Genomic DNA, 144179 nt, shown 5'->3' on the forward strand with positions numbered 1-144179 from the left:
TGAAATTTTATTGTTTGTTCCTTTAATTTAATAAAACACAACCTAACGAAAAAAGTTCTGGGAATTTTTATTCTTCTGCATCGAATACCAACAAACTCACTAGATTTTCATGGCCAACCCTACTATATAAAGATCGTGATCGGATAATAGATGTATGTTGTGTTGCGCGCTGAGACTTTTTTTGTGTGAGCTCAAATATATAATAACTAATAACAGTATCTTTTGGATCCAAAAATGACTCTAGACTTCTTCCTATATTCGGGGTGAGTGCTCTTTTATGAATCATTTGTAAACACATATTATGTCATATTTTTCTCATGCACTCCCGGTATTTGCACTACATACCACTGTTAAATTCTAAGGTCACTATTCTCAGTAATTCGCAAAAATCACCGTGTTTATTTACCAAAAAACAAAGCAGATGAAATCGACGCTAACCCCATAATTTAAGATTCATTCTGCGTTTCGGCCCCATGGGTAAACTGAAACAGCGAGTGACTCGACGTTCACCTTCTCAATCGAGTTTCATTTTTTGTCGTTAATTGCCAAGATAAGCAAAGTTACGCAGATGCCTAAACAATGTGTAATTCTGCCAACAAGGTTGTTTATGCATATTTACATGTCTTATCGGGTATATTGGCAACAGTGGTAAACTGCTCTTGGTACAAGCGTAAACCCCACGTCTAATACATAGGTCCAGTGTGTGTATGGTTGATGGCTCAGTATTTCTACTTCCACAAAGAATGACTAAACATCACGAGCCGCCGCCACCATACGAGCACACCCCCAAAATGCCGTCTCATACCAGTGTTTCGTCATCCGGACAACCACGTAAGTTGTTGTTTTGTTATTCGTGTTCAAGGTTTTATTATTTATGATTTATGGGTAGCGTCTCAAGGGTTTTTAGATGTAATATTCCACCGCTATATTTCCGTCAAAAAGTTATCTAATAGAATTGTGGTTGAACATAATACAGAGTCGCTAAAAACGAGAACGGTTTGTTGAATCTTTTTGGAATTGGGACTATCCCTAGGAATATTCAAGTTCTATTGTCTGCAATTTTTTCAAATTTTCTTTAAAAATTATACTAGTGCCCAATCATTGTAAAAAAGATATACTTAACAATAATTTTACAACAAATATTCAAATTGTTCTCCATTTACTTCCTGGCAATAGTGAATACGTTGCGCAAAATTTTCAAATGAATTTGTTAGAATATTGGGAGGAATAGCCGCAATCACATTTAATATTCTTTCTTGAAGTTGTTCAATGCTTTGTGGTCTATTAAAGTAAATTCGATTTTGTACGTAACCCTACAGAAAAGGTCAAGTGGGGTTAAATCGAGTGACCCAGCTGGCCACTCAACTGCTCCCCTTCGTCCATTCCACCTTACAGGAATAACACAATTGTTATATTTGTCCAGATTGTTTCCGTGTCATGAGTCATGGACATATTGGAATCAATGCACTCATTTGGATTTAATTTTTATCATCGGCCTTGACTTTGTTTAGCACTGTACTATTAGAGTGATTTTATTCTACATATTTTCGCAAAAAACTATTAAATGCATAGCGCGATAATTTCTGTAGGTATTGTTGTGTACAGAGATTAGTGTTTTATTGGTTGCATAAATTATAATACATTAAATGGAAAATTGACATTAAACTTTTTTTCCTTTATAAAATAATTACATTTTATATAGAAATCACACGACAAGAGTTGAAAATGTTCACCGTTATATTCCAAATACATAAATATTTCTATTTATTCCCCCCAAAAAATTGATGACGTCATCTCAAAATTTTGCCGAATAAATTCTTCCCAAAATGTGATTCATATTTTTTAGATTTGTTTAAACAAGTGGCTCAAAAAATTAAAGAATGAGTCAATTCATTTTATTGATTGAAACAGCAACGGCTCACTCCATTTTCGCAGAAAATTTTAGGAATACAATACTGTAATTTTTAATACTACACTGCACCAATCCAAGTTGATATATGTGTCCTTGTTTTTTCTTGAACTGGTAATACGCTGTGACTACCTTTCGTTTGTGCGGTGACTATTATTATTCATGTTGATGACGTCGTCACAATTTTTTTATTGTTCAAAATAGAATTATAGTATTCAGAACATTTTGTTCGATTATGGTTTTACGAGTATTAATAATTTTAGTCCTGTGTTTTGAGAAGACAAACTCATTCAAATCAAACTATTATCCGTTCACGATCTTTATATAGTAGGGTTGGCCATGAAAATCTAGTGAGTTTGTTGGTATTCGATACAGAAGAATAAAAATTCCCTGAACTTTTTTCGTTAGGTTATGTTTTATTAAATTAAAGGTTAAAAAATATGCCAGAAATATAAACACTGTTGCCGATACTTCCAGTTTTCAGAAGCAATGACCAAGTTAACGGTATCCATTTCTTAGAAAGCATAAAACTTTACGCTATTTAAAACAGTTATTCGGCTTTTTGTAAGTGTTTATATCATATGTAAGGAACAAACACTAAAATTTCGCTTAAACATTGTTTTTATATGAATGAGGGTTCTACATACGACTATTGTCGCATGCCACATTTAGCATCTCATCTTTAATTCTCAATCATCAGTTCGTTCTGCTCTTCCATTCTTTTTACAAATGGAAATTTCGACCTTTGTGAACAGCCTATTTCTATATCTTCCAACTTCTTTTTTCACTTTTCTAAGATTACTAAAAAGGTTGGTAAAAGACAACAACCTTGCTCTAGTGCTTTGATGGGTTTAGCTCTTCTGAAACATTTTTCCGGCCTTAAAGTGAATGATTTATCTATATAGCTATTACTAGTGCTTACGTAAGTGCTCTTTATTTGCTTTTACTAAGTACTTCCAAACGCTTATTAATGAGAACGTTACTCTACGCCTTCTCCAGGTCCATGAAGAGTTACAAAAAAAATTAAAATGCTTAAAATTTGGAGCAAAGTAACAACGTGAATGATCTAACTAAAATTATACTTATTTTGTTGTACGTCAGGTAGTTTTTCACATACTACCTTCGTAAATTTACAACGAAAGATGCGTAAAAATATCACCCCCCGACAAGCTACAATTCCATTTCCATTATTTCGCTATGAAAGTCTGTATCATCACCGTCATTTCCAAGTTCAGATTCTGAATCAGATTCACCTAGCGAAATGAAGAAAGGAGGTATAGATTCGTACGAAAGATTTCCCATATTTTTCACAATGTTTACAAAAATTTTGCCACATACTTGGAGTACATTTAGAAAGCGCCTCAAGCCATAAATTCTCCACCATATTTTTTAATGAAGGTTGAGAATTTATATGCTTGTTGTAATAGTTCTTACAAAATACCCACGCCATTTCAATTGGATTATATTGACAGTGGTACGGAGGTAATCTAAGAACTTCATGGCCACATTCTCTTAATGTCTCGTCTACCAAATATCTTTTTTTTTCTATTGTTTCTGAAGAGTTTAATTAAATCCCACAACAGCCTGTTTCTTCGAAAATTTTTTGTCAAATTCAACACTATGTTTAAAGAGCCATTCCTGCATTTCACATTTTTTACTAGAAAAAGTGGGTGGTTTATCCAACTGAACCGAATGATACGAACTGTCTAAAACCACCACACATTTTTGGTTCAACTTTGCCAAAGCAGGAATGAGCTGATTAATCACCCAATTTTGAAAAATTGTCCCGTCCATCGTTTTAAGTATGATAGTCTCTATCGTTATTTTTTGAATTTAAAATATTGTTACAACCACCCCGTTGAACAACCCGCGTGGAGAATAGTAAACCTTGATCCGTCACTTTTAATTTTGGTGGGAACACAAGAATTTAGAAACTGTAAATATGTTCTCAAAAAAGTAATTTAGGCTGCAACGACATGTTTTTGTTCACATAGAATTTTGCGACCATTTACTTCCCTGTGTTTATAACCCATTGACTTAAGAATTTTGTATAATGTGGTTCGCCCCCCTTTAAATTCCAACTGCCATAAAATATGCCAAAAGAGTACCTATCTACAGTGAAATATTCGTTTTTTTCATTAAGTTGCCAAATTTGTCGTTGCAGGTCTTTCCGAAACATATAATTTGTAAATAAATCCGTTGGTTTTCGCTTGCCAGATAGTGATGTTTTTAAATTTTGGTCCCCTGTTGATAAAATTTTTGCCACAGTTGATGTTCCCACCTATGAAAAAAAAAATTTAAAAATATTTTACAGCGTATTTTTACATTACAGAAAATATGTTCGAGACCCTCATAGTTACTTCTTCGAAAGAAAGAAAGATCGGATCTGTCTTTTCGAAACTGCAAAAAACATCTTTTTATTGCAATTTTTTGTTGCAGTAAAACTATTTTAGGCATTTTTTTTTAAATAATGTCGCAATGATCTGTGAATCTGTCACAATGACAAATTATCTATGCTTGTTTGCTTAATTAAAAAATTTCGTCTAATAATTTTGATCTAATAAATGAAGTAGAAAAGTGGCAATCCAGCTCAAAGCAAATGTCAATCAGACTACTGACAGACAAAAAACTAAATCATCAAATCAGTTTATCCAACTTAAAGAAAAAATATCAAAGCCCACTTTTATATAAAGACCGTTAATTGATAATATTTTTTACGTGACATTCTTTTGAGGTATAAACATAAATAAACACTTGAGCGTCGGATTGCTATTACCGAGGGGTAAACCGCCGACCATCAAGTATAGAATTGATTTCCTTTTGACAATGATTTCCTGTTGATTTCCCCCGATTTCTTTTGATTTCCTCTGATTTCCTTTGATTTCCTGTGATTTCCTTTGATTTTCTTCGATTTCCTGTGATTTCCTTTGATTTCTTGTGATTTCCTTTGATTTTCTTCGATTTCCTGTGATTTCCTTTGATTTCCTGTGATTTCCTTTGATTTCCTGTGATTTCCTCTTGATTTCCTGATTTCCTGTGATTTCCTCTTGATTTCCTATGATTTTCTTTTGATTTCCTCAAAATTTGTTTACATAATGTACTACAGGGCGATTTTTAACTTTTTTTTAACTTGACTTTTTGTTTTGCCGATAATGATGTTGAATTTAAACCTTTTTTTACCAAGTGTTTACTAACGTACGGTGAATAGGTAAGCTGAAGTGCCTTCCCTTTTGACGAAAAAAATAAATAAATAAAATGTATTGTGCTGCTAAGCAACAAACTGAAATGTTTAAGAAAAAAAATCTGATTTTACTTACAAAAAGAACGCTACTCTGAAATCGAGGTTTTAGATGTCTAAATCAATAGAGTAAGTATACGTTCGAATTTTACACTTTCTTGGGTCAAATGTTTGTTCTAAAAGTGGACATATGCAAAATTTTAGATTTTTTGCACATTCAGTCAGAAAACTTTATGGTCTATTTTAATTTTGAAATTAAAAATTAGTTCTGCAAATTAGTTCGTTTAAATCACTCAAAGATTTAATAAATTATATTATAAATTATTATTAATTTTTTAATAAATTATGTTATGAAATTTTGCTTTTGACTTTACGAAATTAAAAGTACATAAGGCCAAGGATATTTTTAGTTACGTCAGCAGTTTTTACTTGTCAGGGACTCATAAGGCAACAACGACTGGCTCATACGTTCACAGAGGTAATTAATGAATACCAGATTGTCCAAAATCATTCTATTAGGTTCATCTCTGTGTTGTGCGTACAAGATCATGTTAAAGTTTGACCTACTAAATCAAACTTATAATAATAACTTAAGTCATTACTTTTTAAAATTTGGGTTTATTCATTTATTAATTATTATGGTAACATAAACAGAAAAAAAAAGTAGTTTCATTTATTTTATTAAATGTTAAAAAAAATGGTAACTCTAAACATAAAAGTAAAGCATTTCTGTTGGATCATAACAAAATATCACAAAATAAAACAACTTCTTAAAAAATACTTACCCCATAACCTGGGTCGAGATTTGTGTATATGTTACAGCTAATATCCGAAATACGTTATTATGCATAATAACTAGACACTTTAGGAATTATGCGTAATAACTAAACTTGTCAGTTATTATGCATAATAACCGGAAAGATTAGGAATTATGCGTAATAACTGAAACTTTCAGTAAATGGGTTTTAAATTGTATAAAATAACATAGTCCTACACATGTAGTTTACGACTCCGAATTGAGTTTTTACCCGAAACGTCCAGATTTTTGGAAAAAAAATCTAAATTATAAAGCAACATTTTGCAATTAAATTTTAAATCTGCAAAACCCAATGCTTTGAAATCTTGCAGGTGGTTTACAGTTATGATAAGCATGGTAAATTTTTAGTCAAAATATATTTTCTTATCCCCTCCAAAAAATTGATGACGTCAGCTCAAAAGTTTGCCAAATAAATCCTATCTAAAATGTACAAACTATGAAGAGTCTGTACTTGTGATTTATCATTCCATTCATATTTTTTTGATTTGCATATACAGGGTGACTCAAAAAATTAATGAATGCGTGAATTTATTTTATTGATTTAATCAGGAACTACAAAACAGAATACCTTAAAATCTTGAAGATATTTTAAAGTTATCATAGGCATTGTAAATTTTTAGTCAAAATGTATTTGCTCCTCCCCCTAAAAAATTTATGACGTCACCTGAAAATTTTGCTGAATAAATCCTATTTCAAATGTGCAAAATATGATGAGTCTGTATTTGTGATTTATCATTCCATTCATATTTTTTGGATTTGCATATACAAGGTGAATCTAAAAAATTAATGAGTGCGTGAATTTATTTTATTAATTAAACCGATTATTTTGAAATTTTGGAGATGTTTAAAATTTATCATAAGTATGGTAAGATTTTTAATCAAAATATATTTGCTTTCTAAAATTGATGACGTCACCTTAAAATTTTACCGAACAAATCCTATCCTAAATGTGTAAAGAATGATAACTCTATACTTGTGATTTATCACTGCATTAATATTTTTTAGATTTGCTTATACGGGGTGTCTCAGTTAATTAATTTTATGGATTAATTCTAGAATTACAAAACTGAATACTTTGAAATACTACATACTTGGCAATTTAATTCCCCCACAAAATTGATGACGTTATCTCAAAATTTTGCCGAATAAATTCTACCCAAAATTATGTCGATTGTAGCTTACTAGATAATTGTTTTCATCCTCTGTTTTGAGGAGACGAACTCATTCAAATCAAACTAATTTCTACGTGACATTTTTTCGATGCATAAACATAAACACTTTCAAGTTGTTTTTCTTATCAAGGATAACCTAAGGACGTTCAGTAATGGAGTCCATTGGGCAATTTGTTACTTTCAAATTTTCTCGACATTTCATAACCCCTAGACAAGGCCGAAGCTAGGGGGAGGTTAGGGGATGCTCCCCTAGATCTAGACAAGTTATAATTAACCAAATGTGAATTACAGCATCCAAAAACCGAATAAAATGTAGTGTTTTATTCAATAAACGGAAATCAGAGCAATAAAAAAGTCTGGTCCGTCGGCATTGTCATCCGGTTATTCCAATTCGTGGAAAACATCTTTTAGTTTAGTTTATGTTTCACCGTCACGTCTACAGGTTGATAAGTGTTATGGCTATTTGTCTTAAATTACAAGTACTATACAGGATGTTCCTTTTATATGTTCACGCCTGACAATTTTTGCATAGGCGACATATTATACACCCCAGAGACGACTTCGTTTTTAATAAGCAATCATAGGAATCACAAAAAAATGACAAAGATGTCAATGGCAAATAATGATAAAATTGAAAAAATTAATACTTACTCAATTTTTATTTTAAAATGCCCCGCTACCAAAATGTAATACGAAAAAAACATAATAGGCATGCAGTCGTCACGTTTCCGACAGCGAGGGAAGTACTGTCTAAACTTTTTAGACCAATTTTTTTTTAAATCAACTGTACATGTGATATGTAGGGGAAAGCGAGGCAGGGTGGGTAGCTTTTTTGAAAATATTATGCATAATTCCTGTTCCTCTATTAGTTATTATCAGTATTGCCTAAACGTTTCCGTTATTATGCTCACATGTTATAAAAATGTCATATATTGACTTACAAGTTCATGGAATAAAACTCACTTGTTTTACTAATCTTGTCGACTTATGTTCAAACTAAATCTAATTAAAACGTAAATGAGATTCGTGCCGCTTCGGGTATCATCGCTTAGGGGAATCCCACAAATAACCGAAATGTGACATTGAAACGGCATTACCCTTCCAACGACTCGAAATGTTAAGCCCACCAACCTATTCTTTATTATCGTTTCGGCATAACATAATGTGAACAACAGGCGTCACTCTCGATTGTTGAAACAGTAATAAATTAATACAATAGCTTTAATTGTGGGTTTTAAGACGATAAACTCTTATCGCTCTGCAAATACGAAAGAACTCTGCAAATAAAAAAACGGCACCATCATCGGCATGCCTGTATAACTTACGCATACTTATTGCACTTCCAGCAGACTGTAAATATAACGAATTGAATTACAAACCCGAAGAAGTGCAAGCGGTGCAGTCTCAGTTGGTTCCCCGAGTGTAGGTAGAGTTGACAGATATTCAAAGAGTTAATTTCTGCTTGTGAGTTACGTTGGTGATTTTGATAGTTATAATGGAAAAGCACGATAGACCTCCACCTTATAATGACCAGGTCATCAACCAGCAATATGTTCAACCCCAACAACCGGTGGTTTCGGTGATACCCGTAGGTACATCGCCACCTCCTGTACAACCTCGTAAGTTTTTTTTTTTTTTTTATTAAAGTATTATATATTTACCGAGCGAATAAACGACAATCGGTAGGTTTAGTCCAGAGATGAATACAAAATTTTTCTCCCGGTTTTTTTGACCAAAATTTTGACCCTTTAATTGAACTGAGGTCGTGGTGCAGTTAATTTTTGGCTATGATAATGTAAAATGACACATTGGTAATGTAATATTTTTACAATACAAGAAAATAAATTATTTGATAAACCTTTATTATCATAATTATAAGTAATAGCAATGTACAAAAATAAACTGCTAATTCTACGTTCCATAATAGTAATATTTATGTTCAATTGTTCATTGTGGGATTAAAACAACCTGAAAAATAAGCTTTAGTTATTTCTTCGGTTAAAAATTGATCATCCTCTGCGTCCTGAAAAAACGCAGATCATCGTTTAAGAACTTGTTTGATTTACAGACCAGAGCGCACTCAAGCCAATGTCGACTCTCAGCGATTTATCTATAAGCCGACCTTCGTTAGAGCTGATCTTTAATACATAATGTTCCCGAATGACAAAATTTACATTTTAAATTGTACTATCAAATGCTCACCAAAATTTGTCACCAACAATGGAATGACGTAATCTCCAAATTTTACAATAATAGATGTAATTTGTACATATTATATCCTCGGTTTACGGTTTATGAATCCGTGTTGAATTTTTACCTTGAATGTCAAAATTTTTGTAAAAAAAAATCAACATTTTCCAATTTATACTTTGTTATTAGAAGCAATCGTTAGTCAAAATTTATCCATTCATGGCTCCCAGGAATTGATGATGTCATCTTACAACTTTGTCGAATAAATGTTATTTAAACGTTAAAAACTAGCATAGGTAGTCCTGAACTTGTGGTTTATAAATACGCTTTTCAGATTTTTCGGCTTTTTGATTTCTCGATTTTTCAACTGTAGATGTCTCAATTTTTCAATCTTTCAATTTTGGGCTTTATCAATTTATTCTTAAAATTTTCGATTTCTCGATTTTTTGATCTTGATCTTGATCTCAATTTTTGTCTTCTTCAATTTTACGATTTTTTTAATGTTTCGATTTTTCAAAATTTGACGTTTTTAAATTTTCAGTCTTCCGATTTCTGAAGTAATCTTTCGTTCATTTTCCCATTTCTCGACTTCCCAAAGTTTCGATTTTTCACTTCTTTAATTCTTCAATTTCTCGATTTTTCAGGTTTTTGATTTTTCAATTTTTCGATTTCTCAATTTTGCAATTTTTTAATTTCTTAATTTTTTTAATGTCTTTCAATATTGGGATTTTTTAATATTTCGATTTTTCGACTCTTCGATTTTTGGACTTCTGGATTTTTTGATTTCTCAATTTTTTTACTTTTTGGTTTTTCAATTTTTCTTTAAACTTTAGCTTTTTCAATTTTTCGACTGTTTTATTACTTCGATTTCTCAATTTTTCAACTTTTCGATATTTTAATTTTTCAAATTTTAAAATTTTAGGTTTTTTGATTTCTTGAGTTTTCAGTTATTCTAGGTTTCATTTTTTCAATTTTCCGAGTTTTTAATTTTTCGATTTTTCAATTTTTCTTTCTTAAAATTTTTCAATTTCTCGACCCTCGGGATTTTCGATTTCTCGATGTCTGAGTTTTTGAATTTTTCGATTTTTAGATTCCTCGCTTTTTCGATTTTTTACTTTTGGGCATTTTAATTTTTCGATTTTCCAAGTTTTCGTCGTTTCGATTTTGCAGTTAATTGATTTTTCAATTTTTTAAATTCTGGGGTTTCGATTTTTCAGTTTTTCGATTTTTAAATTTTTGATTTTCAAATTTTTAATTTTTGACTTTTTGATGTCTGGATTTCTCGATTTTTCAATTTTTCGATAATTTAATTGTTCAATGTTTTAACTTTTAGGTTTTTTTTTTTTCAATTTTTCAAATTTTGACGTTGCTAAAGTTTCCGTTTTCCAATTTGTTTATTTTTAATTTTCCCATTTCTCAACTTCAAAGTTTCGATTTTTCAGTTGTTCAGTTTTTTGTTTTTCGATTTCTCAATTTTCCAACTTTTTAATTTCTCAATTTGTGGATATTTCTTTCAGTTTTGGGATTTTTCAATATTTCGATTCGTCGACTTCTCGATTTTTCGACTTCTGGATTTTTCGATTTTTTATTTTTTGGGTTTTCAGTTTTTCGTTTTTTAAGCTTTGGATTTTTCAATTTTTCGAATGTTTTATATTTCGATTTCTCGAGTTTTCACTTGGACATTTTAATTTTTCAATTTCCCGAATTTTTACATTTTTAATTTTTCAAATTTTTGAAATTCGATGTTTGAGTTTTCAATTCTCAGATAGTTCCATTTTTAGCTGTTCGATTTTTCGATTTTGGCCTATTTATATTTCGAAACATCGGAAAATCAAAAAATGAAAAAATAAATTGAAAAGTCAAAATATCGAAAAGTTGAAAAATTGGGAAATCGAAGTACAAAACGATCGAAAAATTGAAAAATCAAAAGTTTTAAAAACGAAAAATCGAAAATCCAAAAAAGTAAAAACTCGAGAAATCGAAAAATTCTGAACTCAAAAAATTGAAAAATCGAAAAACTGAAAAATCACAAAATTGAAAGAAATATCCAAAAATTGGGAAATTAAAATATTGAGGACTCGAGAAACCAAAAAAGTAAAGGCGAAGAATCGCAAACTTAAAAAATCGAAAAATTGAAAAATCAAAAGCCTGAAAAATCTAAAAATTGAACAATTAAAGAACTGAAAATCGAAACGTTGGGAGTCGAGAAATGGGAAAGTAAAAAATAGATATATTGAGAAATCGCAAAACTGAAAATGCAGAAACGTCAAAATTTGAAAAATTAAAAAATATTGAAATATTTAAGCAATTTTTTGGAGGGGATAAGCAAATATATTTTAATTAAAAATTTATCATGTTTATCACAACTTCCAACAGCTGCAAGATTTACAAGCATACTGTTTTGCAAATTCAAACTTGATTTGCAAAATATTGTTTTAGAGTTTTGATTTTTTTTTCCAAAAATCTGGACGTTTTGGGTAAAAACTCAACATGGAGTCATACACTACTATGTTATTTTATACAATTTAAAACCCATTTACTATGTACAATTTGAAAGTGACGTCATCTCGTTATTGGTGAGGATGATTAGACAAATTTTGGTTAGCGTTTACCATCTATAAATCCACATGATACCTAATGTAAATACAAAATTTGACAACAATCGGCCCAGTACTTTCGGAGATTATCTGTCTAATAAAAATTCGGAATGGCAGACAGACGGACAGACATACTGACATACTGGCAGACGTACGTAAAAGTAGAGTCACACGAAACACTGAAAAATAGAAACATCGAAAAACTGATGAACTGAAAAATTGAAAAGTTGCAAAATCGAATCATTAAAAAATCTACAAGTTGAAAAATTTTAAAATCGAACAACTGAAAAATCGGAAAGTCGAAAAATAATCGAAAATCCATAATTTAAAATATTGCAAAAAAAAATCTGAAATTTAAAAATTCGAAAAATCTACAATTATTAAAATTGAAGAATGAAAATATCGAAAAATTGAAAAGTCAAGAAATCGAAACATCAAAAAATCTAAAACTTTAAAACCCTAAAATTGAAGATTCCTAAAAATGAAATATTGAAAAATTGAAGGAAGGAAGAAAAATTGTAGAATCGACAAACTATAAAGTCTCAAAACTTAAACATCGAGGAACTGAAAAATCGAAAAATTGAAAAATGGAGAAATCAAAAAGTCGAAAAATCGAAAAACACAAAAGCTGAAACAACGACAAATCAAAACATAAAAATATTAAGAAATCGAGGAATCGAAAAGCCGGGAAATCGAAAAATTCAGAAATTCAAAAATCAAGAATTTTAAATATCGAAAAATCGTAACATTTAAAAAGACAACTTCCTGTGAATATGAAATTTCTGATTTCCAAGGACTCCCGATAATTTCCAGCAATCTAGAGGATCCATGGGCAACCTACGGCCCGCCCACCGGAAACTTCCGGCCCGCCAAAGATTTTTTGATTGGTGTAACTTTGAACCCGCAATGTGTACAATCGTATTCCTCAATTAATTGCGCATCTGAATTGCGTAATAGAAATGTAAATATAGACACTTTTTTGCATTTCATTGTATCAAGAAAATCTATGCGCAAAATCAATCAAATTTCGTAATGTAATTGAAGTTGTGGTGACTTGTGTAAATTTTTTGAAAATCGAGGAGCTTAAATCATAGACAATTTAAGGAATTTTTGGAAGATCTTGAGTCAGAATATGGTGACGTTCTTTATTATACCGAAGTACGCTGGCTAAGTAGAGGGAAGATGTTACAGCGCTTCTATAATTTGAAAAGTGAAATCCAAATTTTCATGGAAATGAAAGGGAAGTCAATTCGCCAGTTAACGGACGAGGTATGGCTCTCCGAACTTGCTTTTTGAGTTGACGTTACCGGGTACTTAAATGACCTTAATGTAAGTTTACAAAAAAGGGGACAATTTATACATGAAATGTTCGCACACATCAAGTCGTTCCGAACTAAACTTCAACTATGGGAAACTCAATTACGTGCAGAAAATACTTACCATTTTCCTACACTTGCTAATTACAAAAATTTTGATTCTGCGGCTTGGCAAATGAACTAAACGTATTAAAAGAAGAATTTTCAAGGCGCTTCCAGGATTTTAGTAAACATGAAAAATATTTTCACATATTTTTTAATCCTTTTGGCGTGGACGTAGAAATCATGCCAGAGAGTTTACAGATGATGCCCTGAAAGCCATGTTTAATAGAGGTGGGACTTTGCTTGAATTTTACCAAAAATACTTTCCCAAAGACAAATACCCAAATTTTAAAATTTTTGTGTGTAAAATAATGTGTCTCTTTGGTAGTACATATTGCTGTGAGCAATTTTTTACGCAAATGAACTATACAAAATCGAAAAATCAATCGAGAATCACGGACCAAAATTTAGAACACACCTTACGAATTGCGTCGATTTCTCTTAGTGCTGATATTGACGGCATGATAAAAAACATTCAATGGCAGAAATCCCACTAGTATACTTGCTAATGCCATTGAATAACTATTTTTAATAATTTCACATCACAATGTGATCACATATATTGTGTTGAAGTGTCTTTTTGAATAATAAATTTGTTTTAATTTTATAGTGTATTTGTATTTATTGTTGTACGTTTCTCCTGTATTAAATGTACCATTATTTTTATCATAATATAATATAATAATTATTATGCATTATTAATTATTTGGTGGCCCGCGTTTGCCCGATATTTTTTCCGTTAGGCCCGTCTTACAGAAAAGGTTGCCCATGGATGATCTAGAGTATACCCGTGGCAAAAAATGCTAGATAAAGAAACAGTTTGATTACTTCTGCTGTATTGTAATACACGCCAAACATTTTTCCTGTTATTTAAATAATCTTATCGGACATTTTTCTTGATATTATTCGCACAACTGGTAATCACCATCTGAGTCCACGCCTTTGTTGAAACAGAAACGTAATAGCGGTGTGAAAGTCGTTTGAAAACCTACATAAAACAGCAGATATTTCAAAAAGAGAAATAAAACCCACATTGACATTATCATAGTTTTATTTCTTTTTGCAGAGTTCTATTTTTGTCCTAACACTTCAATTTTTTGTTTTTCAGATGTAACACAAGTCACCGTGAACACAGCAGCAGCAACTGGTGGAACTTGCCCAGTGTGCCACGCGGGAAAATTTGAATCTGCGTTTACGGTGTGTGGCTGGCTTTGCTGCATTTTTTGTTTCCCGTGTGGAATTATCTGCTGTCTCTGCATGCGCAAGAAAAAGTGTAGCCACTGTGGTTTCTCAGTTTCGTAGCAAACGGAAACTCCAACAAAAATCTACCCGTACATATTTTATCCAGTTTCTACTAGTTTAAGCATTCTGATTAATTTTAGTTTGTTGCAGTATTTTTCGATATAAGTTGCATCTTGTCTGAGAAAAGTATGCGTTTAAAAGAGTAAGAACATGTTTTGTGTTATAATTTCTATCATGTACTCATAGAATTAAATGTTTACAATTATCTTGGTTCATTTATTCGTCATCATTTTAACACTCAACAAAAACATTGATCAAATTTTATTTTGACAGAAGTAGGTATGTATATTATGAAACACACAACCAGCTTTTCCGAAAAATGACAAAATTTGATTTTGCGAATTTTATTTTTTTATGTGAACCCCTATAAGTTAAAATAAAGACATAGTCAAGTCAGGGAGCTTAAAAATCGTCAAAACCTCATAATTGTTAGAAACAGATGCGATTTTGATGATTAAATGTTTATTTTAATATATGTTATTGAAAGGTACGTACAACAAAATTGACAGTTTTTCGCGAAGTCTAAGAAGTATGAAAAACTTATTTTGTGTTATCAAATTATAAGGGGAAAATGAACCCTTATCCAACCTTTTTAGACGCTACTGAAAGATAAATTAATTTATTTGAGTAAATTTTGTCAAGACTAAATGTTGCTATAGAAACGAGAGTTCATCTTTTAACAAACTTTGTTGTGTCAACTGCGTAAACCTGAAGTCAAAAACCAATCAAGAAGACATAAATACTGAACATGCAGCATGGGACAACAACTGTCACGTATATCAATACACTGTTGATAAACTGAAACATGATGTGTTTGGCATTGGCATATAGGAATCAATTCCTGTTCAACATGATCTTTCTCCTCACATTTTTTTTTCCGAAATAACGTTTAGTATTTACTGTCAAAATGTACGCGGTTTGAGGACTAAAGTTCACAGCTTTTATCGTGCTGATACTGTTTTGTGAGTTTGATTGCATCGGTTTGTCCGAAACTTGGCTGTCTAACGAGGTTTCTAATTGTGAATATTTCGATAATAATTATGCCGTTTTTAGTTGTGATAGGCAATGTTTACTAATCCACAAATAACGTGGAGGGGGTATACTTCTTGCTTTAAAAAGTAGACTGAATCCAGAAATGCTTAATTTAAATGAAATCATTAATGCCATACTTTCTATTGATATTATTGGCTGTAAAGTCAGACTAGGTCCTCAATTGGTTCTTTATATTATAATCGTTTATATACCGCCAAATCTTTTTTTATCTGATATCGAATATTTCTTTGAACTTCTGGATCTTTATATTATCGACAAAAAAAAAATCTTAATAATGGGTGACTTCAATGTTTCACATTGGAATAATTTAAGTATAAACGACTCAAAATCTGAATTAATCAATAATAATTTCTTATCCTACAATATCCTCAACCAGTGTAATCTTATATCTAATTCAAATAATCACATATTAGATTTATTTATATCAAGTTTAGTGTCTCCTGTAAAGTTGTCCATGATGATCATCTATTAGTCCCTGAAGATTTCCGTCATCCGACTCTAAATATTGATATTAATTTTGAAGTCCCTAAGTCTCGTAATTTTCCAGTAAATGTGGAGTATAAGGTATATAATTTTAAGAAGGCAAACTTTACGGCGTTGTATAACGTCCTTTTAGAAGAAGATTGGTCAAGCTTACAGAATTTCACAAATGTCAATGACGCTTGTTCTCATTTTTATTTAATCTTGTACTCGTTGTTCCTATTTTTAAGACCCAAAAGTCTCTCGAAAATATCCAAGCTGGTACAGCATTGAAATAATTAAGAATATTAAGCTAAAGCATAAATACTTACAGCAATTCAAAAAAACAGGTAATGTAGAGTAGCTGAATAAATTTAAACGTTTGCGGTTTTTAATTAAGTCTCAAGTATTTCTTGGATACAAGTTATATCTTGACACAGTCCAGGTTAAGTTAAAAATTGATCCAAAATAGTTTTGGAAATATGTCAACGACAAAAAAAATATAACAAGAATTACAGCTGTTATGTACTATGACAATAATATCTACTCTACCCCAAAATCAATAGTTAACTGATTTACTACATATTTTAGTAGTGTTTTTACTACTAGCAATAATTCGACGGATCATATTGACACAACTTCCTTTCTTAATGTTACTATAATGAATATTTCTGAAAACGGTATTAAACTTGGTATAAAAAAATTGAAAAACAAATTAACTGATGGTGACGATCAGATACCTAGTTTTTTTGTTAAAGATTGTTCTTCTTTGCTTGTTCAACCACTGAAGATAATATTTAAATTATCTCTTTCGACTTCTACCTTTCCAGAGGTATGGAAAATTGCACGTGTATGTCCAGTTTCTCTTCTGCCTGAAACACGTGTAGCAGTGACTACGAATATATTATTTAAACTCTGAAAGATTTTTCATTATTAAGAATTTTTTTAAGTCTTACTTAAACAGTAGAGCTCAATATGTGACCTATAATGGATTCAAATCGCGGTCCTACATATCGACATCGGGTGTTCCTCAGGGCTCCAACGTAGGACCGTTATTATTCTTACTTTTTATCAATGATATTGTTAATGTAGTTGATTGTGGAAAGCTCTTATTTGCTCACGACTTAAAAATATTCACTAGGATCTATACACAGGAGGACTGTCGTCATCTGCAGAACAGTGTCAATACATGCTTGGTGTGAAGTAAATAAACTCCCTTTGAACTATTCTAAATGCAAAATAATGTCATATTCAAAGAAAAAATATCCCATATTATTTGCGTACAGCTGTAACTTTCTTCCACTTAATCGAACTTCAACAATACAAGATTTTGGTATAACTTTTGATAACCAACTTAATTTTAACGATCATGTAAGCAGTATCATAAATGTGTCAATAAAGTGTTTGGGATTTATAGTTAGGAACACCAGTACCTTTAAAAATCCATTAGTATTAAAAACTCTGTATTACTCTTTAGGTCTAGATTGGAATATTGCAGTGTAGTATGGTTTCCCTATTATTTTTGTTACAAGATTAGGTTGGAAAACATTCAGAGAAGATTTTTTAAGTTTTTATATTTCAGAATATTTGATCTTTTTCCCGGCAGGGATTTTAGTCATAGTGTATTATTAGAGACTGAATGTCGACTCTTTAGAATTTAGGCGGATACACTATACTATAGTCTAAAATTCTTGTACTCTATTTCGGAACAAAATTGATTGCAGTCACTTATTATCCCTCTTCAATATCTTGATTCCTCGATTAAATTCCAGATAAACCTTAACGTTTTATTTACGCAAACCCAATACAAATATACTTTTTAAATCTCCCGTGTTTAATATGGCTTCTCATTTCAGTTCTACAGTGCATCTTTTTTAAAAGTGGCCATATGGATTCCCATGTTAAATTTTAGACACTATGTTAACTTTTGTTAGTGTGAAAACACAGAGTTGATTTTTGCGGAGAAAACAGCCTTAGGGTTCTACTTTAATTTTCGCTACCACTTTTTGCAGTAATTTATTAATTTGTGCTTTAAAAAATAAAAATTCTTTTGATAAAAAAAGTTTGGTACATCCTAGACGGTTTTGACTTATCATTTTAACTTGTCATTTTTGACAGCATAATTTTGATTCAATTATTAAATACCTTTGTTGCAGTTTTTAGAAAAGAAACGGAATTATAGAATTCAAACATAAATGTAGATAATAAAAGTTAATTTCACTGTAATTGCGTTTTCAATGTCCACGATCGAAAAAACCTGTGTTTATAAATCTGCCATAAAAATTTCAAAAGGTGCGCTCTTGCCGGGTATAGAACGATGTGGGAATGTTACAGCAAAATTTTCCGGCTCTGTTGTCGATAAGGCTTTAATGTATCCATCAGTGACCATTTACTACTTTTTCTTTAATTGTATACTGCGGCATGTTGACGAATTTCGGTCACTAAAAACCAATAATAGAACGAGTAATCAAAGTTTAGAAACGTCAGGTAAATGTCTGTTTTAACATGGCTGACTACAATATTAGTGACAAAAATAATGAAATATTTAATCTTTTTTTAAGAAATATCCTTTAATTGAAAACATGACTTTTAATAAAATCGACAAAAGATAACCCAAATTAGATCCAGCAAAAATTTCAGCTCTGAATGTTTACTCAAACAAGTTAACATGGGGTATAAAATTTAACATGGGAATCTCTATGGCCACTTTTAAAAAAGATGCAGTGTATATCTCACCTGTATGATATAAACACATCGTCACTCCGTGAAATGATTTGCGCACCTAGATCGATCTATGTTATATAGTATATTATAAGGTATGCAGTGTCATAATATATTTCGCATTATTAGTTAGTCTATTATATTATATCCTGTTTATTTATTTAATTGTAAATTGTCCTGTAATTGGATTGGATCTGTAGGGCAATAAAGATTTGTTTATCATTTTTATCTCTAAAAGGAGAGCACTTTTACCTGAACTTTTTTTAACTTTTAGCAACCATATTTCGAGACCAAATGCCGATTTTATTTTGTACGTACTTTTCAATAACACGCTGTATTTTTGAAATCAGAAACATAACTAGAGATGCGCGTGGTCAGATATTCTTTGGATACAATTTTCAACAAGAAATGTGTTAAACCTAAAATCTCAGTGCAAGAGAAACAGATTATGTAAAAGTATATTTAAGGCGAAAATCAATGCATGTCTAAATTTTTTCTGTCCCCAATCAACTTATAATTGGATTTTAATCCACACTTATGAACCATTTTAACTAACATTTTATCCCCTAGTAGGATAAAGTTAGTTTATTCCACTCTTACAAAAATAGAGGAATAATTAACACAAATCATCAATGTTTGTTATTCGTTCACGATCTTTATATAGTAGGCTTGCCCCAAAGTCATTTAATAGATAAGGTTGCCACATTGGGATACCATATTGATACGTCACAAGGGGCTCTCAAATCTCCTCCTCCCTTGTAAGCGATTTTGCCCACATACTCGTTTATGTGGTAACCTGTTCTCTATTAACTAACCTTGGGCTTGCCCATGAAAATCTAGTGAGTTTATTAGTATTCCATGCAGAAGAATAAAAATTCCCTGAACTTTTTTCGTTAGGTTATGTTTTATTAAATTAAAGGTTAAAAAATATGCCAGAAATATAAACATTGTTGCCGATACTTTCAGTTTTCAGTAGCAATGACCAAGTTAACGGTATCCATTTCTTAGAAAGCATAAAACTTTACGCTATTTAAAACAGTTATTCGGCTTTTTGTAAGTGTTTATTTCATATGTAGGGAACAAACACTAAAATTTCACTTAAACATTGTTTTTATATGAATGGGGGTTCTGCATACGACTATTGTCGCATGCCACATTTAGCATCTAAACTTTAATTCTCAATCATTAGTTCGTTCTGCTCGGCCACTCTTCTTAGAAATGGAAATTTCGACCTTTGTAAACAGCCTATTTCCACATCTTCCAACTTCTTTTTTCACTTTTCTAAGATTACTAAAAGGATTGGTAAAAGACAACAACCTTGCTCTAGTACTTTGATGGGTTTAGCTCTTCTGAATCATTTTTCCGGCCTTAAATTGAATGATTTATCTATATAGCTATTACTAATGCTTACGTAAATGCTCTTTATTTGTTTTTTCTAAGTAACGCTTATTAATAAGAACGTTACTGTACGCCTTCTCCAGGTCCATGAAGAGTTACAAAAAAATGAAAATGCTTAAAATTTGGTGCAAAGTAACAACGTGGATTATCTAACTAAAATTATACTTATTTTGTTCTATGTCAAGTAGTTTTTCACACACTACCTCGAAAGATGCGTAAAAATATTACCTCCCGACAAGCTACAGTTCACTCCATTTCCATTACTTCGCTAAGAAAATCTGTATGATCACCGTCATTTTCAAATTCAGATTCTGAATCAGATTCACCTAGCGAAATAATGAAAGGAGGTATAGATTCGTACGAAAGATTTCCCATATTTTTTCCCAAACTGCCAAAATAAGTTTTTCACAATGTTTACAAAAATTTTGCCACATACTTGGAGTACATTTAGAAAGCGCCTCAAGCCATAAATTCTCCACCCTATTTTGTTAATGAATGTTGGGAATTTATACTCGTATGCTTGTTGTAAAAGTTCTTACAAAATCCCCACGCCATTTCAATTGGATTGTACTGACAATGGTACGGAGGTAATCTAAGAACTTCATGGCCACTTTCTCTGTCTCGTCTACCAAATATCTTTTTTTTCTATTGTTTCTGAAGGGTTTAATTAAATCCCACAACTGTTTCTCCGAAAATTTTTTGTCAAATTCAACACCATGTTTAAAGAGCCATTCCTGCATTTCACATTCTTTACTAATAAAAGTGGGTGGTTTATCCAACTGAACCGTATGATGCGGTGCATTGTCTAAAACCACCACACATTTTTGGTTCAACTTTGCCAAAACAGGAATGAGCTGATTAACCACCCAATTTTGAAAAATTGTCCCGTCCTTCGTTTTATGAGTCTCTATCGTTATTTTTTGAATTTAAAAAATTGTTACAACCATCCAAGAACCCCGTTGAACAACCCGCGTGGAGAATAGTAAACCTGACACACTTTTAACACTCTAGAATATCCCAAAATTATTATTATTTATCAATACAGTGAAATATTCGTTTTTTTCATTAAGTTGCCAAATTTGTCGTTGCAGGTCTTTCCAAAACATACAATTTGTAAATAAATCCGTTGGTTTTCGCTTGCCAGACAGTGATGTTTTTAAATTTTGGTCGCCTGTTGATAAAATTTTCGCCACAGTCGATGTTCCCACCTATGAGAAAGAAAATTAAAACATATTTTACAGCGTATTTTTACATTACAGAAAATATGTTCGAGACCCTCATGGTTACTTCTTCGAAAGAAAGATCGGGCCTGTCTTTTCGAAACTGCCAAAAACATCTTTTTATTGCAATTTTTTGTTGCTGTAATAGTTATTTATGTTACAAGTGTTGAAAACGGTCCACTGCATTACGAACGGGAATACGGCGCGAGACGCAGTCGAGCGCTGTATGTAAGTGAGTAATGCAATGGAGTTTTCACACGAGTATCATACAATATTTTTTGCGCTGCCTTTTTGAAAAAATAACATGTTTCAATCGCTAAAAGAATAAATATTACTGAACCGAAATTATGTTGGTATTGAATTTATTACCAAATACGTCAAATACCAATCTGTCAATTTGTCCGGGCTAGATTTTGAATTTCAAAGTTGAAATGGAAATTCGTGCACGCGAATTTTCTGAAACGACGCTCTTGGTTTATTTCCAAATTAAGTCGGAAATTATGAAAGCATCCACACTGTGGACAATATATTCAGTTCTGAAAAGTACTCTTGGCATCAAACATAACATAAATCATTCGAAATTTTATAAATTAACAGCGATTTTAAAGCGGCAGAATGACACAAGCCCAAGAAGTCTGAAATACTTACCAGTGGAAACATTTTTATATACGGCTCCAGATCAGAGAGAATCTTGTGATTATGATTCAGCGTGAGGTTGGGAATAACGTCAAGTTTAAACGGTTTTTTTAATTAACAAGAACTACTAAGAAACAGTAATAACATAATAGTTGTCAACAACATAAACCAAACCACCGATTAGTGTCAACTGTCAAATTACTGTAAATCTAAATTTTGATCAACAAATTCCCCTATTTAAGATTACAACTTAAATTGCACTTTTTTTAAATTTCGAGCCACTTTTTGTTATAATAACTTTAGATACATGATTATCAATTAGTAGTAATTACTTTGTGATAATCAATTTATTTTTTCAAAGCTTAAATTCCTCGTTTGTATTTTGCAACACTAGATCCTTTTTCATTGCCATTGCGACACGCCACGTGTCAACGTAAAATATCAATTATAGCTATGGCAGCGCAAAAAACTATTTTAGGCATTTTCTTTTTAAATAATGTCGCAGTGATCTGTGAATCTGTCACAGTGACAAATTATTATCTGTGCTAACAAAATTAAAAAATTTAGTTTTCTACATGGCACCACATCTGCAACATCGTTAGTGAAGAGAAGGAATAATAGTGGACCTTATTTGAATCCTGAGGTACACCTGATGACGGAGGATGAACTCTCTCTGACCTAAATAAAAATGAAATAGTTTAATTAACGAATTAGAAAATCCTAATAAGAAATTTAGTTTTTCAATTAAAATGAAATAAGGTCTTTGTGAAGGCCGTGAAGATAACATCACATTGTCCTTTGTTATCAATTATCTCTGAAACAGCTTGAGGAAAATTTGCCAAATTTACGATTGTAAATATCAATAGACAAAATTGGCTCGAAGGTTTTAGCAAAATTACACAATAACGAAATATCTCTGTAATTGATAACCTCATTCGATCTTCATTTTTTGACAATAAGATTGATATAAGCTCTTGTCCATACGGAGGGAAATACTGATTGTTTTTGAATCAGATTAACGAAAATACATAGGGGTCAAGCGTAAAAACGAAGGAATATCGTCGCACCCCGTTGTAAAGGCATCTTTTGACCGTTTCAGGGATGATGAGACATCTTTAATTGCGATATGTGACTCCTCAATTGTATACTATCCCAGTAAACACAATTGTGATGTTGACGTGACAGGTACGTACTCACAAAAGAACAATAAGTACATCGCATGATTATGTCTTAACAATATACCTGGAACGTAAGCTATATAACATCACAATGGAGTACTCATGCTATGTAACCAACACGTAATGTTAACTACATTTACTAGATATCTCATTATTATGTCGCAGCGATATAGCTTGCATATAAGCATTTAAACATCACACTGTGGTACTCCTGTTATGTAACTAACACCTAATGTTAACTGCATTTACTAAATATCTCATTATTGTGTCGCAGCGATATAGTTGGCAGGTAAGCCTTGTAACATCACAAAGGAGTACTACGGTTATGTAACCAAAAGTAATGTTAACTGTAGTTACTAGATATCTGATTAATATATATATATATATATATACATGCTTCGGAATGTTTTATTTTTATTAGTTAATGATGTAAAGTGTTTTTCAGTTCATTTTACAAAATGGCATGTTAAATCGAAAATTAACGTTTCTGACAGGGCAACAGCAAAAAACATTTAAAAACATACATATCGAGTATTATATAGCTCTATTTTATATTTATTATTTATGTCTGTGTTGCAAATAAATAGTATATTCATAAACAAAAGATGCTGAGTCTTAAAAAAAGAAATTTCTTCCCTGTCTTAAATCTTGCACAAGCGAGATGACGCCAATAGTGAGTTGCTCTTAATTTTTTTTTTTCATATTATATTTTCTGTAATTATATTTATTTATAATTTTATTTTTATACGTCCATAACGACCTGCGCTTTATAAAACAGAACAAGACACTTAATGCACATAGTTTATGATCAGAATTAAAAGATGTCCCATCTAACAGGTAATACGAATTAAGACTAGTAATGAGACATTATTTTTTAACCTCTGCCTATGCGTCACTGCTAAAAAGGAACAATTATACATATACAGAATTTTGAAATGAGCTTGAAAAATAAAATGATATATTTCATTATTTTATTAATTCTAATGCAAAATATGTTGATCGGCAACAAAAGCAACACAAAGAAAAAAATCGAAATTAAAAAACTAATCTATTTCAAGGTCAGCGATATCGTTCTTAAATAAAAATGAATTAAATAATTTCTGCACTTTGATCGTAAGGAAAATAAATAATAATTTGAATACGAAACAATAATTGATCATCGAGTTTTGTGTATTGACTTTCGCACTCAGTATATCTGTTTAACATTAAATTTTCAAAAGTTTAGATTTTTCCAATGTAATCTTGGGCTCTAAAATAAACTGGTAATGTATAATGTATAATTATATTTGAGTATTTTCGTGGTTGATCTTTAAATTATTCACAAAATTCACTTCATTTCATATCCAATATGTAGCTAACTGAAAACTGATAATAAAGCAGCAGATATGACGAAATAGTGTAGACTTTTTTTAATGTTCGGCAATAGAGTGTATGCATAATAACTAGAGAGCGGAAAATATGCAGCAAAATTTTGGGAAATATGATCATATGACATGCATCAAATTTATGCAAATATGCAATAACTTTCTTAATATATGCAGAGATATGCAGTTGCATATGCTCCGAAAATAAAAAAAAAGCGTAATAACCGAACTAAATTTATTTACAAATTGCAAAAACACCTTACCTTTTATTACAAAAAATACATAAATCACATTGCAAAGTGTTTAATTAGATCTCACTGACAAATAAATGACATTTTTTAAGATAATATTCTTATACTAAAAAATAAATATAGGTAAACAGAACGAATTAAAAAATAGTAGTAATCGACTATTTAATTACTATTTTGGTAACAATTTATTTTTAAATATTTTTCGAAATATTCTAACAAAAATTTTTCCGGTGATTCTAAAGTATGTATTTGTAAATATAAAAACTGCGTACTGCGTCCACAGATGTAAAAATACTTATCGGATTAGAGCAGGCACAACAAAACACAGTTCCTTCTTGAAGAATAAGTTCACGAAAAGGTTTAATTCATAAATTAATTTGAGTTATCTACATATTGACACACACCCCTATCGCTTTAAATACTTACTCGTAAATGCAAACTCACAATGAAAAATAATAGGATAACGTCCCGTCGACCACCATAAAACATACCATTAATACAACGAACAAAAATATTGAAGTGAACGGTATATCCAAAAGTAATTAGGACCCGAATTTACCTGGAAGGATGGCTTAACACCCAGTGGTTCCTTCAAACTACCATAAAACCCAAACCTTTCCCAGTTATTTGAAGCTCAGGACAATATTTGCAATATGATTCATGAAATTTCGTCTTTCTAGAAAAATGCCGATCGAATGCCATTTTTTTTTTCAAAGTAGCACAGAAATTGATAAAAATGCAAAATATGCACCCGTTACGTGAAATATGCAGCAGAAGGCAAATAGGTATATGCAAATACGCAATTTTTTTATAGCTGTATTCATTTTTAATTAGCATGATTCGTTCACATATTAAATATCAAGACTTATATGCAAAAAATAACGGATATGCAAATTTCATAAAATCCGCTCTCTAATAATAACCAATACATCGGGTATGTTTCTGTTTTTGTCTTCGTTCGACACCACTGTATTTACAGTATTTAAGCAAGTATACGTTTCCGCCCCTAAAATCCCACGTACGGCATCCTTTGCCCACGTAAATACAGTATCTGGAATGAAGACAGAAACAGAAATAGTTTTACAACACCTTATCAAAATTTAAAAAAACCGCTATGGTATTATTTGAAATTTATTGTTAAAGATTATATGGTCAATTAGATGTGGGTCGTCGTATTCTTTAAAAAGTGACCTTCGTCAGTGAGTTCGTAATGCTTAATTAATAATTATATTCAGAGCGAAAAATACAACGCCTTTATTAGAAATACACCAAAGACAAGTTTTTTTCATTGTAATAATTTCTAAGAATTGTTTCTGTAAACTTGTTCACTTGAAATGTTATTTTGTAAGTACCTGCTTGGCAAATTATAAATAGAACATCTGTAAGGTGACCAGATTTCAAAAGTCCGAAATCGGAACATTAGTTTCCATTTCCATCGTAATCTGATATATAACTGCTTTGAAATTTTTTTGTTGTAATATACTAACAGTACTGACATCTGCTGACAACCGTATTGATACAAGTTTTGTTCCCAATTTTTCACAAAATAAAATTACTATTCATGAAAATTTGTGATTTATCTGAGGATTTATCTTTATTCTTATCAGATTTATAGAAATCGGAACATTCACGGAACGAATGTTTTAATCGAAACATTTATTGGACGAAATTTGAAATCGGAATTAGAGTATTGAAGTCGGTACAGTTCCGATCAAATCGGAACGTCTGGTCACCTTAAACATCTGGGGTAATATAGGGAAGACCCAACGACACAAACAAAGCCATAAAAATTCTTTGCCCATTGTCCCTGAAACGGGACAAGGTTTTGAAGAGTTCATTCGTCGAATTTAGATTTTATAAAGACGTTTATAAAGCGATGATGGGTAGCAAAAAAATTAGAGAGTGGTTAATTTTGCTTTTATTAAATTTATTTCATCTAATGAAAAAATAACGCTCAACTTCTGCATTTACTATCCACCAGATCTTTGGGGGGTGCCGTCGGACCTTTGTTGGTTTGGTTTGTCTAAGAGTCGGACGATCCCTTTTTTCCGTATTTATGGTTATTGCACTTCACACTCACAGTGAAGCTGTCGAATTCCATTTGGCCATTTGGTTCACAACCACCGAACCTTTCTCGTGAATCCGTAACTCACTTCATTTTTAATGCAGTTTTGTGAAAATTGTGCCATTCAGTGTGGGTTTTATTTACACTAGGTAAGTTAATATAATTCTAATGAAGTAATCATTTTAATTTTTACATGCTTCTGTTGTTTTTGATAACTGTACGTAAATAACAACAACAGTTTTTTCAGATAAGCTGGAAATACCACCATTAATCACTGAAGATACTCCCGCTGATTTTGAAGAACTTACGGTGATTGTTTTTGAAAGTGAGGCGCTTTGCCATAACATGTTGCAAAGGTGTGTTACTGCAATTTTTTATGAACTAGGTGCTAATGAACATAATTTTACTCTAGACTTGAAACAAATACAAAAAATATGTGCGAAACAAAAGAAATTCTAAAGGAAACGAGTGAACAAATCTCCAATATGAAAACGTCATCAAATGTGACAAATCAGAAAGAAAACAGTAATAGAAGATATGCCGCCAAGACCACAGGTAAACAAATTTTGAGGAATTAGAAGATTATCTCTGCCTACTACAACAAGCAGGTTTCTTTGTAAGTTAAAAAAATACAATAAATTTATATGTACTTACATATAACATAATTTTGGATGTTATATACAGGTAGATGCCTGTAACACTATAACACTTTTTAGGAACCTACTAAACATGACACATTTCGCTTAACACGTTACATACATAGTGGGTTGCAGAAAAGTCTTATAGTGAAGCACCCTGTATGTTATACATACGCAGTCCCTTCCAAATAGATTCGGAAAAAAAATCCTTTAATTGTCACACGGATTCAAAGTAATTAAATTGCTGCTCCAGTTTCAAGAAACAAATACGGAACATCTTGTTAAATGTAAATGATGCGGCAATGATTTATTCAGTTTCCATTGTCACTAAATTTTTTCTTTGTTTTTGCTGTGTGTTGCTTAGATGAAAACAAATGGCACTGAATGAGGTGTAGATCTTGATATTTTTTCCCCTGAATTAGGACTAGATAAAAGAAATTACTTAAAATTTTCTCTACTTCGTGATGTTGTGGTTTTATTTTCCGAACTTATTTCAGAATCACTCGATATATACACATAAAAATATTTTCTTCTTTTCTTATTTCAGGAACTGCTATTGTCCCAGATAGGTGGTAATGGGAAAAATAACAATGTGGGGCGTGTATTAAAAAAAAAATTTCAGCGAATTTGCTGTAGCTTGTTTGTTCGGTAGGAAAATTCCAAAATGGCTGGGACAAAAACAATGAATATCATGAAAGGTATTTTTTTTTGCAATAAATATAATTATTACAATTTTTATTTTTGAAGAAATTACAATGAAGACCCATTCCGCAATAGAAAAACAAGTACAACAACGCTGCTCAGAGTGGCTACGACATTCTAGTCAACGCCTGAAGAAAGAAAAAACAACGACAGTTTATAGTTTCTGTGTCTTTTTTTAAGTGTAAATTATATTGTATTATTTTCGAATTTGGAAATCATATATACAGGGTTAGTCACGAGAGAATTACTTCTGAAAATTATTTTTACGCAACCCAAAATACTAATACCCTATACCACTTGATATTATCTAAATTTAAAATGAAATGCCTAATCCATGATTGCTTTGACTTTGGCAGTGTCACTTTGACGTTAATTACTTTTTAACATTTTTTTTCATCGTTGACTCGCCTCTAGAGCCCCATTGGATTGACGACATACAGTCAGATCAATCTGGGCTACACTGAAGCCGTAAGTGCTCTACCAATGTTGTTCGCCACTAATGTGCATGTGTTAATTCGCCAGCTCTGCGTCACCTAGAGCCTCTTCGAAGTGCAAATCTGCAACCTCTGGACTTCTTCGGCCATCTATTTACAAAAAAGCCGTAGCATCCCCCCAAAATGCCCAACATTTTCAACAGATTAGTAGTTGAATTATTTACTTACTTGTTTGAGTTTGTGTTGTAATCTTTGAATAAAATGCCGTAAAAGGAATTTTTAGAAATAATTTTCTCGTGATTAATCGGTTGCAAAAGATCAAGAGGCACACTGACAAATTTATTAGCGGCGCCAGAGGAGATTTCCGACTGGCTGCGGTACCACCATGGACACTCGCGTAACCTCCTTGGCCACAATTGTCAAAATGAGATTGCCAAACTCAAAGCAATCATGGATTAAGGATTTCATTTTAAATTCAGTTAGTATCAAATGGTACATGGTATTCGTATTTTGGGTTGCGTAAAAATAATTTTCAGAAGTAATTCTCTCGTGACTAACCCTGTATATATTTATTTATATTAATTTTTGTATTTTATTACATATTATATTTTTTCAAACATTGAATAAAAAAAATAATTTACTGTAAGCTCTAAATTTTACTCTCCATATCCATATCCCTAAATGGTAACTAGACTTTTTGAAATGCCTATTCATATCGCATAGATCATGTTAATAAAATATACTGAGAGTCATATGTTTACGATGTTGCGATATATACGTAACGTCTATGTCCATTTAATACGTTATATTGGCGTTTAAAATAAAATGTAACAGATACATCAAAATATAGAGAATCTAGCGACATACTAACACAACGTTATGATGATGTACCAGCGAGCACGTCTCTAGTCTGAAACAATGTGGATGTCACCAGTATGTTACAAGCATGGGTCACTGTTTATTACATTACATAGCACAGGGAAAGCAAATGTACTTAGTTTGGGATATAACAGCTAACAAGATCGTAGACAGTAACGACGTAACTGTGTTGGACACTACTTTAAGTCAGTTAAAAATGATCTTAGAAATATTATACGGGACCCTGACCAAATTTCAATGCAACACAAAATAAATATCTCACATGTAACACTTTTTATATTTTATTTTTCTAAAATGTACAAACATAGTTACCTAGTAGTTAATTTTGAGTTTCGCATGTCAATTTTGAGTTTTGATAAGTTTTTAGTCTTCTACTTTAGTAGTTCTTACTAAGTTTATTACCACACGTCTCGGAGGTTGAAACATCACTCCTTACAACCTTTCAAATTTTCCATTTTATTGTCGATGAACCGACAAGTGCTTATAATTTTTGCTTACTTATTTATTTCGTAACTATATCCACTATTTTTATCGGTTCATCGTCCGGGCTCACTGGCTTATATTATCACATTGTAAGTTCCCGCAATGATCACAGCACCAACCTAGACTTTTTTTGCTTTAAAGACTACCGATAGTTCCAATTATTTTGTAGACGTCCGTTATTTCGATTATTAATATTATTATTTATCAATAATGTTTTTGATAATTTATTGGAGTTATTGACTTATTCAGGCACTCATTGAAAAAACCGTGTGTGCACCACGATCGGATTTTTTTTTTGCCATACATGGCGCGTTTTTGATTTTAAATAATAATCACTTCTCCTGTATTATTAATCTTATTACACAAATACCTATTTTACGTTTTTTTTTATAACCTGCGCACATTGCATTTTTAAACCGAATGACAATAATCAGCTCATAGCTACGCTTTAGCGGGAGCACGTAATGCAGAGCTTGCAGTAGCGTCTAATTTCAACAAGTGAGTGGTTGACAGGAAATAGAGCAGCGGCATTCGTTCCTACTTTACGTAAAGGATCAATCTTAACAATGGAAAAACACGAAGTACCACCACCTTATAATCACCCAACTAATTACGACCCATATAATCAGCCACAAGCACACTTTCAAAATCAGCAGCAGTTTCACCCTCAACAACAGTATCACCCTCAGCAAAATTTTCAACAGCAGCCACCATCAGTCATATCGACACCTCCAGTTGTGCAACCTCGTAAGTGCTTTCCTTGGTTACTTCATGTTTTTGCTACAAACAAGTGCTTCGCTGAGCTTTTTTGAAGTTTCACAGCTTGTAAAGTACGAAAATGCGCTTCTGTATGTGTGTGTTAAAACTCTTCGAGATTATGGTGTAGATGGTAAAACGATAACCAAAAGTGGTTTGATGACCTCATCCCAAAATTTTCCTAAATAACTCTTTTAATCCAATGATCATTTATATATTTATCACCTCTATATATCTGATAATGTCATCTGAAAAAATTATTGGATTATGTTTTTAATTGTGCTAATTTAACATAACTAAAACGTAGATGAAAAAAATGACGTCAGCGGCCAAAAACGAGTGCGAACTTTACCGACCTACTGTATAAAAATTTTATGGCATTATATAGTTTTGCGTTTGGTGATCACTGCGTGTCGCTGAAAATATGCCTTACGTAATATTTGAAACTAGATAACATATCTACCGCATTGTTAATAAAAGTATAGACACCGACATTGATATGTTACACAATTTTAGTTGTTAATGCAACTTTTCGTCATATTAAATTCTTATTTGTTAAAAACAATGTTATCAATTGGCCAATTTTTGTTAATCCATTTAGATAATACACTCAATTTATTTCCTTTTTTAAATGACATTTATTTATCGATTCTTTAAAATTATTACAAAAATTTCTGTTACAGACGCCGATGAACATGCATTTGTTCGCTAAAAAGCTTTATTGGATTTATTTTTTATGTTTGCTATCTAATCTCCAGATAGCTGAAATGTTATTTTATCAATACGTTTTATAAGTGAATGATTCAATTTCCGTACATCTTTCAGCAGGGGAATTACCGTTCTATGTACCTCTCTACTATGTGTCCAATCCCTATATGTTTTGATATCGTTTCGTCTAGTTAATGGCAACTATGAATAAAATTTCACCTTGTTATCTGCTTCAACTTTTCATGTTTGTATATATGTTGCACACCTGGTTACAAGTTCGTTCATTACTTATTTATTGATTTCACATTTATTTTTTGTTGCTTCGGTACGGTCGACGAAGTTGTTGGAATTTCGATTTTTGGTTAGCGTTTTACTTTTTTCGTACACTAGAAGCCACGAAACGTCGAGAAAACACAAAGTTGCAAGTCGTCAGAACAAGAATAGAGTAAGTTCACAACCGACGTTTCCGTAAATGTGTGTAAAAGTACATATTTATTTTCCATGTGTGTTCACGGAGATAGCGATTTTCAATTATTTATAGTTCTAAATAGCGGCACTATTTTTTTATAGATTTTATTTAAACCGGCTATAATTATCTGATAAGCACCCTGGAGACAGTTATCGGGGTCATAAATAAGAGAAATGCAATCAGCAAATTAGCAACAATGGACATTTTTGTGTCTCAAATTATTAGAAGAAAATAAGTAAAATGTCGTGACGTCATTTTCTAGTTAAATGATACAAAATGAAGATTTTATACCAAAGTATTGTGTATATGATATAAAATGCAGTTATGGTGAATGAAAATATCTTTTTGCACTACAATTTCGCTTCATTTATGATGACCTTGCATACATTCGACGTCAACGGAATTTCGTTTAAAAAAATCGCTAAATCTATTTACACACAACTTCCGCTATCTCTGACACAACCAGTTTTCACAATATTGTACTTAGATTTATTTTATTCAATGCAAGCGTTGTTTTTCACAACCTGTTTTAGTAAAATATGTCTATGAAAAATCTGTCAGAATTAAAAATTCTCAGACAACAATTTTCCAAATTTCCCAAACCCTACAAAAATACATTATGTAAATAGATCACCTTTTATCAATTATACAAACACTTAGACAACAGTGTAAACACTGATACACAGTGTATATATTATAGGAGGGCGTTGGCACTTTGTTTTCCTCCCACACACAAGATACAATATTGAAAAAGAATCCTGTCAGAATTAAAATTAAAATACCTAATTTAGTAACTCATTTGACAAATCCATTAAAATGTATACGTTGCAATTCAAAAAATATAGATATGCGATAATTAATTAATTAAAACAAAAAGAACACATCTCTGGATAATAGTACCTACATATCATGGAGGTAGAATGACAGGAGGGTTACAGTCTTTTTAGGGTTACAGTCTTGTCCTAATATTTGTTTTTTTTTGCAGATCTAACGCAAGTCACCGTCAATACAGCGGCAGCCTCAGGTGGTGGATCTTGTCCAGTGTGCCACGTGGGACATTTTGAATCTTCGTTCACGCTGTGCGGTTGGCTTTGCTGCATTTTTTGCTTCCCAGTTGGAATTATCTGCTGCCTCTGCATGCGCAAGAAAGAGTGCAGCCACTGCGGATTCTCAGTATCGTAACAACCTGAAAACTGACCCAAATTTCTTCCTTTGCATATTTTATACATATAAAATTGATTTGTACTATAGTTAAGCATTATGATCAATTTTAATTTATTCAGTATTTTTTATATAGGTAAGTTGCAAGCTATCTAAGCAAAATATGCGTGTGATTAAAATAGTAAGAACATAATTTTATTGTTAGGTTTATAAAATAATTTCATTAAATAGCCGTGATAATATGTGTTGCCATTTACCCTCAAAGCCCGAAAGTACAACTTCAAAATGTCATTTTCGTTTATACTTTTTCAAAACGAGGGGTCCAAACCCAATAATCTTAATGGCGTAATGCTTGACTCTTTTTAATGTTTCGTCATTCCAAGTCTTCACTTTGTTTTATAGAATTGTAATTAACTGCTTAGAAACTGGGTGTACACAATATTAGACGTCTGGGTTATCTTGTACAGGTTTCGGTAGTTCGAATCGAGACATAAAAAAATAACAGTGCTCTTAAATTACTTACAGCACGAATTTGGTAAGCAATCAATAGTAATTTCTACTAAGGAATTTATTTATAAAAATTAAACGTACAATTTGTACAATTAATAAATTTAACAATATTTCCCTCATTATGGTGCTTTTAAGCACAGAACACTCTACTCAAAGGTTTCCAGGAGACTTCGGCTTTAAGCTTCTCTGAACAAAATAAGCCCCCAAAGTTTTTTCAGTTATTACCACTTTCTTCTCACACAACCATTTTTTAAGGCTTACTTTCGCTTTCTTGGAATTAATTACTGACAACCAGTTTCACATACTTCCCTTATTTCTAGATATACAGTGCTACACCATCGTTACCCCCATGTGTAGGTAAAGTTTATTATGATTTTTAATTGATAATTCGTCAATCTCACGTAATCCGACGACGTCTGGCCATTATGCAATTCGACACATTGCATCATTAATGTTTAGACTAGCGTTGACTGGCCAGCTGGTGGTTTTCCCGGGGCGCGCTGAACTTGTTAAAAGCGATAAAATTGTTATTTAAGTTCACGAAGTCTCGAGAAATTATACATTTTATTTTCTGGTGTGACGACAAAAAAAAAACAATATTAGACCAGAAATGTTTTGATGTAATATTTTATGATAATTTAAATTGTCAAATGTCTCAGGGGATGGATGGTTCTTCTTAAATTGTGATGGTTTGAATTAAATAGATTACCATTTGGAATTCTAACATAGTAATTGGCAGTATTCAAAATTTAAATTTTTACAGATTGAGTCGCTTTGGAAATAATCAGCGAAATAAATGTCGTCTTGGATTCGAAAGGGCAAAAGGGATTTTGGAATATTTATTCTCAAGCGTACCTCTCAAAGCGATGTACAAACCGAACGATATTTTGTGTTTTTAACCATATTGAACATGTTTTTTATGTATTTATGTGCTAGGGAATTCGATTCGCGATGTTTTTGGGGACATCACGGCTTGATTGTACGTAGCTGTGGTTCGATGGTAGTTAAATCGTTTTAAATAATCAACATCCACCACAATAATGATTTCGGCATTGCTTTCCATTTCCCTTAGATATGAATTTACCAACTAGCGCATTGTATACATTTAAGAACAAGCTGTGTTTATATGTGATCGAAATTTGTAATTTTGCACTTCAAAAGAACGAGACTTCTGTAACTAGAAATATTGACAAAAAAAACAAGAAAGAACTTAATTAAATTATTCCCGCCAAATTTTTGTGTTGTTAATTTCAAGGTCACTCTTCCACCTTTGCGGTTCACCACTTGCAACAGAACGCATTTCGCCATTCAAAACACAACGTAGGGTTCCTCCACTTCTTGACGATTACAGTTCATTGTGACTTTTAAAATTTTTCGCGAGTTTTCAAATTTTGTGCGGATGTCTCAATTTTGGCGGAATGTTTTTGGGTTATTACAATACTCTTGACTTTCTTGACATCGTTGCTTGGAAAAATCACATATTATTAGACAACATTGACAACTGAAAAAAGACACAACTCGACTGTGACATTTTTAGCAACATGCCCGATCAGTCTGGTGAGTGTGACAATGAACTTTACTCAATCTACAATAATCCGAAAACGTGTCTATTGTACAAATTGTACGCTATGTTCGCATATTAATTGTGCTAGTCGTGGCAAGTGCTGGGGTTTTAAACCACAATCACATAATTTTGGATAGAAGATACAGTATTGACAACTGATGGAGTCTCGATCTCAAAAATGAAATTGTAAGTAGTTATTTTCCGTTAATTCGGGAGGATGCTCACTGTTCTTGCTTAGAAATCAATTAATTTTTAAAGACCACTCAGGCATTCCATTTTCAAGTACATCGAAGATATAATTTTCGTGAAGCGAATTTAGTACCACCCCGATTAACAACCCAGCTTTTTTAAATAACATCTTGGGTTATCTTTTAAAGGGATTCTATAGCCTCAAGCCATTTGTCTTTTTCTGGTCCACTGGTAGTTTCTTCGTAAATCAATAATAATGCTTCTTCTTCAACACGGTGTTCGGTGTATAATATAATCTTTCAGTTTTACAGGTCTTTTTGATTCTTGTTTTGGCAAGTCCTTCTCCTTCTCCCAAATTTATCTTTTGCACTTTCGTTTGATCTGCTTTTTGTCTATATTGTCTTGTTCATTCTTCGGTTTCTGAATTTTCATCTATATTGAAAACTGCCAAGCAACTATAATCAAATATGTGACTTAGGTACAATCGGAAATTCTCCTCCTTTATCGTATGTTAACGAAAGCGAGTGGAATCTGAAAACAAGCACAACACAAAAGATCAAGTAAGAGTGAACACCCCAGTTGACCTAAGCGGAAAAGAAAGGCATATTTAGTGAGCTACTAGACCAATAATATTAGGATTTTAATGTGATCCAGCCCGCTAAAGATTTAATAGACAACGCCCAGTACCCGCTAAATTTTGAAGAGCTAACCCGATTTGTGGAGAAAGCTGTTGGTGAATTGGATATCTTAGAGTTAATACGAAAATACACGACTGACGTAGAAGGAGTCTCGGCTATGCTAATCGATATTTTTCCGCTGCTTACTCATAATAGCGTCCGCAATTGTATTAAAAAAATTAGACTTAAAATAAAAAAGGCGCTTGCTAGGCTTGTAGATAAAACATGTAATAAAGCTACGGATACTGTGGCTGGCCCCTCAGGCGGTTCCTAATAGGGATTCGATTTCGTTTCTTTTCTTTTCAAATTCAGTTTTCAAAATAATTCATCTGTCAAATATTTTGTTGGCAGTTTAGTATACACTAATATAGCTTTCCTGATGGCAAAATATGACGACCTCTCTGTGCTGGTGCAATCTTTGAAACCAACTTTGATAATGTTGTCAGAGTCGTGGCTAAGCCCTGCGATTCCTGATACATTAGTTATAAACGGTTACACTCTTTTGAGGGACGACCGGGACGGCAGAAGGGGTAGCGGTGTGTGCATCTTTGTAGCGGACTTGATTTGTTCCAGTTTCACAATTAATATCTTAAGTTCGGAAATCGGCAAAAATGAAGCACTATTTCTCAAATTATCGAACAGTAGTATCTCATTTGTGTTAGGATGTATATACAGACCCCCAGACTCTGCAATTGGTGATGATAGAAAACTCTTTACGTTCGTGTCAAAAATTGCCGATAGCTGCGACAAACTGATTATCGCGGGAGACTTTAATTTACCTGACATAACCTGGCCTCTTGATCATAACGCTAATTTTGACATTCCTTCCCAATTGTTGTGTGATGTACTGACAAACAGTCATCTAGAGCAAATTATTACTGAACCGACCCGTTATAGGACGAACCAAACACCGTCAACCCTCGATCTAATTATCACCTCGGACCATAAGTTACTAGCAAACTTAGATTATCTGGATCCTGTTGGTAAATCTGATCACGTGGTGTTAAAGGTAGACGTGCAAATCTGTTTTGAAAGGCGAAGGAGGATTACCTCTACTTGTAGGGTTATTACGAATTATGAGCTGGTCAACAGAGATCTGTTCAACACTGACTGGTCCACCATTCTTGTGGAACCATCTGTAGAAGACAATTGGACTATTTTTAAGAAACAGCTTAATTCTGTGGTGACCAAACACACAGTTTCCGTAGTAAGAAAACAGTCTTCAAATAAACCTTGGATCACCAAACAGATTCTCAAACTTATTAGAAAAAAAAGGGCGCTGTGGCGTTGTTACAAGCGCACTGGTAGTGAGAGTGATTACAAGGGACACAGAGTGTTTTCAAACAAAGTTTCTGCTACTATAAGAGATGCCAGATGCAACTATCAGAAGCGCATTGCTGCTTTCAAAGATGTGAAATGTTTTTACAAATAGTCAAATAGTAGATAGTCAATTGGTCGCTAATTTGTTTGCGGACACGTTTGCTAAAGTTTTTACGGTTGACACAAATTCTAATCTCCGTACTGTACAGACACCCCCAAATTCCACAACTATTACTTTCGTTGAATTCTCTGAAGTAGCAATAGCTAAAAAGATATCTAAACTGCGCATAACCAAATCTCCTGGACCAGATAGCATTACCGTGAGTCTTCTCAAAAAGTGCCAATGTTTGTGCCAACCTTTAAAGATTCTGATGGAACAGTCATTTGAGTCGGGGACTCTTGTTCTTGAATGGAGGTCCGCGATGGTGAAACCCATATGCAAAAAGGGTGATAAGTTTGTTGCTGACAATTATAGACCTGTCAGTTTAACGTCTCACGTACTCAAAATCGCTGAATCCATTGTTTATGATGCGTTGATAGAGTTCATAATTAACTGTAATATAATCCCTACAGAGCAACACGGATTTGTGCCTGGTAGATCTGTTACTACAAATTTACTCTGCAGTGTTGAGGACTGGACCAAGACGCTTGATTCCGGCGAATTAACTGATGTTCTGTATTTGGACTTCTCGAAGGCCTTCGATCGAGTGCCTTTGCGACATCTTCTACTTAAACTCAACCATTTTGGCGTACGTGGAAACCTTCTTCGCTGGATAGAGGCTTTTCTTTCTAATCGGTTGTTCAGTGTTAAAGTGGGTGACGTATTTAATATGCAGAGAAGAGTGCTGAGTGGAGTTCCTCAGGAATCGGTGCTTGGGCCCCTTCTTTTTGTGATCTATACCTCCGACATTAAATATTCTTTGAACTCGCCTTTTGTAATGTATGCGGATGACCTGAAGATCTATAATAAAATGACTTAGATGTGGTTGCCAATTGGTCGTGTACATGGTTGCTACCTATTAACTTCGCAAAATGCGTCGTGCTATATACTAATAGTAGCCGAAATCCAAAGCATGATTATCATGTGAATGGCACGCAACTGTCCAAGGTTGACTCTTATCGCGATTTGGGTGTAATGGTCTCATCCTGCCTCTTGTGGTCCGAGTACATAGCTGAAGTAGTTAAGAAGGCGAATAGAATTATATTTCTTATTAGTCGGACGTTTAGGGCTATTACAATTTATATAAAACGTTAGTTCGACCAGTTCTAGAATTTGCCAATACTGTATGGGCACCGTCTCTGAAGGGCGATATTGCATTATTGGAGGGTGTACAGCGTCGTGCCACTCGTTTGCCGTTTGGTAGAGTTCGCCCTTCATATGAAGGGAGACTGCCCCTAATGCACTTACCTTCCTTGGCTGATAGAAGGGTAAGGGGGGACATGATTACAACATTTCAAGCGCTTAATAACAACAACTCAGTGATACGATCCTTTTTTAAGCTAGACATGCGTGGTCAGACAAGGGGTCGTTCCTTTAAATTAGTTAAAGGTAACTTTAAAACAACATATCGACAGATATACGTTGTTAACAGGGTGTTTGGTAAGTGTTATTCTTTACAAACGGAGGTTGTGTTGTGTGACTCGGTTTTAAGTTTCAAACGTAGCTATGATCAGTATAACAAAGTGTAGGTATTAAAGATGCGCGGGCATAACAGGCTTAGGCCTCTGCCCGATCGCAGTTTCATAATAATATTATTATTAATAATAATCTAATCAATGCATATCATTACTTGGTCTTAGTACCCGTAATGATAGAAATCTTGCCTGAATGCCGGTCATTTCCGGGTCAGTGGTGGGTCTTAATAATAATAATAAAAAATCTATCAACACTGTTTTAACTCTAACATCATTAATGAAGAACAGAAAGGATGTATTAAAGGATCCTTTGGTTGCAAAGAGCAATTAATCATAGATTCCATCATCTGTGAACAAGCTAGAAAAGAAAACCGAAACATATATACTGCTTTTATTGATTATAAGAAAGCTTACGATTCTGTCCCTCATTCCTGGCTATGCAAAATTCTGGAATTATACAAAATTGATACTAAAATCTGCACTTTTCTCAAATGTTCCATGGAATTTTGGAAGACCACCCTCCAAATAACCTTAAATGAACAAACAATTCAGTCAGATCCAATAATGATCCGAAGAGGAATTTTTCAAGGCGATTCTCTTAGTCCGTTATGGTTCTGCTTAGCAATAAATCCCCTCTCCGATATCCTGAACAGCTGCAATTATGGGTTCAATATAAGAATTAACAAACAAAGAGAAAACAGAATAAGTCACTTGCTGTATATGGATGACATAAAAACATATGCAAGTACACAAAATCAGTTAACAAACTTATTAAATCTCACTGAACAATTTTCCGGTGATATTGGTATGTCTTTTGGTATTGAGAAATGTAAGACCCAAGCAATAAAAAAAGGCGTCCAACACCAAGTACCACATATAACCCAGAATAACGAAATAATCGAAGCCCAAGAACGAGACGATACATACAAATATCTGGGTTTCTGTCAATCATCCCACATCAATCATACCAAAACGAAAACACAGTTGAAAGATCAATACCTAGCGAGATTAAAATTAATATTGAAGACACAGTTAAATGGAAAAAATTTAATGAAAGCAGTAAATACATTCTGCGTTCCACTGCTAACATATTCTTTTGGAGTCATTAAATGGTCCAAAACTGATCTTGAAAATTTAAACATCGCAACAAGGAAAATCTTCACACAGTATAGAAGGCATCATCCAAAATCGTCGATTGAAAGATTCTCATTACCAAGACAGAATGGAGGAAGAAGTTTCCAGAAACTAGAAAACTTATGTCAGAGACAAATCTCAGATTTGAAGAAGTATTTTTTGAAACGAGCAGAAAGAAATGAAATGTTTCGTACCATCACAAGAGCAGATTTGAACCACACACCCTTAAATCTGTCGAACACCGAAGAAATCCACACCCCCCACACAATAGATAAAATAATAAGTGGACTAAAACAAAAACAACTACATGGAAAATTCTACAAAGACTTAGAAGAAACTCATGTCAATAAGAAGATGTCATTGATTTGGTTAAAAAAATCAGGTTTGTATGCCGAAACAGAAGGATTTGTGTTTGCTATTCAAGACCAAGTAATCAATACCAAGAATTACAAAAAATACATCATCAAAGATCCGAACATAAAAAACGACTGCTGTCGTCTCTGCAAAGCAAAACCTGAAACGATCCAGCACATAATCTCTTCTTGCAGCATCCTAGCACAAATTGACTACAAAGCTAGACACGACAACGTCGCCAAAATCATCCACAAAGAATTAGCAACACTTATGAACTTAATCGAAGATACGACACCGTATTACACTTACATTCCATCTCCGTTCCTTGAAAATAACAAATACAAATTATACTGGGATCGCACAATACTTACAGACTTAAACATTACAGCTAACAGACCAGACATCATACTTATCAAAAAATACACGAACGAAGCCATTCTCATTGACATTGCTGTTCCTAACACAAACAACATTATTCAAACATACCACACCAAGATTTCAAAATATCTACAATTATCGATAGAAATGAAATCCATGTTGAATCTTAAAAAAATTTCAATTCTACCCCTAGTTATCTCTAATGTAGGTGTAGTTCCAAATAGCTTAGTTGAGAATTTAAAGTCTTTGCATTTGAATGATTCAATAATTATCAAAATTCAAAAAGCTGTTTTGTTAGGAACATGTCATATTGTTCGTAAGTTTCTTGAACAGTCTGATCATGTCAGTCAGATTAGATTAGCACCAGTAGGCCAGAGTAGTGTAGGTCACTTTCCAAGTGATGCGCGGATAAATGGTCGGTAGTTACGCTAGACTTTTGGGGATGGGGTGAGATTAGAAAATAATAGCAGACTAATTTGTATGCTGTAATTCTAGAATCTCGAAAGTTGTTCTGTTAATTTAATCAATGCACATCATTACTTGGTCTTAGTACCCGTAATGATAGAAGTCTTGCCTGAATGCCCGTCATTTCAGGGTCAGTGGTGGGTCTTAAAAACTTACAAGCTGTTGAAAATACGCCAGAACCTTTTCATTAACTATTTCTGCACAATTATTAATTTGGTGCAAATGTTGGAAGTCACTATAACATTTTTCGTACATTACTTTCGACTTGGTTGGAATAAGAGCTTGAAGAACTTCTTCAACACTTTTCACCAAATTTTCAGGTAAAATAGCCCCAATTTTAGAAAGTATTAAAATTTATGAAACCGATAAACTATTGAACAGATGACGGATGTTGTAGCCCATAACAGCCTCAGATGCTTTAAAATCCTCTGTAATAAAAACCATAACATTCCTAGGTATGTTAATAGCTATTTCAATTGAAGAACACAGATTTATTTACGTATTTATTTTTTTGTAGAGTTGTACCCAGTTTTGTCCTAACAGTTTCCCTTTTTGTTTTGCAGATGCAGATGCTCCAACTTGTCCAGTATGCCACACGGGAAAAATTGTAAAGGAGTTTACGCTGACGGGCTGGCTTTTCTGCATTTTTTGTTTCCCATACGGATTTATTTGTTGCTACCTCATGCGCAAGAAAAAGTGCGACAACTGTGGACATTTACCACGAAACTGAAAAGTGCAACAAATTTCTTCCTTTACATATTATTTTATACATATTAAACTTTTTCTACTAACTAGTTAAACGTTTTGATTAAGTTTAGATTTTAACACGTTATCATATTGGCACAGGTTCGTAGTCTTGATGAAAGAATTTCTAAGATTGTCGCATTTTTGTGTAAAAAATACTATATTTAAAAATACACAGACCACCATTTTTAAAGATGGAACCTTACCTTAATGTAAATATATAAATTGAACAAGATTTAAACTTATTCCCTACAGAAAGACAATGTTTCTGATTTCGCCCAATTTATAACATTTTCTATACAAACGCAGCGAGAGTACCAAGGCAATGACAGAATACTGGAAAAGTGTCATCTAAATAAATTCCATCAAAGGAAAAACATTACTTATTTAAAAATGTTAATATATTCGTTTCTGTTCTCTCATGACCTTACAGTTCCACACTTTGGGAACTGCTTGACTAGACTTTATCTTGTTGAACTAGATTTTATTTGTTGTTGAAGTGTGATTCACATCCAAACACCATTTAATTTTATATCTTTGCTGTAAAACTTGCCCCCATTTTGAACTCGCTTTTTTCTTTGTAGAATTTTTCAAATTCTCCATTTTTCTTTCAAATTCAAACATTATTTTATGTAGCTATGTTTCTGATTTACAGAACATAAATATAATTATATTACATTACATTCCATGCAGCGGATGCCTAAATATTGTGTAATTTTGTTAATAACATTTATACACATACGTCTTATCAGGTGTGAGTAACAGTAGCAAACTGCGTTTGGTACATAATACACCCCTCGTCTGCTAAAATGTAGTAGTTGAAGGCATGTGCCGTTGCCCCACCACCACTACAACGACAAGAACATTGACTTAACGGAGGAACATTTTCAACTACACCAATATTTTCAAAACAAGTTACCCATGGCTTCGCAACTAAGAACTACACCGTGTAAGTACTTTTTGAAAAACTTCTTGCGTCATGTTTTAGTCTAAGATTATTTAGACAGAACTTCCTTCACCTCTGAATTGTTTACCTATAACTTCCGTCTATTTTTTTAATGAAACCTTAAGATTATTATTAGAAGACGAAAGAATAACAGAACTTGCTTGCCTGTTGATGATGACGTGATAGTAACTTTGTTGCGCTAATCCTTTATACTGGATATAGTAAATATTCAACTCCGTAGACCTCCGTAGACCGGTGACATCATCACTAATAATAAACTGAAAGGTAAAAATTTCCTCTTTCGTAAGAAATTAACAAACATCTGCTATCTGAGGGGGTCGTGATATTTTTAATAAATAAATAGATGGTACGAGGTTTCTTACTCGACGGCCGCCATTTTTTTTTTACATTACCTACAACATTGCCAGTCAATAAATTTCGGACACTAGTATCATTTCACTGTCAGTTGTCTAAAATCTCATTTTTTATAGATCTCATTAAAAACTATAGATGGTTAGTTGAATCTTCTTGAAATTTGGTCTATACCTACTTAAAAATACTAAGGAAAGAACGATTTTTTTTTTAATTCAGAACTGTAACATATGCATACACTTTTTTAACTAAAACGGTAAATAAAATAATAAATTATTTATTATGAATAAATTCTAAAATAGAAAATTATAATTAGCTTTGAAAATATTGAGAACCGGAAGACGAAAAAATGTTACAAATGAGGAACTCTTTAATATCATGTTAGATGTAAAGGTCGATTTATAAACTTGCCGCTGACGCTGCTGTTCGCCTTTGACGTTGCCATTGTAAATACGCAGCGAAGGTATGCGTCGTTTACATCATCCGTTGACGTGGCCATTGAAAGTTCGCACGCTATTGGGGTGACGTTTGAGATGACCAACTTTTAACTTTCGCCGTTACGTTGCCGTTGACAAGAAACTTAAAACATGGTTAAAATGGTACATTTTCACACGGAAATATGGATTTTGCAATTATGGGACGGAGCCTAATTGCAAAATCGATATTTACATTGTTCCATTTTAAACATGGTTGAAGTTTCATGTTGTGAAAAAAGTCTACAAATATTAAAACAAAAGGGCAAAATGTAAGCTCTCCCACCCGCCCAATCTCAATTATGATGATTTTTTTTATTCGCCGTGAACCAAGAGGGCGGAGCTTAACTGCAAAATACTTATTTCTTTACAAGAAATTAAAAACATCTTTTGGAGTATTGTGTTGTTCAAAGAATGATATGTATATTATGAAAAAAGGCAAAATACAAATCCCTGCCCACTCACCCCATTTCTTATTATTCATGTGATAATGGGTGTAGGTGTTTCGATTTTATGATTTTTTTTTCAATTTTTCCTTTCCTATTTTTTTCGATTTAAAATTTCACGAGTTTTCAATTTTTTTCAGGTCAGGTCAGGTCAGTGCTTGCTAGGACAAGACTGATGTGGCAAATTACATACCCTCTAAGAAAATAGAGGGTGGGTGGGCGGGGCTAGTATTTTTTAACGTAAGACTAATTTTGGTAAACGACAATTTTAGAAGTAATCACTCGAATGAAGGGGGGGTAGGTGGGCAAGGCTATTGCTTGCTTATAAAACACCCTATAGGAAAAAGTTAAACTTAGCTCCACCCATCCTCCCGTTCTCTCATTTTTTCATCTGAAATAAGAAATAAGTCTTACAGCAGATTATATAACAAAAAAAATACGATTAGCGCTTTTTTCATTTTTTAACAGCCTACGTCCTATTAGTTCCTATTCCCAATCTAAAAAAAAACATAATTAACCCCGCCCACTCTGTCCGGAGGCGGAGTTAATACCTGCTAAGATAGAACTGATTTTGGTAAATGACATACCCTCTAAGCAAATAAAGGGTGGTTGGGCGGGGCTAAAACTTGATAAGATAAGACTCAATAATATTAAGAAGTGTCATTGGAATAAAGAGGGGGTGGGTGGGCTGGGCTACTACTTTCTATGTTTCGATTTGCAATTTCAGGAGTTTTCTTTTTTGATTTTTCAATTTTTCGATTCTTTAATTTTCCATTTCTTCAAATTTTCGTTTTGAAATATATCGTGTCGGTTTTTTATTTTCTTCATTTTTCAGTTTTTCGGTTTTTCGATGTTCTGATTTTATATTTCTTTTTTCAATGTGAAATTTTTCAATTTTTAGATTTTTTAATTTTTCGTTTTTTCAATTTAAAATTTTTAGTTTCGTGTTACTCAAATTTTTCTTTCCTTCAATTTTTCGGTTTGCAATTTTTCAGTTTTTCATTTTATTTTGTTTCTTCACTTTTACGATATGCGACTCTTCGAGTTTTAATTTTAAAACTTTTCAATTTTTCGATTTTCCAACTTTTCGATGTTTAAGGTTTCAGATTTTGCAAATTTTCCATTTACAGTTTCACGAGTTTTTAATTTTTCAATTTCGATTTTTGTTTCTTAAATTTTTCAAATTGCAATTTTCAATTTTTCAGTTTTTTTGTTTCTTCCATTTTTACGATATATAACCCTTAGAATTTTCATCTTTATTTTATTTATTTATTTATTTATTTTTTTGATGAAAGAAACTAAATACAAAATTAGTCGGGGCTTATTTCCATAGAACTTTCCTCGCCCCTGATGAGTAGCCCAACAAATCCTGCTTCTTTCAAAAATTTTTCGGTATTTTATTTTCTTTATTTTTTCAATTATTCGATTTTTCAATCATGTGGCGAAGTTAGTAAATTTATTGATTGTTTAAAATTTCACGAGTTTTCAATTTTTTTCAGGTCAGGTCAGGTCAGTGCTTGCTAGGATAAGACCGATTATGGCAAATTACATACCCTCTAAGAAAGTAGAGGGTGGGTGGGCGGGACTAGCATTTGTTAACATAAGACTGATTTTTGTAAACGACAATTTTAAAAGTAATCACATGAAGAGAGGGTAGGTGGGCGGGCCTATTGCTTGCTTATAAAGACTGAAATAAAAAGTTAGCCCCGCCCACCCACCCGTTCTCTCACTTTTTTCTTCTTATATAAAAAATAAATCTTATAGTAAATAGTATAACAAAAAATTACGATTAATACTTTTTTTTCTTTCTTTTTATCAGTCGACGTTCTATTACCACCCCGCCTCCATTTCAGTGATTCATTTGATCCGGTCAGAATGAAAGGTGGATCGTAGATTCATCAAAAATAAAATCGTTAAAATGAGAACAACGCCAGTGGGCGGGACTAAAACTTGCTAAGATAAGACTCAACAATATTAAGAGTTGTCCCTGGAATTAGGATGGGGTGGGTGGGCGGGGCTACTACTTTCTATATTTCGATTTGCAACTTCATTAGTTTTCAATTTTTGATTTTTCAATTTTTCGATTCTTTACTTTTCCATTTGTTAAAATTTTCGATTTGCAATTTTTCGTTTCGGTTTACTTTATTTTTTCAATTTTTCGTTTCTTGAATTTTTTGGCTTGCAATTTTTCAGTTTTTCATTTCAGTAAATGACAACATATCCTCTAGGAAGATAAAGGGTGAACGGGGCTAAAACTTGCCAAAATAAAGGGACAAGGGTCAACAATATTAAGAATAATCAGTCACTGGAATGAACAGGGGGTGGGTGGGCAGAAATGTTTTTCTAATAACTTGTCAGCTTGTCACTTTTTCATTTGGCATTTAATGTCAACAACAATCAGCATTAAGCCCTCAATGCAAACGGCTCTAAAATCCTTGCTAAGTACAGCAGCAGTGTTGAAACATGAGAGTGAAAGCAATATAAATTCTGTGTTTTCTGTAATATAACATATTATTTAGTTACATTTTCTTTTGTTTACAATATTATAGACGAGTACAATACAGATGTACAACAAAACGTGTTGTTTACTGTAACGTCCGCGACCCTACAGTTTTGCGAGGGTTGTGATCTCCGCTAACTGCACTGGTAAGTTGTCGACCTTGAAATTTGCTTAAATTTTGAAAAAAAAAGATCAAACTGCTACGCTGGGACCTTTATTTCAGTCTTGAACAGTAGGATAATTTTTGTATGTTCTATGCCAAGATTATTACGGGTGATGGTGATAGTATTGTCAAGGCTAGCTACGATTGTCTGATTTTCAGTATTTTTATTTTGACAATTTATTTTACCATGTTGGAAAAAATAAAATAATGCATGCGTTTCATTTCCAAATTCAGAAAAAAATCCACTATTTAAAAACTGATGCTGTTTAAAACAAATCAAGTTATCCCTGTATTTCAAAAACAAGTATAAATTTGAAAAAATTGCCGAAAACAGAACTTGAGTATTCCTATTGACAGCCCAAATTTCAAAAAGATTAAGGCGGCTTGTCATAAAAAACAATGGAATGAGTCTTAGCTTAGGTACATCCCATTCGTACGATCTATTTATTAATCTTAATTAAGTTAGATGGTGAAAGCCTAACCAAATTTGTATGTACCTGTAGATGAAGACGACGACGACAGTGAGGACGACGACGATAGCAGTCAAGACGACGACGATAGCAGTGAGGACGACGACGATGACAGCGAGGACGATGACAATATCTACAACTACAAGATCGAGCAGGCCTCAATAACGGTACCACATGAAAAACCACCAAGTCGCGGTCACCAATCCAATTATCAACCATACTTGAAACCCCAACCAAATTTTCAACCTAAACTAAATTTGCAACGACGGCAACAGCAATCAAATCTACAACTTCACCCAAATTTTCAACTTCAACCAGATTTTCGGCCTCAACCAAATTTCCAACCTCGTCGATATTCTCAACATCAGTCGTCCGTGCCTTCAAGACCAGCAGTTAACTCATCGCCGTATGTCGTACAGCTTCGTAAGTGGTTTTTAACGAAGAATTTTTCTTTGAATTGTTTATTTAAAGTTTTTTTACGTCAATCAGTCTGGGATTAATAGAAAATGTGATTTGACTTGGTTCATAAGTTCGACTATTTGAAAATTTTTAAGTAGGAGGTACCAAAATGATCACGTTACTAAAAGCGACTAAAAATGTTTATCTGTTTGTACACTTAGGTGACGACGGTTCAAAAACGAGAAACCACAATATACCACCAAGTGGCCGTCGTCAATCTAATTGTCAGCCACATTTGAAAACCCAACCAAATTTGCAACCTCGACAACATCGATCAAATCCTGGACTTCACTCAAATTTTCAATGTCGGCAACATCCTCAACACCAGCCATCCGTGGCTTCAAGGCCAGCAGTTAACTCGGCGCCTCGTAAGTAGCTTTTTGCGAAGAATCTTTATTTGAATTGTTTGTTGAAAGTTCTTTACGTTGTTTGTTTTGTGCACAAATTAAAACTATTTTATTTTTATACATGCTATGGGTAATCTATAGTAGAAGTAGTAACCAAAATATTTAGAATAATAGCCTTTAATTTTTTGTTTTGCAGGTGTGGAGCAATTTACCGTTACAACTAGCAGAACTTGCCCTTCATGCGACCGGGAAACATTAAAACGCACATTCACCTTAAAGGGCTGGCTTTACGCCATAGGTTGTTTCCCGTGTGGAATTATTTGCTGCCTCGACATGCGCAAGAAAAAGTGCAGCCGTTGTGGATACTTAAGATCGTAACCATCTAAAAAGCTATACTAGTTAACCATTGCGGTTAATTAATTAATAATAAATACTAACATTACATACTATACAGGTGTTCTGGCGGTCTTTCTCTGAAAAACGGGTAGAAATTTTGAAATTCTGTAAACGGTATGCTTTTAATTGAAGGGGAGAGCTTAATGTAGTGCATTACAAATATGACGCACGTATAATATAAATAATAATAAATTGTTAATCAAAAAACCCGCCTTACATAATTTTTCTTCATTTTACTTTCCGAGCGTAAGCAAAGGAAGTATTGTAATCGAGTCCGTCGGCCGACTCTCTACTTTTACGTTTTCTCGATCTTTCATGACCCCTAGAAGACGAAGAAATAGGTCTCCCATTTCCGTCTGTCTGTCCGTCTGTCCGTCCGTCTGTCCGTCTGTCCGTCTGCCGTCCTGAATTTTTATTAGACAGATAATCTCCGAAAGTACTCGACCGATTGTTGTGAAATTTTGTACTTATATTAAGAATATCATATAGATGGTAAAACGCTAACCAAAATTTGTCTAATCATCCCCACCACTAATGCGATGACGTCACTTCAAAATTGTACGTGGTAAATGGGTTTTCAATTGTATAAAATAACATAGTCCTACACATGTAGTTTACAACTCCGAATCGACTTTTCACCCGAAACGTCCAGATTTTTGGAAAAAAAATCAAAATTATAAAACAACATTTTGAAATTTAATTTTTAATCTGCTAACCAGAATGCTTTGAAATGTTGCAGATGTTTTAAGGCTATAAAGAGCATCATAAATCTTTAGTCAAAAAATATTTGCTTATCCCCTCCAAAAACTTGATGACGTCAGCTCAAAAGTTTGTGGAATAAATCATATCTAAAATGTACAAAATATGATGAGTCTGTACTTGTGATCTATCACTCCATTCATATTTTTTGGATTTGCATATACAGGGTGACTCAAAAAAATTAATGAATGCATAAACTTATTTTACTGATTTACTCAGAAACTACAAAACCGAATGCTTTGAAATCCTGCAGATGTCTTAAGGTTATAAAGAGCATAATAAATGTTTAGTCAAAATATATTTGCTTATCCCCTCCAAAAAATTGATGTCGTCAGCTCGAAAGTTTGCCGAATAAATCCTATCTAAACTGTGAAAATATGATGAGTCTGTACTTGTAATTTATCACTCCATTCATATTTTTTGGATTTGCATATACAGGGTGACTCAAAAAAATTAATTAATGCGTAAATATATTTTATTGATTTAATCAGGAACTACAAAACCGAATGCTCTGAAATCTTGCAGATGTTTTAAGGTTATAAAGAGCATAATAAATGTTTAGTCAAAATATATTTGCTTATCCCCTCCAAAAACTTGATGACGTCAGCTCGAAAATTTGCCGAATAAATCATATCTAAAATGTACAAAATATGATCAGTCTGTACTTGTGATCTATCACTCCATTCATATTTTTTTCATTTGCATATACAGGGTGATTCAAGAAAATAAATGAAAGCGTAAATTTATTTTACTGATTTACTCAGGAACTACAAAACCGAATGCTTCGAAATCTTGAAGATATTTTAAAATTATCATAGGCATGGTAAATTTTTGATCAAAATGTATTTGGTCGTCCCCCCTAAAAAATTTATGACGTCACCACAAAATTTTGCTGAATAAATCCTATCTAAAATGCAAAAAATATGCTGAGTTTGTACTTGTGATTTATCATTCCATTCATATTTTTTAGATTTTCTTAAGAGGTGGTTCAAAAAAATTAATGAAGTCAATTTATTTTATTGATTAAATTAAAGGCAACACTTATTATTAGTATTACACCCCAATCAACCCAATTTGGTAGACACAAAATTGGTTAAAGGAAAAACTCGGTTGAAACATAAGGGTAGCACGCTTATTTACATCGACTTTAACATTACAGACCTGCATTTGTTTAATGCGCTCACTTGGTTCCGCGAATGTGAAATAGACATGTTTATAATCAACCAATTGTGAATTTCACCGTCAAGAATTAAAATAAAACCCAATGTTTTATATAATAAGCGGAAGTCGAAGCAATAAAACCGATGGTCGTTTTGTTTACAGTTTCTCTGTTTGACTCTCACGTATGCTGTTACGCTTGTCATCTTAAATTAAGAATGTTTATACATAAACGATTTTCAGTTGCCTTTCATATTACTAGACAGCGGATTTCTGTCGGGCTACGTCACGATTATAGGTGGGGACGCGCTGGATCGCCGGGACTCAGTAGCGGGTGATAGATAATCACTGAATTTAATCAGTACTAATTCCATAAATATAATTAACGATTTATTAATCAAACGGCTAAGTAAATGAGAACGGGAATTAACAGCAGAGTGCAACGAAACAGCGTTATTCTAATCTCAAATAAACGAAGTGCAGTCCGCAACCGCAATGAATTCGCATCCCGTACGAGCCGTACCGAGTTTGGCCTTGCCTAGCCCGACAGAAATCCGCTCTCTAGATATTACACACCGGCGCCGTATACGTGAATAAATTGTTTCGTTATTTTATTGATTATAAGACATCAATATTCAAAACGACCCAATTCATTTTCCCGAAAATTTGGGAATACAATAATTTTATTCTTAGTATTACACTACATCTATCCCAACTGATATACGTGTCCTTGCAAAAATGTTGATGACGTCATCACAATTTTTTTTTAAATTCCCACTACAAAAATGTAATGAGAAAAAAAAACACAATAGGCATGCAGTCGTCAAGTTTCCGACAGCGAGGGAAGTACTGTCTAAACTCCTTAGATCAATTTTTTACATAAAAAATATAACTCTAAGTGTAACCTGTTAAAGAATTCAGCTATGTGTACCTAAGTTTTAAGCAAAATACCGTCTTTTTGAAAATAATTTTTTCTGCTACCGATAGTGTAAATGAATCGTATTGCTCCAGTGACACTGCAACGTTGCTAGCTCCGTAAGTAGGTTATTAAGGGCGAAGTGTTACTTACGGTGCCAGGACAAAAAAGTAATGGAAGAAGGAGAATGTCAATGAAATGTCAATAATTTCATTTTACAGCAAGTTTTTTTTTTTTGAAGTTCCTTTTGTAATTATTTATTAATATTAACTGTAACACTACACTCAGTAATATTTATTAAAGGATTATTCTTTGAAGTTATTTCAAAATTAGTAACTGTCATATTTTCATCAACTGCATGAGTTGTGCCTCCACCATTTTCTTTTATAATTGAGGTATCAACAGAAGAACTCACACGACGTTAATTTCAGCACTGAATATTCACACCATAAACTGCTAAGTGACTTGAGGGCTTTGGACCTTTCCATAAAATATCCAAGCATTACGGCTTCATTAACATCTTGAATGTTTCATGATGTATACCAATTTGAAAATGCTTTGTAAATTTGATTATAACGTTCTTCTATTGCCTTTAAATGACTTGAATCACTCATTTTTCACTTTGAACAACTACTTTTTAGAAAACTTCATCTGTAAACAAATTTTTTACCTTGTTGCTACGGAAATGAATACATTCAACGAGTTCCTGATAATTTGTCACGTCATCCCGACTGCCCCTGACTTCTACTCTAGGCCTGTATCCTTTGTGCAGATGGCGCGCCCGCCAGCTCAACAAGGAACCGCGCACTCCGCTTCCACCACGTGTTTCTCAACTGAACAAGTGTTAAAGTTTCAAAAGGAGCAATAAACAACATTTAAATTCGTCATACACCCTCGTGAGATTTTAAAGAGCAAAGAATTCTTAGCTGAGACTAAGATGGGACATCAGACAATTATATGATGAAAGCAACAAAATATGTACAAGAAGAAAACTATAAAGATTCATAAAACAAAAAAAAATCTGGTTCGAAGTAAAACTTGTGCAGATAAAAAACTTACGTGAGGTTACAACTGCAGAGCATGAAAATTTACGTTCAACTTAAATTATAGCAAAGAAATTACTGACGGTAAAATCGTGAGATAGAGAAAAACTGCATGAGGTGAAAAATTGCAAAGCTAACAAAATGACATGAGTTTATTATTATTTTATGTCCATGTGAATTAACGGTTAATTTTTAAAAAGTGAGGTTATTCAGTTGCATTATGGGTCGTCGTCTAGATTTCCTCCAACAAACACACAAAAAACATAGCAGGCAATCTGGAGGTTCAAAATGGTGTCAGACGAATGCGTCGTTAAAAAAAATGCGTCAAAAATATGTTTTCCAGAAATGTAATCAATCCTGTGGCGCTGCGCAAATAATGGTCTAAATCAAAGGAATAAAATGCACGTTCCACATGACCCACGATGTTGTTAATTTGTTCAACGAGCTTTTACAGTTCAACATGTACTCGGTCTGAAAATACTCTTTCGACATGGCCGTTGCCAGAACAAAGAATTTACATTATGTTAAATTATGCCACACTTTGTCAACGATTCAAACAAAGAATTTACATTATGTTAAATGATGCCTTGATACAAGTGACTGGTTACTTACATGGAACTTTTTTATATTTTAGAGCAACTTCTGGATAAATATAAAATTACATCAAACACCATTTTCAACGTAGATGAATCAGGTTATAGTACGGTTCAAAAAAGAAAACAAAAAATCATTGCCCAACGTGGTAAAAGACAGGTTGGGGGAATCACTAGTGGAGAAAGAGGAGTGCTTACTAAGGTAGTGTGCTGCGTAAATACACCAGACCTTTACATTCCACCGATGATCATTTTTAAAAGAAAGCGACGTGCTCCAGAACTAGGAATTGGGGCTCCTACAGGTAGTATTTACGAAATTTCTGCCAGTTCAATAGTTAAATCCGGTCCTGAGAAACCCGTCTTGTTTTTATTAGATGGACATTGTAGGCACGGCAAAAATTTAGAGGCTTTGCAGTTCGCAAAAGAAAATTATATCCATTTGCTCCAATTGCCAGGTCATACTACTCATCGACTTCAGCCTTTAGATGTGGCTTTCTTTAAACCCTTGCAGAATTATTATGAGCAAGCCCAAGAATCATGGATGCGTGGTTAACCTGGAACTCCGATATCTGTTTAGAGTGTGGCAGTTGCACTGTTGGAACTGCAGCAGGAGCCTTCATGGGAGCAGGAATTTGGTCAGTAAACCGTCATAAATTCCAAGATCATGACTTTGCACCATCTACTATTTTACAATCTGACGCAGCGGAAGGCACAGAGTCTCCCACAGTAATCTTACCCACACCAGTTGATTGTATGGTCACTTCTTTCCCTGACCAACAGCAAAATCGTGTACCCCTTCCATCAACTAGCTACGTTAGAGATACTAAAGTATCTCCTATTTTAACCAAACATTCCGTCAGAACTATTACATTCCCCAGTTGATCATGGGGTCACTCCTAATCCAGGTCAACAACAAAGCTGCTCTTTACTTAGTTCACGCCTTCCATCAACTAGTTGCCAAAAATATGAGTGAATCTCTTATTGCGTCTTGCAGAAGACCTTCCTAGCCCCTTGAGTCAATAAAAAACAGTTCAGTTTGTACGAGATTTCGCCACTGCCGACCGGAGGCAAAAATACATGTGATCGACAAGGCAAGGTTGGTAAGAAGAAGAGGTTGGCAACAAAGAACAACCACACCAAGAAAGAGGGACATGCGCGCAAAAACGGGGGTGACATCATCCCTTGTGAAAGCGCGGCACTTCCTTTTGACCGCTTCGAGCAACAGGTTGTATTTTTAACTGTGAGATTCTGTGCCTTTGCTGTTGTTTTTTATTTTCGAGTGTCGATTCTGTTCCATTGGAAAACCTAGCAATCTCACAATTTTAGCCTCAGTAATTTTCCTTGTTGTATAATTTGAATTGAACTTAAATTTCCAGGCTCTGCAGTTTTAAACCTCAAGTAATATTTTATTTGCATCAGTTTATTTTACATCAGATCTTTGTTTTATAAATCTTTGCTAGTTGTCCAATTTTTATCTCAATTAAAAATTATTTGTTTTTGAATTTTCGTAAGAGTGTATGGCGAGTTTAAATGTTGTTTATTTCTCCTTTGCTGAAGCTTTAACACTTGTTCGGTTGTAATTTAATAGTTGTCATAGAGATTGAACATTTAAATGGAATTGAAGTCAAATAACACATAACTCGTAATGTACGGCGGGCGCGCGACTCCTTCTCAAACTGACTGGATTGATCGCGTCACCTGCACAAGTCCGTGGGTTTGTATAGCGTCAGGAGGCGATCGCGGGTTTGTAACGCTGTCGATTTGGACCAATAGTCGAGACCCAACTACGGATCTGCGATCGTAACGGCCTAGTTTCGCAGGGCACGTTCGTAATGGAGATATGCGTGCGGGCAGGCTTTGTGATAGATAGAATCACCGTCGTGGGGGAGAACAGTGACGATCAGGAGTCCCAACCTCTACTCGCGCTACGACGCCGCCGCCTGTAGCTAATTCTTGCGGCTTTAATTCATTGTTTGTCAATTCACAATTCATGTTAGGATTTGAATCGTTAACTGGTGCTAACGCAATTTAACAGACTTTAGATTTATTTAAATAAACACTCACTAGGAGATTTCATGAAATTCACTTAGTCAGAATTCAGTCTTTGGTTTAACAAAGTAAGAATGAGTTTCTGGATGCTAGTACTTAAGTGCTACATTATAACACTTCTTAATTTTTCACAATTGCTAATAGTTCATTTACGGGAGTTAAATTACCCTAACGTTGCCCCCCTGTGGTAAAAGACCGCAGAAAAGTGCAGCAGAATTCATAATGTAATATCGTGGACTGACGGGGGGATCAAAGACTTCTTTCCTTATGCAGTTATCATCGTTATCATCATCACATCACCGAGACGCATTTTCCTCGCAACGTTGCAAATTAAATCACTGCGACATTTTATTTCTCGCAACGCTGGATAATTACACCATTGAGGAGCTTTCCTCGCAACGCCTGATGCATTTTGTGTTTATTTATCATGTGTTTTGCTTGGGATAAACAATCCAAGATATAAACCCTCAAAAGAAATTGTTTTAAGTAACCAACCACTTGAATCATAGCATAATGTAACATCAAATAAATTCATTGTATGAATCGTTGATAAAGTGTGGCATAATTGAACATAATGTAAACTCTTTTAAAAATTTATCAAAGCTGTTTATTAAACGTAAAATGGGTTGCTTATGCAGAAATACTCAAGCGTGAGCAGATAAAATGGACATTCTGTATAAATGTCATTGTCATTAATTGTTTACATGTAAGAATGGTACTGCCATTGCACAAATTTTGGCATTAATTAAACGACGCTATACGTCTCACATCTTTTGTTTCTAGAACCCCCCTTAGGTGAAACAAAATGTAAAAAATCATTTTCAATTTTCAAAGTATTGTTGGTTGCATATACTTTTATTTTAAGGTGTGGTATACAACTTGGCAACGTCAGTATCTTTAATATATTTAAAACCTCCTGTCAAATAAGTTTGTTTGCATATTTTGAATATTCCATGTCAAATTTTTACATTTATATTTTATGCTGGAACTCTCGACATGACATTGTTAATATTATTCATTAAAGATGTTTATAAAAAGTAAATGTATTTAATTTGTTTACCAGGAACACTCACATCAGTAAAAATAAATAAAATAAAAATAGTAATAACAAAAATTCTTTGGTTAATACTACATACATATCATTGAGGTAGAATGACAGGAGGGATCGTGATCCATTAAACCAATGTTAAAGAAATACCGGCAAAACTACTCCACGCAAGAGCTATTTATGATCCGGGTACTTTAAATTCCCAATACTACAGTAATAAATAGGAGTGTATGCGTTAAGTAATACTGTGTTTATGGTAGGATTTATTTTAAAACAGTCAAATTTTGGGATTTTTAGTTTCTGTTGTTTATTTGGACAAACATAAATAAAAAGCTGTAAACCAATTAACCAACTTACTGAATACATCAAAATAAAGAATTTCGCTCTTTATTAACGAATTAAAATTTTTATTCGTATTATTATATGTATCTGTGCACTCTGATAGTGATTCGGATTACGGTGACATAGATTACCAGTTTAATTAATAGACTCGACTTCACGGGATCAAACGACATTTACCGAAGCTAATGACACTAGGGAATTCCATATGACTTGTTTGCAATAATTTCAATATCGTTTTAGGGTCACCACGTTCACAGTCAGTAATACTTGTGCACAGAATTTCGCAGCATGTTTTTCTCCATTCCGGTTTTTTAAATACACTTACTGATAAATAATTTGTTATTTTATCATTTTCTCAAATCTCAAAGTACCATAAAAACATAATTACTCAATTTCATATCACATAATCTGTCTAACAATGATTTCACTAATGTAGTGCTTTATCTAACATTGGTAGAGCAACCTTCATTTTAATTAATTTTCATTGTTTGTGCATTTAAAGTGTTTTAGTTTTTTATGGAGGTCTCTGCAGAAATTACTTAGTATTTCAATAGTGTCTTATTAACCAAATACTATGAGATTATATCGTGAAACTAAAAAGAGATCTGAACACAAAAAAGGTGAGTACTTGAGTAAAAAAAGCCACTTAATTGAGCAGATAACTTTTTTTTAAATAGCTTTATTAGTTGACAAGGAGGAAACAATAGGCAAAAAATGTGCGAACAAGACGATTTTTTATTGAACTAAAATTCTGCGAAACCGCTCTCAAGAACCAAATATATAATCAATTCAAAAACATTTTCCTTCAGTACCCAACAGTCAAAATGGATCAATGGATAAAAATATCCCTCCTTCTGTGCGTCTTCGGATTTTTGAAAGAAATACGACCATCAGAACCCTTCGTCTACGACTATCTGATTGACCACCGATGGCGAAACGTAACAGGAGATGAAGTGTCCAAACAAGTGTATCCAGTGGGAACCTACAGCAACATGATCTTATTGGTTCTGGTGTTTTTAATCACGGATATGTGTAGATACAAACCTTTGATCGTGGTTTTGGGACTGTCAGGGATAGCCGTCTGGGCTATGTTAATATGGACCACGAGTTTGTTTGAGCTACAAGTGCTTGAGGTACCACTGCAATCAAATAAGGATTAGTTAACCTAATTTAACCTACTTAGGTTTTTTATGGCATGTTCAGCGCCGCAGAAGTCGCCTATTACACCTACATCTACGCCAAAGTGGATCCTGAACACTACCAAAAGGTCACCTCACACACTCGAGGTGCCATTTTGGCAGGGCGTGCCATCTCTGGTGTCACCTCCCAAACGCTAATCTCAACAGACGCCATGAACTTCAAAGAATTAAACTACATAACATTTACTGGTAAGTCTGCTTACTTAAGTCACTCATTTATTATTAAAACTCTTGTTTAGCCGTTAGTGCCGCCACCATTTGGGCCTTGTTTCTCCCACCCGTCGACAAAAGCCTCTACTTTCACTCCGAACACTCCAAAGACCAACCCTTTTCTAAAAAAATCATCTCAGCCTTCACTCTCATGAAATCTCACTTCGTTGACGCCTACACTAACCTCCACGTTATCAAATGGTCAGCTTGGTGGGCTCTCTCCACCTGTGGCTACGTCCAAATCGAAAACTACATGCAACCCTTGTATTCCGCCATTCAAGATTCAAACGAAGCCGCCTACAATGGTGCCGTCGAAGCCATCCTCACCCTCCTAGGCTTCCTGGGGGCGCTTCTTGCCGGATATTTGAAATTTAACTGGGAAGTGAAGGGCGAAATCACTTTGGGTGTTTTTTCCTTAGTTCAAGGGGCGCTCATCGTTGTGTGTTCTCAGACGGAATCCATTTTCGTGTGCTACGCTTTTTATATTGTGTTTGGGATTTTGTATCACTTTATGGTGACTATAGCAAGTGCCCAGATTGCCAAAGCCATCGATGAGGATAGTTATGGGTTGATTTTTGGTATTAATACGTTTTTTGCGTTGGTTTTTAATTCGATTTTGACGGCTTTGGTTGCTACTGAAGGAATCGGGTTTGCGTTAGATCCCAGGGATCAGTATATTGTATATGGGTGTTATCATTTGGCTATTGCTGTCGTGTTTGTTGTTATGGGGATGAGGACTTGTTTGATAAAAGGTAGATTGGTGGGCGAAAGCACTGATAATATTGTCGAGGAGAGTCATCGTGTATAAATTGCGCGGTTTGATTGATTGTGATATAAATTTTGTATTACATTTTGAGAAATAATAATTAAAATATTTTAGTTTGCTTGCATTTTTCCAAGATTCAGAAAATTGAATTTTTGCAACTTTTTTGTTACTTCCAACAGAATAGAGGAACAACACACAGCAGGTTTAATTAACGTTAATCACCACGCCGATAGATTTCTCGCTATTTGACTATTTACAAGACCAACCATTTAAAAAGGGAATTTAATAATCTATTTGTCATTTTAAGTTAATACCTACATTAGTTTTTATAGTTTATCCATAAAACTAACAGTTTTCGATTTAATGTCCTACATTTTATGCAACCAATTAAACATTTATTAACCACAAACGAAATAAGACGCAACCAGTGAGTATAGATATTTAAATACAAAGTCACTGACGCAACGTATCAATGCCCACTTGGACACTTGAATGTTTCCCATCGCTTAAACCATTAGTTTTGATTACTTATGTAAAATAAAACACAAACTTCACATTATACATATATTCACAATTCATATTTAGTGACAAGTTTGCAATCAAAATTACAATCGTTTGTTATTTAAGACATTTGTATTGTCACACTAGTCAAAATCAGATACTGATTTTCTCATGTTGTCCCGTTTCTTTAAACCTATGGTTGACAAGGGGGCGATTCCATCAATTACGTTGAAATCTATAAATTAGGTTTTGTGTAATTAATTACTCCTTCATATTATTTTTATTGGTTCTCACCTTTGTAATACCACCAGGAAAAGAACAAAGTAGGTGTAGTGTAGATGATTTAGTACATAACCTACGTACATCTTACTTCATGGTTATACAATGCCTACGACAGGAACTAGATGTTTCATAACCTTAAACACAACTTATAATTAATATTATTATCTTATTTGGTGTTATAACAATGGCATAAGGACCATACCTTAAGGTTCATTAAATTTAAACTGATCCGTGTTATCAAACATAAATCCAAAAAAAAAACGGAACAAAGAACGTCGCCTTTAGAGATTCATCATTTTAAGTTCAACATGGTGAGTCATCAGAATCTAACAACGGACTGTCGGTCAGTAGCGTAACATGCACACTTCAAAAGGGGGATGGTTTTAAAATTCATTTGTTTTTTTACTTCCCGAGCGTAAGCAAAGGAAGTATTGTAATCGAGTCCGTCGGCCGACTCTCTACTTTTAAGTTTTCTCGATCTTTCATGACCCCTAGAAGACGAAGAAATAGGTCTCCCATTTCCGTCTGTCTGTCCGTCTGTCCGTCCGTCTGTCCGTCTGTCCGTCTGTCCGTCTGTCCGTCTGTTGTCACGGATTTTTATTAGACAGATAATCTCCGAAAGTACTCGACCGATTGTTGTGAAATTTTGTACTTATATTAAGAATATCATGTAGATGGTAAAACGCTAACCAAAATTTGTCGAATCATCCCCACCACTAAAGCGATGACGTCACTTCAAAATTGTACATAGTAAATGGGTTTTCAATTGTATAAAATAACATAGTCCTACACATGTAGTTTACAACTCTGAATCGACTTTTCACCCGAAACGTCCAGATTTTTGGAAAAAAAATCAAAATTATAAAACAACATTTTGAAATTTAATTTTTAATCTGCTAACCAGAATGCTTTGAAATGTTGCAGATGTTTTAAGGCTATAAAGAGCATCATAAATCTTTAGTCAAAAAATATTTGCTTATCCCCTCCAAAAACTTGATGACGTCAGCTCAAAAGTTTGTGGAATAAATCATATCTAAAATGTACAAAATATGATGAGTCTGTACTTGTGAACTATCACTCCATTAATATTTTTTGGATTTGCATATACAGGGTGACTCAAAAAAATTAATGAATGCGTAAATATATTTTATTGATTTAATCAGGAACTACAAAACCGAATGCTCTGAAATCTTGCAGATGTTTTAAGGTCATAAAGAGCATAATAAATGTTTAGTCAAAATATATTTGCTTATCCCCTCCAAAAACTTGATGACGTCAGCTCGAAAGTTTGCCGAATAAATCATATCTAAAATGTACAAAATATGATGAGCCTGTACTTGTCATTTATCACTCCATTCATATTTTTTGGATTTGCATATACAGAGTGACTCAAAAAAATTAATGAATGCGTAAATTTATTTTATTGATTTAATCAGGAACTACAAAACCGAATGCTTTGAAATCTTGCAGATGTTTTAAGGTTATAAAGAGCATAATAAATTTTTAGTCAAAATATATTTGGTTATCTTCTACAAAAAACTGATGACGTCAGCTCAAAAGTTTTCCGAATAAATCGTATCTAAAATGTACAAAATATGATGAGTCTGTACTTGTGATTTATCATTCCATTCATATTTTTGGATTTGCATATGCAGGGTGACTCAAAAAAATTAATGAAGGCGTGAATTTATTTTATCGATTTAATCAGGAATTACAAAACCGAATGCTTTGATCTTGGGAATATTTTAAAGTTATTATAAGCATGGTAAACTTTTGTTCAAAATGTATTTGTTCGTCCCTCCTAAAAAAATTGATGACGTCACCCTTAAATTTTGCTGAATAAATCCTATCTAAAATGCAAAAAATATGATGAGTTTGTACTTGTGATTTATCATTCCATTCATATTTTTTAGATTTTCTTAAGAGGTGGTTCAAAAAAATTAATGAAGTCAATTTATTTTATTGATTAAATTAAAGGCAACACTTATTATTAGTATTACACCCCAACCAACCCAATTTGGTAGACACAAAATTTGTTAAAGGAAAAACTCGGTTGAAACATAAGGGTAGCACGCTTATTTACATCGACTTTAACATTACAGACCTGCATTTGTTTTATGCGTTCACTTGATTCCGCGAATGTGAAATAGACATGTTTATAATCAACCAATTGTGAATTTCACCGTCAAGAATTAAAATAAAACCCAATGTTTTATATAATAAGCGGAAGTCGAAGCAATAAAACCGACGGTCGTTTTGTTTACAGTTTCTGTGTTTGGCTCTCACGTATGCTGTTACGCCTGTCATCTTAAATTAACAATGTTTATACATACACGATTTTCAGTTGTCTCTGATACGTAGGTATACGTGAGTAAATTGTTTCGTTATTTAATTGATTATTACAAATCAATATTCAAACGACCCAATTCATTTTCCCGAAAATTTGAGAATATAATAATTTTATTCTTAGTATTACACTACATCTATCCCAACTGATATACGTGTCCTTGCAAAAATGTTGATGACGTCATCGCAATTTTTTTTTAAATTCCCACTACAAAAATGTAATGAGAAAAAAAACACAATAGGCATGCAGTCGTCAAGTTTCCGACAGCGAGGGAAGTACTGTCTAAACTCTTTAGACCAATTTTTTTAATCGCAAACAATAACAAACTTAAGTGAACTGGTCAATATGCTACCACGATAATCTGAACAGGTGCCCTTACGCTAGAAAAGTTAAACGATGACGGATGCCTCTGAAGGTGCGTGCGCCCATCCCTAAAATTTGAAAGTGGACTGGCCCGACTGATTTTGTGCAGTTTTACAACTGTGTCGATCTTAGATTGCAAGATGTCTACTAACCAAGATGACTCATGCTGACGCAACGAAGAGGACGCCATGGGAATCAGCTAATGCAAGCTAAAAGCGCCCATAAAGTCGAAACATTTACGTCTCAAACTTGGGTAAATCTCTCGGTTTTACGATTAAAAAGAAATCCTACGCGGGGCAAAATTAGAGCTTGTGTAAGAAAGGTTTGTGACTGATATTTACGTTATTACTAATTTTGAGAATTGACGATGATATTTTGTGTTTAAAAAATTTTATCGCATTTACGAGCACTGATAAAAATATCCCAGACGCAAACAAAAAGGGACACGCTGGAGGAAGAAGCTTTTGCTAAATTGAAGGAAAGTTTGGTCACGAGACCGACGCTAGCGCTATTCGATCCACAACAACGTACAGAGGTGCACACGGACGCCAGCGCGCTGGGGTAGGCAGGAATTTTACTGCAATATCAGGCCGACGAGCGCCTGCATCCTGTGGCATATTTCAGCAGGCAAACGACCGAGGCCGAGGGAAAATATCACTTATATGAGTTGGAGACTCTGGTAGTGGTCGAAAGTCTGAAGAAGTTCCGATCATATTTGCTAGGCTTGAGTTTCACGGTTGTAACGGACTGTAACGCGCTGAAAGCCACCAGCACAAAGAAACAGATCATTCCCCGGATTGCGAGGTGGTGGCTCCAACTGCAGGAGTTCACTTTCGATGTGCAGTACAGGCCTGGAAACCGGATGAAGCATACTGATGCACTCAGCAGAAATCCGGTGGAAGGGAAGAAATCGGAGAGCGTACTCCACATTGAAAAGGCGGATTGGGTGTTGTCGGGCCAACTGACGGATGAGAAAGTTCGGCGCATCCACCAAATTTTGACTAAGCCTCCAGAAACCGACGAGGAGAAAGACATATACAAAAACTATGCATTAAGAGACGGACGAGTATATCGCATAACCGCGAGAGGAATCCAGTGGGTTGTTCCCACGATGATTTCGGTCACTTTGCGGTCGAAAAGACACTGTACCGCATATCAAAGCATTATTGGTTTCCCAGGATGCGAAAGTACGTGGAGCAATACATTTCGTGTTGTATACCATGCTTATACAATAAACGTACGTCCGGGAAGAAAGAGGGTTTTCTACATCCAATAAAGAAAACAGCGGAACCACTAAACACCGTCCACATCGACCATTTTGGTCCGTTCCCAAGGTCCCGAAAGGGAAATGTGTATATTCTTGCTGGAATTGACGTTTTCACTAAATTTGTATTTCTCCGTGCAGTGAGACCAACAAAAACTAAAATTGTTGTAGATTATTTCAAAGATATTTTCGCTACTTACGGAGTACCGAAAGTAGTCATTTCAGATCAAGGTACCGCATTCACATCGAGTCAGTTCCGCGCATTTTGTGAGCAAAACCAGATTAGACACGTTAAAAACGCCGTCGCGACGCCACGCGCAAATGGACAAGTTGAGCGCCTCAATCGAACGATCTTAGCGTCATTGCTCACATCCACGTTAGAGGAAGATCGCTGGGATGAGCAAGTTAGATCCGTTCAATTTGCCATTAATAATGTGGTAAATAAATCCACGGGCAAAACAGCAAGCCAGCTTTTGTTGGGGTATTCGCCTCGTAACACTACCGACATGACGCTTCGCGATGAAGTTTCGCAAATATCGTCGATCTTGACTGATCTTGTTACATCCAGACAAGAGGCTGCGGCAAAGATTGCGCAAAGCCAAGAACAACAGAAACAAAATTTCGGTAAGCGACGAAAAAAGGGTAGAAAATATAAAGAAGGTGACCTCGTACTAATCGCGAAGAACGTAACAACGACCGGGACGAGTCGGAAATTAATTCCACCCTACAGCGGACCCACGGTGGTGAAATCGATCCTGCCAAACGACCGATATGTGGTGCAGTATATGAATAAATCACACCGGACCAGAAATAAGGCCGTCTACGACAGAGTCATCGCTGTCGATCGAATGAGACCCTGGTGCCCACTTAGAGGCGTTTCCGACGCCACCGATAGCGAGAGTGGCGAGGACGGGGTAGTTTTATCCGATGGCGATCAACACTCAAATTAAATACCACAACGGCAACTCGGGGCGAGTTGTTCGCAGGATGGCCGAGTTGTAAGAAATTAACGTTATTACAAATTTGGGAATTGACGATGATATTTTGTGTTTAAAGAATTTTATCGCATTTACGACCGCTGATAAAAATATCCCAGACGCAAAAAAAGGGGCATAATGTCCGTTCACACTAATAATCTGACTGCAAGGGTGCGACGTTATACTTGCATATCGAATCCGCTATTTAGGGCGATAGCCACTTGACGGGTCCATTAGTGAACCCTGATGAGTGATTTGGCCCAGCTGGGTGGCTCAATGTTTTATCAGGATGTTTACCAAAAAGGTCCGGGAGAACAGTTTTCAGTTTTAAGCCGGACGCGAACTGGTGAAGACATTTGTGATTTTTACCTTTCTGTAAGAGATTTGGCTAAAAAATTTGGAACTACTAAATCAACAGTGCATAGAATTAAGAGCAAACATTCTATAAAGTCCTTTAAAAAAACAAAAGTCCCTAACAGAAATTGCAAGCAAGAAACCGTCGCCAAGTCAAGAGCGAGAAAACTTTATTCACTGATGACGTCAAAAAATTATTGTTTCATTTTAGACGATGAAACATATTGTAAGATGGATTTTAAATCGCTACTCGGTCATCACTACTATTCCGGTAAAGACAGGAAATCTATCAGCGATGAGTTTAAAGTAATAAAAACTCAAAAATTCGCTAAAAAAGTACTCGTGTGGCAAGCCATTTCTTCGTGTGGCAAACGCAGTGTGCCTTATTTTTCAACAGGATCAATAAATGGGGAAATTTACCTAAAGGAGTGCCTTCAAAAACGATTGTTGCCTTTTTTAAGACTTCATAATAAGCCCGTGCTATTTTGGCCCGACTTGGCAACTTGTCATTATGCCAGAAATGTTACAGATTGGCTAAAAAGAAGACAAATTGAATTTATCGAAAAAAATGAGAATCCTCCCAATTGTCCCCATTTGCGCCCCATTGAAAGATACTGGTCCAGAATGAAGCAGAAATTATTAAAACATAAAAAAAATGCTAAATCAGTTTCTGATTTTAAACGAAAGTGGAAAGAAACATCAAAACTCTTAAGTGATGATGATGTACAACACTTAATGGAGAGAGTGAAAAGAAAAGTGCGTAATTTCTGGATGAATCGTAGTTAATGTTAATATGTTGATTGTTACATGTTCTTTAGTTATTTTTGAACACAACTAGCCAATAAAATTTTTAGAATCTCTTTTCTTAAAAATTTGGCGCAAAATTAATACGCGACAATTTTCTCTGGGACAAGCCTTATGAAGAAAAAAAGGCAAAATGTACCCCGCCCACCCGCCCTATCTCAATTCTGACGATTTTTTTTATTCGTCGTGAGCCAAGAAGGCGAAGTTTAACTGCAAAATCCTTATTGTTCTACGAGAAATTAAAAACATGTTTTTGAGTATCGTGTTGTTCAAAGAATACTATGTATATTAAGAAAAAAATAAAGCCTAAGATTAGGGTCCCACCCATACCTGCCCTGATCTATATTTATATGTTGGCTTTGTTTCTTAATAATACATAGTATTCTTTGAACAACCCGATACTCAAAAATATGTTTTTAATATCTTGTAAAGATATAAGTATTTTGCAGTTAAACTCCGCCCCTTGGTGTACGGCGAATAAAAAGAAATCACAATTGAGATAGGGCGCGTGAGCGGGCTTACATTTTGCTTTTTTAAAATATACCATTTTAAACATCTTTTAAGTTTCTTGTTGTGAAAAGATGACTAGACATATTAAGAGAAAAAGCCAAAATGTAGCCCCGCCCACCCGCCCTATCTCAATTGTGATGATTTTTTTATTCGTCGTGACTCAAGAGGGTGGAGCTTAATTGCACAATCCATATTTCTCTACAAGAAATAAAACAGTGAGTATCGTGTAGTTCAAAGAATACTAAGTATATTAAGAAAAAAACAAGCCAAAAATTAACCCCCTCCCCGCGCGCGCAATTGTGATGCATTTTTCATTCGTTGTCAGACCGAGGGGCGGAGCCTAACTGCAAAAGCGATACTTTCCTACAAAAATTTCCTATTTTAAACATGTTTTACCTTTCTTGTTGTAAAAAGAAGACTACACATATTAAGAAAAAAGGGCAAAATGTAAGCCTCTGAAGTTATAATACCTAACCTGTTTTTATTTTCATACTTCATTATCTCGATTAAAATTTGATTTTCGTGGAATTAGTGCTGTCAACCAGAAAAATGTCCCCTCTACTTCAGGGGATTTTCCTTCAAGTTGGCAGCACTGCACACTACCGCAATGAAAACCCAACTTTCAACGGCAACGTCAACGGATGATATAAACGACGCATTCGCTGCGTACTTATCTTGCAACGGCAACGTCAACGGCGAACAGCAACAAGTTTATAAATCGACTTAAATGCGCCAAGTCTTATAAAAGCGGAAGCAAAATTCAGTCGGGTCCTCGACCGACTCCACCTTGAATCACTGCCCAAACTTCGGCTGAATTTTGAAGAAAACCGGACTCGCAAAAGTTCGAAAATTGTTAGCGATTTTTGTGCGACTATAAATGGAATACTAACGAAAACGGATATGCTTCTTTGAAAGTTAGGTATATTTTTCTACTTGCTTTTGCAATTTGTGGAAATCTTGTTCGGTTAGTTCCGTAGGTACAGTTTGAGTGAATCCGAAGAAAAATAATTATGTCATTGTTTGTCACAAATTCTTCTCGTTAATACTGGGTTATACTAGCTGTACAGTGGTAGATGGCACTAAATTATCTCTAATCGAAAAACGCCATGAACCTTCACATAAAATCTCATCAACTCTCCATACCAATTCATTTACTCCTAAACGGTTCCACTACAGACGAGACCATGCGCCGAATAGATTATATTTACCTTAAAAATTTTCCAATAAAAATGATCCATAATGAATTTTGCAAATGCAAAATATCACACGAGGAATAAAATTACATCAGAACTAGGGTTCAAATTAATTTTAAATTTTTATAATCTGTTAAATATTTGTAGCTCATCACGTCGTCATCACGTTAATTGCTCCAATTTCTTTAAGCTAAATGGGGTGGAGGTCTGAAACATAGAAAAGCAAAATTAGTAACTTTAAGTGCGCTCAGCATTCCCTTAGTAAATTTACTTATGAAAATATGTTTCCGCAGATCTGATAACTTTACCTGGGTATGGTTTTTCGATCAAAAGTTTGAATTTTGGTTTTAAAATTTTAATGATTTTTCAATACTTCAGAATAGTTATTTATGTATTAAGGGCATAATCAGGGAGATTGTGGCACGAGGGAATGTTTAAAGCCCGACGAAGGAGGGCTTTTAATTTCCCGAGTGCCACAATCGACAATTATGCACGTGGTACATACAACGTTTTATTCTATTTTAGTTTCTAAACTATTTTTAACGAAATATTGAGTATTTTCGGCAAGACTGTGTGAATTGTGCCGATGCGAATTTTAATACATAGCTGGCTATTATTTTGATGTTGTTATGGATACCACGTTGATTATTTGATAATTCGTTTTTCAAAATGTAAATTAAAGAAGCGAAAAACGTTTATTCAAACGAAAGTTTAGAAGAATTTGAAGTCGGTCAGGTAATGATTTGATAAAATATTATTTTTCCAACTTAAGAAAAATGTTGAATATCGAAGCGTGTTTGAATAATTAATTGATTAGTGTAAATGAACAATCAATTGTTGCTTAGCAATTTTTGACAGATTTGTGCTAAAAAGGCCAATTTAAGCCCGCATTTGGGTGCTTATAAATAAGATTATGGTTCTAAAATAGAATAAAATTACATATTACATAACTCAAAACGGGTAATAAGGAGTATTATAGAAGTTACGTGGTCACTGTTTATTAAAACAACATTACTCTTTAACCAGTATCATTCTCAAAAATATAAAACTCGAAAACAGATTTTTAAAAATAAAAACAAAAAATTAAAGAATTTATGAAATCATTCACATTTCGGAGGTATCAACCCCTTACCGTAAATGATTGTTATTATTATTCCAATCTAGTAGTGTTACCAAGAATGGTCTTTCAGCTAAGTTCTTTGATTCAGACTCCAAGCTGGCTGGCATGTGGGCCTTCGGATAACATCACTGCTCGTGCTGAAGAGTTGGTTCTTGATGGTGTCCACTCGATAGGTCGATCTGTAACACTCATTCCCAATGTGTATTAGCAAAAGCCTCGATTATTATTATTATTAAATAAATAAATAAATGATTTATTGTCCAACAGATACATGTATCCAATAATAGCACAAAAAATAACCTAGGCTACACAATTGTTAACACTGGGAGATAATTACTGGCATTGATTCTTGTGCGTTTTCTGGAATTTTCCCTTGTAAATAGGAGACAATCGACTCTCCGAGACATTTGTGACGGGTCCGGTGTACGAATAAACAATTTCCTACCCGGTGTGGTGAAATTTGGTGCGGCGTTCGGACTGCCATTGTGACTTAAGTGACAAAAGGACGCCAACTGGATTAACCCTATCCCAGATCGGTGGCTTATAGTGTAAGATAGGTTTGTACTTAACATGTGTTTCTCTTCATATTTTGTTATATTTGGGATGTAAAAGCATGCAGTTAAGAGTTTCATGCTAATTTGGGGCACGTAAAAATATATATTTCCCCGAAACTGGGAACTGGCCTATGTCCTTTCAAACGTCTACTAACGGCTGGCGATGCAGGGGTGCAGGTGGCCCGGCGACTTACACTTGAGCGAAACGAATCTGGGATTATCGCAGTCGCAGGCAAAAACAGAACCCACATGTGTGACCCAAAAATTAGACGTAATTGGGGTTGATTGGTTGGCTGTGTTTCTTTCGAGAGGGTGTAACTAAAAAGGCCTGGATAAAGATTTCAGTTTTAAAACGGACGCGTACAGATTAAAGGCTCCCACAGACCAACGCGGTACCGCGGGAGCGGGAGCGGTAGCGGGAGCGGTAGCGGGACAAACTTACATTGCGGGATATGACAACATTCAAACAAAAGCGATTTCCCGCGTTGGCTAAAGCGGGACGGCAGCGATAGATTTTGTTGACGCTGCATGCAGCATTTTTCCCGCTGCCGCTTTGTTCCCGCCACTTTAGTAAGTGATACAATGCCGTCGAGTACAGAGCAACTTATCGAAAGTGTTAAGAAATATCCAATTCTGTATGACTTGGGTAATTCTGAGTATAAAAATATTAGAAAGCGCGATAAAATTTGGGACGAAATAGGCGTCGAATTGGATGAAAGTGGTAAGTACAACTAAATAATTTCTTAAAATAACTAGGTTTGATTCTTTTATATGATATAATCTTACAGTTAGGCTATTGAGTTACATATTACCTACATTCAGTAGATAGTGTTTAGCAAAAGACATGTACATTAAGCATCAGTTAATTATTATTAAAAAATGTGACAAATTTTTCACGTACTTCAAATGATATGGTTGAGGCTCTTCTCGGATCATTTCCAAGATTTGTAAAAGCTTCTATGTTATCTTCTGGTGGCTCTAAAAACTCAAAATATTGATCATCGGAGTTTGTTAAAATTAGATAATTATGTAAAAGACATGCTGTTTTTACAATAGTTACTGTGGTGCCTACTGAGGTTTCTAAAGGCCTGTAAAAAATTCTCCATTTCTGAGCCAAAATACCGAAAGCATTCTCTACTACTCTCCTTGCTCGACAAAGCCGAGTATTATATTTTTCTTTACGAATATTTGATCGGGATTGTCTGTAGGGAAACGGCCTCATTAAATATGGTCTCAAAGCGAATGCTTCGTCACCTATAAAGACATGAGGACACGGTTCAGTTTGACCTGGCAAGTTTTTGTCTTGTGGAAAATTCATTTGTCCTAGTTCACATTTCATTCCCATGTTAGATGCTTCAAAAATGCCACTATCACTATTTTTTCCAAAACCTCCAATGTCAACACATAAAAATTTATAATCAGGCCCAACAATGGCCATCAGTACAATAGAAAATTTTTTTAGATAACAAAAATAATTTGATCCGCTCTTTTGTGGACACTTGATGGTTACATGTTTTCCATCTATACTGCCAATGCAGTTTGGAAATTGCCAACGTGTTTCAAATCCTTCTGCTGCTTTTTTCCACGTTTCTTCATTTGGTTCTGGCATAGCTATATTTTGCAATCTCTGACAAATTGCTTCACATACCTCCCTAACTATTTGACCAACAGTTGAGAATCCAACACGGTAACTGTGACCAATTGTGTAATATGTGTCACCAGTGGCAAGGAATCTGAAATACATAAAAAATTGTTTTAGGGGAGGACGTAAAGAAGAAATGGAAAAATTTAAGAGATTCCTATGCAAAATATCTAAAATCGAAGAAGACAAGGACAGGTCAGAGCGCAAAGAAAAATTACAAAAACTGGCAGTGGGCTCCTTTCATGGAACATTTCAAACCATTTTTGGCTTTTGCGAACACTGACACAAACGTCTCAGAACCTGTTGACGTGGGTGAAAATACGGAACAACTTACTAACAACACAACTGTATCAGAATCGGATTACTCACAAACTGTTGAAACAGAAGATACTGATATCGAAGATACTACCAGTGACCGTACTCATATCAAGAATACTACTATTCCAAAACCATCTCAAGCATCTCAGGAAAGGGTAGTAGCGTCTACATCTTCAAGTAACCAATCAGCACGTCAGAAAAGACGAAGTAGTGTTAAAGCAGAGGAGAGATCCGGTTCTGCCGTCGATACAGTGATAGCCTATCTTGAAGAAAAACGTAAGAAAAAAATATCACCCACTGATATGATCTTTATGGGGTATTCAGAAACTATTCAAACATTTTCCCCACGCAGACAAGCGTACGTCAAGATGAAAATCGCAGAAATCATGACAGAACAAGAATGTCAGCATCTAGAAGAAGTAATGGGCAATAATCACCACAAAAGTAGACCTTCCTCTGCTGCCACTAGTTACACAAGTTCTTCACTGCTAACACCTTTGGATGCTGGTTCATCAGATAACGAATACAACAATAGACCTGGGACTAGTACCAGTAACTATAGTGATATGGGGGCACCTCCACTACAATACCCGCAATACAATAATTATTCTACTTCATCGGCTGCTTCGTTCGTGCAGTCTTTATTCCACAGTAAATAAATACTTAACTGTTATTTAAGAAGAGTTTTTGTATTTTTACGTTTTGTTAAAACATGCATAATAAAGTATTTACTACTTTTCCTACCTTAATGTGATTGCAAAACGTTCTTCTGGACTAATCGCCTCTCGATAATTTGTATCACTTTTACGAATATCGGCTCGAATAAAATTTAGTATAGCATCAAAACAATCACTTGTCATCCTGAAGTATATGTAAAATCGTTTTGGGTCTGCTCTAAGTTGCGGCATTAAAGTGTGAAATTCCCCGAAAATTTCCCGGTCCAAATTAATGTCATGGATCCATTTTCGCTTCTTCCTGTGGCACCTTTTATTTTTATTAATAACAAACAGAAGCTAACACAAACCTCTTATTATGTTCTTCATCTTCTGCGACGGCAAGTAATAAAAGATCTTCTTCATCTGATGAGAAATTCATTATTTGTGTATGTTTTCGTCGGAAATCAAAAAATACTGCCGCTACCGCAACTGAACTAATATGTTCTGGTGTGAATAGGTACAATTTTCCCGCTTCCCGCGCTACCGCTCCCGCTCCCACTACCGCTCCCGCTCCCGCGGTACCGCGTTGGTCTGTGGGAGCCTTAAGACGACTTTAACAGTTCCGTGTTACGGTTGATCAAAAAGTGTTGAGGTGAGTGTTATCACTGAGTTATCGGTTCTTGAGGGTGTGGTGATGTGAGCGAGATTTCACAAGGGTGTAATCCGTACTGCTAATCATCATAAAATCTAATTGGATAATCTGCAATAATTCACATTTGACATGATTATTGATACAGAAGTGGTACCAAGTCAGTTTCCCTTGGTGTCCTTGCACTCTTTGGTACTAGACCTGGGTACCTGGGACAGTAGCTGGAGCGGGGACGTCGTGCGCCTTCATTTCCCTTCGCCCCATTGCATGACTCAGTATTGTACCCTATTGTCGGTAGCGAGAGCAAGTACTACGTGCGCCTTCATTTCCCTTAGTACTCCTCGCACATTCTGAACCGGACAATTGCGACCGTTGTGATTTCCAACCATTAGGACAGAGCTCATTGATAAAATAATTGTTAATTAAAGCAGTCATATTCATGATAAAGTAGTACCGAACTTGTTGATTGATTATTATAAGTCAAAATGACGCATCCCCAATTACATTTTACAAGTTGCGTAATTGTTGTTATGACCGATTCACCTCGACACCAGCCCTCCTGACCAGGCGATAGCCGTAATTAATCAGACATCAACACTGACGATTTAAAATTGAGTTTATGATTTATGTTATATCAAAATCTGACGTTTGATATTGGATAAATGTCAAAGAAATAATAGCCTTCCAAAATTTTCTTTCTTCGTTTTTTTCCTACACGTATCTCATCAGTTACGCACATTGGGTAGTCATTTAGTAACTCTACTAATTGGTCGACGACTACTGAATTCTCAACTCCGAGTTGACGAGTTTCTATTTTGTTTATATTGCATACTTGAAGGAACTGTAATTTATGTCTTGATTTGATGTAGGAAATGTCCGATAATTCGGTAAAATTTTTACCCATTAACACATCAGTTCTCTGAATACATTTGTCTACAACCAATAATTAAAGATTCTTTATGATACCATCGAGAATTCCGTAGACATACGACAGAAACGTAAAAAGGGAGGCAACGAAAAGTTTGAGGCAAAGTTGCTGAAACTCTTGGATACATCAGCACCAAATTTACCACTGCCTTTCAACGAAGACCGCGCCTTTTTTGACTCTTTGCTTCCTACTTTGCCCAATTTTAATGAAGACCAAAAATTGGAATTTCGTATGGAAGTGTTGCATATTTATCTTGTTCAATTCATCGTATTGTCATTTCAAGATTAACATGTTGTACTTATTATAATTAGCTATGTTATTAGGTTAGGAAATTAATTACATATTCACATAACGATGTTCATACCGTAATTAATTTAGGTTGATTGATCCTGCGCCAATGCGGGCCGGGATGTTCGGTCCAGTCAGGTAAACCGAAGGAGAAGGGGTGCAGCAGACTGCACCCTCTCGCCCACCACATCCACTTGTAAATAAATGTAAATATTTTGTAGATTCGAAAAAAAGTCAGCAGAAAGGTTCGTGTCTCACGGAAGCTGTATTTATAGTTTCATCATTTGGTCGTCTATTGTGACTAACATCATTGTGGTCACCCATTTGTGACCGCTGGTCTTTCGAGAACACAAATTTCCGTTAGGTCAACCATTTATGACCTAACAACAATCACAATAAAAAAAGGTTTCATTTCCCAATGCTCAGTGATTTATATAAATTTGCGCAAGTCAATAGGGCCACTTTTTCACTCTGTAAAGCCTTACTCACTTTTTTAAAGTTTTCTAAAATATCGTTCCAAATCATTAACATTAGAGCAAGTTCTACTTCATGCATCTTGTTGCACAGACTTTCAGCTTGCCTTTTTGAGTCTCCCTTTTGCATGATGTCTTCAGCTATATTGTCTAAAGTATTTATCTTATGCAATAAACGACATAAATTTGGAATTAAATTATTTAAACTTTGTCTTGATTTAGAAGTTTATTCTGGTCAAGAAAAGAGTGATGCTGCACCCAACCAAAGCACTCCAATTGCAATTAATATACAAAGTTGCAGGGGAACTCAGAGTCAACTGCAAAACATTTGAGATCAAGGTTAACAAGGTTGACAAATTTGCTAGCATTCTGGGTGGTCGAACGACAATTAATTATGGGAAATGCATTTTTATAAAGACTTGCCGGCGTTTCCGGCGATAAAATTGCGAGAAATGGATTTTTTTGTTGCATCTTTATCACTGATCTAACGCTTGAAAATCATATAAAAACGACCTAAATAGGAATTAAAAAGTAATTCCGATACAGTCTCGTGAACGGTACATTGCTTCCTAGTGTGATCGTGATACCCAACTTTCGGCTGTCAGCCTAGTGGCAAGTGCATCTCCAATTCGACCTTCTTCAGAGAGTAGCGTAGAGTAGTGACCTAATTATGCGATTCTACCCTTGCGAAGGCTCTCACCGGTAATGCGAGATTGACTCAACACGCCGTATAGAATCAGCTTTTTCCGGCTTGACTTGGGCCCTCCGTGCCGAACTGCTAAGGTTTGTGCACCCGGCTTCTGCCCAACTGTCTATCTTATCACCGCCCTTAATTTAACGAACAGACAGTTCTTCCTCATCAAAGCACGTGTACCTCCCTCAGGCTCTCCCATATGAGCGCCTGGAATAAACGAGAGTGCAACCCGCTGATATTCCGGACACTCTCAACCCTGTTACCACCATCAGTCGCAACCCCCAACAACCCTCCGTTAATTATTTTACGCTAGTTTAATGTTCATGAATAATATTCCTCAATGTTCTTTAATTAACGTCAAAATATACTTTTAGTATAAAGATTTCGCCCCTTATAGTTTGATACACAATTATTTCGTAATCTTAACCAGATGTCAGGATTCACCGCCCTGTTCTCAACATATGTTAGCGTAAAGTGCGCAGTTTATGTTCCTACTATAATAATCTTATCACTCCTTGCTTTGCTTAAGTATGTAAAACACTTCGATAAACTGTTAGCTCGTCAACCTGTGTGGATATGCGAAAGAGACCAAACTGAAAATTTAAATTATGCTGCTTTGGGGTTTTTAATGACCACCAACTACTTGGACAATATTCTAACGTATAAATGTTTCATTTATAAATTATTGAGTGAGAATCGCTGGCAGAATCTTGGAGATATATTCTATCCTGTTGAGAATATCCGGAAAATTTACCGAAGGATCGACGAGTGCGTGGATGAATTATGTGTCGGGCTGCGTATTTGGCAAACCATAAATCGCTCAGTACTTTCTATGAGTCTTTAACAATAACAAATTACGATTCTTTCGCATTTCAACCTTCTCGAAGGAGAAGCCAATCCTGAAATACCATTAGGATGGACGGAGGGACTTGATTCAACAAAATGGCCCTCGATTAAGTTAGATGATTATAAGAAAACTTTACATGTAATTTCTGGTAACCATGAATAAAATACACAGAAATGGGTTATATGTAGTTTGATTTACCCCCAAACATAAAAAAGGGCATCATATCCACTCATATTATGAAAGACCACGGGTATAACACAAATATCTTTATAATTTAAATTACAACTTTGATGGGCAACGTCTCTATATATTCCAGTTAACTCTTTCAGGTACAGTGGGCGAAGAATTAAACCGCTTTTTTTTTAACCCATTAGGTACGATGGTACACAAATTGTACCACACTGTAGTGGCCTACTTCGTATTTAAATTTTGAAGAAAAGCGCGCCCAACCTACGACGGCGACGAAGACGCTGTGTAAGGAAGGAGGGAGGGGAGAGGGTGGCGTGGACGGAGCGAAGAGCCGGTGGCGACAGTTAGTTCTTTAACACCCAGCAGAGACGAGGTTGTATTACAATTTTGTACAGAGCGCTTTCTGTGTGTTTTTCATTGTTTCAGTTTTATCAATTGTTTTTTTTTACCCCATTGTCACCTGGACTTTTCCCCCTTGTCGTTGGAGCCGCCAACCACCGCTGCCGTCTTCCGTGGGGCTGAGAATCGCTTCTTCACTCGCGGAGGGAGGAACGTTTGGGGCGGTAAGAACGCTGGGCGTTTGGTCGAATTGGACAGGTATGTGCTTATTTTAATTATCTTCCTTTGGATGCAAGCTAGTGCTCTTGAGTGCATGGTTCTTTAGTTGAACATTGTTGCGAGATTATTCTAACGCGAATCTCCGTTTCTCTATGTACCCGGTGCGAACCACCCAGAATGCCGTTTTGGTGTGGAAATCGCCCAGCTACGGCCCGGGGCCCGCTGTAGAAGATCTCCAGACGTTCGTCGCAACGTAATCGTCGTCTTCTTAGTTTTGTTTTCAGTATCAGTAAATCGTTGTCGCAGGGCTTTTCAGGGGATTCATTAGTTAGGATGCAGTTAAAATTCATTAATTTTATATCTAAGGTTTTTGGATGGTTTTTCCCCAGTTGTCATTTTTTTTTTAAATTTTCATGTTCGGACAATTTCAAATCAAAATTCCATCGTTAAGAGAGAGAGAGCGAGGGCGGGGGCGAGCGTGTAGGTGGCCCACTCGAGATTATCAATGTTTAGGCTAGACGACTTTAATGGGCGCTAGTCTGGAAAATCCACGCTCCCAGAGCATTTTTGTGTTAGTCGGCAGAGAAATGTCGATTGACCTAAATAATTATTACTCAAATTAGTAACGGAAAGCTGGACCACTGTTTTATGTTATGACTTATGTGTTACCATGTGAATTCTATATTTACCATTTTGAAAAACACACATTCAAAGCGCAATGTGTACCAAACGTTATATTTTATTGTGTTGTTTTTGACATGTTTTTATGTATTTTTGTCGACTTTATTTTATGTGCAGTTTTCCGTTTCATTCACATTTTAATGAATTAATTCTCGATTGGGTAAAAGTCTTTAATAAATGGGGCGTACTTAAACTTTGTTGCAATATTCACAGTTCTAGTTTTGGGTTTAATAGTTCTTCAAGTTTCAAAGATATTAAATTAAAAATTTGTCTAATCAAAAAAAAAAAATGTTCGGGGTTGTTTGGCGCGAGCGGGGAACGACCCAAATTCAAATTGATGATTTTTCTTTCATTCGTATGACTGTTTTCTCGCAATACCGAATGCCGCCAACACGGGATATGCGGAGGGTGTCTTGCTGGTAAAGGAAACTTTAGTGGTGGGAGTCAGTGTCGTGTGTCCCGCGGTGGATGGAGTAAAGTTACGGGATAATACTTGCCGCCGTTGCCTCGGGCGCCGGCGAACACAGGATGGAGATAGTGTGACGTTTGAGGTGGCACCGTGGCTTGGTTGTACGTAGCTGGTTAGAGCGAAAGGACAGTTAAAAAGACAAGGTCTAGAACCGCTAGCGCTACACACCCCCTGTTTCTAAATTTATTGCATTAAATTATATTTTTGTTATCTGCTGACTGAAAAGAAAGAATTTCTAACACGCCACACTGACAGCTGTGGCATTGCCATCCAATTACTTTAGCTAGAGTTTTCGCGAACTTTTTTTTTTCATTGTATGTCACTGCTAGGCTTTTGAAAATATTATAACTAAATTTATAATTGTTTTCATAAAAGACGGATAGGTTTTGCAGCTGGGAAAATATACTCTTCAAGTTTATTTCACAGCTTTTGTCCTCTCTCTTAAGAGGAACTAATTTTCAGCCAATCGTTTTGTTATATGTGTAAACGTAATTATTTCATTTCAGTTCAAATCTCTTTTTACCAAAATTGAATAAAAGATGTTCCTTTTGAGCGCTGACTTTGACTTCCTACACTCTTCCCGCTCCGCATTGCGCTAATTTGTATCCGAACGCATTCCGCCATTTAAACACAACGTAAGGGTCCCCATTTTGTTGACGATCACAGTTCATGGCCACTTTTCGAATTTTTCGCGGGTTTTCAAATTTTGTGCGCATGTCCCCGATCTTGGCAGAATGTTTGGTTTATTACAGAAATTTTGGTGCCGTGACCAGGATACAATGTAGGCGCAATGCAGTGGAGGAGTGTAACTTATTTTGCCTGAATACTTGTTTGTATTGTTTTACAGGTGGTGCTTGTGTAGTAGTGAAAGCAGAGACCATGGTTGGCAAAAAGAGACTAGTTAACGCCAATGGTTGCTGGAGTGTGAAGAAGCCGAAGGCCACACCTTTGGTAGCCACTGCCAAATGGAGGTCTGGTAAGCGGAGGCCGGTCGCCGAACGACCATCCATCTCTCGCCGAAGGAACCGGTTCACCGTGAACCCAGAGAGAGCGGCACCAGAGAACCAGCAGCAAGCCGTGGCCCGCCCGGAGCAGACGGACTGGAAACACGTTGCGCTGGAACTCCTGGAAAGGCACCGCCAACCAGAGGACGCCCTTCCACTGACAACGACCATCCCACTGCCACGTCCTTTTTTCTCCGATGATTCCTGGGACAACCCCACGAAATTCCTGGAGGATTTCGAGGCCTTCTACCAGAAGAGTCGGACAAGGAACTCAGACAAATTGATGGACGTTTCTCTGTGTCTCAAACGAGACGTCCACGAGTGGTTTGTCGCCAACAAAGCAAGTTGGGAGACCTACGACGAGTTTAGGGAGCACTTCCTGAACAAATTCTGGCCCCCTGAACGACGACGAGACCTCTACAAAGAGATCACATCCCAATCTTTCGACCCCCGCCGAGGTTCCCGCATGGTGAACTTCTTCTTGAGGCGATTCAACGTCATGCGTTCTTTGATGCTGCCGCAATCTGAAGAGGACATTGTTTCCGATTTAATGCGACTCTTTGCAGAGGAAGTCTGGGCGGGATGGGGCACATTCCCGAAGAGTGAGAGAACTTTCCAGAAGGCACAAGATTTCCTGTCCCACCTGGAGTCCCGAAAGGTCCGCGACAGAGCCCGACCAAAGCGTACTCAGGTATCACAGGTATACGACCGTTATATCGAATGTACTTCTATTCCCTCCGATATTGATTCAGATAACGATAGTGATGCGGAAGAAGAAATCGATGAAGTTATAGCTGACAATAATGAATATGTGTTGTCTGCTACAGATGATGGAGATGATAATTGGAATGCAGAGGATTTAATTCCCCTATCTCGGTTTGCTAATTCAACAAATTTAACATACATTTCTTGAGGGAAAAATTTAACCAATATTCAACCACCACCTCCACTTACTGAACCTTGCGGTCTACCACAATTTATTCTTGATGTGGCTGAACCAACACCATTTGATTTTTTTAATTTATTAGTAACTGACGATATTCTTGGTCACCTCGTATTTCAAACTAATTTATACGCAGAACAAGAGTTCCAATCTACCGGAAAGACATGTAAAAAAACTGATATAAATGAAATGAAAACATTTTTGGGAATTAATCTTCTGATGGGCATCAAAAAATATTCGAGTTATAGAGATCACTGGAATACATTACCAGATCTTCAGTAAACTAATACCATTGCACAGGTTTGGTTGGATTCCATCCCACCTTCATTTAAATGATAATTCTGTAATGCCAAGGCGAGATACTGACGATTTTGATAAGCTGTACAAAGTACGGCCATTTTTGGAGTCTCTAAAGATTAATTTTAAGAAATGTCTGCACCTTCATCAAAATGTAGCTGTCGACGAAGGCATGATTAAGTTCAAAGGGAGAAGTTCTATTAAACAGTATATGCCTAAAAAGCCAGTGAAGAGGGGCTACAAGGTTTGGATGTTAGCGGACCAAACAGGCTATTGTTGGAATTTTGAAATTTACACAGGTAAAACTGGAAACGATGTGAAAAAAAATTTAGGTGCTCGCGTAATTAAATCATTATGCTCTGAAATTACAAACAAAAATCATAACCTGTTTTTTCACAATTATTTACATTCAAGTGTGACAAAGAGTTACGTCGTGGAGATCATCAATGGTTTACTAGTAACACGAATTTAGCTGTAGTGAAATGGCGAGATAAAACATCAGTGCATTTACTGTCTAATTATCATAATCCTGAAGTTAGTACTGAAGTCAAAAGAAAAGAAAAAGATGGACGCTTCGTACAAGTTCCCTGTCCTGGAATGTTGACAGATTACAATAAAAACATGAATTTTGTAGACAAATTTGACCAAATGCGTACTTGCTATGGTATTAATCGAAAAAGTCACAAATGGTGGCACCAGTGGCGGCTGGTGGGAGTGGGCAAGGTGGGCAGTGCCCAACATAATTTTTTCGAGGTTTTACAATTAATAAAATATGAATTTCCCAAATTTTATACAAAATAAATCCAATAACAAATCCTTGCAATTATGTTCCTTAAAATTCCTACGTTCAACATGCTCGTTATACTCCTTATTTTCGGATAAAAGTGATCTTCGGGCTAGCCCGAGACGCCTGAATTAATCTGTACGCATCTACCATACCGAGATTAGTCTGAAAAATAGAGAACACCACATGGTCGCAGGCTCTGTTGCGTTGGCTGGCGTGGAGTAGGGATACACCACGAGTGACCAAGCTCGGGCTTGCCCAGAGCTCACATATAAAGCATATAAATAATACGAGTACATACTACACACTGGATTAGGGCTTCGCTGAAAAATGTAGTTGCTATAATGAGAATTTAAAAATGGAATTGAAAATTATAGGTACATAATTTCTTTCAAGTAATCAGTAATATCATTTTTTTAATAAATTCAATTTGTTTTATAGTGTAAATGATACGGACAAAACACGAACTAAAACAATTTTCATTACGGCTAATCGTCATAGTGAAAAATTTTTACACATCTTGGCTGAAAAAAAAAACCGATTTGTGTCAGATTCGTATTTTATCTGCTATTTCGAATGTCGTAACATTGTATTCGGTAATGCACACAACCACCGCTGGTAAGGCTGACGGGTTGACGATACAGGCTGGGCTTGCCCAATCGGATAGTTTCGTAGTTGCCTCGTGTCACATCGTGAACCGTTAAATATTACTCCTACAAAATTGTTTAGTGTTCTGAGGGGTTGTGGTGATTTAATTTAATTGTTTTGTAGTGCAATAATCGTAACATAAAAATCATGGCAAATGGTAACAATTTGACAAGCTGTAACAGCAGTATTCTGTCATCGTCATCGCCTTCAACATCAAGTACAGGTATTAGTTTAAATACAAACATCCGGGAGGTGGTCAACAATAATGATGATGTCGTAAATTTCTTATTGGAGACTAAATTTAGCAGACTAAATTATGATGATAAACTTTTTATAGTAAAATTGAAACCACGTCCACAAATGAAAAATTTAATAATGAAAAATAAAGGCAGCAGAGGTAACAGAGGGTTTAATAATAATAATTGGTACGATAAGTATAACTGGCTCACGGGAAGCGAAAAGCGAAACAAACTTTACTGCTGGAGTTGTCTTTTATTTTCTGAGACTAAGCAAAGTCCTTGGACTAGTGGCTACGACGACTTAAAACACTTATCCGAATCGTTGCAAAAACATGGAAACTCAGAACAACATACTCATGCGTCTTTAAAATTTAAATTGTTTGGAAAAAATAATATTCAAGATTCAATAGATTCAGCCCATGTTCAAAGTATTTTAAAGCATAATGAACTGGTTAAAGAAAATAGAGAAATAATAACGAGGCTGATTGATATGATCATTTATTTAGCAACCCAAGAACAAGCATTCCGCGGCCACAATGAATCAAGAGATTCTTTAAATCAAGGAAATTTTAGGGAATTAGCGTCACTGCTTTCCAAATATGATAATAAATTTAAGGTATTTTTGGATGAATCTTCGGTATTCACTGGGCTTTCAAAAACTATTCAAAACGAGTTAATTGAAAGTATTAATAAAGTAATTAGTGAGATTATAGAGAACGAAATTAAAATGAGCCCCTTTTTTTCGTGGCAAGTTGATGAGACCACTGATATTAATTGCCGATCTCAAGTATCTGTAATTTTTCGTTATGTAAAAGAGGGTAAAGCTGTTGAACGCTTTATGGGATTTTTTGACGCTAGTGAAGGTAGAACCGCTGCCGATTTATTTAATTTGTTAACAGAAAATTTTAGTAAATACGATATCACTAATAAGCTGATCGGTCAAACTTATGATGGTGCTTCCGTAATGTCTGGTGAATTGAATGGGTTACAATCAAGGGTTAAGCAGATAGCTCCTCAAGCTCTGTTCACGCACTGTTACGCTCATAGGTTAAATCTCATATTACAAGACGCATCAACATCTATTAAAGAATGTCGAATTTTTTTTGCAAACATAAAAGGATTTCCCACATATTTTTCTAAATCAACAAAAAGGACTAATATTTTAGATCAAATGTGTACTAGGAGAATACCTAGCGGATCCGACACCAGATGGAACTTTAAATCACGTTTGATAAATGTTATAATTGAAGAAAGGGATAAACTTGTACTTGTTTTTGACAAAATTATTGATTCCGAAGATTTTGTAAGGCCCGGTTTTACAATGCAAGCTTAAGCGAGGTTCAAAGATAAGCCTTGGTTCAACTGCAGTTGTCCGTTTTACAATACATGGTTCAATGTTAAACCGCGCTCAAACGAAGGCTCAGCTGAGCGCTGATGTCAGGGTGGTTTAAGCTTCGCTCAACTGTCCATAACCTCAAATGTCTGTGCTTTATCGTTTTGGTGGTGTGACAGCATTATAATTGAAGATGGAAAATTTATTAGGAGTATTAACTGACGATGAAGACGTTTTAGAAATGATAAACATATTAGAACCGGCACATATGCGACGACCAAAAGTTTTTCAGTTGAGAGAAAATCACTTTGAAAAGTGAAATGCTGGGGAATTTTTGAAACGATTTCGTTTTTCCAAGACTGGCGTACGGTTTATTTTGCAACAAATACAGGAGCAAATTACATCGCGAACAGAAAGAAATCATGCAGTATCACTGGAGCAAATGCTACTTGTGACTTCACGTTTCCTTGCCACTGGATCTTTTCTGCAAGTTGCTGGTGACTTTATAGGGATTAGTAAAGCAACAGCTTCTCAAATAATTAATGTTTTGGGGTGTGGAAAAGACGCTTTCCAGCATTGGCTTTTGGAATTCGTTTAAAAATGTGTAAATTAGAGGCAGTGGTTGTGGCAACAGCAGTTTTACACAACATTGCAATTATTTTAAATGAAGAAGAACCGCCAATGGACGCAGAAGAAGAAGCAGCAGTGAATTTTGTGAACGATGTTCTAATTGAAAACATTGGAGAATATAGTGGCAATTATAATCAGAACAATTTTGTACGGAACCAGTTCATCAGAGAATATTTTACTCATTTGCTTTTTTTGATTTCGTTTTTAGTTGCAGTAAATAATAAAATGTAATGTAATTATTTATTTAAGTTTTATTATTTAAAATATTAAATTTTTGGGCAATTAATATTTCAATCTTCATTTGGTGTTCTGCTTTATTACTTCTAATTCAAGTGCAGCTTTGTCTCTCATAATTTGCATTTCTAGTTCATGTTTCTCTTTCATGGCTTTTAATTTAAACTCTTGCTCCTTTTGGATGTATTCCTTTCGACTTAGTTCGACAAGTTCTTTGGCAGCGGCACATTGCTCTAAATTATCACTTGTCTGGTTTCCTTTACCTATACAAACAATACATTAATAAAGTTTTAAGACAAGTGTCAAACATTTTTTAATATAAATATATATACATATAATACCTCTACGATATGGCGTGAGTGCTGAAAATTTTTTTTGCTTCAAGATTTTGGGGGAGTATTTAGCCCAATTCCCAGTTTGACCATTTTCTACAAAAATAACCATATTTGATTATTATTAATGTTTACCACTTTCTTTATTGGGACCACTTATTTTATCCATAACAGGCACTTCTCTCGAAATTGCTCCGGTTTGATCTTTTGGCATAAAACAATCTGAAATAAAGAAAAAATAGTAAAAAATTTCTGAATAAAGTGTATGTAAGGATAAAAAGTATTTACCATCATTTTCGTCATCAGACAGATTATACCGCTGTTACTTTGGAATGCTGAAAAGCATCAACATTTTAATTTTACAATACATATTATTCATAAAAATACTTATTACAGGTTGTTTCGGAATCGCCATCAAATTCGCTGCTATGCCCCATTGGTTTGGCCCCGAGAATTTCTTTTACAGCCACATCAACATCGGTGGCCTCAATACTTTGTTGTGACCCTCTCCCAGTACCACCGACATAGGAGCAAGTTTTCTTCGGATTTTGTAAAATTCGGAGCACGTGTATTACTCATCTGAAACGAAATGTTAAAAACCATCATAATCATCTACTATTAACGAGCAAATGTTACATATACACATATACGTACCCCAGTAACGCAAAAAACTAATTACTTTGCAGAATTTGTCACAAATAATTTATAATAATGTGACATGATGACATAGATGACAACAACAACACACTTCCAACGTGCTCCCAACGTGGTCTCAACTGTCAGATTCTCGGGTGCGCGCTACCAACCTAAGGAAATTTGTGGTTCAGCTGAACCGGACGATAGCGGTGTTTGTAAAACAGACGCATGAATTGAACCTCAGTTCAGTTGAACTCAAGTTCAGTTGAACTCGTGTTGAACCGGACATTTGTAAAACCGGGCCTAAGAGACGGCGATGCGATTAGAGAGGCGATAGGCTTTAAAAAAATCCTGAAAAATTTTAATTTTTTAATATTGCTTCATATTTTCAGTCTCATATTTGAACAAACAGAATTCATTTTCGATATAATTCAGTCCAAATCGACAGACATATCATACTGTAAGAAAAGAATAGAAAATTTGCAGCAAACATTAAATAATTTCAGATCAAATGACAATTATTTTAATAAAATATATAATACAGTTTCCAATATTACTGAGCCACCAAATTTATCTAAGAAACGTAAGTCGAACTATGATGGAATTGATGATCCTAAAACGTATTTCAAACGCGTATTTAATGAAATTCTTGACATAATAACTACTCAAATAGAAGTTAGATTTAGAGATATGGCAACTTTAGATTTTCTAGATTTATTGAATAAAGACAAATTTATGTCATACAGACAAACGTTTCCCCAAAATTTAGTTAATTCCTTACTTAAGAATTATAAAAATATGTTCACCCAAGCTAAGTTGCAAAGTCAGTTGCGCGTGTGGTATTCAGATATAGACCTACTTGGAGATTCTTCCAATTATGCCGACATTTTAAATTTCATTTTTATTAATGATCTGCAAAATGAGATTTCAGAAATATATAAATTGCTTTGTATCGCTTTATGTGTACCCTCGACTTCAGCTTTAGTAGAAAGAAGCTTTTCAACTTTAAAAAGAATAAAAACTTTCACTAGAAATTCAATGACTCAGACGAGATTATCTAGTTTATCAAAGATTGCCATCGAAAGGGGTTTGATCAAAAACAAGTCCAAACAACACAATTTTATGACAGAGTAATAGATCATTTTGCCTTACAAAAAAATAGACGCATTGACTTATTTTATAAAAATGTGCCAAATACCAGTTCATAATTTTTTTTATCTCAAGAGTTTCAAAAAGCATCACTCTAGAATATTTTTTTATTTTGTTATACTGTTAACTATTATTTAGAGTTTATTTTTTGTTTTTTACGATTTTCTATTTAAGAATTTTTTTATGTTTTGAGAATTTTTTATCTTTATTTTTATTATTTGTTATATTGGTTTTATTATTTTTTATGTAGAGTTTATTTTTAGTTTTTTTTACATATTTACTAACCTTCAATGCCCCACACCAACAATGACCTTTCATTTTTTCCTTCCCCGGCAAGATATCGCTCCGAACCTTCACGTGGTTCTTGCCGAACGGTGTATTTTTCAAATTTTGGAATTATGCCGGCTAAAACGGAGCTCAAACCAAAAAACGTACAGAATAACTACGCTGTAAGAACCTCGTGATACATAAAATACTTTTGATTAGGTACCTACCGCTTCACCACCTTGCCCAAGCTACCAAAATTCTCACGAGCCGCCACTGGGTGGCACAGGATTTTTTTTCTTCTTTATCGACGCGGCAGTAGTAAGTGCTTTTATACCGTTCAAATTGCGAGGTATTGACACAAAGATGACTATGAAAATTTTTAGAAGAAAGATAATTGAAGGTCTCGTAGCCAACACTCTTGTGAAAAAGGTGTCTTTGCCGGTAGAGCTCCATTCCAATAAAAAACATAAACCCCTTGTTTCTGAGAATATAAGACTAACGGAAAGCACTCACCAACCAACACGTACTACAAGAAGACGATGTGCCTTCTGTAGTACGAAAGTTAAAGATACAAGAACTAACTGGAAATGCAGTGTTTGTAACGTACCACTATGTCTGGGAAAATCCAAGCATTGTTTCCAATCATATCACTGAAAATAATGTTATAGTCATAAGCGTATGGTGGTACAAAAGTGATACCACCCTATAACGTTTTTACCATTAGGGCATTACCCAAAAAAAGTGTTTTTACCCTATATTTTGTGTATTAACAGGAATACGTAATAGTTTATAAAGTTTTTTTTAATAAAAAAAATTCTTGTACCTCTAGGGTTTATTTCTTAGCAAAATTCTCGTACCTGAAACAGTTAAGTGCCAAAAGGACGCCAACTGGATTAACCCTTTCCCAAATCGGTGGCTTATAGGTAAGCACGTCTAATATTAGTGCGAACTATTGTAAGATGTGTGCATGTTGCGGGAGCGGTGGTGGTATAATTTCTTTGTACGCGCCAAAAGCGAAAACAGCAATATTGAAACCAAACAAGGGGAGGCACCCCAGCGGAAATCCCTCACCCATTATTTTTTAATGCGTTTTCTTTGTAGTTGACTTTCGGTAGGTGGAAAGTAGCTACAATCAACTTTACCATGAAATAAATAGTACACAAATTTTACACTACCTAGCTTGCCTATGAAATCCAGTGAATACAAACTCAGTTTATCAAGCAATAATAAATGGTCACAACCTCTGGCAGGGTAACTTTGGAATAACTTTATAACCTTTCTGTTGTGATTCGTTCGCCTCAAATTAAATTACCGGGTACGAGGTCTTATAGTTGGGTGTTTTTGACCCTTTTTGGTCATTCAGTTAGTTAAGTGTGGAACACAGAAAACCTTTATGCAATAATGAATTTTGAAGAAAAGAACTTTAACGATGAAGAATCCGTTGCGGAGGATTACCGCCCAACACCACCACCGTCATGCGTTTGCCGCCTGCCTTATTTATATTTATATTGTTTTCAGGCGATTATAAATCAAGTTATGTTGTGCGGTGCAATCTGTCGTCCATCTATCAAGGGACACCGCACCGCTGCGACCGAGAATGTCATCTGGGGAACCAATCTGTCCCGTTCAACAATATGTTGGAGTAAATCCCGACTTGGGATTTTTCTGGTGCCCGTGTCCTATACACGGACAACCCATTGGGACCCTTGTCATCAGGTTCACTGGGGTCATGGCAATCATGTTGAAACAGAAGGAAAAAAACTTCCGGAAACGATAAGGTCTAACACCAAATGTGTTCATGCTGTTGACCAAATGACAAGAAATTATGCGACCAAGGTCTCATCTAGATGATGGCCTTAGACCTATCTGCAATAAATGCTTGGATTCTCTATAAGGAAGTCACCGGAAGCAAGATTAATCGCAGAAACCGTATACTGCAGCTGTATGAAGAACTGGCAGCCAAATCTACACCAGAAACAGAAAATCCGAAGGAAGAAGACGACTAAGATTCTCCCACCGACACATCAAGGAGAAAACGTCGAAAATGCAGCATAAAACGATCATGTAAAGGTAACTGAACAAACATGTTGTGTGCTAAATGCAAGAAACCTGTATGTGGGAAACGCGAAAAAAAGCAACAAATTTGGTGTTACAATTGCTCATCGAAACCGCTATTTATGGCGGCAACCACCAGACGGGTCTATTAGAACCCTGATGAGTGATTTGACCCATCTGGGTGACCCTCTGTTTTATGGGAATTCTTACCAAAAAGGTCCGGAGGAATAGTTTTCAGTTTTAAAACGAACGCGAACTGAATAAGACGAGTTTAACAGTACCGTGATCGTGTGATTAAGAAGTGTTGAGGTGAGTGTATCACTGAGTTATCGGTCTTAGGGGTGATGTGCGTGAGATTCCACCACGGTATGATCTGCATTGTTAATTGTTGTAAAAGCTGATTGGATTATCGACTGTGATTTGGTGAGTCCGTTCCTAGTTGTTATTATTGCATTTGACATGATTATTGATACATAAGTGGTCCCAAGTCAGTTTCCCTTGGTGTCCTTGCACTCTTTGGTTCTAGACCTGGGTACCTGGGATAGTCGCTGGAGCGGGTACGTCGTGCGCCTTCATTTCTCTTCGCCCCATTGCATGACTCAGTACTACACTCTATTGTCGATAGCGAGAGCGAGAGCGAGTACTTCGTGCGCCTTCATTTCCCCTAGTACTCATTGCACACTCTGTACTAGACAAATGCGACCGTTGTGATTTCCAACCATTAGGGCAGAGATTATTGATGAAATAATTGTTAATTAAAGCAGCCATATTCATGATAAAGTAGTACAGAACTTGTTGATTGATGATAAGTCAAAATGACACGGACTCATATTACCAAATTAGCAATTTCGGCGCATCGACTTTAGGGATCGATGGCTCACATCCCCAATTACATTTTACAGGTTGCATAATTGTTGTTATGACCGATTCACTTCGACACCAGCCCTCCTAACCAGGCTATAAATGTAATTAATCAGACATCAACACTGACGAATGTTGACGAATTGTGGGATAGAAGCGGAACGGGTGTAGAATTATTTTGGCTCACTATGAGTAAACAAAGATTTCTTTTTCTTTTACGAAACCTCTGTTTTGACGACCTCGCAACAAGAGAAGAGAGGCGAAAACTGATAAACTTGCTCCTGTACGTACATTCTTTGAAAATTTTGTTGAAAATTGAAGGAGCCACTACACTATTTCAGAATACGCAACAATAGAAGGCAAACTAATTACAACATTTATTGTATTAAACAGCTCCAGTTTAATAACATCAATTTCCTTTTGCACTGGCAACTTTGGCTTCTTTGAGCCCACCTCCCTTTTCACGGGTAACTCTAGCTCCTTCGAACAAACAACCCCTTTCTCGGGTAACTCCAGCTCCCTTGAGCAAACAACCCACAATTGACTGTTTGTGAAAGTGTAAATCGCGTGATTCGAGAGTGTATTATATTTTGGGATAAAGCTAGAATCCCTACCAGAGCTGTCCCTAACTGTGCAAAAAAAACTCGTGGATCTTCACCATGCTTGGAGGGAATTGCAAAAAAATTCCAAAAAATACACGAAGTTTAGAAGCGCCGTGAAGGACTTTCAAAACAATTTAGACAGTTTATTCGCTATAGCACACGCTGATGCTTTGAAACGGATGAAAATAGAAGAAGATAAATTATTTTAACAAAACCAAAGAGAACCCGGTCGTCCAGGGTGAAATGCAGTCGTCATCCAAACTGGCCATACTTCTTTCATATAACCCTTTACTGTAATGTGCTGCATTTATTTTATATTCAATATTCAGTACCCGAAAAAATTTAGTTTGACATTAGAAACTATTCAAAGGTACTTTTTTAAAATTCATCCTGATGCAGGAATTAAATCTGGCAAAAATAATTAAAAAAATAGGGTAATCAATTTTATTCGGAAACTGTGTGATTGTTAAAATATATAGGCACTTAATGTAAAAAGTGTTTAAAGAAAGGTAAACTTATGTTTTGTAATTTTTTTTTGTATGTACGAGTGGGTACAATCCAATTTCACAAATAAATCTATTACCGATGTAGTTGAACAATTAGCATCTAATTAAGCTTTAGTACACCTCAGTCACCGTACATTTTCTGTGTACTACAATCTAAGATCTAGGTGGCAATAGCTAACTAATTTGGTTTCTCTCTGTGTTGCACCAAACAGTCAATCAGATTGCAAGTGATGTACTAGAGGTCTTCCAGTATATGTATTACCGATAAGTAATCGTAATTTTACATTTTTTCTGTAATAATTACATCAGTCATGTAAAGTTACAGAATATTTTAGTTTACAAAAATTTTGTATTTTTACAGATGAGATGTTGCTTACGAATGCGTTTTGTAATTTTACCGAGGCAATCTCAGGCAACAAAAAGCCTATGATTATCACCGTAAAAGTACAGGAGAACTTTTTACGGTGCATACGGTACCACACAAGAAACACGGGTCTATTCCTGTCCAAAACGAAGTTATATAAGGGAGAATTTCCAGCAGGAGCGTCATTCGAGTGGTGTTCGCCAGTAAAAAGTCTCAAGTCGTACCGTACGCTGTTCCCGTCTTTATTTTATAAAACATTTTATTTAGTGGACTTAGAAAAGTTTCAGATTTTATTTTATATTTGTTCGGACGAAGCTTGACTTTGTATTTCATACTCGTCCGGACGAATAGTTTTATTCGATTCTTATGTATGTAACGGTCCCAATAAATGCCCGGGGCGCCCACCAGAATAGCGCTCCGATCGCCACCCTCGTACAGACTCAAGCCTTATCATATCCCCCCTAAGCTTTACCGGCGCACAGGAATGCTCAGTGCAAACCCACCCCAATAAAGGGAGCTGCATCAAAGTTTTTCCTCAGAGTTGGATTCCCACTCTCAGCTAAAAAACATTAAGCCCTTGCAGCGAGTTGGATACCCACTCCTAGGTCTTGTGTTTTTTTCTGCGATTAATACTCAAAGTCTTAGGCCATTTACTTCCCGCCGGGTTGATCCGCGGACTCACTTCTCCTAAAGAGAGGAGTAATTGGCTGGACTATTACGAGTACGGAATCTACGTGTACGAGTACGGAGTTTAAGTGTGCATTTACGACATTACCGTAGTATAGTTTCGCGACGGACTCATACCTGTGCGTGACGGACTGTTAACTGTGCGCGACGGACTGTTACCTGTGCGCGACAGACTTTTACCGGTGTGCTGACGGACTCATACCCGTGCGCGACGGACTGTTACCTGTGCGCGACAGACTTTTACCTGTGTGCTGACGGACTCATACCCGTGCGCGACGGACTGTTACCTGTGCGCGACAGACTTTTACCTGTGTGCTGACGGACTCATCCCCGTGCGCGACGGACTCTACCTGGGCGGTTAAATTAAGTGTCTCTGTTTGGACTATATTGTACTAGTAGGCTTATATTATACCACCATCTGTATATATTTAAGTAATAATAAACATTCGTTACAACCGTTACATGTAGACATTTTAGTGTTCGTGAAGTCTTGTAACCATATAGTAAACAAAATAGAATCAAAATATTATTTTTTTATTCGAATGGTCCATCCGGATCATTAAATATATGTATTGACGAAACCCTAGTACCATTTAAGGGAAAACTGAAATTCAAACAATATATAAGCAATAAACGACATAAATTTGGAATTAAATTATTTAAACTTTGTCTTGCGGATATTTATATATTTATTTAAAAGTTTATTCTGGACAAAAGAGTGATGCTGCACACAATCAAAGCACTCCAAGTGCAATTAACCCTGGAATGCTTAGTGGGGTTTCCAGTAACCCCAGCCAAAATTAGAAACTTGGTAACTTTTTTGCGTTGAGGTTTGCATCTCTGCGGGACCAGCTATGTTCGTTTGAGGTTATGTTTTAAGTTACACGCGCGTATGACGCGCGTTTAATCTTTGTATACTTGCTTTGTTTTTGTATTATAAAGTAATTGGGGTGACGTGTAACCCCAGGTAAGCATTGATGCATAAATCATTTTCCACATTCTTTCAATTTTATTTGAATTTAGATGGCAGTAAGACCGGGTGATTCTCATTTTGAAGAGACCGTTTTACGCTGGTTCGATGAAGCTGACTCAGAATATGATTCTCATGGAAGTGACCAAGAATTTGAGGACCATATGTCGGAACACTCACATGTTGGAAGTGAGATGTCATCTTCTGATAATGAAGATGAGAATGAAGACACCACTGTTCAAGAATCAGGTGTGTCTATCAAGGGTAAGAATGGTCATCGTTGGAGCTCTGTGCCCCCTTCTCGTACTCGGACACTTCAACGAAATTTGGTTTTACGCATTCCAGGACCAAAAGGTGCAGCAAAAAGTATTTCCACAGAATTGGAAGGTTGGAAATTGCTTGTTTCTGATGGAATTATAAACAAGATTGTTCTGCACACAAATTCAGAAATTGGCAGAAAAAAAATGAACTATACTGAAAATTGTGGTTATGTTGGTGAAACGGATACAACTGAATTACTTGCTCTTTTTGGTCTTCTTTATATATCAGGATGCAGAAAAGATAATCACCTAACAACAGCTGAAATGTGGTCAAAGTATGGACCTGAAATATATCGCAGTATTATGAGTGAAACACGTTTTCGTTTTTTGATATCGTGTATAAGATTTGATGATAAAACTGCGAGAAATCGCGAAGATAAATTTTCTCCCATTCGGGAGATATGGGAAGAGTTTGAATCAAATTGTACAAAATATTATACTCCTCATGAATATGTGACAATTGATGAGCAGCTCCTGGGTTTTCGTGGAAATTGTCCTTTTAGAGTTTATATTGCATCAAAGCCAGACAAATATGGATTGAAAATAGTAACCATGTGCGATTCACGCACTTTTTACATGGTAAGTGCCATCCCATATATTGGAAAAGAAGTAAGAGCAAATGCAGAACCCTTACCACATTATTACGTAAAAAAGCTCTCTGAATCTATTCATGGAACAGGACGTAACATAACGATGGATAATTGGTTTACCAGTATTCCACTGGCAGATAATATGGTGAACAATTACAATCTAACTATTGTCGGAACACTACGTAAAAATAAAAAAGAAGTTCCTTCGTCATTCCTGGCAAACAAAAATAAAGAAGCGCTAACTTCGCAATTTGCCTTTGACCAGAAAAAAACGTTAGTGTCATTTACGCCAAAAAAATCTAAGTGTGTTCTATTACTGTCTACAATGCATAATACAAAAACTGTAGATCCAAATAAAAAGCCAGAAATAATTAATTTCTATAATTCAACTAAAGGAGGTGTAGACACGTTTGACCAGATGGTTCACACATATTCAGTCTCGCGGAAGACCAGAAGGTGGCCCTTACGATACTTTTATGGCATACTGGATCAAGCTGGTGTAAATTCAGGAGTATTGTTTCAGATGGTAAAACGCAATAGAGAAAAATGTATTCGTCGGCATTATCTATTTGAGCTCGGAATGCAGCTTGCAAGACCGCACATGGAACGCCGCTTAACAAAAAATTTGACCAAAAAATTGTCTTCATCTATAAGAACTATTCTAGGAATGGAGGAGGAAAATATAGCTGCAGTTCCACCTCCACCAAAACTTGCAAAACAAACTCGATGTGCATTGTGTCCAAGAATCAAAGACATTAAAACTAAAACAGCTTGTTCAAAATGTCATAAACCTGTTTGTAACACTCATCGTGTTGAAATATGTTCAGAATGCAATCAATAAGTTTCTAATTATTTTATCTTAAGCTTAGAATGTTATAAATAAAGCGTTTATTGTTTTGTCTTGTGTTTTTTATTTGTTTAGTTGTTTTTATCAACTGGGGTTACGAGTAACCCCACATAAGCAACTATTGGTGCAATTTTCACCTAAGCAGTCCAGGGTTAATATACAAAGTTGCGTGGGAACTCAAAGTCAACTGCAAAACACTTGAGAACAAGGTTAACAAGGTTGACAAATTCGTGAGCATTCTGGGTGGTCGAACGACAATTAATTATGGGAAATGTATTTTTATGAAGACTTGACGGCGTTTCCAGTGATAAAATTGCGAGAAATGGATTTTTTTTGTTGCATCTTTATCACTGTTCTCACGCTTGAAAATCATAAAAAATCGACCTAAATTCGAATTAAAATGGCAATTCCGATACAGTCTCGTGAACGGTAGAATTGCTTCCTAGTGTGATCGCGATACCCAACTCTCGGCTGTCAGCCTAGTGGAAAGTGCATCCCCAATTCGGTGCCGCGTCCTGTTCCCCTCTCTAGGGACCCTAGAAACGTGAAGTTTGTCTATATTGCGTAAAGTGGTGGTGTTCTGTGGGAAAGCGATGCTGAGGTGAAGTGGTAGAGCGGTGTACAGCTAGAGATATAGCCGGAAAAGAACAGTGTAGGGAAGATTCATCCACTTGCGAATAAGAAAGGAGAAAAGTAAAGTGAGGTTACGTTCTGCCGCTGGGTAATGATTTCATTTAAAAACGTTGTCTATAGAATACAATGGGGGAAAAGCATGTGATTAAATTTGCGCCGATTGCCAAATTTTTTCACCAGGAGGAGAAATTAATTGCGCGCGGCGTATATTCAAATTGTTCCCTGAAAACCTTTTTTAATTAATCTCTTTGAAGTCACAATTTTTCAACACTAGATTATATCTTGATTAAAGTGCAACACTTAAATCAAAGTTTCAGTATTTATTTTTGTCGTAGTTATTGTACGAAATTCTCGAAGGGGGAATGTAAAGATGCGATGTGCAATTTAAAGCATCCCTATAAGTTCTGTCGGGACTTTCAAATGGAGAGATGTCATAGAGAGTACTGTCGATACCTTCATGTGTCCTCAAAAGATGAAATCCAGTACAGAGAAACGCTATATCAAAGCGACACCATGAGGTACGAGACGTTGAGAAAATTACAAATTTCGGGCATTTGTCAAGAATTTAAACAATTCGGCAACTGTAAATACGGAAGCAAATGCAAATTTACTCATAGGACAATAGAGGAACAAGAAAATGATAAGTTTATTTGTCCAGTCTGTTTCTCCGAAATAAGCATGACCTCTTGGTGCATTTTGAACCCTTGTATGCATAGTACTTGCGAGGGTTGTTTAAGAGAATTGATTGCACGTGATATGCCTCGATGCCCTGTATGCAGAGGCCAAGTAGAGGAGGGAAGTTGTCCACTTTCTTTTATTGGTACTTTTTTTTTTAATTTTTCGTCTTTGACTCCAATTTAATCGATGAGCTTCAGTAGCAAATGAAGTATTCGATCCGCTGCAATTTTATGTGCTATATGATCTCGTTTTCAGAATTTTAACACCCACTTCCTGCAGAGAGTTCTTAATGAAGAGATGTAGAAGGGCTCAGTGCAAATACCGCCATGAATTTATTATATGTAACAACATCCAATGTTTGGGCAGTTTAAAGTGCATCATGGTACATAATTTAACTTCGCAGGAAATAAAGCAGGTTGAAAGTGAGAAGATGCCTTTTTCACAAAATATTAATATCGAACTGCGTCGGCTAGCCTATGTTATAACAAATAGTTATAAAGCAGATATCCAGAATCATATGTGTACAAGGGAGCTCACAAGAACAGAAACTTGTATAAGAAAAACATGTGTAGTCTGTAAGCCTCAAGAAAACAATCCGTTGCCCCTCATGAGTATGTTATGACCGTTTGACAAAATGTGTTTGACATTTTATTTTTTCACTTTTTTTTATTACGAAAAATTGTATGCCACTCCTGTAGATTGCCATTGTTGCCCAGTAAGTCTTTCTACTTAGTCACATGCGGGCATGTTATTTGTGAAAAATGCTTATCTCATGCCAGAGTGGTGGTCTTACAAGAGGACGAAACTTGTTGCTGAAAGATATTCCTTAATGCATCGTGGTTCATACAGCGCATTAAAGAACGATCGCCAACATTTGCGTACAATGGCACGATTGATTTTAAAGTTAAAGACATAAACCCCTCTATTCTGGATTTTGAAGATCTGATACTCTATGGAGGTTATGATGCCTTACTAGAGGGAGTTTTCAATTTGTGTTCACTTGACAAGGAAACAGGCGAGTTTGGAATGCCAAGTCTGGCAAAAGCTTTACGATCGAGTATTACATTTCTTTTAGACGCACTTAACGTTGATTATTTAACTCATAATCTTCCCAGACAATGTGAAGAGCGTGGCCGTTTTGACAATTTCAAAACTCTCCATGATAAAAACTATGGAATCTATGTTGGCAGGTCAGCTGGTCGAACCAGCTTGCAAAGAAAAGCAGCCAAATTACATAATTTACCAAAGGCAAAGGACGTGAAATTATTTTCCACATTGATAGTTTCTGAAGCGGAGCAGGCGTATCAACGGTTACAGGACGGTTTCGATTTCGACACATGGCTAAAATTAGGAAAGGCTGCGTTGGCAAGAGTTATTGTGTACAATAGACGTAGAGTCAGTGAAGTTGCAAGTATGTCGTTGGAATTGTATAACAAAAAAATCGAACTTGATGATGAAATACTTCAATCCCTTCCAATGCATCAACGGGAGTTAGCGAATAAATACAAAGTGATGACTTTGATTGGAAAGCGTCTACATATATTACATGTGCTGTTGGACGAAAATCAATGCAGGTAAATGAGTACTTTGATTTTTCTACTTTTTAAAAGATTTTTGATTGTGTTGTAGGTATCTAGACATGTTTCTCCAATATCGAAAAGAAGCTGGTGTTCCCTATTCAAACAATTACCTTTTTGGTATACCTACGAGAGCGATGTTTATCGATGCTTCAGTTGTTTTAAGAGATTACTCAGAGAAATGTGGTGCTGAAGAACCGCATCTTTTACGTTCCACTTATTTAACCCTCCAGCAGTCGCGCGTGTATCAGACAGATACATGCCTATTTATTTCCATAATATTTTAAAAACGGCAAATTTTAGGAATGCGCGGCATGAACTAATCCTTAAGAGATTTGTTTCAAAGCGGTACCGGAAATTGCAAGAAGGTCCGTTCATTGTTACGGCTATAAAGCAGGTAAAATCCAGGTAGCGCACGAGTATGTATCCCCTAGCGCGATCACTCTTGCAATTATTTGAAGCGAGTTGTTTGAGCAGTGAACACGTTATTGTAGTGCCCTAGAGTTTGTTTAAAATTTTACCTTTTGTTAACAATGAGTAAAAAGTACTTTGATCTAACAAAAAGTGAAGACATTGACGAAATACACCAACTGTTCTTCTCTGAAGAAGATGATCTATGCGAACATTGTGTAATGCCACCCCTGATACCTCGCTTTATAAAATTATACATATTTATATCTGTAAAAAGCTCTAAATTTACATGTGTATGTTTTAACATTGCGTCCCACGCTAACCCAGGAGTAGTATAATAGTAACATGGATCAAGGTGATCTATTTTATAACAGAGATTTCTAAAATTTTGAAAAACATCAGTTAGTAATAAAACATCAGTTATTAAATAGATTTTTAAATATTCCCACAAGCTAACACAATTAAATTTCTCCCAAACTTTTTTCGCATGTTCATAGTCTTCATCAGAACAGTAGGTATTCATTAATTTGTTATTAAAATCGCTTTGTAAAGGTAAAGTGGTTTCATCTAATCTCTCCCATGAATTTAAATATTCATATGGTAGTATATCTTTTCTAGTAACTAAGTTAAATTGATCATCGTTTGTAAAAACCGATCTAACACTTTCAAAACATGAAGGTGACAAATTCTTAGCTAGTTTTTCTAAACTACTTTGCATAAATCTAGCAGAATCAAGAAAACGTATTTCCACTGATTCTGTATCTCCAGCAAATCTGTTAAGATATATCCGTTTCGATAGTGATATATATAGTTCTTTATTTAGTGGAATCATCTTAATTCCACCTTTAATAACACTTAATGCTTTAAGAAATAGATGACAGTCATATCCTGAGAAATTGTGGAAGAAAACAGGAAAAAACTTTGATATCTGATATTTAAGATTACAATTAGAATGTGCTGGACCTCTATATCTTCCAGTAAAATGACAGTGGTCGACTACTTTATCACATCCTAAAGTTTTCTTACGAATATGACATTCCTTAGATTGTTCATGTATTTTTTGGACACATTAGAATGTTATTATAAAGATATTTAATATCTATCCTCAGCTAAAGATAGAACAAATTGTTTTGGTGAATCAGTTCCTTTATATATTCGTAATTTATTAAAACTGTCATCAAAAGAACATTTTATGTAATATGCAAATGCACATGGTACATGTTCTTGAATAATTGTGGTTGAAGATGTGGTTGATTGCGGTAAACAAGTATACTGTATAATTCTAAAAAAAAAAAATGATATTAAACAAAATTATTTCATCATAAAAATTAAAATGAGAACACGTGATCACCCATCTAATAACAATTAGATTACTCATGAAAGCAAGTTCAAACACGTAGTTATCCATTTTTTTTTTTAATATGAAGTAAGTATTTAGTTCAACGCGTGATCGACAGCGGATTGGTTATTGAATAACCCAAATTTTTTAGTTATTTTCAGAAAAATAGTCTGATATTACAGAAGAGGGGGCTTCGAAATTAATATTTAAGCTGACTGATTTATTTAAAAATTAATTCATTGTGAATAAGTTAACAAGTGTATATCCAAGAAGTTTGTGATTGTTTAGTGTGTGATTTTTTTATCAAACATGGAATCTTCCAACCGCCAACAACAACAACAACAACAAAATAAGAAAAGGGTATCTTCAATTACGAAAAAAACAAAAAGTAAGTCGAAAACGTCTTAACATTCTCGAAAAATTTAATCTGCTGGGTGCGATCGCATGGTTAAATTTATCTACTATGGAGAAAGACAAACCATATTTAATGACTGATATGAAACGACACACGACAAAGTTTGGTGATAGGCTGATGGTGGAATTAGACAACAGCAACAAACTCTACCTTCCGAAACGTTATAATTCACTAACGGACAGGCAAGTTGCAGAACTAGGCAGCGGAAAATATCTGTTATTAAATAGAGGAACAAAAGGACAAAGTTATATGCTGGAAGTCATCTTGAAAGCAGAATTCGATAAAATATCGCTTATCGAACAATTAACAACAACAGTTCCACCACCACAACCACAACAACAACAACAGCAACCCTCATCATCATCTGTACAAAAATTAACGATAGTTTTACCAACAGTAAACACTATAGAAATGTTGACACCGTCTCCATCAAGTCAAGTGACCACAATTGATGATGGTGAAGATGTTGATGATGATGAGAGCGAAGACGAAGAAGAAGACGAAACTGTTGATCCCAATTCAGCAGTATTAAATTTCTATTCACAAAAACCTTTTCTAGGTTTGTAGAGGAAAAAAAAACAATCTAAGTAATATACTATTATTTATTAATTTCTGTGTCTACTTAGCTATAAAATTATTATATTTTCTTAAATATTCAATATTCAGTACCCGAAAAAATTTAGTTTGACATTAGAAACTATTCAAAGGTACTTTTTTAAAATTCATCCTGATGCAGGAACTAAATCTGGCAAAAATAATTCAAAAAATAGGGTAATTCATTTTATTCGGAAACTGTGTGGTTGTTAAAATATATAGGCACTTAATGTAAAAAGTGTAAAAGAAAGGAAAACTTATGTTTTGTTGTTTTTTTTTTTTGTATGTACGAGTGGGTTGTGTATTTTCTATCCATAATTTTAAAATAAAATTGTTTTGAAAAGTGAAGATTTTTTAAATTACAATCCAAGTTCACAAATAAATCTATTACCGATGTAGTTGAACAATATGCATCTAATTAAGCTTTAGTACACCACAGTCACCGTACATTTTCTGTGTACTACAATCTAAGATCTAGGTGGCAATACCTAACTAATTTGGTTTCTCTCTGTGTTGCACCAAACAGTCAATCAGATTGCGAGTGATGTACTAGAGGTCTTCCAGTATATGTATTACCGATAAGTAATCGTAATTTTACATTTTTTCTGTAATAATTACATCAGTCATGTAAAGTTACAGAATATTTTAGTTTACAAAAATTTTGTATTTTTACAGATGAGATGTTGCTTACGAATGCGTTTTGTAATTTTATTGAGGCAATCTGAGGCAACAAAAAGCCTATGATTATCACTGTAAAAGTACAGGAGAACTTTTTACGGTGCATACGGTACCACAAAAGAAACACGGGTCTATTCCTGTCCAAAAGGAAGTTATATAAGGGAGAATTTCCAGCAGGAGCGTCATTCGAGTCGTGTTCGCCAGTAAAAAGTCTCAAGTCGTACCGTACGCTGTTCCCGTCTTTATTTTATAAAACATTTTATTTAGTGGACTTCAAGTTTCAGATTTTATTTTATATTTGTTCGGACGAAGTTTGACTTTGTATTTCATACTCGTCCGGACGAATAGTTTTATTCGATTCTTATGTAGACATCTTAGTGTTCGTTAAGTCTTGTAACCATATAGTAAATAAAATAGAATCAAAATATTATTTTTTTATTCGAATGGTCCATCCGGATCATTAAATATATGTATTGACGAAACCCTAGTACCATTTAAGGGAAAACTGAAATTCAAACAATATGTACGCAATAAACGACATAAATTTGGAATTAAATTATTTAAACTTTGTCTTGAAGGAGGATATTTGTATAATTTAAATGTTTATTCTGGACAAAAGAGTGATGCTGCACACAATCAAAGCACTCCAAGTGCAATTAATGTATAAAGTTGCGTGGGAACTCAGAGTCAACTGCAAAACACTTGAGATCAAGGTTAACAAGGTTGACAAATTCGTTAGCATTCTGGGTGGTCGAACAACAATTAATTATGGGAAATGCAATTTTATCAAGACTTGCCGGCGTTTCCGGTGATAAAATTGCGAGAAATGGATTTTTTTGTTGCATCTTTATCACTGTTCTCACACTTGAAAATCATAAAAAATCGACCTAAATGGGAATTAAAATGGCAATTCCGATACAGTCTCGTGAACGGTAGAATTGCTTCCTAGTGTAATCGCGATACCCAACTCTCGGCTGTCAGCCTAGTAACAAGTGCACCTCCAATTCGACCTTCTTCAGAGAGTAGCGTGGAGTAAGTGACCTAATTATGCGATTCTACCCTTGCGAAGGCTCTCACCGGTAATGCGAGATTGACTCAACACGCCGCCGTTATGAATCTTGTACGACAAGTAATGGATCCACCGTATAGAATCAGCTTTTTCCGGTTTGACCTGGGTCCTCCGTGCCGAACTGCTGGGGTTTGTGCATCCGGCTTCTGTCCAACTGTGTGTCTTATCACCGCCCTTAATTTAACGAACGGACAGTTCTTTCTCATCAAAGCACGTGTACTTCCCTCAGGTTCTCCCATACACTATGAGCGCCAGCAATAAACGAGAGTGCAATCCGCTGACATTCCGGGCACTCTCAACCCTGTTACCACCATCAGTCGCAACCCCCAACAACCCTCCGTTAATTATTTTACGCTAGTTTAATGTTCATGGATAATATTCCTCAATGTTCTTTAATTATCGTCAAAATATACTTTTAGTATAAAGATTTCCCCGCTTATAGTTTGATATACAATTATTTCGTAATCTTAACCAGATGTCGGGGTTCACCTCCCTGTTCTGAACATATTTTAGCGTAAGGTGCGCAGTTTATGTTCCTACTATAATAATCTTAATCACTCCATACTTTGCTTAAGTATGTAAAACACTTCGATAAACTGTTAGCTCGTCAACCTGTGTTACAAAATTATAATAGATAACCTATGGAGCGAAGAGTAAAAAAACTGATAGACATATGCGTCACCCTTTAGTACCAAACATTAAAAAAAAATCATATTCACATTTCTTTTCCATCGAGAATTACGTAGATATACGACAGAAACCTAAAAAGAGAGGCAACAATGAGTTTGAGGCAAAGTTGCTGAAACTCTTAGATACATCAACACCAAATTTACCACTGCCTTTCAACGAAGACCGCGCCTTTTTTGACTCTTTGCTTCCTACTTTCGCCAATTTTGATGAAGACCAAAAATGCGAATTTCGTGTGGAAATGTTGCAACTTATCAAGAGAGTAAATACAAAAGCGCCCTACCCTCAACCTCACTTTAGCCCATATTAACTGATTCACCAGCAACCACCATCAGCAGTTTCGTCCTTTCTATTACAAGAAGCAGCTTCTTCGTGTTCCTCTCCTACGTACACCGACTTTACCTCCTCGGATTTGTACAAAGTAAAATGGTAAATAGAGGTCCGATCGGTCAAACTATCAATATCGAATTTATCGAAGAACGAAGAAGGCATTGGTTCATGTGAAGAACAAATCAAGTGCAGTTAGACTGCTTCGTCGTAGATTAGAATTACATTTAAAACAAATTAGTTCTTTAAAAGAAGCAATTAAAATGTACGAGTATGAAATAAGGACTCAATTGGATATGCAAAAGAGACCAATTTGAAAATTTAAATTATGCTGCTTTGGAGTTTTTGATGACCACCAACTACTTGGACAATACTCTAACGTATAAATATTTTATTTATAAATTATTGAGTGATAATAATCGCTGGCAGAACCTTGAAAATATATTCTATCCTGTTGAGAATATTCGGAAAAATTACCGAAGGATCGACGAGTGCTTGGATGAATTAATGTGTTGGGCTGCGCATTTGGCAAACCATAAAGCGCTCAGTACTTCCTACGAGTCTTTAACAATAATAAATTACGATTCTTTCGCATTTCAACCTTCTCAAAATCAGGAGCACCGAAGAATTTTCAACTGGATCAAAAAGAACATTGTCAAATGAGAAAACAATCCTGAAGTACCATTAGAATGGACGGAGGGACCTGATTCAACAAAATGGCCCTCGATTAAGTTAGATGATTATAAGAAAACTTTACATGTAATTTGTGGTAACCATGAATAAAACACACAGAAATGGGTTATATGTAGTAGACATACGCTGTTTGGTACGATCAACAAGAATACTCTCGAGATCTGCATAAATAGTACAAGGTACTTTTTCTTGATGTCTATAATTTTGAAAATATAAGTAATTTTCGTTTTTTGTTGGCAGTCTTATGGAATATTTATTAATACTCTGGCATGTAGTTTTATGTTTTTGGAGTAATTCCTCTATGGTGAAAATGGTTTAAGCATCTTTCGCATATATGAAATTTACATTTATGGAGGGAAAGTTGCGTAGCTAAAAGAGCTGACAAATTTTTAATCCATAGGAAATGATTTATATTTGTCTTTCGGCAGGTAGCATAAGCAAATTAATTACTAGGGATGTACCGACTAGTGGCCGACCGGTCGGATAAGCCGACTAGTCGGCCATTTTTCATCGTCGGCTACAGTCGGCGACTAGTCGGCTAAACAGCCGACCGGTCGGCTTTTTTTATTAGAATTAAAATAGTATATAAAACAATTAAACCAGGTTTACAGAACCTCAATTGAATATTTAATTGCGATTTAATTTTTAACCCCGCCTTAAAGTACCATGTGACCGACTCTACGCCAATCAGACGTCGCTAATGGCCTTGTTAAATGCGCGATCAACTTAATCGCCGTTAAAATATTGTATAAACTGGCCCTAAATTGTGTTATTCTTTATTTTTGTACTGAGTTACTAAAAAAATTAAATGTTAAAATTATCGAAACAAATTTAATACATTTTTTGGAAAACAAAGGAACTTTAGTTATTCCTGTTATTAAAATTGTATGAACAATAGTTCCCACAAAATCAGGTGTTCAACCTGAGCGCATTCATAATAATTGTATAAATGTAAATACTTCCGATCTTTCGGCTACCTGCCCTACGCTCCTACATACTTTCTCTTTTCCCTTCTAGAATTTTCTAAACTCCTTCTTTACCTACTTCCACCTCTTCGAAACCGAGCTTACCTGTGTACCATTTTAAACACCCTTCCTTCTTCTCCCTGGCACTCTCGAACAGTAAAGAACGAAATAAAATCTGAAAACCGTACCGTCGCTTTTAAATCACCAACAATACCCACAAAATAAAACAAATTTTTAAGGTAGTCAGAGAAATAGAAAAAAAAACATACTGTCTGTCGCATTTATAAACCGGTTTTAGCAAAGCCGAACAGTCGGCCGACTAGTCGGCTTTTACTGGCCGAACAATCGGCTAGTCGGCTAGTCGGCCAGACCTACAGTCGGCACATCTCTATTAATTACTTTATAAGAATTTGAAAATCTAGTACTTAAACGACAAGGTAAATTTTTTTTCGTCTCGATACAGTATAAATTAATGGCAAGATTGTTGAGTTCCTCAAATTTTTTAATACAACTTGCAACTTTTAGTTGAAAACGTGATCGTAAAAAATAAATTCAAGTCAGCGAAAAATGAAACATGAGGAAAGCAACTGAATCATCAACTTTAGAGTTCTCAAGAAAATCCATACTGTAATAAAAATGGAGGGAGAAAAGTAGGGGTGGGGATTAATATAGTGTATAAATTAAAGATCACACACAAGAACAGATTAATAAGTATCCTGCAAGTACATAACATAATAATTAATTAACGGCAGAAATGGGTAAGCTTATATATATTTTTTTGTAGTATTTAAAGTTCTAAAAACTTATTTTCTGTATAGAGAAATTTGTTATCTGCCCGTATGATGTCAGCCACAGGCCTTTAGAGAATAAGCTGAGAAAGCATATTTTCAAATGTCACCAGGATGCCTGGGAAATGGAGCGAAAACTCTGGGAGTCTACACTTCCCAGACCATCTACACCACCCACACCACCATCAAAGTGGTTCAGCGAACCACCGCCCACACCACCGCAAGTGGAAAACTGGAACAACGAATTCTCAGGGACCCATGTCCCAAAGTTAGATAGGTCCTTGTTTTTAGACAGAACAGCCTTAAACGCCTACCATGCGACATTTAACAAATATATAGACAAAAAAAAAAAAAACAATAACTTGTTATTTCTATCAACACCACCACCTCACCACCATCATTTACCACCTCTAAAAACTTTTTCTCTACAAGTATCAACGACCACAACTAAGTATGTGTATCTGTGTGTACAAGAAGACAAGTCTAAGATGTTTCTGTCTAGCAGTGTGGTAATACTATTAAGTGTGCTTGTTGAAAACAACTTGTATATCTATACCACTCCAAATGTAAGTTTACTATATATTCAAACCTACGAAAACGAATGCTGGAAAAAATGGATCTGATCTGATCTGATCGTTCTAACAGAAGCGAAATATCATCTTTTCCATGGGAAAAATATAACAACACTGAGTCATTTGGCATACAAGGCAAAAACTGAAAAAGAAAATCGACAATACTCCAACTCGCCAATAGTTCAAAATATCAAGGGCGCATCAAAGTAAATAAATTTGCTGAATTTCATTTTTTGCGAAAACGGTTTTTTAAATGACCTTGACCCTCAAATACTGAAAAAGCACATTTTTATTGAATTGCTAAATTGCATTTCTCACGGAAGTAGTTTTTTCCATTACCTTGAACCCTTAAGTATCAAAAAAGCACGTGTTTATAGAATTGCCGAATTGCATTTCTCAAAGAAATGCTCTTTTGCATGACTCTGAAATGTTAAAATGACCATATATGTACATACAAATCTCCACTTCGAAGTCTGCGGAGGACTCAGCTTCACAAACACCGTCCCAGCTGTCAGTCATCCTCGATGAGTAGGCTTACCATACGTCCCGGTTTGACTGGGACTGTCCCGATTTGAATCACTGGTCCCGGCGTCCCGGCCGGTTTAACTTTTTGTCCCGGTAAGAAATTTTAATTTTAAGTCTTACCGCGTAAAAGTACGTCACGTGTTATACCGAAATGTTACGATGTGAGATCTGTAGCACTCAGCAGAGTCAACGTTTTTATTGCTTGGTTCAAGTTCTGGTTATGTTATAGTGATGAGGCACATTTGGTCGGACGATCGTGGACAAATGGATGCATCCACTGTAAAAGCATTGCTATACTGTAAAATTAACTTCAACATCCCTTGCACTGAATTTTATGAAAAAATTAACCCTGCAGTGGTAGCGCCCAGTCTATCAGACCCGGGCGTTGCAATTTTATTTGTAAAAAAGGTGGGGTTGAACTTTTTCGCATGCGCTGTTGGGTACCTTCCTAACTAATAGTGACAGTTGGGCTCCGTAGTTCATACAGCGTGATTGTTTTTATTTTCATAGTTGTATTTTATTTTTGGGTCCACCAGACTTGGCGCCACTAGCCGTGTAAGTAAAACTTTTTGCATTTAGTAAATGTTATTTACCATAAAAATCTTTCTTAGACAACATAATGTCATACGAGAAAGAGCAAGCTCATTTGCGTCGACTCTTAGAAGAGGTCGACAGTGATCTTGAAGATGTTGATGATGAAGAATCTGATGGCGAAGAAAATATAGTTGAGTTTCAATTATCTGATACTGATACAGAACAGGAAGCAGAAAGTGATGTTGAAGATTTAGCAGGCCCAGCCCCAAAACCTTCACGAGTTCCCACTTTTTTAGGAAAAGATGGAACAGTTTGGAAAAAACATCGACCACCGCAAACTGTGAGAACTCGTAAATCTAATCTAGTTACACACCTACCAGGACCAAAAACATATGCCAAAAATGCCAAATCTATAGATGACTGTTGGAGTTTATTCTTTTCCAACGATATTCTGAATCTCATAGTTCAATACACCAATCAACATATAAATAGCGTAAAAGATAAGTTTGCTAGAGAACGTTCAACCAGAGAAACGGATTTAGTAGAGATAAAAGCCGTGTTAGGACTATTATATCTGGCAGGTGTTTTGAAAAGTAACAGGCTAAATGTAGATGAATTGTGGGAACGCGATGGAAGCGGCATTGAACTCTTTTGGCTAACTATGTCTAAGCAACGTTTTTTATTTCTTATTCGACATCTACGTTTCGATGATTCAACTACACGAACTGAGAGAAAAGTGTCAGACAAGTTAGCTCCAATAAGGGATGTCTTTACAATTTTCGCCGACAACTGCCAAAAATCATACACCATCAGTGAATATGCTACAATTGATGAGAAACTCGAAGGATTTCGGGGCAGGTGTGCTTTCAAACAATACATTCCCTCAAAGCCTAATAAGTACGGCCTGAAAGTGTTTGCCCTTGTTGATGCCAAAACTAAGTACACACTAACTTTAGAGCCCTATGTCGGTTTGCAACCTGAGGGACTATATCGCAAAAACAATGACCCGGCTAGTATTGTTTTACGATTGATAGCTCCTATTTCTGGTAGCGGAAGAAATGTCACATGCGATAATTGGTTTACCAGTTTTAATTTGATCGCCACTCTCCGCGAAAAGCATAATTTGACTTACGTAGGCACAGTTCGGAAAAACAAGAAAGAACTTCCACTAGAGTTTGTAAACACAAAGACACGCCCTGTGGCTTCTTCTATGTTTGGGTTCCAAGAAGGCACCACTATAGTTTCATATATACCAAAAAAATACAAAAACGTAATTTTAGCATCGAGTATGCACCATGACGACACAATTGATCCTGCCACTGGTGAAAAGTACAAACCAGAAATTATAACATTTTATAATGGCACAAAAGGCGGCGTCGACACCGTAGATGAACTTTGCTCGACCTACAATGTTGCTAGAAATACCAGAAGATGGCCTATGGTACTTTTTTATTCTATTATGAATATGGCAGGTATCAACGGTCAAATAATATATATGGCAAATAATCCAAATAGTAATCTTGTTCGAAGAAAATTTTTGAAACAATTAGCGGTGAAACTAGCAGATGAGCATTTGAAACGTCGTTCCCTGACCAAAAATGTCCCTGTAGCAGTACGAGAAAGACGTCAAGAAGTGGCTGGAACGTCTGCCGACGTACCTAAAGGTAATCCAGAAACACCAAGAGTAAAGAAACGATGTCATTTGTGTACAAAAGATAGCAAGACTCGCTATTTTTGCAAATTCTGTAAAAAATTTTTGTGTTTATCACACGCAGAGTTTGGGTGCCCCAATTGCTTGAGAAATGTGGAAGAGCCGTAGATACCTTTGTTATAGAACTACGTTTTAGGAAATATGTTTATGTTCATGTGTTATGTTCTTTATAATAATAAAAATTTCATTTAAATTATATCTGTTTTGTTTTTGGCATTTTTTTAAAACTTTTTTCCATAAAGCTAATTTTGCATTTACAAGCAAAAAAACAATTTGTAAAATGACTCATGTATTAAAAAAAACATGTAAAAACAATCAGACACTTGAAAGATAATAACATTATAAACCGTTTTTTAATAACAATTTTTTTTAAATTGGGTCTGTTGGACTTGGCGCCACTACAGATGTTCTTACTATGGGCGCCACCACTGCAGGGTTATGAAAGACTTCAGTGTAAGACGCGGATGCTCGAGAAGTTCGGGGAACTCCAGCTGAGGAAAAACGTCACTCGACCTTCAAGAGACGCCTGGTGGGGACAGAGACAGTAGCCAACTAACCGCGCAAGACGAATGAGATAGCTGTGTATTGTATTTTGTTGCCGTTTTAAACAATAAATGTCCTTTTATATCCACATTTCCTACATCAGATTATTAAAAAAAAACCACTCTAGCGAAAAATACGAATGGTTTAAGACATAGATACTTATCTTATATGTCTACGTATAAGAACATTATAATGTTTACGTGGTACTCGTAGTAGCTATGTATGTATTAATATAAAACATATTTTTGAAACAAACATATTTCCTTATCATACCCACCCTGTCCCGGTTTGAACTTTTAGAATTATGGTAAGCCTATCGATGAGCCATGCGTCCTTCTAACCCCTTCCTTATTCGAGGGGTTAGAGATGGATGGTAAAAACATGTCCTTGCTCTGTCACGTCCATGGCGTGACGGAAGAAGATGAACAACGCCAGCAGGAGGAGGAGGAGCAGAAACAGCAAGATATAAAGGAATTTGAAAGGATCCCATTGCTATTATTCGGTTATGACTGGCAACGAAAAATAATCAGATTTACTCAGGGCCGGATTTAACTATTCTGATCCACCTACTTGTTGAAGCCGAAAAAAATTATACAGTGTTTGTATAACATAAAAAAAATTAACAGCAATCCACAGAACTGCGACCTACTAGATTTAAAGAGTGCGATGCGCAAGGTACGTACACTACATATGGAATTTTTGCCAGAACTCGCTGTTGCATTTCATTATACCGTCCAGATATATTAGCAGCGTTGTCGTAAGTTTATCCTCTCCGGTCCCCACTGTCACACTTCCTTCCAGGAATAGTCACCAAAACGCATTCTATACCCAAATATGGAAAACATATTCGCATCCAATTAAAGCACTCCAATTGCAATTAATATACCAAGTTGCATGGGAACTCAGGGTCAACTGCAAAACACTTGAAATCAAGATTAACAAGGTTGACAAGTTCGCCAGCATTCTGGGTGGTCGAACGACAATTAATAATGGGAAATGTCGGCGTTTCCGGTGATAAAATTGCGAGAAATGGATCTTTTGTTGCATCTTTATCACTGTTCTCACGCTTGAAAATCATATAAAAACGACCTAAATGGGAATTAAAAAAGGTATTCCGATACAGTCTCGTGAACAGTAGAATTGCTTCCTAGTGTAATCGCGATACCCAACTCTCGGCTGTCAGCCTAGTGGCAAGTGCACCTCCAATTCGACCTTCTTCAGAGAGTAGTGTAGAGTAGTGACCTAATTATGCGATTCTACCCTTGCGAAGGCTCTCACCGGTAATGCGAGATTGGCTCAACACGCCGCCGTTATGAATCTTGTACGACAAGTAATTGATTCACCGCATAGAATCAGCTTTTTCCGGCTTGACTTGGACCCTCGGTGCCGAACGGCTAGGGTTTGTGCACCCGGCTTCTGCCCAACTGTCTATATTATGACCGCCCTTAATTTAACAAACGGGCAGTTCTTCCCCATCAAAGCACCTGTACCTCCCTCAGGCTCTCCCATACACTATGAACGCCTGGAATAAACGAGAGTGCAACCAGCTATCACAATAAGTTCGTTAATCAGTAGATTATTTTGGGGGATAATCGACTGGAAGCTGCGTAGGCAGATAAGATTTAACACAAGACAAAAGGGATTTGTAAACGAAAAGGGTTGTTATAATAATGTGCACATCCTTGGCGAAATCTTGAGGCACTCCAAGATTGGCAATGGTCTGGTCGCAGTGCAGTTAGACGTTTCCAAGGCCTTTCATACGGTTCCGCACAGCTCGTCGATAGCTATAAGGATGTGCAAACACAAATACACTGTGGTGGGGACACGTTTAATATAACGTTGCAAAGAGGTGTCAAACAAGGCGACCCGTTGTCGCCTTTTATTTTCAATGCGGTTTTGGAACCTCTCCTCCTAGAATTGGAGAAGATGCCAGGATATAAAATAAGTAATGACTCGGAACTGTCCTGCTTGGCGTTCGCAGATGACCTGATGTTGTTGGCGAACGACGTACCTCAGGCACAGGACCTCCTGAGTAAAACTGAGACATTCCTAAGGAGCCTAGGGATGCAGTTATCGGTGTAGAAATGTGCCACTTTCAGAGTTGTACCGACAGGAGATAGTTATTATATAGATGATCCAGCGATTGTAACAAGTGAGGGAGAAGGAATTCCTTGTGCGAGGGCGGATTCCCATTTGAAATATCTTGGCATAAAGGTGTCGCCCTGGTACGGTATAGATATACGTACATTGAGGCAGGAGATCAAGCATAGCTTAAAGCGGGTTAAGCGCTTGTCTCTTAAACCCCACCAAAAGTTGAATCTCATCTCCCAATACCTAGTCCCGCACTATTTGTTCCGCATAGTGCATGGTGTGGCACCGATAACGGAGATTCGGGGAATGGATGACGACCTTCGGGTGGGAGTCAAGGGCATTCTCCATCTTCCAATGTCGACCGTCAATGGCTTGATTTACGCCAGGAAAAGAGGCGGGGGACTAGGTTTTCCTAGGCTAGAGACAATAGCGGCGGCCTCTAGCCTTAAGTCGGGTCTAAGATTTTTGAACAGTCCCGAACCTGCCATTAGAGCTCTTGCATCAGATAATGGCCTAGAACCGAGGTTACGGAAGTTGGCCCGGTCCATCAGATTGGAATGGCCCCTCCCTGATATGAAAACGATAGACCGCTGGAAGCAGAGGAGGAAACAGCAGGAGCTCTCAAACTGGGGAGCTAGCAGAACCCAGAGGAAAGCGGTGCGCTCGCTAGCCAACGATCCCATTGGGAACGGCTGGTTGTATGACCCTACGCTGCTCAAGCCGTGTCGATTCCTCACGGTGCTCAAGATGAGAACTGACATGTGCCCCACGAAGGTGGCAATGAATAGAGCAGTCCCCAGGCAAGATCTGCTGTGTAGAAAGTGCAAATTGTTGCCTGAAACGCTGGCCCACGTGATAGGGCAATGCAGCTACACGAAGGCAGAAAGAATAAGAAGACATAATGAAATTTTAAAGCTGGTGATGGATAAAGTCAGTCAGAAGGATCCCTGTGCTGTACTAGTCAAAGAGCCGTCCCTTACAGATAGGGGGGAAGTTCTCAAACCGGACCTGGTCGTCAAAGCCGGGGGAAGGGTCCTTGTGGTCGATGTAATAGTCCGCCATGAGGATGGGAATTACCTAGAAAACGGCCGGCAGGAAAAAGTGAACAAATATTCGCGGCTACTACCACAGGTGAAAGAAAGATTTGGTGCATCCGAGGAAGCCGTAGTACCCGTAGTGGTAGGCACTTGGGGGGGCATGCCCAAATTTACGATTGAAGACCTTAAACAATTAGGAATCAAAAATAAGTCATCAATGCTAACCTCAGGTCGTCGATCGAGATCTTCCACAATTTCATGGAATACAGGTTGGGGGGAGGTCTGTCCCGTAGGGGACTTTCCGGATGATGCATTCCTAGAAGGTCTCCTAATTTTAACTCTGTCTGTATCGTCCTCTGTGCATACTCTACTGTAATGTCATAAGTGTTGTTTTTAAGCATTGATTTTTAAATTTTAACCGGTTGAGGGGTGCCTATACACACACCTCAACCAATTGTCCTTTGTTTAGCTGAATGTGAGGTTTTATTTGGCACTTTACACCAAATATACCTCGTGGAGATATGCGCAGTAATTTTTCCAATGCCATATAGCGAGCGTTCAGGCATACTCCGGAGTCACCTCCGAGTGGTTCCCCGCGGGCAACGGACATCCGGTCTTGGTACGGATGGACGGCAAAGTGCTCAAAGGGGTATGTCACCTTGGTTGTTGGGGAAACTAGAGGGTACGGATGTCGGGAATAGACAGGCTTTTGTTTTGTATTAAGTTTTTGTTTTGGGGTCTCCGTTGCGCAGATTTAAATTTTTCATACGTCGAACTTTTTAGCCGGAGACCCCGTTGTTGAATTGCCGACTTAAAGTCGTAAGTACGGGTAAGGCCGCAGAAAGTAGCCGGTCACCCTTAGTCTTTGTTAGAGGCAACATGACAGCCGTTCGTTACATTGACGATATTCTTCGACCGTCTCTGTTACCATACATTCAAGAGCTTCCAGAAGCTCTTTTCCAGCAGGACAACGCCCGGCCTCATATTGCACGCGTAACAATGAACTTTTTTACAAATTCCCACGTAAACGTCTTGCCATGGCCTCCGAGATCTCCCGATCTTTCGTCCATTGAACATGTGTGGGATATGATGGGTGTACGAATATCCCAGTTACCCCCCCTCCTCCAACTTTAGCGTCTCTACAAGATGCTGTTCAGGCAGCTTGGGATGCACTACCTCAAGCTGATATAAACAATTTAATTTTATCAATGCCAAGGCGAGAGGCTGAGTGCTTAAGGAATAGAGGTGGTGCGACTCATTATTAACATTTTATCAACAGTTTGTGTTTTTTTTTTGGTTGAAAATTCTATCGTTTACTTGTTATATGTTGTTTAATATATCCCCAAAAAATTGTCTTGAAAAAATAATTATTACTGAGCGTTGCACTTTTTGTCATTTAGTATAGTACGAGGATGGTTCTTACGGCGAGAAAAATTTTAAAAATTGCCTGAAAAAGTCTAAAAACAACACTTTTCTATATTCCCATACAAAAGATTCGTAATAATACCTAAAAGTCAATTTGAACATTAATACCATCCCATAAAGTTTAAGTGTTAGTGGAGGGGTTCCGGGAAGGGAAAACAATTGAGTGACGTTAATATCGTATAAATATTAATGTCAATATTTGTCAATATTTATACGATGCTAACATTACTCAAAAACAAATTGTCTATGGTAAAATGTCACTTGAAATGTAAAAGTCTCTTTGCTGTGTAAATATGTCAGCTAGTAGTAAATAAAATAGAATAAAAAAAAAAATAATGTTTTATCCGAATGGTCCATCCGGATCATTAAATATATGCATTGACGAAACCCTAGTACCATTTAAGGAAAAACTGAAAATCAAACAAAATATAAGCAATAAACGACAAATTTGGAATTAAATTATTTAAACTTTGTCTTGAAGGAGGATATTTGTATAATTTAAATGTTTATTCTGGACAAAAGAGTGATGCTGCACACAATCAAAGCACTCCAAGTGCAATTAATATATAAAGTTGCGTGGGAACTCAGAGTCAACTGCAAAACACTTGAGATCAAGGTTAACAAGGTTGACAAATTCGTTGGCATTCTGGGTGGTCGAACAACAATTAATTATGGGAAATGCAATTTTATCAAGACTTGCCGGCGTTTCCGGTGATAAAATTGCGAGAAATGGATTTTTTTGTTGCATCTTTATCACTGTTCTCACGCTTGAAAATCATAAAAAATCGACCTAAATGGGAATTAAAATGGCAATTCCGATACAGTCTCGTGAACGGTAGAATTGCTTCCTAGTGTAATCGCGATACCCAACTCTCGGCTGTCAGCCTAGTAACAAGTGCACCTCCAATTCGACCTTCTTCAGAGAGTAGCGTGGAGTAAGTGACCTAATTGTGCGATTCTACCCTTGCGAAGGCTCTCACCGGTAATGCGAGATTGACTCAACACGCCGCCGTTATGAATCTTGTACGACAAGTAATGGATCCACCGTATAGAATCAGCTTTTTCCGGTTTGACCTGGGTCCTCCGTGCCGAACTGCTGGGGTTTGTGCATCCGGCTTCTGTCCAACTGTGTGTCTTATCACCGCCCTTAATTTAACGAACGGACAGTTCTTTCTCATCAAAGCACGTGCACATCCCTCAGGCTCTCCCATATGAGCGCCTGGAATAAACGAGAGTGCAACCCGCTGACATTCCGGGCACTCTCAACCCTGTTACCACCATCAGTCGCAACCGCCAACAACCCTCCGTTAATTATTTTACGCTAGTTTAATGTTCATGAATAATATATTCCTCAATGTTCTTTAATTATCGTCAAAATATACTTTTAGTATAAAGATTTCCCCGCTTATAGTTTGATATACAATTATTTCGTAATCTTAACCAGATGTCGGGGTTCACCTCCCTGTTCTGAACATATTTTAGCGTAAGGTGCGCAGTTTATGTTCCTACTATAATAATCTTAATCACTCCTTACTTTGCTTAAGTATGTAAAACACTTCGATAAACTGTTAGCTCGTCAACCTGTGTTACAAAATTATAATAGATAACATATGGAGCGAACAGTAAAAAAAGTGATAGACAAATGCGTCACCCTTTAGTACCAAACATTAAAAAAAAATCATATTCACATTTCTTTTCCATCGAAAATTACGTAGATATACGACAGGGACGTAAAAAGAGAGGCAGCGATGAGTTTGAGGCAAAGTTGCTGAAACTCTTGGATACACCAGCACTAAATTTACCACTGCCTTTCAACGAAGACCGCGCCTTTTTTGACTCTGCTTCCTACTTTGGTCAATTTTGATGAAGACCAAAAATGGGAATTTCGTCTGGAAATGTTGCAACTTATCAAAAGAGTAAAAACAAAAGCGTCCTACCCTCAACCTCCCTTTGGGCCATTTTGACTGATTCACCAGCAACCACTATCAGCAGTTCCGTCCTTTCTATTACAAGAAGCAGCTTCTTCGTGTTCCTCTCCTACGTACACCGACTTTACCTCCTCGGTTTTGTACAAAGTAAAATGGTAAATAGAGGTCCGATCGGTCAAACCATTAATATCGAATTTATCGAAGAATGAAGAAGGCATTGGTTCATGTAGAAAACAAAAATCAAGTGCAGTTAGACTGCTTCGTCGTAGATTAGAATTACATTTAAAACGAATTAGTTCTTTAAAAGAAGCAATTAAAATGTACGAGTATGAAATAAGGACTCAATTGGATATGCAAAAGAGACCAAATTGAAAATTTAAATTATGCTGCTTTGGAGTTTTTGATGACCACCAACTACTTGGACAATACTCTAACGTATAAATGTTTTATTTATAAATTATTGAGTGACAATCGCTGGTAGAATCTTGGAGATATATTCTATCCTGTTGAGAATATCCGGAAAAATTACCGAAGGATCGACCAGTGCATGGATGAATTAATGTGTCGCTCAGTACTTTCTATGAGTCTTTAACAATAATAAATTACGATTCTTTCGCATTTCAACCTTCTGAAAATCAGGAGCACCGAAGAATTTTCAACTGGATCAAAAAGAACATTGTCAAAGGAGAAGCCAATCCTGAAATACCATTAGGATGGACGGAGGGACCTGATTCAACAAAATGGCCCTCGATTAAGTTAGATGATTATAAGAAAACTTTACATGTAATTTGTGGTAACCATGAATAAAACACACAGAAATGGGTTATATGTAGTAGACATACGCTGTTTGGTACGATCAACAAGAATAATCTCGAGATCTGCATAAATAGTAAAAGGTACTTTTTCTTGATGTCTATAATTTTGAAAATACAAGTAATTCTGGCAGTCTTATGGAATATTTATTAATACTCTGGCATGTAGTTTTATGTTTTTGGAGTAATTCCTCTGTGGTCAAATGGTTTAAGCATCTTTCGCATATATGAAATTTACATTTATGGAGGGAAAGTTTCGTAGCTAAAAGAGCTGACAAATTTTTGATCCATACGAAATGATAGAGCAATTGACGATCTTCAAAGTGATCGTTACTGTTATTGGTATTTTGTATTTGTCTTTCGGCAGGTAGCATAAGCAAATTAATTACTTTATAAGAATTTGAAAATCTAGTACTTAAACGACAAGGTAATTTTTTTTCGTCTCGATGCAGTATAAATTAATGGCAAGATTGTTGAGTTCCTCAAATTTTTTAATACAACTTGCCACTTCTAGTTGAAAACGTGATCGTAAAAAATAAATTCAAGTCAGCGAAAAATGAAACATGAGGAAAGCAACTGAATCATCAACTTTAGAGTTCTCAAGAAAATCTAAACTGTAATAAAAATGGAGGGAGAAAAGTAGGGGTGGGGATTAATATAGTGTATAAATTAAAGATCACACACAAGAACAGATTAATAAGTATCCTGCAAGTACATAACATAATAATTAATTAACGGCAGAAATGGGTAAGCTTATATACATTTTTTTCTAGTATTTAAAGTTCTAAAAACTTATTTTCTGTATAGAGAAATTTGTTATCTGCCCGTATGATGTCAGCCACAGGCTTTTAGAGAAGAAGTTGAGAAAGCATATTTTCAAATGTCACCGGGATGCCTGGGAAAAGGAGCGAAAACTCTGGGAGTCTAGACTTCCCAGACCATCTACACCGCCCACACCACCGCGAGTGGAAAACTGGAACAACGAATTCTCAGGGACCTATGTCCCAAAGTTAGATAGGTCCTTGTTTTTAGACAGAACAGCCTTAAACGCCTACCATGCGATATTTAACAAATATATATATATATAAAAAAAAAACAATAATTTGTTATTTCTATCAACACCACCACCTCAAAACCACCATTTACCACCTCTAAAAACTTTTTCTCTACAAGTATCAACGACCACAACTAAGTATGTGTATCTGTGTGTACAAGAAGACAAGTCTAAGATGTTTCTGTCTAGCAGTGTGGTAATACTATTAAGTGTGCTTGTTGAAAACAACTTCTATATCTATACCACTCCAAATGTAAGTTTACTATATATTCAAACCTATGAAAACGAATGCTGGAAAAAATGGATCTGATCTGATCGTTCTAACAGAAGTGAAATATCATCTTTTCCATGGGAAAAATATAACAACACTGAGTCATTTGGCATACAAGATAAAAACTGAAAAAGAAAATCGACAATACTCCAACTCGCCAATAGTTCAAAATATCAAGGGCGCATCAAAGTAAATAAATTTGCTGAATTTCATTTTTTGCGAAAACGGTTTTTTTACATGACCTTGACCCTCAAATACTGAAAAAGCACATTTTTTATTGAATTGCTAAATTGCATTTTTTGCGAAAACGGTTTTTTTTACATGACCTTGACCCTCAAATACTGAAAAAACACATTTTTATTGAATTGCTAAATTGCATTTCTCACGGAAGTAGTTTTTTCCATTACCTTGAACCCTTAAGTATCAAAAAAGCACGTGTTTATAGAATTGCCGAATTGCATTTCTCACGGAAATGCTCTTTTGCATGACCCTGAAATGTTAAAATGACCATATATGTACATACAAATCTCCACTTCGAAGTCTGCGGAGGACTCAGCTTCACAAACACCGTCCCAGCTGTCAGTCATCCTCGATGAGTAGGCTTACCATACGTCCCGATTTGACCGGGACTGTCCCGATTTGAATCACTGGTCCCGACGTCCCGGCCGGTTTAACTTTTTGTCCCGGTAAGAAATTTTAATTTTAAGTCTTACCGCGTAAAAGTACGTCACGTGTTATACCGAAATGTTACGATGTGAGATCTGTAGCACCCAGCAGAGTCAACGTTTTTATTGCTTGGTTCAAGTTCTGGTTATGTTATAGTGATGAGGCACATTTGGTCGGACGATCGTGGACGAATGGATGCATCCACTGTAAAAGCATTGCTATACTGTAAAATTAACTTCAACATCCCTTGCACTGGATTTTATGAAAAAATTAAGAAAGACTTCAGTGTAAGACGCGGATGCTCGAGAAGTTCGGGGAACTCCAGCTGAGGGAAAACGTCACTCGATCTTCAAGAGACGCCTGGTGGGGACAGAGGCAGTAGCCAACTAACCGCGCAAGACGAATGAGATGGCTGTGTTTTTGTATGCGACTGTTGCCGTTTTAAACAATAAATGTTCTTTTATATTCACATTTCTTACACCAGATTATTAAAAAAAAAAAATCACTCTAGCGAAAAATACGAATGGTTTAAGAAATAGATACTTATCATATATGTATAAGTAAAAGAACATTATGATGTTTGCGTAATACTCGTAGCAGCTATGTATGTATTAATATAAAACATTTTTTTAAACAAATATATTTCCTTATCATACCCACCCTGTCCCGGTTTGAACTTTTAGAATTATGGTAAGCCTATCGATGAGCCATGCGTCCCTCTAACCCCTTCCTTATTCGAGGGGTTAAAGATGGATGGTAAAAATATGTCCTTGCTCCGTCACGTCCATGGCGTGACGGAGGAAGGTGAACAACGCCAACAGGAGGAGGAGGAGCAGAAACAGCAGGATATAAAGGAATTTGAAAGGATTCCATTGCCAAGTCCAATACAGAAAATAAGCTTGATCCACTAAGTCGGTTAATTGTTTCGGTTATGACTGGCAACGAAAAATAATCAGGTTTACTCAGGGCCGGATTTAACTATTCTGATCTACCTGCTTGTTGAAGACGAAAAAAAATTATACAGTGTTTGTATAACAAAAAAAAATTAACAGCAATCCACAGAACTGCGACCTACTAGATTTAAAGAGTGCGATGCGCAAGGTACGTACACTACATATGGAATTTTTGCCAGAACTCGCTGTTGCATTTCATTATACCGTCCAGATATATTAGCAGCGTTGTCATAAGTTTATTCTCTCCGGCCCGACTCAGTCATACTTCCTTCCAGGAATAGTCATCAAAACGCATTCTATGCCCAAATATGGAAAACATATTCGCACCCAATTAAAGCACTCCAATTGCAATTAATATACCAATTTGCATGGGAACTCAAGGTCAACTGCAAAACACTTGAAATCAAGGTTAACAAGGTTGACAAGTTCGCTAGTATTCTGGGTGGTCGAACGACAATTAATATTGGGAAATGTCGGCGTTTCCGGTGATAAAATTGCGAGAAATGGATTTTTTGTTGCATCTTTATCACTGTCCTCACGCTTGAAAATCATAAAAAATCGACCCAAATGGGAATTAAAATGGCAATTCCCATACAGTCTCGTGAACGGTAGAATTGCTTCCTAGTGTAATCGTGATACCCAACTCCCGGCTGTCAGCCTAGTGGCAAGTGCACCTCCAATTCGACCTTCTTCAGCGAGTAGCGGTGGCGCTTCGCCGAGTTTGGCCCTCCGATCTTACGAATCTCGTACAAGTATTTATTTGATCCACAGCTGCTAGGGTTTGTGCACCCGGCTTCTGCCCAACTGTGTATCTTATCACCGCCCTTAATTTAACGAACGGACAGTTCTTTCTCATCAAAGTACGTGTACTTCCCTCAGGCTCTCCCATACACTATGAGCGCCTGCAATAAACGAGAGTGCAACCCGCTGACATTCCGGGCACTCTCAACCCTGTTACCACCATCAGTCGCAACCCCGAACAACCCTCCGTTAATTATTTTACGCTAGTTTAATGTTCATGAATAATATTCCTCAATGTTCTTTAATTACGCCTACGTCAAAATATACTTTTAGTCAGAGGCGGCTCGCCAGGTGAGGCAAGTGAGGCTGAGCCTCACCTATGCAACAAGACATCATAATTATCAGTATCCAAAATTCAGATACAGCTTCGTAATATTAATAAAGTCACGTATTGTACAAAAAAATATATATTTTTCACTGATTTTTGTTCCGCAAATTCGAAATTATTGATACGAGAGGCTCAGAATTTTGCGGTTCAGTTCTACCTTTATTTTAGCATGCAGCGTACATTGGTGACGCACGCGCAGATATGTTTTAGTAAGCTGAAATGAGGCTGTCGTCTTTGAGCTTAAAAACAAGATAAAACTTGTTCGGAAATGTTCGGCCACTCCATCGTCAGTTCTAAAACCATTCGTGATTATCACGAGCAAGTTGCATCTTTGCAAGATTCTAAAGCATTCTCCCGCTTATTTTACGGTGCTGTGCGTGTGTTGGTCGCTATTTTCAAACTAACAGGTTTACACAGGTGAACGGTGTACTCAGGTAGATACAGGTTGTCCAAAGTCAAGGCATTTAAACCAAAGGTAGGATCTTTCCAGTGTATACTATTCGTTTACTTTGAAATGAATCCCCAATACGACATTGTTATGTCTCTGCTCGAAACGCCTTTTTCAAGGCGAAGTGAAAGTGAGAAACGGGAAATTTTACAGTATCGGCCCACGCATAAGATCGAAATTAATTGTCCAGAGAAAAACGCAACTCAAAAACGTACCTATTGCCGAACATTTCAGCTTTCATGGTACGAAAGCCACAAGTGGTTATGCGGTAGTAGATGCACTAACAGACTGTACTGTTGGCCTTGTTTATTATTAGGTAATGTTAAAAATGTATGGAATACCACTGGTTATTTTGATTTAAAAAACATCTCGCGAAGTACAAAGCTGCATAATGATTCCAAAGAGCACATTAAAAATTGTATGGGCCTTAAGCGCGTGGAACGAAACACGTCGACAATATCCGATGCTTTGCAAGAACATGCAAGCATAAATAAAATTTTATACAACGAAAACGTTAGGAAAAATCGGCAGCTGCTAACTTACCTAATTGATGTAACTTTGCTATTAGGAAAACAAGAACTGTCATTTCGTGGACATGATGAATCCACCCATTCGGCTAATCGCGGTAACTTCAGAGAAATTTTTGACTGCATGATTAAACGTAACTCGGAATTAAGTGAACATGCGAAAAAAGTTGGTCACATTTTTACCGGTCAATCGAAAACTATTCAGAATGAATTAATTTCATGTTGTGAAGAATATTTGAATGATTTTATCAAAAAAGAAATAAATAATTCCAAATTTTTTGCTGTAATAGCTGATGATACTACAGATATATCTGAAAAGTCCCAGTGTTCAATTACTCTGCGATTTGTTAATTGTAATGGCGAATTAAAAGAACGGTTTTTAGGATTCCATGATGTAAGTGCTGACCGGACGGCCAATGCTTTATTTGAACTGTTAATAAACGTTTTGAAACCATTTGATTTTGAAAATAAATTAATTGCTCAATGTTATGATGGAGCTAGTGTGATGTCGGGTGAATTAAACGGTCTCCAAAGTAAAATTAAATCTCTGGTTCCTTCGGCTTTGTTTACTCACTGTGCGGCCCATAGATTAAATTTAGTGTTGCAGCAAGGGACTAATGGAATTTCCAAAGCTAGAATTTTTTTTGCAACAGTTTTAGGTATTCCGGCTTTTTTTAATCAATCTCCAAAAAGAACATTTACTTTAAATAACATTTTAAAAAGAAGTATACCACAGGCTAATGAAACCCGTTGGTGCACACGTTCAAAAGTTGTTAACTTGGTTCATCAAGAGTGGGATAAGCTTAAGGTTGTTTTTGAAACGATTGTTAATGACAAGTCCTCTGGAATAGAGTCTATTACAAAGGCTCAGGGTTTCTTGAAATGTTTTGAGGACTTTGATTTTGCTATTTTCACTGTAATTTATAATAACATTTTTATAATAACTGATCCCTTGTTCAGAATTCTGCAGAAAAAAGTTTTAGATGTGAAATACTGTTTTTCTCAGATAAATATGGCTGTTTCACGCATTAAATCACTGAGGAACGAGATAACTTTTACAACAATTTTTGAGTGTGCTAAGTTGAGGACTGGTATTCCAAACAAACGTGGGAAAGTAACTGATGAAGCAGAGTTAATTACAACTTACCGCATTTTATTTTATGAAATTTTAGATTGTATCACATTTCAGTTAGACGTGTGATTTACAGACCTAAATAAATTAGAATTTTTGTCTCTTGTGGATTCTGCCAAATATACAGATTATCGCAACGAGTTTCCGTATGAAGCACTGAACTCATTAATGAAAACTTATCCAAAAATTTTTCAAAAAGATCGTTTATTAAATGAATTATCAAATATATATTATGATGATCAATTCCAAAATAGTGATATACAACGTAGTTTAAATATTATTAATAAAGAGTTCGAAGACGTTTTTCCTGAAGTTAATAAACTGCTATCTTTAATAGTAACAATTCCAGCAACCAGCGTAGTTGCAGAAAGAAATTTTTCCTGTCTTAAACGTATTCAAACTTATTTAAGAAGCATCATGTCACAAGAACGTTTATCTGGACTCGCACTACTGTCAATAGAAAAATGCTTAGTAAATGAATTGAGCAGAAAACCAGACTTTTATGACGAAATTATAAATAAATATGCCACATTAAAAGATAGACGTATAGATTTAATATACAAAAATTAAGTTTTCAACAACAGTTCCGAATTAATTTATTTTTAGTTACTTTAATTGTTAAAAGCCTCAATTGATCGCGACAAATTATAATAATGTAGGAATACCTATTTGTTAAATAGTATTCGGCGGTACCCCAATAACCATCTTGGATGAGCCTCACCGACTTAAATAGTCGCGAGCCGCTACTGGTTTATGTTCCTACTATAATGATTTTAATCACCCCTTACTTTACTTAAGTAAGTAAAACACTTCGATAAACTGTTAGCTCGTCAACTGTGTTACAAAATTATAATAGATAACATATTGAGCGAACAGTAAAAAAAAGTGAGACATATGCGTCACCCTTTAGTACCAAAAATTAAAAAAAAAAAATCACGTTTCTTTTCGATCGAGAACTACGTAGATATACGACAGAAATGTAAAAAGAGAGGCAACGCTGAGTTTGAGGCAAAGTTGCTGAAACTCTTAGATACACCAACACCAAATTTACAACTGCCTTTCAACGAAGACCGCGCCTTTTTTGACTCTTTGCTTCCTACTTTGGCCAATTTTGATGAAGACCAAAAATGGGAATTTCGTGTGGAAATGTTGCAACTTATCAAGAGAGTAAAAACAAAAGCGCCCTAGCCTCAACCTCACTTTAGCCCATACTAACTGATTCACCAGCAACCACCATCAGCAGTTCCATCCTTTCTATTACAAGAAACAGCTTCTTCGTGTTCCTCTCCTACGTACACCGACTTTACCTCCTCGGTTTTGTACAAAGTAAAATGGTAAATAGAGGTCCGATCGGTCAAACCATCAATATCGAATTTATCGAAGAATGAAGAAGGCATTGGTTCATGTGGAAAACAAATCAAGTGCAGTTAGACTGCTTCGTCGTAGATTAGAATTACATTTAAAACGAATTAGTTCTTTAAAAGGAGCAATTAAAATGTACGAGTATGCAATAAGGACTCAATTGGATATGCAAAAGAGACCAAATTGAAAATTTAAATTATGCTGCTTTGGAGTTTTTGATGACCACCAACTACTTGGACAATACTCTAACGTATAAATGTTTTATTTATAAATTATTGACTGATAATCGCTGGCAGAATCTTGGAAATATATTCTATCATGTTGAGAATATTCGGAAAAATTACCGAAGGATCGACGAGTGCGTGGATGAATTAATGTGTTGTACTGCGCATTTGGCAAACCATTAAGCGCTCAATACTTTCTATGACTCTTTAACAATAATAAATTAAGATTCTTTCGCATTTCAACCTTCTCAAAATCAGGAGCACCAAAGAATTTTCAGCTGGATCAAAAAGAACATTGTCAAATGAGAAACCAATCCTGAAATACCATTAGGATGGACGGAGGGACCTGATTCAACAAAATGGCCCTCGATTAAGTTAGATGATTATAAGAAAACTTTACATGTAATTTGTGGTAACCATGAATAAAACACACAGAAATGGGTTATATGTAGTAGACATATGCTGCTTGGTACGATCAACAAGAATACTCTCGAGATCTGCATAAATAGTAAAGGTACTTTTTCTTGAAGTCTATAATTTTGAAAATACAAGTAATTTTCGTTTTTTGTTGGCAGTCTTCTGGAATATTTATTAATACTCTGGCATGTAGTTTTATGTTTTTGGAGTAATTCCTCTATGGTGAAATGGTGTAAGCAGCTTTCGCATATATGAAATTTACATTTATGGAGGGAAAGTTGCGTAGCTAAAAGAGCTGACAAATTTTTGATCCATACGAAATGATAGAGCAATTGACGATCTTCGAAGTGATCGTTACTGTTATTGGTATTTTGTATTTGTCTTTCGGCAGGTAGCATAAGCAAATTAATTACTTTATAAGAATTTGAAAATCTAGTACTTAAACGACAAGGTAATTTTTTTTTCGTCTCGATGCAGTATAAATTAATGGCAAGATTGTTGAGTTCCACAAATTTTTTAATACAAGTTTCAACTTCTAGTTGAAAACGTGATCGTAAAAAATAAATTCAAGTCAGCGAAAAATGAAACATGAGGAAAGCAACTGAATCATCAACTTTAGAGTTCTCAAGAAAATCTATACTGTAATAAAAATGGAGGGAGAAAAGTTGGGGTGGGGATTAATATAGTGTATAAATTAAAGATCACACACAAGAACAGATTAATAAGTATCCTGCAAGTACATAACATAATAATTAATTAAACGGCAGAAATGGGTAAGCTTATATATATTTTTTTGTAGTATTTAAAGTTCTAAAAACTTATTTTCTGTATAGAGAAATTTGTTATCTGCCCGTATGATGTCAGCCACAAGCTTTTAGAGAATAAGCTGAGAAAGAATATTTTCAAATGTCACCGGGATGCCTGGAAACGGGAGCGAAAACTCTGGGAGTCTACACTTCCCTGACCATCTACACCACCCACACCACCATCAAAGTGGTTCAGCGAACCACCGCCCACACCACCGCAAGTGGAAAACTGGAACAACGAATTCTCAGGGACCTATGACCCAGTTAGGTCCTTGTTTTTAGACAGAACAGCCTTAAACGCCTACCATGCGATATTTAACAAATGTATATATAAAAAAAAAGAATAATTTGTTATTTCTATCAACACCACCACCTCAAAACCATCATTTACCACCTCTAAAAAGTTTTTCTCTACAAGTATCAACGACCACAACTAAGTATGTGTATCTGTGTGTACAAGAAGACAAGTCTAAGATGTTTCTGTCTAGTAGTGTGGTAATACTATTAAGTGTGCTTGTTGAAAACAACTTGTTTATCTATACCACTCCAAATGTAAGTTTACTATATATTCAAACCTACGAAAACGAATGCTGGAAAAAATGGATCTGATCTGATCGTTCTAACAGAAGCGAAATATCATCTTTTCCATGGGAAAAATATAACAACACTGAGTCATTTGGCATACAAGATAAAAACTGAAAAAGAAAATCGACAATACTCCAACTCGCCAATAGTTCAAAATATCAAAGGCGCATCAAAGTAAATAAATTTGCTGAATTTCATTTTTTGCGAAAACGGTTTTTTTACATGACCTTGACCCTCAAATACTGAAAAAGCACATTTTTTATTGCATTGCTAAATTGCATTTTTTGCGAAAACGGTTTTTTTTACATGACCTTGACCCTCAAATACTGAAAAAGCACATTTTTATTGAATTGCTAAATTGCATTTCTCACGGAAGTAGTTTTTTCCATTACCTTGAACCCTTAAGTATCAAAAAAGCACGTGTTTATAGAATTGCCGAATTGCATTTCTCAAGGAAATGCTCTTTTGCATGACCCTGAAATGTTAAAATGACCATATATGTACATACAAATCTCCACTTCGAAGTCTGCGGAGGACTCAGCTTCACAAACACCGTCCCAGCTGTCAGTCATCCTCGATGAGTAGGCTAACCATACGTCCCGATTTGACCGGGACTGTCCCGATTTGAATCACTGGTCCCGGCGTCCCGGCCGGTTTAACTTTTTGTCCCGGTAAGAAATTTTAATTTTAAGTCTTACCGCGTAAAAGTAGGTCACGTGTTATACCGAAATGTTACGATGTGAGATCTGTAGCACTCAGCAGAGTGTAACAAGTGCATTTTTACGAGTGCACGTGCAACCCCAAAAAGGTCATTGTCGCGAGCTCATTTGTCTCAGCTGTCCTTCATGGGTCGAAATTCTTGTTAACGACCCCTTAAAAATCACTTCTTCCGAACCTTCCCAGAAAATCCCAACAAATAGATCCATATACTTCCTTTGTCCCATCTAGCTATATCCCGTCCTCTCTGCATGTGGCACTGGACCCTCGGGTTAAGTTTATAGTACCACATGTCCAATCTTTTCCGAGGGAGTCGTTAAAAAAGTAAATTGAGTTTCAAGCGTGCCTAGCCCTTTTGTCGAATTTCAAGAAACGGCACAGTTTTATAGCGACCATGATGGATGGGGACAGAGGCAGAGAAGGGCTTTGTTTGAGAGATCCCGTTATCGAAATGGCATGATGCGATTCCTCACTTTGTAAATAATTGTGTACAAATGTTTTGAGAAAACAAAAGGTTAGAAAGTCGGATGGATGACGGACATAGATCTAGCCTACCACAGGTGGAATAAAGTTTGTGTTTCCACCTGTGAGAAACAGCCGAGTCATAAGTAAAAGAACGTTTGATGGGTTCGAGATCTATGTCTGGCTATCCTAGTTAAGTCGCGAGCCAGTGGCCACTCCAAAAAGCTGTTCGATAGATTCATGGTATAATGTAATTGGTATTGTTAGGGACTTTTTGATAAGAGTATGTAAATCGACGGCGATTTGAGCGGTTTGCTGGTATAGACGAGAGAGAACGAGAAAGCACTTCTTTCCAACACAAGGGGTTTCATCTCATTGGTTTTTCTTTGTTAGCCCCTTGACGCCGGGTGGAGTCTCCACTCTTGGCGAAATTATAAAAGAGTAGTTTAGTCAATTTTTGTCAGTTCTCTGGTCGGGATTTTGTAGTGTGCACCTCGTTCCTTCTCGTCGCGTTCTTTGTTTTAAATTTTGCTTCAAAGTGTCTTAGTGTTCATTTTTGGTTCAGTGTTAAATTTTCATTTGCTTTATTTTCTAAATTTGTGGAAGTCACCGCGAGCGGTGATCCACTTGTTCATTTTGGTTTTCTTGTGTAAATTTTTGATTAATTCATTAGTGTGTGTAAATAAATAAGGGTGACCGATTTTCAACTACGTTGGACTTTCTTTTTGCGGACTTTGCGGTCGACCCTTGCGTCAAAAATAATAGTGCATTGAAACAGCGGTACTAGTGAGTGACTCCGTGCCCTCGAGCAGCGAAAAGGGAAGTTTCGAAAGGTAAGAGAATTCCCATTTTTCTGTGATGTGTGATTAACACTTCTCAGGTAGAAGACCAGATAAAAACACGCTACCCGATTAAAGATAACTTAATTTTTCAAAATATTATTATTATTTTTTTTTAACTCACGCCCCAGCCTTGTTAGGCTGGTTACAAGAGTCAACGTTTTTATTGCTTGGTTCAAGTTCTGGTTATGTTATAGTGATTTGGTCGGACGATCGTGGACGAATGGATGCATCCACTGTAAAAGCATTGCTATACTGTAAAATTAACTTCAACATCCCTTGCACTGAATTTTATGAAAAAATTAAGAAAGACTTCAGTGTAAGACGCGGATGCTCGAGAAGTTCGGGGAACTCCAGCTGAGGGAAAACGTCACTCGACCTTCAAGAGACGCCTGGTGGGGACAGAGGCAGTAGCCAACTAACCGCGCAAGACGAATGAGATGGCTGTGTTTTTGTATGCGACTGTTGCCGTTTTAAACAATAAATGTTCTTAAATACGAATGGTTTAAGAAATAGATACTTATCATATATGTATAAGTAAAACATATTTTTTAAACAAATATATTTCCTTATCATACCCACCCTGTCCCGGTTTATCACTGTTCTCACGCTTGAAAATCATATAAAATCGACCTAAATGGTAATTAAAAAGGCAATTCCGGTACAGTCTCGTGAACGGTAGAATTGCTTCCTAGTGTAATCGTGATACCCAACTCTCGGCTGTCAGCCTAGTGGCAAGTGCACCTCCAATTCGACCTTCTTTAGCGAGTAGCGGTGGCGCTTCGCCGAGTTTGGCCCTCCGATCTTATGAATCTCGTACAAGTATTTATTTGATCCACAGTATAGGATCAGCTTTTTCCGGCTTGACCTGCGCCCTCCGTGCCGAACTGCTAGGGTTTGTGCACCCGGCTTCTGCCCAACTGTGTATCTTATCACCGCCCTTAATTTAACGAACGAACAGTTCTTTCTCATCAAAGCACGTGTACTTCCCTCAGGCTCTCCCATACACTATGAGCGCCTGCAATAAACAAGAGTGCAACCCGCTGACATTCCGGGCACTCTCAACCCTGTTACCACCATCAGTCGCAACCTCCAACAACCCTCCGTTAATTATTTTACGCTAGTTTAATGTTCATGAATAATATTCCTCAATGTTCTTTAATTACGCCTACGTCAAAATATACTTTTAGTAGAGAATATTTCACCGCTTATAGTTTGATATACAATTATTTCGTAATCTTAACCAGATGTCAGGGTTCACCGCCCTATTCTCAAAATACGTTAGCGTAAGGTGCACAGTTTACGTTCCTACTATAATAATCTTAATCACCCCTTACTTTGCTTAAGTATGTAAAACACTTCGATAACAGTTAGCTCGTCAACCTGTGTTACAAAATTATAATAGATAACCTATGGAGCGAACAGTAAAAAAAACTGATAGACATATGCGTCACCCTTTAGTACCAAAAATTAAAAAAAAAAATTCACATTTCTTTTCCATCGAGAATTACGTAGATATACGACAGAAATGTAAAAAGAGAGGCAACGATGAGTTTGAGGCAAAGTTGCTGAAACTCTTGGATACAGCAGCACCAAATTTACCACTGCCTTTCAACGAAGACCGCGCCTTTTTTGACTCTTTGCTTCCTACTTTGGCCACCTTTGATGAAGACCAAAAATTGGAATTCCGTATGGAAGTGTTGCAACTTATCAAGGGAGTAAAAACGAAAGCGCCCTAGCCTCAACCTCACTTTAGCCCACATCAACTGGTTCACCAGCAACCACCATCAGCAGTTCCGTCCTTTCTATTACAAGAAGCAGCTTCTTCGTACTCTTTCCCTACGTTCACCTCCTCGTCTCATGACAATATGTATTAAACATATCTATCTACACATATGTTCAAACTTGAACGTTGCACCACGGAGTTATGTATTCTGTACATAATCCCTGTAATAGTAAGTCGTATAAATTCGAGTTACTAAGAAATAAATTGTTGAGTTTAACCCACGCCGATTTTAAACACCCTTCCAAAGTAACAATATTTACAAATATTCGCAGGGAAGGCATAGTTGAAACCATCGACTTACAATTTTAGAGTAGCTATAAATTGCCATTGGAAAATTTCCTTGGGGTATTTTCTGATAAATAATTTGGGAGCTAATATCAGAGGAAATTTATTAAATAATTGCTTGACTTTATTACATTAAACTGACGTTGAATGCCATAGTATTACTTTTGATGGAGCACCCGTCAACGTTGCAATGTGCAATAAACTGGGTAGTTTATATGAAAAACAAAAGTTTGAACCGTGGTTTTCACATCCAATAACGAAAAAAAAGTATATTTTCTGGGATGCTTGTCACATGTTAAAGTTGTGCCACAACACTCTGGGTGATAAAAAAATATTAACAAGTCCCGAAGGGAAGACGATTTGTTGGGAGCATAAGAAAAACCCCCTCATGCTGCAAATAAATTAATTTCCACAACGAGAAAATGAAAGTAAAACACTTTAAGCGTAGGTAAGTGGTAGCCAGGCACTCATTTTTGGAAAGAAAAGCGAATCACTGGCTTTTCAAATATTGACCCTACTTCTGAGTTTTGCTTTAAATATTAATAAAGAAAAAATTGCAAAGCAAATTGATTACCTAGAGAACGTATCAGATGCTTGTGCGAATGTGAAATTGATTAAAAAAAAAAGGAAAATTTATTCCAGTTTCTGTTGACGTATAAATTAAGTCAAGACCATTTAGAAACTTTTTTAACGCTGTAAGAAGCAGAAATGGGCATAATAATAATCCTTCTGCTTTGCAATTTAAAAGTGCGTACAAGAAATTGTCAGTCAAGCATCAGATTTCTTCATTTAAGTCAATTTTATTTGTTGCGAGTGGCCACAGGGCAAAAACGTCCAATGACATCATTGAAGAAGAAGAAGAGATTCACTTTAGTGAAATGGATCATGATTATTTTCTTCAAATTGTGGATATTGCTCCATATGCTGAAGATGTAGTCAGCTACATCTCAGTTTTGTAGTAAAAAAAATTGAAACAAAAATGTCGTGTGAACTTTGTAAAAATTCTCTGCACAGTTTAGAAAGAAAATCGGTTTTGCGAATAATAAAGAATCGCGGCGAACTCGTTAAAGTTAGCGAAAATGTTGCAAAGTTACGTTTAACAGGTTAAGCGCCACAGTAGCATCTGAAAATCTGGTCCCACGGGCCAGCAATGCAACTATGGAGAGGGCTTTCTCTATATACAATATTGTAAAAAACAAAATTCGGAACAAGTTATTTTTAGAAATGGTGCAATCCATCTTAATGGTTCGCTGTTTCTTAACTCTTTCAAGCATGACCCCATGCGCAGTGTATCAAGCAGATTCGGGCCATGCCGGGTTTGTAATGATTTTCTCTTTATAAATTCTTGTCATTTTCATTGGAGTCCTTTAAGGTTGTTAGCTGACGATTTATAATGTTTTGTATTGTGATTATAGGGTTTGATGAGATAGAGCTCTTCTTCGGGGCTTCCTCAGACGGTTTTGTTAAAAACGTTTCGGTTCCAACACTTATTTGTTTAATTCATAGTTGGTAGTCCTTTTGCTAGTATTCGAGTTCAATTATTTCATTTCATTAAAGCACGCCATTCGTTCTTTTTAATTTGAAGGACGGTTAAAATCTTAGCATTTTTTACATTTGTGAATTGGGTACAATGTTTCTAACAAAATTCTGTAGTCATTTTATAATTAAGATTTATGAGCTGTTGGATAATAATTTTATTGATGTAAACATGATCCTTTTTTAAATAATGCGACGGTGAACAACAATTCGATTCGTCCACCGGCAGGTCCTCGAGATAGCAATCCCTTGTTGGACAACCGGTGGTCGCCGGTGGTCAACACGCTCCAAGAGTGAGACCAGTGGTTGCAGCGCCAGTGATGCCCTTGCTGACCTTTGGAGCGTCATTTGGTCCACCGCCTTTTGTGCCAGTACCGAATCCGCCGCGAGTTGAAGTTATTTCCGGGCAATTGGCAAAAAATTACCCTTACGGAGTGACAGAAGAAGAGGAACAACAGCAGCAAAAGTACGCTGACAATGAAAAGCAATGCCAATTTAACAAAATACTCTCTGAAATCATTAAAAATGACGAGCAATAGGATTTAAAATAAAGAGGTTTTATTCCCGGTGTAGGGTCAATTTTTTTAAACTTTGCGGGTTCAATTAGTATCAGTCCTGACAATCGTAAATGATTATACAAAAATTGATTATTTTTTCAATCCATGTCATCTACTAAAGGCATTATATAATAATTTTTTTAAATATATATTTGTTTCGGCTAGCTTAAATTAGTTTTTTTTTTTTATACATCTAACCCTCCAATTATGTTTACGACCGTGCCTCCGGTCCAGCCAGACGTTCGGGATCACCACGTCTGTGACCCTCACACGTGTGTGGGAAAAGGGGATGAAAGTGCCAAAGGAACCACCAGCGGCATTCAGTAGCATTTCGATCTCCAAATCGATCAGTTCGATCAAACACCCCTGCGTGTCCTTTCGTGTCGCAATTGACTTTCTTCGTACTCGTTATCGCTTAGTGCCTATACGGTACTCATTTCGTCGCCTGTCGCTACTCATCCCCTTCTTCGTTACATCGCTCACAGTCGCATCACCAGGTAAGTCGTAACTTATTGGAGGCAATTATTTTTCTTATTTAATAAATTTTCGCGAACAATATTCGTAACTATCGATGAACTGATCAACACTGAATACGTAAAATTATTTTTTGAGAAGGATAATGCACGTGCGCTCCGTTATGCACCAAAATTAACAAGAACGCATGTAAATCCTGGATCTTTTGATAAGATGACAGTTAAATTAGCACCACAATGATTCGGCCACATTGTAGTTGTTGAATCTTTCAAACAACAATTTGATGGCAGTCCATACCAAATTCACCATGTACAAAACATGGTTTACTTTTTTCAAACAATAAAAGTTATAAATAATACCAATAAAGATATAATAAGTGTTGTAATCAACAGTATGACTGCCACACAACAAAGTTTCGTAATTGTTGATAAAGCCGATTCATCTCGACACCGGCCCTACTGACAAGGAAATAATGGTGATTACCAAGACATCACCTCCGACGACCTAAAAGTGAGTTCATGATTTAGATATGCCCAAGTCTGAAATTTTACTAACGTTGGAAATGCAAAAAAAGGGTAACGCCCATTTTGCATTTTCTTTAGTGAATAGTGTTAAAACGTAAAAGTAGTCGGAAAAAAAAAGAATAGAAGTCAGGTGTGGGATTCGAACCTACGCTTCTTTTCGGAAATTGGGACTTACACAGGACGCCTTAGTCCACTCGGCCAACCTGACTTTATTATACAATATAATGTATGTAAGTAACTCAATAAAATAAATTAAAATAGAAAAAATTACGATGTTTTTACAAATAAAAATTATTAAAAAAAAGCGCTGACGCCGCGAACTTAACGATGATAAAGATCATCAAGTCATGCGATTAAGCATTATCGCGGAATTTTGCCTCGCCTTGTTGGCATTATTTTGTCTGTATTGCCTCATCTACCCTATCATAACATATCTGTGTGAAAACAGAGAGGGGTAGTGGTGGCGATTCTTCTACTTCTAGTCAGTCGTCGTAATGGAACCCACCAACGAAGAAGTGACCCATTTGATTAACCTGTTGGTACCCCTGCTGTACAGGCACCAAGTAGGGTTCCTCCTACACCCGGGGTGGAACATCGCTTTTGTTATAGGTTTTTGGAGAGTTTGTTTGAAGAAGTTCAACAGCAAAAAGTTGTTGGTTTCTCAAATTGGAGGAAAGTAGATATTTTGTATGGGGTTGATTGGGCGCGTCAAGTCGTGGATTGGTGGAATATTCGGATATCGGGTAAAGGGAAGAAGCGTCGTCAGTTGCTTTTGTCCGGTGTGTCGAACGTGGGTAAAAGTACATTGGTTGAGACGTTGGTCGGGAGGAATAATTTGCCGTATGTATTTTATCCTGATGTAGGAAAATTTGCTTTTTCTGGTTTTAAGCCTAGTTTTCATAAAATTATAATATTTGAAGAATATGACTAAAAGGGTTAATACACTTTGATCCTATTTTAAGTATATTTGTGGAAGAATCATCCCTTCATACAGTTTCAATTAGAATAGCAACAAGGCTCATATTTATTAAAAAAAAAACACGTAGTAAAAAATTGTTTATGATTATCTCTTAAGTATATTCGTGGAAGAATCATCCCTTCATACAGTTTCAATTAGAACAGCGACAAAGCTAATGTTCGACTCGATGGAATATGCTGTACTGATGAGATCAAACAAGATCGAAACTGCAGTCTACACCTTTCCACTTGGTATCGACAACTTCGATTTGTAGTTTTTTCTATTACTCGTATTCCACCGAGTCTTTCTGGTCTACAGCCCGATTTGTGTTGTTAAACTTACACATTTTTGAGTTTTTGTCTCGACTTTTTTTCATCAAGTCAGAAATTATAGCCAACTATAATTATTGGCGTAGCCAGAGAGCGCTGACTTAAGTGAAATTGCCATGCAGTACAGAAAACTGCTCCTTTCTTTCCACCCGAACAAATACCCTGACGATACGAACATCGTCCAAAAAATGAAAATTATCGAGGCAGCATACAAGCACATCCTGACCGATTATCCGTTGCGGAATATCTAATAGTGATAAGTAGAGCTCGTGTTACAACTGAATCAAATTCAGCAGCAAGATGAAAGATCGACACCTTACGCTGTTGGACGTACCCGAGTACGTGGTCAAGTTGCTGAATGCGAGAACCATCAAGCAGAACATGTACCCGAAACTGGAAGGGTTCGTCTACGGGGTAGCCACGTACATGTTCGAACACGCCGACCTGAATTTATCGATCGAGAAGGCTGTATTGAAAATAATAAAAGAAGAGTACCAGGAGGAACAGTGAGTTAGTTAGTACATCACCAATAAACGACATACTTACATTTGGGATAAAACTGTACAAATTATGTCTAAAGAACGGATACACACATAATTTCGTAGAGTTTACTAAAAATTGCAACACCTATATGCGTCATGGGATTTTATTGAAAGTTTCACAGGTGTAATCTAGTGGTGGTACTTCCATGGCCTGCGCGGTCTCCTGATCTGTCTCCAATCGAGCACGTCTGGGATATGCTCGGCAACCGACTTTAAATGATCTTCGACCTCGTCTTCAAAAAGCTTGGAATGAGCTACCACAGGCCGATATTAATCATCTGATCGAAAGTGTACCTCGGCGAGTAAATGAATGCATAATTAATCGTAGTAGGACAACAGATTACAAAGTAACTTTGTTAATTGTTACCATTTCTTTTTAAAATTGTAATCATTTTCTTGTCGTACTACATTACAACTTCTATGAATTTCAACAAAATCCCTTGACGAATGCATAAATATTACATTGGTCTGAGAAGCGAACGCTGGGTTTTTGGGCTGTTAGATCAGTCTATACTTCAGAATCACCACCTGGTGGACACGACCATGCTAGTAAACGTGTCAAACTCAAGCATTTTTGAGTTTTTTCCTCGATATTCGTCCCAATTTCATACAATATAAACTTCTTAGTTAACATTTCCCATTTTACCAAAAGTCAGAAGTTATAGCCAACTATAATTATTGGCGTAGCCAGAAAGCGCTGACTTAATGGTAGTTAAAATGAAATGTCTTGTTTTGTAACAAAGCGGTTATTTCAAACATTTAAAAAAATATATCAAACGAGACAAAATCCTATTCGGACCAAGCCAAACCTTATAAAATCGAGAAATACTATCTAAGCCGCATCTCATGTAGACTATATGTTAAGACCTTTTTCTTACACTCTAAAAATTAATCAAGTCTCGAAGTGCCGCGGGTCATGATATCAGTCTGCTTCGCGATTTTTTCTCCAATTTTTGTCTGAATTTTGAAGAAAACCGAACTTAGAAAAATTTGCTGAAATCGGGAAGAAGTTATTACTCGCTTATTTACACTAGTTTAATGTTCATGATTATTATTTAATAACGCCTTTTTTACAGAAAATGCGGGATAACCTTTTTGAAAATATATTTTTTCTTGGTTACGATCGTTTCCGTCTAGGTACCCGTTTCAATCTCAACATTAAATGCGTGTGAAACGGGTATAATTTTCTCGTATTGTAACAAATATCAAATGAACCCTTTGCTGAACCTAAGTGCCAAGAGTATTTCTAAATGGCGCCCAACATGGGGCTGAAGACACGAACAAAACAAAAGTCAAGATTCGCGGCTAAAGCTTTGGAAAAGGAGAAGATACGAAGAAGAATTACAAATGAAAACAAGTTTGTAAGTATTAGAATGCATCCAGAATTACGAACCTGTAATGAAGATGTACAATCCCAATACCACTGCCACTTTCAATAATCCAGATTTTAATGTATTTCTGGACGAGTTGGTGTCCTTAGTGGACAAAATTCGCGATATTCCGAAAAACATCTTGCTGTTCGAAACAAGAAAATACGACATTAATCTAAAGAGGAACATATTGCAGTTCAAGTCAACAAGTGATAATGATGTGTATCAATCTCATAATGAAGCGGAATACTACAGGTTTTTTGTTAAACCACCGTTTCCATTCCAAGAGTCAGAAGAACAAAAAACAGCAGATTGGCTTACAGCCAATTTGTGCTGTCTTTTCTGAACCGACAGTCAAATAACTACGAAAGTGTTCAAAACTTTATTTTGAACAATATTCCCGAAAATACGTGGACAAAAGACTTTCTGCTTCACAGAGTACCAGTGGAGTTGTTCAGAACTCGTCAATATTAAGCAACTGAAGGATTTATCCCCTAATGTTAAGAGATAGCTAGACGTGCGCAGTAGAGAACTGCTAATGTCTAAATTCTAAAATGTCTTCGTGATTTTTTCCCCAATTTTTCGCTGAATTTTGAAGAAAACCGAACTTAGAAAAATTTGCTGAAATCGGAAAAAAGTTAGAAAAACTTCCATGTTCTTTCTGTGTTAAGTCTATCCTCAGTCTGACTTAACTTATCTCGCTATCATTACCCTAAAGCGTTTTCTTTTGTCTTTGTATGAAAGAAGTCCCAGACAGACTATACAAATATTTGCGAATTTATTTCGTTACCTTTTCTAGACAATTTTAGCCGGCTATCTAATTTATGCGCATGTCGAGTGACGCCGGGCTCCAGACTTCAACGTCTTCAAACACCCCAGTCTTTACAGCGTGAAGTTTATAAACGCAGACTTTATGTATATTTATAAACGCTGAAAAAAAAAAATGCCAACTTGAAAAAGTGCTATTAAATACTTCATTATATATCGAATATTCCGATATATTTCATAAAGACGATAAAAAATACGTCTCACTAAAGAAGTTTAACACGAGATAAAAACCACGGAGTTATTCTTTTATTCCTAAACCGAAAGTCGAAAAACAAATTAACCCTCAACTACTATCGTGGGGTCAAAAAAGCCCCAACGCAAATAAATTTCTCTGTAACAATTGAATCGCATGGATCTCGCTCATGCGCTTTCAGCTATTCTTGTACAAGTGCATACTTGACAGTGCGTTTGGTCGTTTTTAGGGTATGTCATCACTGGGGTCAGAATTGACCCCATGATAGTAGTTAAGATATTATTATTTTTTTTTAATCAACTTTAGACATTGTTAGAAATATGGCGGCTGAAGAGACGATCAGGATTGATGGTCGTCCCTATACTTCTCAGCAAGTAATGGAATACCTAATGAACATCGATGATGAAAATATTACAGAGGAAAATGCTTCAGTCGAACGTGAAAACGACTCAGTCATCAGTGATATAGAAAGTGAACACAGTATTCATAACACGAATTCTGAAATTTCGGGAACAGACTCAGAAGTAGAAGAAACATCAAGAGACTCAGAAATAGAAGACAGGCCTAGTACCACGAATTATTTTTACGGTAAAAATCGCCTAAAACCCCACCGAGTGCTTCAAGAACTCGTAGACAAAATATAGTGATTCATCTCCCAGGTTTGAAGGGTCCAGCTTTGCAAAATAAACCTCCTACTCCTTTAGAAGCATGGTCTCTTCTTATAACAGAAGCTATGTTGCAAATAATAACTGATGAAACAAATGCGCATATTTCAGAATTGAGTGCAAATTATGGAGAGACTGCCTCATACGTAAATCATATGTCTCTCTCTGAGTTGAAGACGTTTCTTCGACTCATCTACTTTGCTGGGTTATTCAAGTCCAATCACGAAGATGTCGATACTTTATTTGCAACGGATGGAACTGGAAGACCAATATTTAGAGCGACGATGACGAAAGAACGTTTTTTGTTTCTTCTGTCAGCAATTAGATTTGACAATCGAGAGACGAGAGCCGAAAGAAAAGACGCAGGCGATAAATTAGCACATATTTCAAATATATTTCAACAGTTTATTGATAATTCAAAAAGTAACTATTCATGCTCAGAATTTGCTACTATAGATGAAATGCTGGTTGGATTCAGAGGTCGCTGTTCCTTTAGAGTTTACTTACAAAACAAACCCGAGAAATATGGTTTGAAAATAATGTGTTTATGTTGTGCTAAAACACATTACTTGATCAACGCTTTTATCTATTCAGGAAAGACAACTGCTCCTAATCCTCGAAAGCTGAGTATTCCAACACAATCAGTATTATCTTTAGTGGAACCAATTGTACAAACTAATAGAAATGTCACGCCAGACAACTGGTTTACATCAGTTGAATTAGTGGATGAACTGCTGCGTAATGGTCTTACATATGTTGGTACAGTCCGGAAAAATAAGAGAGAAATTCCTGTGGAATACTTGCCAAATAGAAAAACTGAAGTTGGGCACACGAATTTTGGATTCATTAAAGATTTGACGTTGGTCAGTTACGTTCCCAAAAAAAGTGTAAATCAGTTGTACTACTGTCTTCCATGCACCATGATAACATTGTTGATGAGAGAAGTGGAAAACCTGATATAATTCTATTTTATAATGCAACGAAAGGCCATTGGCAATATGGTATTCTATAATGGACATCTCTACTGTGAATAGCCATGTGTTATTTACTACAGCCAATCTAGAGAAAAAATATCCAGAAGAGATTTTATTAAATGTTTGGGTAAATCACTAATTTATGAACATCTTAAGGAAAGAAGCACTTTGCCAAATATTTCAAGAAATTTACGACAATCTATTTTTGAAGTGCTTGGAGAAAAACCACCTTATGTAGACTTGGAAGCCCGCAGACCTTAAAAGCGACAACGTTGTTGTTTTTGTCCTAGTAGGAGTGACCAAAAATATACTCAAATCTGTTCAGAATGCTCCAGAACCGTTTGCAAAGACATTCACAACAAAAAATAATTTGTATTGAATGCGGAAATTAATAGATACGTCTGCTCATAAGTTTCCAACTGGAAATAAACACAAACATTATTTTTCTGTTCTTTCGAAACCATGCTTGTTATTTTCTAGGTTTTTTAGTTATCAAATTTTTTCTTTTGTTGTTGTCTTGGTTTGACTATTTTTTATTAAAAGCTAGCATAACAATTTGTTATTATGTTATTAAGTTTAGGTTTTCTCAGCTTATTTATTACAAAGTAACTTTTTCGGTTTTCAAAAATACTCTTGTTATATTCAATTTGCAATAAAAACTTTATTTTGTTTATTAAACGAAAGTGACTAATTTTTCTAAGTTGAAGAATTATTAGAGAAACTAAATATATGAATCTGGTAGTTCCATGGCGGTAATAAAAATATTAATTGCTATAATATATCGGGGTCATAAATGACCCCACGATAGTAGTTACGTAACTTCAAAACACGATAGTGGTTGAGGGTTAAATATATTAGTCGAAGAAAGATGTCCGTTACCCCTATCAGCTGATATATTATAACTGCAACAGAAGCTACAATGGTATATTAGTATTCTAATTTGTTAAGAATAGATTGTATTATTGGACATTTTAGGCTATGAAAGTAAAGCGTTTAAAATATTTCCAAAGGCAGGAGGTAACAAGAAAATCTGTGGTACTTGTCCATCAAGAATCACTTCAAAAATTTTTGATGAAGGTATATTATCCATGTGCACACTTTACTGTATTTTCTACTACTAAATTATCAACCACTAGTTTAACTAGAATTTTACATTGCAAAACATTAATGAAAAATAGTTCTTGCCATGAATTTGAAATTAATAAGCTTTTGAAAAATTTTTATTCTAGTATGTATACCACAAAAACGTCATAACGTCGTGTTTGCAGTTCCTGAGATGCCTTTACGTAATAAATTTAGTACATAGGTATCTTTATACCTGGTATAATTTTATATCATTGCTATTGTTATTGTTGTCTGCAGCATTGTTAACCTTTTTTTTTTCTTTTGTTATATGCAGTACTATTTGTATTCATTTTTAATTTTTTATGTTTATAACACCAGTGGCGGTTTCTTAGAGGAGGCAAGGGAGGCACAGCCTCCCCAAAAATTCTATTGTGTTTAATTATTTTAATATTAATATAAAACCTCTAAATATTATACATTTTGCTTAAAAAATTGGAAACTAATTGATATTTTTTAAAATATTTTGTGCGTTGTATGGTTGCGTCTAGGTTGAATTTCCCGCTTGCCGGCAGCGTAAGTCCATGCAAAACAATGATGCAAAATTGCAGAGACTTGTACGTGAGAGAGAGCAGGAGAAGAGGAGGCAGATTTAATTCAGCCTCCACGCGCCTGTACAAAATCTAAGCGATTGTGACCTTGAAGTCGAGGTTTCAACTGCACCCGCATACTAAAGCAATGGCAGGAGAAATCACGTGTCGGAGGCTAGCCGCAGAGCAAATCAAATTGCAGGATCACAACACGTGACTGAACGCAAGATGCAAACAGTCGATTCGAATGCACTTGCGACCGTTTTGTTTTGATGCAATTATTGTTGGGGAGTGAGTGGTAAGCGGTAATGTAAGCGGGTGTTATTGGTAAGCATTTTGAGGTAATACTTAATTTTCAAAAGGGAAGTCACTAATTATTATTATTGTAATCATAATTTCAATCATGCAGCCAACACACAGAAATTTGTTAGATGAAACTGATATCGTCGATTATTTGTTGAAAACGCCATTTAATTCACTAACATACGATGAAAAAATTTTCTTAAAAAATCTTAATAAACCTCGGCCAAAATTAAATTCCTTAGTTTCTTCAACAAGTAAACAAAACCGTTCTTTTAACGAATCATGGTACGAAAAATGTTGTTGGTTAATTAACCGGTAGTAGTAAAAGAAATAAATTATTTTGTTGGCCGTGTTTATTGTTCGCATCTTCAAATGTCTGGTCGAAATTAGGGTTTGACGATTTAAAAAATTTACCTCGAGCCATAGAAAGGCACGGCAAATCAAAGGAACATATCAGTGCTACAGTAAAAATGAATTTGATGGGAAGACAAAACATTGTAAATGTAGTCAACACCGCACGCGTACATGAAATTGAGTCATTTAACAATGAAGTTAAGGAAAATCGAGATATTTTAAAAAGATTAATGGACGCTGTGATTTTTTTGTGTCGTCAAGAATTGCCATTTCGAGGTCATGACGAAACAAGTCAATCTGATAACAGGGGTAATTTTAAAGATCTAATAACGTTTTTAAGTAAGTATGATTCAAAATTGGAATGTTTTTTAAAAGATGCGACCGTTTTTTCTGGATTGTCAAAAAATATACAAAACGACCTTATTGATTCAGTTAGTCATGTTTTACAGGAGGTTATAACAAAAGAAATTAAAAAAGCATCTTTTTTCTCATGGCAAGTTGACGAGACAACTGATATTACCTGTCGTTCACAATTATCAGTTATTTTGAGATATGTATGTGATGGTCAAGTTATAGAGAGACTTGGAGGATTTTATGATGTTAGCAGTGGACGTACAGCTGACGATTTATTTAAATTATTATGTGACACATTTGATCACTTGAATATGAAAGATAAATTAGTAGCACAAACCTATGATGGCGCTGCTGTTATGGCAAGTCATTTAAATGGCTTACAGATTAAAGTAAAATCAGTTGCCCCTCAGGCCCTTTTCACGCACTGTCATGCCCACATTTTAAATTTAATTCTCAGCAAATCATGTAACTCCCTGAAGGAATCAAGAATATTTTTTTCCAACTTAAGTGGATTTTCTGCCTTTTTTTCCAAATCTAGTAAGCGATCAGATATTTTAAATCAAGTAGGCGCGTCCAGACTACCATCACATTGCCCTACTCGTTGGAATTTTACTTCAAGGGCAATTTTTACAATTTATGACAATAAAGATACTTTAATTCAAGTCTTTACTTACATACTGAACAGCGAAGAATTTAAAATGATCAACAGACATTAAGAGAATCTACCGGTTTAAGAAACACCTTAGAGGATCAGGATTTTAATTTCTTCTTAATGACTTACAGATTAATTTTTCAACAAACTGATGTGGTCTTCTCGATTTTGCAGAGCAAACTAACTGATATAACATATACTAAAAGTCGTTTAAATTCATTAATAACTAAATTACAAGAATTTCGCTCTAATGAATCTTACTTTAATACTATATATGGCGACTTACTCGATTTAGATGAAACAGTGGGTAATCCGAAGAAACGGAAAATAACATACAATTTACCTGATCCTAAACAACATTTTAAACAATTATTTATTGAAATTTTAGAAACTGTTATTGGACAAATTCAGCTTCGTTTCGCAGATTTAACGAATTTGCAGTTCTTTGATTTGCTTGCCAAAGATAAGTTTCAATCATTTTCTGAAGACTTTCCTCAAAACTTGCTGAAACTTTTAGTTAATCAATATCCGTGTTTTGATGTAGCTAGATTAACAAATGAGTTATCAGTTATTTATGGAGACAATGAAATTCTTGGTGAATGTCAGCTTCCGCACGAAATGCTTTCCTTTATGCAAAAAACAAATTTACAACCCTGTTTACCAGAATTTTATAAATTATTGTGTTTAATTGTTACCATACCTGTAACATCAGCGTCAGTGGAGAGGAGTTTTTCATGCTTAAAACGGATAAAAAGTTTTGCTAGAAACACAATTTGTCAGAACAGACTTCAGGGAATGGCACTCATAGCTATAGAGAAAAAATTAGTAAAGAATTTAACAGAAAGTGACACTTTCTACAATGAAGTAATAGATTTTTTTGCAGAAAATAAAGACCGTCGCTTGCCATTAAAATTTAAACAACTCTAATACTTGCAATATATTGTTAACCTAGACAGAATATTTATATTTTTTTTATTGTTTTTCTTTTTAATTTGTATATATTTCTTATTATATTAGAACATTATTTTTGTTGATTTATAAGAATTTTTATATTTGTTTCTTTTATTTTTGTTACATTATTGATACTCATCTTATTTTTTATTATTTAACCATTGCATGAATATGTTTATTTTGTTTATACTTTTTATCAAAGAATTGATGTTAATTTTGCTCAGTTGTTGGAGCAACATTTTTGGTAAGAGATGACTCTACACCTCCCCGTTGGTTCTTGCTGGACAGTGTTTATATCACTGGCGAAGTAGAGTATATTATAATAGAGCAAATGTAGTGCTCTTATCTACATGACTTACACATTTTTGGCATCTATGTGTATACATCTTTAGGATTGCATTGTATCTGCTGTAGATTTTGAAACAGTATAAATTTAAGACTGATACTGGATTTTTTTTAATTGGTTAAAAAAATTAGCCTCCTCTACATAAAATCTCACGAGCCGCCACTGTATAACACCCCTGCGTGTCCTTTCGTGTCGTACTTACTTTCGTTGTACTTTTTATTGCTTTGTGTACTAGTACCTACACGGTACTCATTTCGTCGCCTGTGTCATTTCGTCGCTACTCATCCCCTTCATCGTCATATCGCTGACACACGCATCACCAGGTTAAGTCGTAACTTATTGGAGGCAATTCTTTTTCGTATTTAATACATTTTCGCGAACAAAATTTGTTTGAATGATTTTTACTTGTAGTAATTCTCATCATTTCTCTCTAGATGTAATAGATGCCTGCTAAATTAGAAAATTAAATTGTGTTTTAACATGTATTATTTTAATAATTTATGTATTTATATTTCATTTTATTAAATACTTAATAAAATTAATATATTGTTATAAACCCTGTTTTGTTTTGATGTTTTTATTTAATTGAATAAAGGCAACGCAAATAATAATAAATGGCAAAATGTAAAAACACTGTCCACACTTGACTTAACAAGGATTAAAGTTATTTGGCGCGACGATTTAAACAAGATTCAAATTGAATCCCGTCAGTGTTGCCATTCCTATCGAATTTTCCGTAGATCTACCGATTTTGGGCTCTGTCTACCGACTGAAACACCAAATCTACCGAAAAGTCTACAATAATTTAAGAAACTTTTATTTTTAATGTATTTATAAATTTTCAATAATACTTATTTATGTTATGACAACGAGTACGATTGTGGTGGTGAAGGTTCTAGTACCGGTGTGACTAAGAAAAAACAATCATACAAACACCAGAATACAAAAGGTGGTTAATTAAAAGTAAAAAAAGTTAGCAATTTGCATTTTGTAAACCTTGTGGAAAAGACATTAATATCTCTAGTGAACGCTTTATTGAAACACAGTGCTGGAAAATTTCATGTAAAAAAAGTGGAGATAATTTCAAGTAAACAGGTTTCATGATGAAAACTTTTGCTAC

The 144179-nt window shown here is 35.6% G+C and overlaps 7 protein-coding genes and 2 long non-coding RNA genes across 12 annotated transcripts; 7 read left to right on the plus strand and 2 right to left on the minus strand.

Moving 5' to 3' along the window:
- Positions 1–219: 219 nt before the first annotated feature.
- On the plus strand, positions 220–14848 carry LOC135138873 (membrane protein BRI3-like). The gene is made up of 3 exons (XM_064068901.1): positions 220–263; positions 695–831; positions 14450–14848. The coding sequence occupies exons 1-3, from the start codon at positions 235–237 to the stop codon at positions 14641–14643; spliced, it is 360 nt and encodes a 119-aa protein (XP_063924971.1). The 5' UTR covers positions 220–234; the 3' UTR covers positions 14644–14848.
- Positions 14849–26557: 11709 nt separating this feature from the next.
- On the plus strand, positions 26558–28475 carry LOC135138988 (uncharacterized). The gene is made up of 4 exons (XR_010282094.1): positions 26558–27344; positions 27401–27604; positions 28174–28324; positions 28374–28475. It is a non-coding gene; the product is annotated as an uncharacterized LOC135138988 (long non-coding RNA).
- Positions 28476–30566: 2091 nt separating this feature from the next.
- Positions 30567–33460, plus strand: LOC135138225 (membrane protein BRI3-like). Its single transcript, XM_064068147.1, has 2 exons — positions 30567–30871; positions 33043–33460. The coding sequence occupies exons 1-2, from the start codon at positions 30691–30693 to the stop codon at positions 33237–33239; spliced, it is 378 nt and encodes a 125-aa protein (XP_063924217.1). The 5' UTR covers positions 30567–30690; the 3' UTR covers positions 33240–33460.
- Positions 33461–42739: 9279 nt separating this feature from the next.
- Positions 42740–48924, plus strand: LOC135138273 (putative uncharacterized protein DDB_G0290989). 2 transcript variants are annotated; one of them, XM_064068215.1, is made up of 5 exons: positions 42740–43137; positions 47592–47981; positions 48179–48278; positions 48324–48385; positions 48561–48924. In XM_064068215.1, the coding sequence occupies exons 1-5, from the start codon at positions 43110–43112 to the stop codon at positions 48740–48742; spliced, it is 762 nt and encodes a 253-aa protein (XP_063924285.1). In that variant the 5' UTR covers positions 42740–43109; the 3' UTR covers positions 48743–48924. The 2 variants fall into 2 exon arrangements, with proteins under 2 accessions (XP_063924285.1, XP_063924283.1); XM_064068213.1 differs by having other exon boundaries at positions 42741–43137; positions 48179–48385.
- A 7995-nt stretch (positions 48925–56919) lies between these two features.
- On the plus strand, positions 56920–58961 carry LOC135138915 (thiamine transporter 1-like). Its single transcript, XM_064068947.1, has 4 exons — positions 56920–57288; positions 57346–57801; positions 57852–58056; positions 58107–58961. Exons 2-4 carry the CDS (start codon positions 57493–57495, stop codon positions 58883–58885), a joined length of 1293 nt encoding a protein of 430 aa, XP_063925017.1. The 5' UTR covers positions 56920–57288; positions 57346–57492; the 3' UTR covers positions 58886–58961.
- Positions 58962–59393: 432 nt separating this feature from the next.
- Positions 59394–72306, minus strand: LOC135138913 (uncharacterized). 2 transcript variants are annotated; one of them, XM_064068946.1, is made up of 7 exons: positions 72097–72306; positions 71817–72047; positions 70014–70845; positions 68571–68737; positions 67454–67645; positions 59639–59760; positions 59394–59579 (listed from the first exon to the last, which is right to left on the minus strand). In XM_064068946.1, the coding sequence occupies exons 1-4, from the start codon at positions 72165–72167 to the stop codon at positions 68684–68686; spliced, it is 1188 nt and encodes a 395-aa protein (XP_063925016.1). In that variant the 5' UTR covers positions 72168–72306; the 3' UTR covers positions 59394–59579; positions 59639–59760; positions 67454–67645; positions 68571–68683. The 2 variants fall into 2 exon arrangements, with proteins under 2 accessions (XP_063925016.1, XP_063925015.1); XM_064068945.1 differs by having other exon boundaries at positions 68571–69430; positions 72097–72305.
- LOC135138255 (uncharacterized) lies at positions 62274–62711 on the plus strand. Its single transcript, XR_010282017.1, has 2 exons — positions 62274–62304; positions 62363–62711. It is a non-coding gene; the product is annotated as an uncharacterized LOC135138255 (long non-coding RNA).
- Positions 72307–83608: 11302 nt separating the features above from the next.
- On the minus strand, positions 83609–84789 carry LOC135138729 (uncharacterized). 2 transcript variants are annotated; one of them, XM_064068715.1, is made up of 5 exons: positions 84603–84789; positions 84343–84527; positions 84237–84283; positions 83958–84152; positions 83609–83879 (listed from the first exon to the last, which is right to left on the minus strand). In XM_064068715.1, exons 4-5 carry the CDS (start codon positions 84058–84060, stop codon positions 83680–83682), a joined length of 303 nt encoding a protein of 100 aa, XP_063924785.1. In that variant the 5' UTR covers positions 84061–84152; positions 84237–84283; positions 84343–84527; positions 84603–84789; the 3' UTR covers positions 83609–83679. The 2 variants fall into 2 exon arrangements, with proteins under 2 accessions (XP_063924785.1, XP_063924784.1); XM_064068714.1 differs by having other exon boundaries at positions 83958–84170.
- A 7309-nt stretch (positions 84790–92098) lies between these two features.
- Positions 92099–93458, plus strand: LOC135138537 (piggyBac transposable element-derived protein 4-like). The gene is made up of 4 exons (XM_064068517.1): positions 92099–92309; positions 92391–92640; positions 92710–93228; positions 93374–93458. The coding sequence occupies exons 1-4, from the start codon at positions 92099–92101 to the stop codon at positions 93456–93458; spliced, it is 1065 nt and encodes a 354-aa protein (XP_063924587.1).
- The last annotated feature ends 50721 nt before the right edge of the window (positions 93459–144179 follow it).

Source organism: Zophobas morio, unplaced genomic scaffold (genome assembly GCF_036711695.1).
Source record: "Zophobas morio isolate AGI-343-1 ecotype UQ-CSIRO unplaced genomic scaffold, CSIRO_AGI_Zmor_V1 ptg000030l, whole genome shotgun sequence".
In the NCBI taxonomy this organism is placed as follows: domain Eukaryota; kingdom Metazoa; phylum Arthropoda; class Insecta; order Coleoptera; family Tenebrionidae; genus Zophobas; species Zophobas morio.

What these genes read in the sequence shown, in the direction of transcription:
- LOC135138729 (XM_064068715.1), bottom strand. Translation starts at nt 84,060, where the DNA reads ATGGTTATTTTTGTAGAAAATGGTCAAACTGGGAATTGGGCTAAATAC. An exon ending in ACTCACGCCATATCGTAGAG is followed by an intron (nt 83,880 to 83,957) that starts GTATTATATGTA and finishes TTGTTTGTATAG; the next exon opens with GTAAAGGAAACCAGACAAGT.
- LOC135138273 (XM_064068213.1), top strand. Translation starts at nt 43,110, where the DNA reads ATGGCTTCGCAACTAAGAACTACACCGT. An exon ending in GCCGTATGTCGTACAGCTTC is followed by an intron (nt 47,982 to 48,178) that starts GTAAGTGGTTTT and finishes TTGTACACTTAG; the next exon opens with GTGACGACGGTTCAAAAACG. An exon ending in AGCAGTTAACTCGGCGCCTC is followed by an intron (nt 48,386 to 48,560) that starts GTAAGTAGCTTT and finishes TTTGTTTTGCAG; the next exon opens with GTGTGGAGCAATTTACCGTT.
- LOC135138913 (XM_064068945.1), bottom strand. Translation starts at nt 72,167, where the DNA reads ATGAATTTCTCATCAGATGAAGAAGATCTTTTATTACTTGCCGTCGCA. An exon ending in GATGAAGAACATAATAAGAG is followed by an intron (nt 72,048 to 72,096) that starts GTTTGTGTTAGC and finishes AAGGTGCCACAG; the next exon opens with GAAGAAGCGAAAATGGATCC. An exon ending in CGTTTTGCAATCACATTAAG is followed by an intron (nt 70,846 to 71,816) that starts GTAGGAAAAGTA and finishes TATGTATTTCAG; the next exon opens with ATTCCTTGCCACTGGTGACA.
- LOC135138915 (XM_064068947.1), top strand. Translation starts at nt 57,493, where the DNA reads ATGGATCAATGGATAAAAATATCCCTCCTTCTGTGCGTCTTCGGATTT. An exon ending in TTGAGCTACAAGTGCTTGAG is followed by an intron (nt 57,802 to 57,851) that starts GTACCACTGCAA and finishes TAACCTACTTAG; the next exon opens with GTTTTTTATGGCATGTTCAG. An exon ending in AAACTACATAACATTTACTG is followed by an intron (nt 58,057 to 58,106) that starts GTAAGTCTGCTT and finishes ACTCTTGTTTAG; the next exon opens with CCGTTAGTGCCGCCACCATT.
- LOC135138873 (XM_064068901.1), top strand. Translation starts at nt 235, where the DNA reads ATGACTCTAGACTTCTTCCTATATTCGGG. An exon ending in GACTTCTTCCTATATTCGGG is followed by an intron (nt 264 to 694) that starts GTGAGTGCTCTT and finishes TCTAATACATAG; the next exon opens with GTCCAGTGTGTGTATGGTTG. An exon ending in TTCGTCATCCGGACAACCAC is followed by an intron (nt 832 to 14,449) that starts GTAAGTTGTTGT and finishes TTTGTTTTTCAG; the next exon opens with ATGTAACACAAGTCACCGTG.
- LOC135138537 (XM_064068517.1), top strand. Translation starts at nt 92,099, where the DNA reads ATGGCAGTAAGACCGGGTGATTCTCATTTTGAAGAGACCGTTTTACGC. An exon ending in ATCAGGTGTGTCTATCAAGG is followed by an intron (nt 92,310 to 92,390) that starts GTAAGAATGGTC and finishes TACGCATTCCAG; the next exon opens with GACCAAAAGGTGCAGCAAAA. An exon ending in ACAGCTGAAATGTGGTCAAA is followed by an intron (nt 92,641 to 92,709) that starts GTATGGACCTGA and finishes ATCGTGTATAAG; the next exon opens with ATTTGATGATAAAACTGCGA.
- LOC135138225 (XM_064068147.1), top strand. Translation starts at nt 30,691, where the DNA reads ATGGAAAAACACGAAGTACCACCACCTTATAATCACCCAACTAATTAC. An exon ending in ACCTCCAGTTGTGCAACCTC is followed by an intron (nt 30,872 to 33,042) that starts GTAAGTGCTTTC and finishes TTTTTTTTGCAG; the next exon opens with ATCTAACGCAAGTCACCGTC.